Source organism: Myxocyprinus asiaticus, chromosome 42 (genome assembly GCF_019703515.2).
Source record: "Myxocyprinus asiaticus isolate MX2 ecotype Aquarium Trade chromosome 42, UBuf_Myxa_2, whole genome shotgun sequence".
Lineage (NCBI taxonomy): Eukaryota > Metazoa > Chordata > Actinopteri > Cypriniformes > Catostomidae > Myxocyprinus > Myxocyprinus asiaticus.
Window position 1 is genome coordinate 13,852,376 of NC_059385.1, and position 144,179 is coordinate 13,996,554.

The 144,179-nt window shown below is 37.6% G+C and overlaps 3 protein-coding genes across 19 annotated transcripts; 2 read left to right on the forward strand and 1 right to left on the reverse strand.

Moving 5' to 3' along the window:
- Window positions 1-733: 733 nt before the first annotated feature.
- Window positions 734-53,328, reverse strand: LOC127432513 (phosphatidylinositol-binding clathrin assembly protein-like). Of its 17 annotated transcripts, none has more exons than XM_051683695.1 (25): window positions 53,028-53,328; window positions 52,637-52,891; window positions 34,776-34,918; window positions 32,598-32,673; window positions 31,225-31,327; window positions 30,749-30,842; window positions 30,481-30,592; window positions 29,447-29,553; window positions 29,299-29,340; window positions 26,380-26,465; window positions 25,226-25,349; window positions 24,680-24,819; window positions 23,945-24,042; window positions 21,320-21,460; window positions 19,884-19,967; window positions 19,067-19,147; window positions 17,887-17,994; window positions 15,915-16,031; window positions 9,893-9,923; window positions 9,697-9,796; window positions 8,928-8,951; window positions 7,061-7,120; window positions 4,544-4,648; window positions 3,790-3,893; window positions 734-2,152 (listed from the first exon to the last, which is right to left on the reverse strand). In XM_051683695.1, exons 2-24 carry the CDS (start codon window positions 52,764-52,766, stop codon window positions 3,801-3,803), a joined length of 2,199 nt encoding a protein of 732 aa, XP_051539655.1. In that variant the 5' UTR covers window positions 52,767-52,891; window positions 53,028-53,328; the 3' UTR covers window positions 734-2,152; window positions 3,790-3,800. The 17 variants fall into 17 exon arrangements, with proteins under 17 accessions (XP_051539655.1, XP_051539654.1, XP_051539657.1 ...); XM_051683694.1 differs by having other exon boundaries at window positions 15,915-16,043; XM_051683697.1 differs by having other exon boundaries at window positions 15,915-16,010; window positions 53,028-53,327.
- Window positions 53,329-65,358: 12,030 nt separating this feature from the next.
- Window positions 65,359-77,479, forward strand: zpld1a (zona pellucida-like domain containing 1a). The gene is made up of 11 exons (XM_051683717.1): window positions 65,359-65,454; window positions 65,919-66,089; window positions 66,711-66,931; window positions 69,843-70,024; window positions 70,645-70,717; window positions 71,321-71,418; window positions 71,902-71,982; window positions 72,262-72,433; window positions 73,096-73,192; window positions 74,041-74,070; window positions 76,166-77,479. Exons 2-11 carry the CDS (start codon window positions 65,984-65,986, stop codon window positions 76,339-76,341), a joined length of 1,236 nt encoding a protein of 411 aa, XP_051539677.1. The 5' UTR covers window positions 65,359-65,454; window positions 65,919-65,983; the 3' UTR covers window positions 76,342-77,479.
- Window positions 77,480-83,458: 5,979 nt separating this feature from the next.
- si:ch211-103f14.3 (zona pellucida-like domain-containing protein 1) lies at window positions 83,459-91,930 on the forward strand. The gene is made up of 11 exons (XM_051683715.1): window positions 83,459-83,486; window positions 83,600-83,725; window positions 84,025-84,245; window positions 85,337-85,521; window positions 85,991-86,063; window positions 86,399-86,496; window positions 86,585-86,665; window positions 87,290-87,458; window positions 90,122-90,236; window positions 90,755-90,775; window positions 90,886-91,930. Exons 1-11 carry the CDS (start codon window positions 83,468-83,470, stop codon window positions 91,044-91,046), a joined length of 1,269 nt encoding a protein of 422 aa, XP_051539675.1. The 5' UTR covers window positions 83,459-83,467; the 3' UTR covers window positions 91,047-91,930.
- The last annotated feature ends 52,249 nt before the right edge of the window (window positions 91,931-144,179 follow it).

Below are 144,179 nucleotides of genomic sequence, written 5' to 3' on the forward strand. Positions count from 1 at the left end.
ACAACCCCGTATTGATGAATAAATGGATGAACTTTTCTTTTAAGACCGAAACATTGCAGTGGTATGCTGCCTTCACTTGCTATTGGAATTATAGTAAATACGAGTTTCCCACTTGGAAGTTGCACATGAATGACCCCTCAAGTCGTAATTATGACTGGGAAACTCTATACCCGACTGGGAAACTGATACCCGAGTTTCCGAGATGGTAGGAGTCCTAAACTTTCAACATGGGAGGAGGAGAGTACAGTTTCTGAAGTGAATGACAGGTTGTGTTATTTTTTTCTAAATACAGCTAATTGTTAGTGCTTGCCGTTTTGTCATATTTATGTATATCAGCAACCATTCTATGCATGTTGTACATTTTTACACAGTGAAAATTGCTTGCATTTGACCAAAATTCCATTATCGTCAGCAAGCTGAGTTATATGTATTATGGAGTCAAAATAAAAGTTCCTCAAGAAATATATAAGAATGAACCTGCCGTCGTCCACGATTCCTGTTCTTTTCGACCACAAAGCACGTGAACACATCGTACTTGTAAATACCACTTCAGAAGTGGGAAGTAGCAGAAGTAATTTCAGCAGCACATGAAGGCAGCATAAATACAGTGTATTCTTTACCAGTTACAAAAGTGTGTTGGACCTTTTCTCGTTTCTGCCTGTGTATAACATTCAAGTGTGCAAGGGTTCTTTTATCATTACTTAAACCGAAAAATAAGAGACTGCACACTAAATTCTGTGTAAGCTGCGCTTTATTTGAAAATCACCCAAATTCTGCATTATTTGTTTGTCATATAAACAAAAATAGAATCTGCAAGGATGATTGCAGTACATATGCTAAGTCAATGGATAGAATCGCCCTCATATTCGAACCATCCTTCATTTGCTGTTGTATGTACACTGAGCACTGATCAACAGCGCCCCCTATCTTTACACTACTGGACCTACAGCTTATGTTCAGAAACACATCCGTCCCCATCCCAATGACAGCAACCTGCAATCCTCACATTCACACACACATGCACACGCTCAAACATACAAAACCACTCTCCTTCTTCGGCATGGGGAAAGATGGGCCGAAAATGAAGGCGACTCTGCACATTCAGGTTGAAAAGGCAGCCGTATAACTGTCCATGTAAAATAATGACATGCCAAGCATAAAGCAATACAGATCTTCCCCAATGAAATGCCGCAGAATCACAAAAGTAGTGCTTTGCTAATCCAATAAATGCTTCCACCCCGTCCCAACTTGAAACCCCGGGGCACAGAACTGACTATGTGGCGTAATGATTTGTATATTTTTTTTATCCTACAGTATGTCCTTTACGAATGCATGGTGGTGAGCGCATCTGAGCTACTAAGAAATTGCCTTAGACATACAACTGCTTTAGAGAATACTTAGTGCTGTATCAGTCAGTTTATAAGTGTCCATTCCCCGCCCCCCCCACCCCCGTTTTATATTATATATTTTTCATATTTCAGTCACTCTCAAAATCCGAATTATACAACCAGTCATAACCATATGAATGCATATTCCTCGACAAAAAGAAAAACAAAATCATTCATTTCTTCTCTCATGTCCTCAGTGAGTAAATCATAAATAAATACAGACAATACACAAGGAATGTCTACTGCAAACGTCATAACAAAAATTAAAATTAAAGTAGAAATCATAGTAGAAACTGATGTTATAACTTCTAATTGGTGGTGGTTAAATTAGGTAATGCTTGATAGATCATCAAATACAGAAAAAAACTCCACCCATACCCACCCAAATCTCTTGTTTCTGGTAAATAAAGTGAAGCTGATTTGTGATAACCCTGGATAATAACTGGATTCTCTCAAGCTCTCTCAACACCCTTGTGTTTGATTACAGATGCCGATCAGTACAATAACAACACACCGTTTCTGTGTTACACAAATTACAAATTGAGCGTTGTGTCTTCCATCTGACATTTCAGCCCCCCCAACCCCACCCATTCATATTCTGCAATGCCCCTCCCACCCTGCCCTCTGATTCCTGTACAGGTTTGTACTGGGGCCAAACACTCAAAGAGTGCAACAGCCAACTGGAGAGAGATTAAAGGTTTGAGATTTGGTGTGTAATTCATCGTTGGGAAGCGTTGACCCTCCTTTGCCTACATGAACTGCATCTGAAAGCAGAGAAATGCATATTACTGATGTCGTCTAGTGTCATTTTAGGATGTTGCTGGCTGGCTTCGGCATCAACCTGCTGTGTCTGATGCTGGTAACTACAGACCACGTTATCCTCGAGATCATGATGAACGTACACATGACATCAGTGGTTTTGATGGTTTTTAAAAAGTTGTTCAGGACATTAAGTTTGGTTGTTTGTTGGATGACTGAACATCCTGATTTCAAAAGTGCCACAAGATGAACTGAATATGTAAATGTATTCAATAAAGCAGCCAACATGACTGATGAGATGATGAGAGTTCATGAAGCAGCAACTCAAGACAGGATAAATGGCTATGAAAATAATTTAAAACTGAAAGCCCAGGAAAAAAAAAAAGCTTTCTAAATGGAAACATTCATGCAAGACCTTTAAATTACCTTCAAAAACAGGATAAAAAAACCACAGGTTTGGAGCTACGCCCCTTATAACATAATAATACAGCTAAGTTTTAGGGGATAGATTTATATCTACAGATGCTAAACTGTTACAAATCATCATAGCAGGCTGCATTTACACTGTCAACCAATTCCAAATTTTTTAAAAGACATCTGGGACAGATCAGATGAAATCAGATTTTTGACCTTCAGTTTGGGCCACTGTTTAAATGTGGTTCTCTCTGACCGTAATCTAAACACTTGTTTCCAATTCTCCTCTTGTTCATGTTTTTTTTTTTTCTTTTTCTGATTATTTTAACTATTTACTGATGAACAGAAGGATGTCACACTAGACTTTTATTTTGACCTCTTTTCCATCACAATGGCCCTTTTTTAAGATCCCTGGATGTCTGCCTCTTTCTCCCAGTCCACTGGACATTTTTAAAGCCAAATAATGTAGTTTTTTTGTAGAAAGTGTTACACGATGTATTTAACCAACATGGACAGAAAAACTAAATTTCTGCAAACTTTACACATATTTTGGTAACACTTTACAATCAGGTTCCATTTGTTAACATTAGTTAATGCAGCTATCACGAACAAACAAATGAACAATATATTTTTACAGCATTTATTAATCTTTGTTGATGTTAGTTACAATTGTTCATTGTTAATTCATGTTAGTTCATAGTACATTAATGTTAACAAATATAACATTTGATTTTGAGAATGCTTAAGCATATCTTGAAATCAACATCAACTAAGATTAATCAATGCTGTAAAAGTATTGTTTATTGTTAGTTCAGGTTGACTAATGTCATTTAAATTACTTTAGAAAAAGAAATTCAGAGTATAGAAACTAAATTTCAATGTCTCTAAAAAATAATAATAATACATTTTATCTTTCAACAAACTTGAAGTCCCTCTGAAATAAAAGCCAACACTTTGGGTAAATGCTGGCCAAAAGTGCGTGCAAAGACACAGTGGGGGAAAAAAAAAGACATGTCAAGATATCGGATCTGTGCATTAGGCCTTACAGTGTAAATGCAGCCATAGTGATGTTTATAGAAAAGATTAGTATTACAGCTTGCACATGGAGAAATCAGGTAAAGGTAAAAAAGAGGTCACAGTTTTGAAAGTAGAAACACACTCAAACACTGAATAAGCAAGAAGCAGCTGCCTATCACACCCACACACACACACAGCAGACATGCTGTACCTAAAGTCGCTCTAAAGGAAATCCTTCAGAGAGGGCTGTGCAAAAGGGTCTTGTCCCGGAGCTCTGAGAGGACTTGAACTGGAAGGACTAGAGGCTGTAGAGAGCTAGTTCGGAGAGAACGAGAGAGAATGAAGGGGTCCAGGGACAAACAAGAGGAAAATAGCCAGACAGGCTAGAGAATGGAAGAGAGGTTTAAAGAGAGAGAGAGAGAGAGAGAGAGAGAGAGAGAGAGAGAGAGAGAGAGAGAGAGGGGATCTTTGCAAGCTACAAAACCCCACTGAGACCCAGTGCTCTCGCTTTGCAGGGCTGTGGGATGGTACCGATTTCCTGTGCTAGTGTTACTACAGAAATGAAGGGCTGGCGAGGGGCACGACATGTATTTCAAGCTGAGAATCTGGTGCAGGTGTGGCATACATATCCTTCCCCAGAGATGTGTGAATGCCACCATGCTAGCTTTCATATTCAGAACAGCACTGCAATGGCACATTAAGGTGAACTAGTGTATTCTGAATAGAGGCTTTGATGTTCTAGAGCTGCTTCTAGAGCATTCGGAATAGAGCGTCATCAGTCAGAGCTTGACTGATGACGCCACATCAAGAAGGATCATGGGGCTGGATAGCATGAAAAGGCATTCAACTGAAATCTATAGATACGACTGTGCTAGTGGTCTAAAATGGACAAATCTGATTGGACAAGGTATTTTGGTTGTGCTCAAGGGTCAATTGATAGTAGAGAGGTCTTTGTAAGCTCATACCTGTGCCCCTGAGACCGGGCCGAATGGGTTGGCCGGCCGCATCACAGGCTGCGAGTACATCATGGTGGGCTGGGTCATCATCGTCATGGAGCCCATTTGAGGCGGCTAGTACAAAAAATAATACAGGTTCAAATATATACTTGAATAAAAGAGAAACAAAACTTATATATCATAAAGGAATATCATAGATTGTGTTTAAACTAGGGCTGTCAATCGATTATAATGTATAATCAAATTAATTACATATGCTGATTAATCAAGTTAACTGCATATCAGTATTTGCCGAAATGGGCCCTCAAATTAACATAAATCAATACATAATAAAAATGATTGTAAACATAATTCTGACAATTCAAAGACATTACATTATTGTGGCAAACGTGTAAAGCATTGGTTAGACAATACAAAAAGTGGCATTAGAGGTCAATATATTGTTTGTTTTATTTCTATATCGTTGAACATAAGCATATAACTTGCCTCCTGTCCACAATAATACACTATGCAATTGAAGAAGACTGGGCTGTTTTGAAAGGATGCGTTCTTGCTCGAGACAGAATCCTTTGGAGCGTCTCACTGTGGTTGCATGTTTCATTGGTTTTCCATGTCTCTAGTCATACACACAGCGGTTTTAGGATACTGTGATGTAGTTTGAACCTTCAAAAAAATGAGTCTCCAGACCAATTCTGTTGTGCTCTGTCCAGTTTTAAACAGGTGTTGTTTTGTTGCCTGTACAGCTGGAGCTGGGCTGACTGCCCCCTGCTGACTATGACTCACAAATACATTAAGAATAGCTCTGTTGCTAGGAAAATTCCTCATTATGGAGTGTACGTATGGTCAGGGGGCATGATTAAGTGCATAATTATTTTTAACACCAACACATTTTTTTTTATACAGTGCATCCGGAAAGTATTCACAGCGCTTCACTTTTTCCACATTTTGTTATGTTACAGCCTTATTCCAAAATGGATTAAATTCATTATTTTCCTCAAAATTCTACAAACAATACACCATAATGACAACGTGAAAGAAGTTTGTTTGAAATATTTGCAAATTTATTCCTTGCACTGAATTATCACATTAAATTGACAGGCTTAATTTGAAAATAAACAGCCGAAGGATAGGCAAAGTAATTGCACCTCCACCTAACTAGTCGAGACACAATTTTCAAGTGTCCTACGTCAAGTAATTTTTCCACATTATTTTGCTTTTAGTGAGAAAAATTAAGTGACAAAATCAGATACTTTTGATAGTTAAAAGCTGAAGCATGTAATCTCTGTGCCATTATCGTCACTACATGGAATTGCAAATATGATAAAAAGTTCATTGTGCCCTAAATTCATTGGTTAAAAATAATTTTGTTTAAAAAAAAAAAAAAAATACAAAAAAATACAAAAATTTGTGTCAGGCTGGTCGGGATCAGTCACTTCTGAGGTTCCATTCCAGATATGCTGCTACCATATTGCTGTCCAAAAGGCAAAATGGGTCTCTTGAGCCACTTTTCCTCCATTGGGTTGAACCATTCTGAATACGGTACGGAACGGTTACAGAAACATTTCCACTTGAGCACGACTCGGTGCGGCACGATGATAAACCGTTCTCGGCTCAGAATTCTCTGCACGGTTAGCTAATCATACTCAACCATGCTGGTAGAATGGCTTTAGTACCTGGTGACTCGTTTAATGAATCTTCATGTTTTTATGATGATGGTTTAACTAGTATTGTAGACTACATTCATTTTTCTACACACCTTTTTTGTCAGGGGAGTAGATTACTAGCTCATTTAAACTCAAAATACATCAATATATTTTCATATACTATTTTCATTTAATACTTACATAATATTTTGTCAATAAATATCCTTTTTAGCTAGTCTGGGAAATTTTACCTTTCTACATGTTCGTGTCCTGTGTTAAACCACAAGCCCTCAGCAAATTATGGTAAACATCGTGCCTTTTTCCGCTTTACTTTCCTTTCTGCGACATGGTCCATGTCTTTGCTGTTTGTTAGCACAGTAAAACCGGGGAAAAAAGCAGTCCTAAAAACTGGAATATGCTATCATCATCATCCATAGCGCGCCGCACTCGCTCCAATGTTTACCTTTCACGGCTTCACCAAAAGACAGATCTGTGACTTACAACAGTGGAAAAAGAAACCTTAACCGCGCCAGCTGGCCCGGATCGGCACAGAACGGTTTTGCGATGAGAACTGTTCGGCCTTTACACTTCCAGTGGCTTTAGACTCTGCTCTGTCCTGTGATAGACAGGTTTCTCTAAACTATGCTCAGATTCAAAAGAAACCGAGTGTAGAAATTGCAGTAACTACAAAACACTACAACCAAGTGTGAATTATGAAGCCATTGAACCCATTTTTCTCAGTTTCAGTACAGGTGTAGTTACAGTGTTTTGCTGTAGGGCAGCATAGAAGGCAGCTGTGAATGCAGACAGTATTGCTCACTAGGTTTTGGAAGGGAGCTACTGATGGATGTACCAAATGTACCAATCCCCATTTTCCACTCACCATTCCATATCCCATCATGCCTGTGGGTGTTGTGGCAGGAAAGGCCATTACAGAGGGAGCCTAAGAAGACAGGTTTGGTGTTAGAACAGAAATAGCACAGGTATAACACGACATCAGTCTGTTACATTGAAAGAATGATTCTTCTAAACATCTTGAGAAAATTCCACTCATGCAGCCATGACACTACAACTGCCTCAGACAAGCCATCTCAGTTTCCACATTTACACACGCACAGCTCGGTAAGCAAAGGCAACTTTGTGCAAGTGGACTAACAGAGCGCCTTTTAAATTATTTAGCAAAAAAATACTTCGTCTTCTTTGCTTTCTCTCATCATGGAGAGCTGCTCACATCTGGGAAACATTAGAGATGTCTTTACACACTCCAACCAGGAATATAGGCAAGGAGATAGAGAAACAGCATGAGAGAGAGAAACAGAGGGTGTGTGTGTGCGTGTGTTCTCTTTGAAGGCAGAGTGATTAGTTGCAGGTGCAGGGCTCTGCTGCTGGAAGAGAGAAGCTCTTTGTAAAGGAGCTGTGAGATTTTAAGGACTTTAATAGCCATAGACTCACTTTTATTTCCACTGGTGTACTCTGCATGGCTTCTTAATTTTAGCTGACTGAGAGGACGCTGACCAAATTACCAATAAATAGTAAAATAAACATGTTGTTTTAAGAGAACACAGACTATGATGACTAGTACCGATCCTTTCTATTTCATATCTCCCTATATTCCTTTCACATTCAACAGATGTACTGGTCACCAACTAATGAAGTTACAAAGTGTATAATTTACTTTATATTAAAGCTGTTGAAATTAACCCGTTAATGCACACGATTAATCTTAATATGTTTAACATGTTTTTTTTGTGTGTGTGTGTGTGTGTGTGTGTTTTTTTATGCAATTAATGCATTTACCAATTTGACAATAGATTCTGACATTATCTTTAGCGCTGTGTGAGTTCTACACTGGTTGGAATAGGGCAGAACCTTTGCAATGTGTCCGGGGACAATACACTGATGCACACACCACAAATACACAACAGCGATTCCGTGTCAATGATCAAGTGCTGAAGAAAGGAGCTCTAAACCATAATTTTTGTACAAAACAAACCCAAATGTGATTTGTTAGTAGTTTGCAGTCTTTGGAAGATGGAATTGAACTACCACATAAGCATGTCAAGTCTCAACTTAAAAGCCAAACGATACGATACATGGCACTGATGAGGGACTGTAGCGGCAGGCTAGCTTGTTGGAGTTCTCCCATGGAAGGTCTCTCGACTATCACGCGTAATAACAACCCCCCAAAAAAACACACCTACAGAAAGGTATCTTCAATAAAACAGGTGTTTGGCAAATACAAAGAGCTATGCAGTTGCTTTTGAACAAGTCAATGTAATAACATCATGCTTATGTACTGATAAATCCAGCTCATCATATCGTACAAAAGAAAAAATCATTATCCAGTGGAAGGGTTTCCATCAGAATGTTAAGGTACATTATAGATACAAATCAAACTGTTGGAGTTCAAGCTGTATGTATTGGTTTGTACTAAAAATTAAATCAAGATTTTGCACATTGTCCCGTAAATGCTCTATTGGAAACACTCCCATTTCTTCACGCCAACTGACTTCAGTTGTTTGCTGATGGCGGTAAACAAACGAAATTGATGAGAGGAAAGGGCAGAGGAGGGTCAGAGCTTTCTACCATGCCAAAGTGATGTCTAGTTAGATCAGCTGATGAACTTCAGTGCGATTCTATACACGCATACACACACACATACACACACACACGTCATACACTGTGACCAGGCGGTGTGGTTAATATTCTCATGCGTTTCAGAGAATTATTCAACTTGACATCTGACTTACGTATTGTGGGAAAAGCATGCCATTCTGTTTATCCCCCGGACGAGAATGGTTACACAGTGCAACAGACACAATTAAAAGGTGTTCAAAACACAGTAAGACACAACTCACACTGTAAGCACACATATTTGACACAGACAAGATAGTTAAAAAAAAGCAGTTCTATCCGGTGAAGTGTGGACTACAGCACTGTTCCAAAACCTTGTGAGCTGTCTACCAACAATTTTAGAATCATAGATGCATTCCCAATATGAAGGCTATTCCAAACAGTAGGCAGCAAAATTATGCTGTCTTATAAGACTTTAAGCAAAAATTTAAGGCAGCATTGTATATGTTCTCCACTTATGAGGCAAAACTAGAAAAAAAATGTTTATTTATACATCATATTCTGAGCCTTAGCAAACGGAATGGTATTTGGTTGAAATCTGGAGATATCAATTAGGAATATCCCACATCAGACTTTGAATGGAACGCAGCATTAGTTGCATCTCTTGTGTGCTTCACAGATCATGTGGCATGTGAGTGACAGAGCCTATACAGTGGAGTCTATATAGTATTTCAATTCAATCACTTATGAGGTTCCATTTCAATCAGGATGCTGCCTCAGAAGGCATCTTCTTAAGTAGACAGTAGATGGCAAGGCAACTCACTAGTGTTTGAAACAGAGCTTGTTTCAGAATCAGTGGAGTATCTTCAGCTATTGTCTATGTATTGGCTGAAGAAAGCTTTTTTGAGCATTTGGCTCAAAGAAAGCATATATTTTTGTCCTCACCATGGTGGCAGGGTTCCATGTTGTGCTCGGAGCCATCTTTGGTTGCCAGTTGTTTCCTCCAGTCAACTTCTTCTCTCCTGGCTGACTCCAGTGGATGTCACTGAGAAGGAATAGAAGAAACAATCATAACATTACTTTGAGTGTGGATTAAATTTTGAATTATGACTGAGACGAGTCCTGCTGTAAAGGTTCATACTTTTTCATTGTTCCATTTCCAATACCGAGATCTGTAAGAGAGAGAACACACAAACTGATGAGGACTATTTCAGACATTGCGTAATGCTAAGTGTACTTTATAAAGGTGTGATCACACTGCACTTTGCGCTCCATTTACTTTCATTTGCAAGCATGCGAATGTAGGAGAGCAGAAACACAACTGATAACAGGAAATCTTCATAACAAGAAATCTTAGTTTAATACAGTGGTTCTCAATTTTTCTTTTTGAAAATGATCAAAAAAAATAAAATAAAATAATTTACTTTCAAAACATCCAAAAATAAGATAAATAAAAAGTGATACTGCTGCAGGAACCTTGTTAATACATAACAGCTCACCTAAAAATTTTCATTTCTGCCATTATTTACACACCATCATCGTTCAAAACAAGTTTGACTTTTTCCATCCATGAAACACAAGACTGAGGGAAGAGAGTAGGGCTGGGTATTGATACAGATTTCCTGATTCGATTCTGATTAAATATTAATATGTCATATGCATGCATATGTCCCTTTTGCATGCATATGAAAAAACATCATCTCCTAGCTAATGCTGTTAATTACACAGGGGCCCTTCTAAGCACATTTCTAAAATATAAATTTACTAATTATATTTTTAAAATGTTTCTTCATTTTGGTCAGATTTAACTTTTTTAAAAATGAACAAATCTATGTATTTAATCAATAAATTTCATATTGTATTGCATATATAATTTTTGTTATATGTTTATTGTTTAATTGCATTATTAAACAGGTTTTTACTTTGATTTCTTGAACATGTGCTTAAAACCAGTGCTGTCTCTTTAAGAAAACAGACATTTCTGTAAAAAGCGTCTGTAAATTAGCTCATGTTAATGAGAGAGGACTCTAATGGCTTTATTTCATCTGTGTTATGTGTGATTAGAATTATTATTATTGATTTTTAATTTTTTATCAACAACTGACTGTAAAGAACAGAAAATATATTAAAAGAGACATTCAGTGACAAAAGGGTTGCATGTTTCTCATCATCAGAATCAGCTTTATTGCCAAGTATGCTTTCACATACAAGGAATCTGTCTTGGTGACAGGAGCATCCAGTGTACAATACAAAAACAATACAAAACAGCAGCAAGACACAGATAATAATAAACAATTGTTATACACATACGTACATACACAGACACTCACATACTCACATACATACACACACACACACATACCTAATGCAATCTAATACAAATCTGTTATCTGTTATGTACAGTGCAAATACAAATCTGTTGTGTACAGTGCAAATGTTTTTTTTTGTTTTTTTTTTTTTCCCCCAGAGGAATGAAATGGCAAAAGAGGTTGGATGTGTTGGATAAATATATATAAAAAAAAGACTAAACTGTGTATTACACATAGTTATTGCTCAATGGGGCAATTTAACTGTTCATGAGCTAGATAGCCTGAGGGAAAAAACTGTTCCTGTGCCTGACGGTTCTGGTGCTCAGGGCTCTGAATCGTTGGCCAGAAGGCAACAGTTCAAAAAGGTAGTGGGCAAGGTGAGTGGGGTCCAGAGTGATTTTTCCAGCCTTCCTCACGCTGGTGAGAAACCATCTGGGCCTGAAGCTTTCCTCGTCTTTTGTTTCTGAAAGATGTGGCTCACATCATCTTCACAGATCTTAAGTGCAAGTTGAGTAGCAGGAAGGGGGAGGAGGGAGGTTGCAGGAGGTGTTGGTGTTTGTGTGAAGTGAAGGTCAGAGTGGGTGTGGGGTGTGAGATTGGGCCTTTCAAATCTGCAGTAGAACACATTCAGGTCGTCAGCCAGTTGTTGGTCCACCACAGGGTTGGGGGTAGGAGTCCTGTAATTTGTGAGTTGTTTCATGCCACTCCACACTGATGCAGGGTCGTTAGCTGAAAACTTGTTTTTCAGCTTCTCAGAGTATCTTCTTTTAGCCACTCTGATTTCCTTGTTCAGTGTGTTCCTGGCCTGATTGTACAAGACTTTATCCCCACCCCTGTAAGCATCCTCTTTGGCCTGACGAAGCTGCCTGAGCTCTGCTGTAAACCACTTTAAATAAGTCCTAGTAGGAATGCACATATCCTCACAGAAACTGATATATGATGTAACAGTATCTGTGAGCTCGTCCAGGTCTGTGGCTGCAGCCTCAAAAACACTCCAATCCGTGCAATCGAAGCAGGCTTGTAGTTCCTGCTCTGCTTCATTGGTCCATCTCTTTACAGTCCTTACTACTGGCTTGGTTGATTTTAATTTCTGCCTGTAGGTTGGAAGAAGATGAACCAGACAGTGATCCGAGAGTCCCAAAGCTGCTCTAGGGACAGAGCGATATGCATCCTTTATTATATGTTCCTGTATGTTCCTGTCTCTGGTGGGGCATGTGATGTGCGCTGTTTGTATTTGGGCAGTTCACGTGTGAGATTTGCTTTGTTAAAATCCCCAAGAATAATAATAACTGAGTCCGGGTATTGTTGTTCCGTGTCTGTGATTTGATCAGCCAGCCGTTGCAGCGCCGCATTCAAACACGCATTTGGTGCGATATACACACTCACCAGAATAAACGAGGAAAACTCCCGCGGTGAGTAGAAAGGCTTACAGTTAATAAAGAGTGCATCCAAATTAGGGCAGCGCATCCTCTTTAACGTTGTTACATCTGTACACCAACTGTCATTGATGTAAAAGCATGTTCCACCACCTCTCGTTTTCCCTGTTAACTCCGTGATGCGATCTGCTCTGAACAGCTGGAAGCCCGGCAGATGTAATGCGCTGTCCGGAATGGCTTCACTCAGCCAGGTTTCTGTGAAGCACAAGGCAGCAGAGGTTGAAAAGTCCTTGTTTGTGCAGGTGAGGAGATGTAGTTTGTCCGTTTTGTTAGGAAGAGAGCGGAGATTCGCAACGCTCGGCAGTGTTGTTCGAAAGCCCCGCCGACAGAGTTTGACCAGCGCACCGGCTAGTCTTCCTCGCCTGCGTCTCCTGAACAACAAAGCCGCGCCTCCAACTAAAATGTCTAGCAAAACGTCTGAATATTCAAAAACCGTGTCATTGTACACACATTACATGAAACAACTTTACTCTCAACATGTAGTGAAAGGATCTCACTGCTGAATACACCACCACTATACTACACAATCACTAGTGAGTGAAATCTAAACATTTACCAGCCAGTTGCCAAAAATATAAATTTTAGTCACATAGTGCGAAACTGATTGCAAATTTAACTTCCTCTCATTGTAGTAGGTTGCGCATAGTGTAAAATATTGATCTTGGGATTTAAGAATCGATATCAAGATCATTCAAATAAAGATAGCGAGCAGCCATATCACCCTGCAGCTCTCGCCTGGTTGCCCACTGAAGCTAAGCAGGGTCGAGCCTGGTCAGTAGTGCCTGACCGATATATCGGTCGGCCGATATTTTCCTTTCACGATATATTGATATCGGTGTATATTTTACCGATATGCGCCAATATGACAACTTTTTTTCAGAACATATAATGCAGAAAAAAATACTTTAGAATTGGTGCCATAGTGTAGTTTGTCCAGCAGAGTGTGCTCCGACTCCACTGTTTACAGAGCTGACTCTGAGCTGACAGTGGCTCTGCAGACAAGGTGGAATTAAACGGTGTGGATTTGAGTGATCTCTTCTCATTAAATTGCTAACTAGTTTGTGAAATACATACTGGAAAGTTAATAAAAAATTACCCCATCATTTTATATAACTAATATAAAGGTTAACCCTGTCCCTGACAACCATGTCACTCATGTTTATCACATCTGTTTGCTGTTAGCCAGCTATAGTTTGTCAGTACAGTCAGTAATGTAGCAGATTGAAAGGTAAACATCAGAGCATCTTTTTGCAGCTCAGCAGACAACGGTGCGGTGGTGGATTGTGAATGGTGGGTGTTGATTTCACACGTCGCTGTTACCTAGTTGGTGAGACACAATGCTGGAAAGTAAATAAAGTCCATCTTTTACTCTCCGTGACAACGAGCTTATAGATAACTAGCTAACCATGTAGCTACTTTCATTGTTGTCAGCTGAGTGGAAGCTAATGAGTAAACATGTATTCACCAAACTGTTTTGTTCAGGATTCACAGTTTGATACCCCCTTCAACCGAACAATTCCTTTCATTTCATTTACAAAATGTAAAAGAAGTCTGGTTTTCCAGACATTAAAATAGGATACGTAATAAAAGTAGATTTAATAAATAGTATATTTGCCCTGTGTAAATAATAATATATAGGAACTGTATCTAAAATAAATGAGGGGTGATACATACTAATACAACAGGCTGGAAAATAGACATTTATTCATTTTAATATCTTATATATATTTTGAATGTGTTGAAACTTGACACCGGGCGACGCACCCTAAAAACGGCACCGTTAGAACGGTTTCATGCTGAAGAGCCACTTAAAAGTAAGCTTTTTTTTCTCTCTCGTAAATGTAAATGAGTGTAAATGCCAACACCATCAAATATGTCAAAAGGACTGATGCCTGTCAACCAAAACATGAGCTCATTGATGTCATTAAATATCAGTCTGCTTTTTTATTCCATCCTTTACTCCTGGTTGGAGGCTTCCGTATATATTTAGTTTATACGTAGGGTTACGTCCTACCTAAATGTAATGGTGCAACGCTCAAATATTTAGTACAGCGTAAATTGTGACTTAGTGCCCATTTACGCCACAACTAGGCTAAGTTGTAACGTACGTATAGCTGGTGCAACCGGCCCCTGAAGTTTATTTAGCTATTTATTTTAATTGATTCTTTATTTAAATGGTCAGCATTTGACTGATACTAAATAGTACTGATGTTTATTTAGCTATTTATTTTATTTTAATTTATTATTTATTTTAATGGTCAGCCATTGACTGATATTAAACACTACTGATGTTTATTTAGCTATTTATTGTATTTTTATTCTTTATTGAAATGGTCAGCAATTAACTTCTACTAAATATACAGTACTACTGTTAAGCTATTTAATTTATTTGTATTTATTCTTTATTCTTTATTTTAATGGTGGGCAATTGACTGATACTAAACATATAGTACTGATTTTTATTTAGCTATTTATCGTATTTTTATTTATTTATTTTCTCAGTGTTCATTTCTAGAAATTGATGACAATGTATAATAATAATGTCAAATGTTCTTTGATAAAACTATTTGTTTAAGAAAGCAGCCTTCTGAGTACCTTTGCAAACCTAAGGTTGCTGCTGGAAGGTGTTAGTGAGGCCAGCAGGAGGTGCTCTCTTTGCAGTCTGTGTGGGTTCCAGTATTGTAATGGGGACAGTACTCTTTTGGATGAGAAGTTAAACCGAGGTCCTGACTCTCTGTGGTCATTAGCGCTTTGTGGTCAAGCGCTTTGAGTGCAGTGTTAGGAAAGTGCTATATAAATGTAACATTCATTCATTGCTATGCATCGGTAAATCAATATTTTTACCAACCCCTAGTTACAATTGTCACAATTTTATTTTAATGTGTGAAAGTGAACGAAATTTGAGAGTGGAGCATTCTCCAACACCCACTTACAGGCACACCCCACACTTTGAGAACCACTGGTATAAGTAGTAATAGCAGATCATTATAATTTACGTATAACGTACACTCACATGAGATGAAAACTCATTTCAGTCTTGGCAGAAAAAGCTGCTTTATTCTACACACGATGCGGAGCGCAAATTTCCAAAACGTAGGATAGCAGGGAAAGAGTAATTAATATTCATGAAGAAAGCAAAATCAGATTGAACGTTTCAGTAATATTCATCAGGAAAGTGCTACCTGATTGGTCAGAGAAACTATAACCTACCTCTGAAACTTCTTTAACAAATCAAGTTGCACTTTACTCATAAATGGGTAAAGTCTTCCTCTGCCATCCTACTTTTCGGAAAACATTAGTGCCACCATGTTGAGATCACATGACCTACTGAACATAACATTAAACGTACAATTTTCTGATAATTACTACCAGAAAACAGAGGGCTGTTTGTTTTATGCTACAAGAACAAGACACTTACTGCCCACAAGGTTGGCCAGAGAGGAATCCAAGTCATCAGAAACCAGTTTGCCAGATTGTTGGGTACTGGGCGTCAGGCCCTGGTTGGGAGAGGCCACTGTAGGTTTCAGAATGCAACCTAAAATATCGTCTTAAAGAAACAGAGCAGAGGGAGTGGGAGAGGGATAAAAGACACAGACAACACACATAAACAAAGAGCTTGTTTAAGTTGGGTGGAGAGAGAGAGGCAGCCGCCCTCAGAGCAAATGATGCAAAACTGAAAGTGAAAGAATGTGGATAGAATCTTGTGTAAAGTCAACTCACCCAGACATGCAGTGCCATGCAAAGCCAGCGGCCCAAACAGATCGTATCACACAGTGAGAGGAGAGAAAGAGGACAGAATGAGCAAACTCCCAAAACTTCACTGTGCACTTATGGTGGTCTCATCTTAAATGACATGGGCACACATTTAAGTACAAAAGACAAGTATTTTTTTTTTTAAGAGAGAGGGGAACAGGATCAGATGTTGTTGCGAGCTGGATTCGAACTCAGCAGCAGTTTCAATCATGGCCCAATTATGATATCACGATGCATTGAATCCAATCATATGTATCACATTGTGAGGTAGTTGGCCTAGCCCAATCTTATGAGCACCATATCAACAAAAAAGCACTTTGATTTCAAACCAATCAAGATTAATTTTTTTTTGTTATTGTTTTTATCCCCTTTTCTCCCAATTGGAATGCCCAATTCCCACTACTTAGTAGGTCCTCATGGTGGCACGGTTACTTACCTCAATCCGGGTGGCGGAGGACAAGTCTCAGTTGCCTCTGCTTCTGAGACCGCCAATCCGCGCATCTCATCACGTGGCTCGTTGTACATGACACTGCGGAGACTCCGCATGTGGAGGCTCATGCTACCCTCCGCGATCCACGCACAATTTACCACATGCCCCATTGAGAGCGAGAGTCACTAATCGCGACCACGAGGTGGTTACCCCATGTGACTCTACCCTCCCTAGCAACCGGGCCAATTTGGTTTCTTAGGAGACCTGGCTGGAGTGTCAGTGTCAATACTCGCTGAGCTACCCAGCACCCCCCTCCTCCAATCAAGAAACCAAGATTCAAGTACATTAAGGCTAAAGGTTGTCTAATGGAAGCCTGCCGTGTGATTGTCAAAGCAGCCTGTATTAGGTTTCTGAGTATTGAGATATGCGTGTAGTCTTAACATGCAGTGTTCTGTTTAAGTACACAAAACAGAGATCAAGAGTGTAAACAGTGATCCCTTTCTGTCTAATGTAGCAATAAGAAAATAAAACCACAAACTTGTATGAGGAAAATGGTGTTGTGCCAGATCTTACCCCTCTTAGACCCCAAGGGTTAGCCGCTTGTAATGCCTGATCCAAAAGTCTTCTACAAAGGTTTGAAGGTCTGTGATTATGTGCATAATATCTTGCGTAGGGTTGAAAAATTGCATAGAGTATGATAGTTTAGCAGGCTAATCGGTTAGCAGTGAGCGAAGCTATCAGGCTAGTCGGTTAGCTTGCTAACCACAGGCTAACTGAAAAAAAAAAAAAAAAAAATTAACCATTCGTAGCTTCAGTTTTATAAAGCGATGTGCGATATGTAAATTGAAAGACATCAACTGATGTACTTTGATTGTCAAGACAACATATTAACAAGCAATATTGTATGTTTTCTACCCAGGCACTAAATCAAGTACCTAAAAAAAGTTTTTAGAATCGCTTTGGGGTCCCAGGGGGGTTAGATTTGGCACAGCAACATCTGTATAACCACTATACAGCCGCTTTTAAAGAATAACTGCTATATAACCGTTTTCACATGCTAGTTTCACCCTGTCAGCTCCAAGCATAGTTCGTAAAGAATGACTGACTCCACAAAGACGATGGCCCTTAGTGGTGAGATGGACGTGAAGCATCATGTAAGGAGAAAAGCAGTGATGTAATTCATGGCAAGTAGGTTAACTTCTCTTACCAGCCGAGTCTGTGCTGTTGGTGGCTGATCTATTGCCGAACACAGAATCAAAGTCGACGTTAAGGCCTGTTAAGCTGGGAGGCTGGGCAGCGGGAGGTGCAGAGAACCCTGTGTTAGAGAAACAAGGTCAAAAAAAGAGAGGGAAAAAAATAAAAAAGCACAGGCTGGTTCATCTACTTCACATGTTTGAGTATTGGAGAACAGGAAGAAAACAGAGCAACTCTGAAACATTGGTTAATGTTTTCTTTCAGTTCATGTGCGATGCATCATTGGCACCATTAATTTAAATGGATTGATTGCGTTTTAGTCGACAGACTCACTTCCAAAAGTAGTCAGATGTTTCACACAGTTAGCCCAGGGCAACTGACTCATAGTTCCCGGGAAACCATTATAAACATGTTTGTACAAACAAAAAAGCAGCTATTTAACTCCTGCAATCAAAAGTTTTCGAAACCACAGACAATTGTCTCTGTTCTTAACCTCTACATACAGTTCATCATGTCAACTTGTCTTGTCAGATGAAAGCCCTTCATTTCATAAACCTACTTCACAATCTCTGTAAACTCAAAAGTTAATGTTTTCAGTTTTCAACTAGTATTCTAAACAAGTATAAGCCTGTTTAGGTAAAGTAATAAATTTAAAGTGGCATTAAAGGCAAGTGTGTAATTTTAGTGTGTAAGTGTAATTTTGGTCGTAATGTGTCTATAATGCAAGGTAGATAATATGCGAGATCTCTTATTATGCGGAGACAACTATAATTAAGCCATTCGTAGGTACTGTGGCACTATAAAAATATTGCTCCGTTGCTCTCTCGGTATCCCGACCAACCCTTCATTGGCTAAACCAATGGCATGAGTTCTATGGTGTGACTATCTGTTTTCTGACAATGGTTGACAGGGGGAGTGTTCGGGAACTCTGTTTGACAATGGTCATTATTTTTACATAATTTTTGTTTGGTGACACCAGTGGTGCAGAAATTACACATTTTACCATTAGTTAATGATTGACAAAAAATGCTTGGAAACACTTAGCAAACTTAAACCAATTGCCGAGCGTCTTAATTGATCACAAACCTGTTCCTACCAGCTCAAAAAAAGAAAAAGACAAGAAATGGCTAAACGAGAGAGAGAGAGAGAGAGAGAGAGAGAGAGAGAGAGGAGACTGAAGTTGCAGCACCTACCTCCGAATAGTCCAGCTACAGCAGAGGGCTCTGAGTGGAAGAGAGGAGTGTTAGGGTAGGCAGCTGGAGAGCAGAACGAGTCTGACAGGCCCCGAAACAGAAGAAGAGAGCCAGAGATGGGGAAATTAGTGAAGTGAGACAGAAAACCATATGTAATAAAAACCTAAATTAAATAGCAGGAAAAAAAGTTCAGTATAGCCTAATCTATATTCAGGTTAAGGAGGACGGAATTATGACAACCCTGCAAAAAAAATCCAGCTTAAACCTGCCTGAGCTGGTTTGCTGATCTTAGCTGTTCTTCCTGCCTGGTTAGGTTAGTCTGTTGGCTGGCAGGGGTTTTGGTACACCTACTAGCAGGTCTCATCAGCAAGAAACCAGCTAAACACCAACTTGGCCTGGGTGGAAGACCAGCTAGACCAGCTGAATACCATCTTGGCCAGGCTGTGAGACCAGCTAGACCAGTTTCAACAAGCTTGGTCAGGGTGGGAGACCAGCTAGACGAGTTTAGACCAACTTGGCTAGGATGTGAGACCAACTAGACCAGCTTAAACATGCTTGGCCAGGCTGGGAGATCAGAAAGGTCAAGTGAAGACCTACTTCGCCAGTCTAAGAGACCAGCTAGATAATCTTAAATCAGTCAAGACCAGCAAATTAGCTTAGGCTGTATTTTTTTTTTTTTTTGCAGGGAAAATTATTTGGGGTAATTTGGGGTAAAAGGCATCCCAAAGGGGAAACCGCAGAGGCTTACTCTGCAGGGCAAAATGTCATTGTTTCCTGAGGTCAGAAAACATACGTCACACTTATGTGGCGTCTGTACCTGTGAGGAAGAAGCCCATCTGAGCAGTGGGCTCGACAGGTGATGCAATGGATGAGCTTGAATCAATAAAGGGATTGTAATAATCTGGAGAACCAAGAAATGACATTGACATTTGGGAAAAACTTTGAAACTTAACACTCTAACGAGGGAGGAACAAAAATGATAAAGAAGAAAAACAAGAAAGGCAGCAAAGCACTTAGCGAAACCAAGCAAAAATGAAGTACTTGTTTTTGAGTTAGGTGGTCCAGAGAACCCCAAACTATTTTGTAAGGGAAAAAAGGATCACCAAACTAAAAAAGGGTGCATGTATTTTAAGCAGTTAATTTTGGCTTTAACAGCAGCCATTCTCAGGAATACTGACACTTATGTATTCATATTATAATAGACCATAATAAAGCCAGCACACCAAATTACAGCTGTCCAAACACAAAGACGCTTTACAGCAGCAACAAACCATCTGTCTGTCCCTGTCTAAAACAATACTGTTCACTGTGGGAGAATAATAAATAACGTCCCCAGCATAGAACAAACTCACAGAAGCTAAACTTCCTTTATTGCTTTACAGAATTGCAATCAAAGAAAAGACACACACAGGCCGTGTTTCAAAACCTAGGCTGTTCAACAGAACACCACTACTCTTCCTATTTCTGCTGTATGTCGAATATATCATGTGCATAGCACAAAGATTTTACGTATGCATAGAATAGCTGGATTACCCATTACATTTGCCAAAATGTGCAGTATAACACAAGGAATATTTTAATTCCAAAAATGCAATTCATTACACTTTTTCCAATTCCAGTGTGACGAATTAACCAAAAAGTAATATCCGCTATGATCTGTATCATTTTTTCTTGACTCATTATTTGATTACAAAGAGTTGAGGCATTTTTACATAAAATAGGATTTAAAAAACAAATATAAATTTTTATTAGAAAATTACTGGACGGGGCACTCACAGAATTAAACAAGCACATACAGTAATTGCACATTATGTCTTGACAATGATGTACCATAATTCAATTTTAAATATTTGTTGTTGCATAATGTATACCTTTTAACCCACTATTTCTTTTTTTTAATCATAGGCAGTATTCAGTGCATACTGCTTAACATTCCGAACATAGCCTTAGTGAGCTGCCTACATAGGCATTTTGGGCATCAGGTGCATTCGAACAACTGATTCAAGTGCTGTCTAGGTAGGCTGCTCACTAGGTTTTGAGATACAGCCTGTGTGAACTTGAGACTCAGGTATCAGATACTGTAAGGGCTAACTAAGGTCACAGCTTTTGTTCTGCCCTGCAGGTCTTTGCATACTTGGTGCCGTGGAGCTTTCAGGATGAAAATGAGAGTGGAGGGAAAACAGACCAGTGCACAGCAGGCAAAAACCAAACTAACAGAGCACTACATGAGAAAAAAAAAGAACAGCCATTTACCACCAAACATTTCATGACTTGGTGTCCTAGAAGAAAAACTAACAGCATCTGAAGACACAACAGGATCAACAACAGGTTTTGTAAGGAAAGGATTTAAGTTTGGAATGGAGTCGTCAACGGCTTCTGTAGACGTGAAAGGATCTACATGGCCAAAGAAAAGACACAAACAGAAAATAACAGGAAGAGGTTAGAAATACAAAGACAGAAAAAGAGAAAGCATGCAAACAGAGACTTAAAGAGACACATGAGGTGGAGGCCGTTTAGTCTAGACTTTAGAATGCATTCACATACAGACGTTTTTAGACTTCAAATGTAAATACTCCACCGCTGCACAAAACTGAATGAGACACCCGACATGGGTTGTAATGAATATGTAACACGTAAATGCATGCATCTAACATAAATGGAGAGGAATGATGGGTTCTTTGAATCATCGTAAATATTGGCTGTCTCTAGATGTCAGACTAAAGTTGTACTTTTAAAGCTTTCAAGTTGTTCTTATGTAATAAAACAAGGCAAAGACCAAAGTCAGATCATTAAAAACAACATGAAATGGCATTAGCAATGCATTTAACTTCTCAAATGTGACATACTTCTGGGTCAAACAGTATATTCAGCTGGAAATGATGTACGGGACTTGATTTTGTCCATCAAGATTTGATTGGATCGGGATTGTTAGACTATAATGTTATTGGCCAACATTACTTTCCCCGTCCATGCCACCTTGATGACATCACCAGAATAGTTGTTTCAGAAGAGGAAAAAATATATAAATTTTTTTAAAGATTATGAAAACAAACTTTCTTTAGAACTGCATGCACTGATCATGCAAAAAAAGAACACTGACATTTATTAACAAGGTAAATGGGGTACATTTTGATTTCATGTCATCTTTAAAAACAATTCTTTCAAAATCAAAAAGATGTCTTAAAAAAACACTTGACACTACATGGTCGGTAAGGCCTAAATTGAACCCAGGCAAAAGAGCTTCAATTTACATCTCTGTAAAACGTTCTGTGAAAGTTGCTGAGTGTGTTTTATGCAGTGTAATCCAATAAAGAATGAAAGCTGCAGGCTTTTTTTCTAGATCTGGTTGGCATATAATGGAAGTCAATATTACATCAGTTCCACCATGTTAAATATTATGTTACATACCATATCAGCACTTTGGTTAATTATTAGACCCTCGTTTATCAGACTACAGATTATATGTAATATTAAAAAATTTAAAAGTTAGTTCTGGTCCTCGAATCTGATTGGACGAGAGACGTTCCATGAGTACTGATGGTCTCACACCATCAGCACTTGGACATTTCACTGTTTGGATCACTCTGCTTGTGTTCGTGCCGTTCTAAACTAAAGTGTAAGAGCAGTGCAGATGTGTTAAGAGCCATCTGTCTCTTTAGATTTAATTGTGACATTACACATTTTAGCCAGCAGGTGGCAGCAAAAGACAATTTTTGTGTGTAATATGAGCCAGTTGGTGACGTGAAGTGAGTCAGCATCACTCAGTGTTTATATTCAACAGCACTCCGTAATCGCTCATATTACTACTACAGTACTAAAGCTAGGAAATAGCTTTAAACAGCTTTAAACTAACAACTTCAGCATTAAGGCTCATCACAGCTGACAGACATAACAGACTGATTAATTACACAAATTCACGGCGCTTACCTCTTACCGGACTTTCCACATTGGAGAGAAAATACTGTTCAAAATGGCAGAGGAGATTGCAGTTTCTATAGTGAAAGATTCTTGCGCACCAGCTACCGCAATATAGGGAGGAATACCCTGATTGAACGGCTATTTTTCCACAGAGAAAATAAGATGCATTTCACCAAAATGACATTATCTTCAGAAAGCTGACTAACAGACTACAGCATCATCAACAGGTGATCGCACACGCTCTCTCTCTCTCTCTCACACACACACACACACAAACACATCCTTGTTTTTACAATAATATGTTTGAAAAAGCCCAAGCCGTGACACTAGTAGTTCTTTAGTGATGTTTTTGAGAGGCTTGGACGCATCATTTGACGCATCACCTTTAATGTACGATACAATCGTCTAAAGTAAAGCTCTTATTTAAGCAAGATCACACGAGCAAGAGAGCGATATGGCCCTAAATCAGCACTGCTGTGATTACCTATGGCACTCGGCCTGTGGCTGAATCACAGCAGTGCCGATGTAGGGCCATATCGCTCTCTTGCTCGTGTGATCTTGCTTAAATAAGAGCTTTACTTTAGACGATTGTATCGTACATTAAAGGGATAGTTCACACAAAAATGAAAATTCTGTAATAATTTACTCACCCTCATGCTGTTCCAAACCCGTATGACTTTTTTCCATAAAACACAAAAGGAAATGACAGACAGAAAACAGACACCCCCTAACATTTTCCGTGTGTTCCACGGAAGAACAAAAGTCATAGCCGTTTGGAACATGAGGGTGAGTAAATAAAATCAGAATTTACATTTTTGAGAGAACTATTCATTTAAAGTTCAGAGAGAACATTCATAGTTTCAATTTCAGAGGAGGAGAAGACAATGTTGACATAAGCTTGATTACTTTCCGATGCATATTAATGCAGATCTGTTAGTTCTTGTGGTGTGACCCGCTCACCTCCCCATGTGTTGGTTAAAGGCAGGCCGGTGGAGAGAGGCAGGGAGGGCTGGAACGCTGGCTGCAAGTCCAACAGATCGTTCGGAACCTTTGGAGTACTGGAGCCAGACAAGCACCAAGACACACACACACACACACGGGCACACACACACACACACACACACTGCATTACATTCATGTTTTCCATTAAAACGGCAGTCTAAGTGCCAAGCATTTCACAGTCATATAGCAAAGACTGTGAAAGTGCTTAGAGTTGACTTAAGAGACTTAAGAGATGGAGGAAATTCACATGGAGTCTAAACCTCCTTCACAGCCAAATCCTGAGCAGGAATTCACATACAGTGCAAACAAGAAACAGAGATGTTTTTTTTTTTTTTTAAGCTAGACTGTCAAATTGTACAGTTCTGGGACAATGGAGACTGCTCTGATTTTGCAAATCTAGACCATGCACCTGGACACCATAATATATGTTTAGACATACAGTAAGGGCACAAGTGGTTTAGACCATTTTATGGCGATTTGTAGTAATTCTAAAGCTTGGCAGCCACAGTCATCATTCACTTTCATTAAATGGAAAAGAGTAGACTAGGATAATTCTCAAATATTCACCTTTTGTGTCCCATGGAAGACAGAAAGTCTAACAGGTTTGTAATGACACGATGAGTAAACAAATGACAGAATTTTCATTATTTGGTGAACTATTCCTTTCAGTGAGCCACATGGAGTCTCTCTTACTTGTTAGTGAAGCTACTAGGTGTGGAGAACAGGTCAATGGCTGGGGCGGTGCTGATGGTGCCTGTCGTCGTGGAAACCGGTGAGGCAGCGGTCGTGGAGGACATGGAGGGATTCTTGGAGAGTTCCTTCAGACGCTGCTCCTGAGTGATGAGTGGGCCAAAGTGTGTACCATGTTAATTGGATGCTTAAATGCAATTATACTTTTAAAGCAATAGTTCACCCAAAAATGAAAACTCACTCTCAAGTTGTTCCAAACCCATATTACTTTTTTCCATGGAACACAAAACAAGATGCATGGTAGAATGCTAGGGACTGACAGCCACAGTCACCATTCAATATCACAGCACTGATAAAAGATGTAATGAAAGTGAATGGGGACTGCGGCCAACATTCTGTATAAAATAAATTACAAATTCTGTGTTGCACATAAGAAAAAAAAAGTCCTACAGGTTTGAAGGTGAGCAAATGATGACAGAATTTTAGTTTTTGGGTGAACCATCCCTCTAACAATTAAAAAACATTATTTTGTAGAGGGCTGTGACATACTTTAAGTGCTTTTAATCGAGCCTGCTCCTCTTCCAGAGCGGCCTGCTTTTCCCTCTCATCAACTTTGGTGAAAGAGATACCCGTGTTGGCCAGGGAGGACACAGCGTTGGACAGGGTACTGGCTCTGTGAGGGGGAGAAATGTTCAGACAGAGGAACTGATACAGTAAACATGCCAGTGTGAAAATGCTTGGCTGGCATAAGTGGACGTTACCGCTACTAGCATTAACAGAAAGCACATTTTTACTGCTTCCGCTACAGGAACCAACTGTGACCCCGGACTTCCACAAAAAGAGTCAGTGTCAGCAAAGATTGTATTTTTTTAGCCAATGTCCAAACTGCAAGTCATCAAATTCATGTACATTCTTCAACCAATAAAAACACATTTAAGCTATATAAAATGAAACAGTCATTTTTTAAACACAGTGGGGTCCGGACACTTGAGGCCACTAGTGAAAATGATTATGTTTTGCAATTTTCAAAACATTTTCCATTACAAATTATATTACAAGCATAACAATTAAAGTGAAAAGTTGAATTGAAAAATTAACATGAATTTCTTTTGTATTTGGTTTGTCCCGCTTTTGCATTAATGAGAGCATGCACTCAAGCTGGCATGGACTCCACAAGTTGATGATGATCCATGTTATTGCAGCATGTTTTGAGAATGTTTCAAAGAGCATCTTGTGTGGAAACAGGAAAATCTGACCTTTTGTACAAAGTACTTAACATGGTCACATGTCACATATTTACTTATATTTTATTAGTGATGTAGAAATCTTAAATATTTCTTATTTATTTTAACTCATTCATTTGAGGTAAAACTTTTCAAGTTTAAATTAGGTTTTAAATATTAGATTCTCAATGTGGACTCGGACACTGTTGTCTGTAGACACTAAAAGTCTAAGGATTTGGAGAAATATTGACTACTTCATAGCAGCAGAAGTCTGTTTTCTGCATACAAATCAATGCAACACTCTTAAAAACTGCTTTGGGAACTTTTAACTTGACACAAAACTCCCTGAAAAACCTCTCCCACACACACAAGCTTGGCACATCCGAAAGTGGCATACACTTGCAGAATTCAGAGCTGGAGCAAAACAACCCCCTCACACATGGGAAAAGTTCAAAATTAACTGTTTGGAAATGACTGTACCTGCTGGCGGCTGTGGAGTCTTTAACCTTTTTCCCCTCTAATGAAGCCAAGTGCTGCTCCAGGGCATCCAGAAGACTACTGGGGGCCTGGAGGAATGGAGATATTACATTAGCTTTCAGGCAAATGAACACTACGGATCACAGGGCAAAAACATGCAGACGCACACACAAATATACGTACAAAAGACACATACGCACAAACACGGTGCGCATGCAAAGGTACATTAAAATAATCATAAGGAGACAAAGCTGGCTCCGAACACAGAGAGAAAAGAGTGAGATGCAGGTACTTACACAAACTGTAAACTGAAAATGGGAAAGATAAGGAAAAGATACAGAATATAAAAGTGGTACTTAGAAAATGTAAAGTAGAAAAGCAGTGTAAACAGACCCTGAAAAGTTTGTAAACATAAAAATCTGCGGAAAATACATAACTTTCGGTGCAAAATAAAACAAATGGAAAAAACAGGGCTCAACGCTAAGTATTGGCAATAAGGACGGGCCAATGTGAGAGGTTTAGGACTGCCACAAGCCCAATCGGATAGTGCCGTTTACCTTATAATGTACAGCATTTATTTTGTTTGTGTACAGTTCAAGTCAGCTTGCATTATAATGTACAGCTATTATTCAGTTTGTGTACAGTACAGTTAATGTCAGTTTGCATTATAAATGTACAGCTATGGGGGGCCTGGATGGCTCAACGAGTAAAGACGCTCACTACCACCCCTGGAGTTGCGAGGTTGAATCAGGGCGTGCTGAGCGACTCCAGCCAGGTCACCTAAGCAACCAAATTGGCCCGGTTGCTAGGGAGGGTAGAGTCACATGGGGTAACCTCCTCCTGGTCGCTATAATATGGTTCTCGCTCTCGGTGGGGCACGTGGTGAGTTGTGCATGGATGCCGCGGAGAATAGCGTGAAGCCTCCACACGCGCTATGTCTCCGTGGTAACGCGCTCAACATGCCACGTGATAAGATGCGTGGATTGACGTCTCAGACGCGGAGGCAACTGAGATTAGTCCCCCGCCACCCGGATTGAGGTGAGTCACTACGCCACCACGAGGACTTGGGCATTCCAAATTGGGGAGTTTTTTTGTTATTAAAAATAACAAAAAAACTTTTTTTTACAGCTATTATTCAGTTTGTATACAGTTCAGGTCAGTCTGCGTTATAATTTAGAGCTATTATTCAGTTTGTGTACAGTACAGTTAAAGTCAGCTTGCATTATAATGTTAAGTTACTATTCAGTTTGTATACAGTTCAAGTCAGTTTGCGTTATAATTTACAGCCATTATTCAGTTTGTGTACAGTTCAAACAACTTGGCATTACAATTTACAGCTATTATTCAGTTTGTGTACAGATCAAACAACTTGGCATTATAATTTACAGCTATTTTTCAGTTTGTGAACAATTAAAATCAGTCTGCATTATAATTTACATCTATTATTCAGTCAGTTTTTTTTTTTTTGTTGCAAATTCTAAAACAATCCTGAAACTGTTTACTCTAAATTTGTCTTGCAAAGACAAAATTAAAAAAAAAAAAAATTTAAAACAAATTTACTATTTAAAAAAAATTAAAAAATATAATAATAATAATAATAATAATAATAATCCTCAACTCACCTAAACTTCTCTCTCATCTACAAATTAAATTAAAGCATGGATTCTTAATGCCCAACACTTGCAGTTTTACAAACAAACCATGTTCATATTAAAGGGATAGTTCACCCAAAAATAATTTTTTATTTATTTGATCATTTACAGTACTCTCCCTCATGCCATCCCAGATGTGTATGACTTACTTTCTTCTGCAGAACACAAACGAAGATCTTCAGTTGATTCTAAAAATGCAAGTGAATGGTGACCATAACTCAGAAGGTCCAAAAAGTATATAAAGGCAGCGTAAAAGTAATCCATACGACTCCAGTGGTTAAATCCATGTCTTCAGAAGTAATATGATAGGTGTGAATGAGAAACAGATCAATATTTAAATCCTTTTTTACTGTAAATCTCCACCTTTGACCAGCCCCAACCAGTAAGTGGCTGAATGTGCAAGTCACTTCCACACTACAATGTGGAAGTGAAAGTGAAGATTACAGTAAAAAAAAGAACTTAAATACTGATCTGTTCCTCACTCACACCAATCATATTGCTTCTGAAGATATGGATTTAACCAGTGGAGTCGTATGGATTACTTTTATGCTGCCCTTATGTCCTTTTTTGGCCTTCTGAGTTCTGATCACCATTTACTTGCATTGTGAGGACCCACAGAGCTGAAATATTCTTCTAAAAATCTTCGTTTGTGTTCTGCAGAAGAAAGAAAGTCATACGTATCTGGGATGGCATGAGGGTGAGTAAATGATAAGAACATTTATATTTTTGGGTGAACTATACCTTTAATATTGTGTATTCTGAAGAAGTCAAAAGCTAGTTGTCTTACAAGAAAAAAAATGAAAACCTAAACATTTTGGTCATCTCTGAAAGTGTAATGCCTGACCTATAAACCTTCTACAGTGTCACACCTTCATTTGCTGTATAAATCAAGCACTAAAGAGAGTTTCCCCCACCAACTCCCCCACCGGTGTCATGCAGAGATGTCCGCATGCGCTGAGCACAACAGGTCTGCGTTCTGCAGCCGCACATTATATGCACAAGCAAATTAGCTGCAGTTCTAGAACTCCCAGATGGATTGAGAATCATGTTAAGAACTGAGAAATTGAGCCGAACTGAGATTTGAGAGTTCTAAAACTTGTGCACGTTTTACTCTAGTGTAGCCATGCTAGGTTTGGGGGCCAGAGTGGCAGGTTGTGTCAAGTAGAAACCAGTAGCCAGAAAGTGAACACACTCAGTCCAGAGTGGCAGAGAGCTACAGTAGGTCAATGTGAGTTTCTCAAAATCAAGGCCAATATATCTGTGTCCTCACCTGTGACAGGTCCGGTATGTCCCCTCGGTCGATGCCAACTTGCTGTAATGAGTGAGAACGGAAAAAGTGCAATCGTTAATGTGTGACCCATGTGTATCAGCTTACTACATAAGCCGAGACTCCCACTTTGCAGGATACCCCATCTTACCTCTGCAACTTTGAGAAATTCTGAGATTCTCGTCATTCGAGTGAGGAATTTTTTGTAGATGTCAAGGCCCTCTTTACACTGGGCTTTCTTCATGTCAAAGTATTTCTCTGCAAACGCAACAAGGAATGAAGTCAGATTTTTAGATCGCTAGCTTTTTGGAGTTATGCATGGCATTTGTCGTCACAACTTGACCCGGAACGGCATGCGCTAGCATGTCACTCTCACGCAGGAACTCTCATATATCACGCAAACACCAAACAAAGCCAACAAATCCAGCTTGGCCCCGTTTCTAGAGTTGTCCAACACAAACACAGGCATCTCTAGGTATTGATCTTGAACAACAAACTAACACCCTGTGATAAGGTGATGTCACAATGTTCTGGTTAACCTAGTTTCACCTTCCTCTCGTGCTAATCATCCATACAAGCGTAATTTGTTCAATCCATTGGCATTTTTACTGCCTTAAGCAATGAATTTGGAAATTCTTTGCCAAACAAAAAACATTTTTACAGCTGAAGTGTGCAATGTCTGCGCCACTAGTGTAACCAAGCGGAACTGCAAAAATAATGACTGTTTTCAAAAATGTTTATGTTGCGCTTCAGGGTTGGTCGGGATGCTCAAAAAACAGAGAATTGTTTTAATAGTGCCAGAGAGCCACAGTGTTTGCACGTTTCAGGTAAATAAACCTACAAATGACTTATGTCTTGTGTATTAAGATGGGATCTGAGAAAGTATTTTAACATTGAAAAACCACACACTTCAGCTTTAAGAACACTGAAATATGCATAACCCAAGGAAGGGTTCCTTTTATGAGCAACAACTCCCAGGTAGTAAACAAGCATCATAAAAGTGAGTGACGAGTCCGGTCAGAGTCCTGTTCATCTGTCGATGAGTGGGCTGATATTATCAAAGCAGAACTATGACAGGTTCAAAGGTTTCTTTAACAGGAACCAACAGCAGAGATAACTGGTAAAAGCCAATAAGCAGTGCAGCCCAGAGTGAATTTGGAAAGCTCATGTAGGATAACAGCTCACCGAGCAAGTTGATGATCCCTTCGTTGTAGGCCGCAAACAGGCGGATGGCGTCTTTAAACAGCAGCATGAATGCGCCGTTAATGACCCCGTTCGTGAGCTCGTTGGCATTTACCTGCCGAGGCAAAATACACCAAATTCAATATGGCCTAAAACGAGCATGTTTCAAGAACCGAAAACCCATGCAATGATGAAAAACAAAGAGAAACAGCCAATGATGAATGCTATTTGTAAATAAGAAAAGTGTATCTTTTTGTTACAATGAACTCACATTGAAGTCGAGGAGTGCATCCATCTGGTTTTGGATAATGGGGATGGTCTTTAGTAGCTTCTCTGTGTTCATGGTTCTCATTACACCATCCGCCCTTTGATGACAAAAGTACACAATACACAATTCATTTTTCTATTGGCTAACATGCTTAAATACAATGGAATTGACAGATAGACAAAGATGAAGTGTGTAATTGCAATTTCGACTTCCCAAACACTCCACCAATTTGCCATCGGTCAAAAACAAATAGTCCCTCCCTACCCTCACTTCATTGGTTGACCTAACGCTGCTGTGTTAGGATGGTTTGGATGCTCAAACAAACAGAGCAATGTTTTGATCGCACTACAGAGTCAGTCTTTACACTTTTAGGGGAATCAACCAATGAAAAGTTGACTCTGTACATTAAACTTGGACACAAGAATGTATTTCGACATAAAAATGACACTTCACCTTTAAGAATTAGAAAACAGACATACCCTCTTTTTACTTTCGTGAAGTCAAAAGCCACTTGTCTGTATGAGACCGCCTTCTCGTTCAGGTAGCGACTGTACCTCCGGATGAAGGTGGACATGTCGTATCCTACAAGAAGAGAACATGTTGTCTTTTAACAGGTTGTCTGTTGCAATGACCCTCAAGCTCTGAACTCACTATGTTCTGATTTTAGATATTAGAAAATTTGAGTCACTGATGTTTTAGTGGAATTCGGAAAACACCAGTTCAACATAATCTAGACTCATTCCATGGCTGAGAAGAACAAACATTCAACTTTCCATAGGGTACGCTACTTAATATAACACATGAGACACAGAACCCCAGAGCTACAGTACATCTGACTGTACTAAATGACAGATCACTGTGATATGTACTAGTTTATGCTGCTAGTCATATGCCTGCTAAACATAATGTATAAAAAATTTGATTTTTACATTTTCTGAAAAAAATATAAGTGGTTCTTGCCCATGAAAATCTTCCCGTCATGATGCTGTTTCTATGTTACTAAGGGTGTTACTATGCGATTGCTGATGTGTTATAAGTGGCTGTTAATGCATTACTATGCGATTTCTAGGGTGTTCTAGGTGATTGCTATGGGGTTTTGGGTGGTTGTTACAGTCAGAATTCAAAACAGCTGATGTTGTGATGTTTTGAGAGTCAAAAGATTATGAAAAACCCTAACCCCAAGTATACACATTAGTAATAGTGATGTTTTTTGCATAGAAAATAAAACAAACTACGTATGTAGTATTACAAATACTAAATACTTTTAACAAATTCCTAGAAAAGTACTGTAAAAGGGCCAGCATCTGGGTAAATGTTAAGTATGGTAAAATGGAACAACCGAATCAGGAACTTTTAATCAAGTCAATTCATTTTCAGAAAATAGGCCCAGAGTCCTTCTTAAAAGACACTTTCTTAACTAGGGAGGCTTACTGTACTGATTCCCTAGCTGCCTCCTGTGAGTGCTGGCTGCCAGGCAGCTTGTTAACATGGGAAAAGCCTTGGGTAAATAAGCCCACTAGTGCTTTATTTTAGCTGAAAGTTGGCTGTGTAGCCAAACAGGTCCCAAAGGGGGAGTTCAGGGAGCGAGAGAGAGAGAGAGAGAGACATACAGACAGAGAGAGACAGATTCAAAATGCCTCCACTGCCTAGTCCTTCAAATACCACATCTCACTATGACTAACATAAAAAAATAAAAAAATAAAATAAAAAGTGAGAAAATCTCAAGCGGCCTCAAATACTCATCATGTCTGTGTTTGTCTTGCATTTGGATGCTCATGAAAATGGATGACACAGCTGGGATGTGTTCGGAAGAACAGAATGACTAATGAAGTGTTGGCCTGAAAGCACCTACCTTGCAACCCACTTTTGTCCAAAAAATTACTGAGGTTGAATAATGTGTTCCTGGAGGCCAGATACTGTACAAATCTCTGTAAACATAAAGGACAAAGAGTTTGGATTTAAATTGATTTATTCTGAAGTTAGTCACCATGCAAATAACTAAACAGTACTGTCAAAGCCACAAGGGTATAACTGATTGAATGAAGCAGATGTGCAGGTTTAACTACTTAAGCTTGAGCCCTAAAAAAAAAAACCTAGCTTAAACTCTGCTGAAAATGGCAACAATAAGTCTGAGTTGAGCCTGGATTTGTTTAGTCAGGCTATACTAAGCTTAACAATAAGGATGGCATGGGACCAGTGTGATTGTTTCGAGCCAGTTGACGAAACGGTCACTTGCCGTATTTGGACCAAAGCTTACATACTTTCATCTCAATGATTTGCAGTTTGTGTATTCATATGCTTTGCCAGCTTAAATATTTGGTTTTCTGTACTGTTTTGAACATTGTTGTTTAGGGAATTCTGTTGAATTCTGCGGATTTAAATGTCACCAAGATAACGTTATCTAGCAGGATGACAAAGATTAGGTTTTGTTTGTAATTGCGAGAGTGACGTGACATGGAAGCATCAGGTAAAATGGGTAGGCCATCATTTTCCACTAAAAGTTTTTCAAGGTTATGGTACAATTTCCAGTTATTATTGCAAACAGAAACATTTTTGTAATTTTTTTAATAAATAGTAATATGTACTGTAAATATTAAATATACTCCGTATATTAAAGAAAATATTATTAAAAATATATATTTTTTTCCAACACGTGCACATACACTGGCAGCCAAAAGTTTGGAGTAATGTACAGATTTTGCTCTTATGGAAATAAACTGGTACTTTTATTCACCAAAGTGGCATTCAGCTGATCACGATGTATAGTCAGGACATTTATAATGTGAAAAATTACTATTACAATTTGACAAAAAAAATCAGAACTTTTTAAACTACTTCAAAGATTTCTCATAAAACAATCCTCCATGTGCAGCAATGACAGCTTTGCAGATCCTTGGCATTCTAGCTGTCAGTTTATCCAGATACTCAGGTGACATTTCACCCCACGCTTCCTGTAGCACTTGCCATAGATGTGGCTGTCTTGTTGGGCACTTCTCACACACCTTACAGTCTAGCTGATCCCACAAAATCTCAATGGGGTTAAGATCCATAATACTCTTTTCCAATTATCTGTTGTCCAATGTCTGTTTCTTTGCTCACTCTAATCTTTCCTTTTTGTTTTTCTGTTTCAAAAGTGTCTTTTTCTTTGCAATTCTCCCCATAAGGCCTGCACCCGAGTCTTCTCTTTACTGTTGTACATGAAACTGGTGTTGAGCGGGTAGAATTCAATGAAGCTGTAAGCAGAGGACATGTGAGGTGTCTATTTCTCAAACTAGAGACTCTGATGTACTTATCCTCTTGTTTATTTGTACATCTGGCCTTCCACATCTCTTTCTGTCCTTGTTAGAGCCAGTTGTCCTTTATCTTTGAAGACTGTAGTGTACACCTTTGTATGAAATCTTCAGTTTTCTGACAATTTCAAGCATTTTATAGCCTCCATTCCTCAAAACAATGATTGACTGATGAGTTTCTAGAGAAAGCCGTTTCTTTGCCATTTTTGACCTAATATTGACCTTAAGACATGCCAGTCTATTGCATACTGTGGCAACTCAAAAACAAACACAAAGACAATGTTAAGCTTCATTTAAAGAACCAAATAGCTTTAAACTGTGTTTGATATAATGGCAAGTGATTTTCTAGTACCAAATTTGCCATTTAGAATAATTACTCAAGTATAAGGTGTTGGAGTGATGGCTGCTGGAAATGGGGCCTGTCTAGATCTGATCAAAAATTACTTTTTCAAATAGTGATGGTGCTGTTTTTTACATCAGTAATATCCTGACTATACTTTGTGATCAGTTGAATGCCACTTTGGTGAATTAAAGTACTAATTTCCTTCAGAAACAGCTAAATCTGTACATTATTCCAAACTTTTGACCACCAGTGTATATTGAGTGTGTGTAAAGCACAAATTTGAACTACTATCCTGACTGAACCGGCAGAAAAAAAAAATTATAGTTAAGATCTGTTATAGCCTAGGCTAAAGGAGAAATGCGTGTACAAGAGTGTGTGTGCATGTTGGGGGCCTGACCTCATTGCCAAAGACCATCAGGTGGTGTGTGGTGATAAGGGATTTGAACACGACCACCCAGCTGGTGTTGGCGGTGCGCTCGAACAGCGTGTCGGCCAGCTGAGGGATGTTCACATTCATCTCATTGGTGCAGTGGATCAGATCTGGTGAGAGAGGGAGTTTAAGGAGGTCAGCGTGTTGATAAATCAAACTGTCAGCAATGCAGTGCATTTGTATGTGCCCTAAATAGTGGAACTAAAACAACCCAAACATTTTTCATTTGTTTTAACCCTTCTAGGTTCTCTTCCAAAAAAAATTGACCCTATTCATTTTAATACACATTCCTGGTCTTCTTGTGAACGGTTAATCAGTCTGTATTATTCTAAACAACAGAACTGTCACTTAATCTTATAGCAAAATGTAAAAAGTTGCTCCGCCTCTGAAAATGACTTTCCTTGTCAGCTGATGTCACCATGCCCTTTTAATTTTCAACTTGCCTCTCCAACCTCCCACCTGCCTCATAGAGAGCACTTCTCACAATCAATCAATTCCAAATGGATAAATTATAGACCTACATTTGTTTTCTCATTATAATTAACCTGTTTCACTCAAAAATATCAAATTACAGAAGTTAAAACACGTTGCCATTTTACTTTAATCTGAGCTTTTGGACTAACCAACGTCACATAGCGCTGGGTAGTCCAGATCACAGAAAAATCTCACTGGTCCAATCCCAATCCACGTAGCTATATATAGGCTAAACATCAAATGTGTTCTGATTGGCTTTGATTTTGTTGCTTTGTGGAAGCATTCTGCTTTCATTGAGAACAAACAAAAGTTATTTCACGCTAATATTACGCCTGGTAAAAAGTGTAAAAATCAAGTATACCCTCATACTTTGTTTGCCATAGTTACCAATTTAGCAACATCTAGTTTAGCTGACTAACGCATTTCTGGAAAAATTGGACAATATTTCCAACTGCTGGTTAGCGGTGTGGTTGGTGTTACGCTAAGGTGTCAGAGTTAGCATTCAGTCAGCGCTGATATTGTGCTTTATTAGGTCTTTGGCTGAACTCCACAGCCATCTGCGCTCTGAGAGAGAGAGAGAGAGAGAGAGAGAGAGAGAGAGAGAGAGAGAGAGAGAGAGAGAGAGAGAGAGAGAGAGAGAGAGAGAGAGAGAGAGATCCCTCAAGGCTTTCTCTACACCACAGACACTGCAAGACTCTTTCAGGGCTGCGGCTTATCATGCCATTCATGAAGCCTCCCACATACTGGAGCCCACCGAGGGTAAACACCACTGCTTGCCTCCTGGGAATCAGATTTGATGTAGCATAATCTTCAAAGTCGCTTATGATTTCTAAAATTAAAAGAAGATTCTTGACATCCTCCCTAGTTGCTCTCCTCGTCACATTCATTAAAGATCATGAGAGTAGTAGTGATGTCCGTAGTTCTTTTTGTATTTGCATGGAAAACAAGAAAGAAAACAAGTCAAGGGTTTGGAATGACATGTGGGTGAGTAAAAATGACAGAATATTCATTTTATGTTAAACGTTTCCTTTAATGAAAGGAGGCAAAAACAACTTTCAATTCTCACTTCAGACCATTTCAAAGAAACAAGAGTAATGCCCCAACTCACTGCCACCAATATTAGTGCGTAGTCTTTTGAAGTGGGGATGTGAAAATATGCTGCGTTCATTAACACAGCAAACATGGGTGGTCTGCAGAATGCCCTCTCTTTTACAGATAACATCCACCATTTAAACCTGCACAAAGGCCTGTCCATGTGACAACAAAAGACTTTTCAGAGCCAACACAAATTACCTGTTCTGAACATGACAGCTCTACGAACGCACGTCCACAGGGCTCTAACCAAGGATCAAAGCAAACAGACAGGAGACGGTGGAGTCAATGTTGGATGGTGTTAGCACCCTAAGTAAGGTACCTGAACACTGCTGGGTTTACAGTACACTGCCATACTTGAAGCCAACAAGCAGATTTGAAAATAAAAATAAAAATGAGAGATCTTTAATACTCTTTCTTAGGGTACGTTTACACGACAACGATGTACTAAAAACGGAAAAGTTTTTCCTTTGGGTTTTTGAAAAGTTTTGCGTACAGACGACAACGTTGTCAAAACGTTCCCCGTTCACACGGATCCGCGAAAACGACAAAACGCTGTATTATGCATGTCAGGCCTGTAGTTGGCGATGTCACTTTGTAAAGAAACACTACGCGCCTGGGTAAGTATTCTTCCACAGAGCGGTGAATACAAACTATGAAGATGGCGATTGCTGGTCGTAGTAGTGATGCAGTAAATCTACACTTTGCTGGAGAAGCGTCAATGAACTCAAAATCTTGAGCAGCACAAAGCACAAACCTGTAGTCCGCCATTGTAGTTTTGAATGTCTCGCGCGTTGTTTTGAAGTGCGCATGCCTACAGACTGAATTCTCAAGATTATTCAATAATCTCTGCTCATTTTTTCCATCACTTCATCTCCTGCCTTCTTCTGTATTCCCCCTGCTGACTCTTGGGCTGGTAGGAAAGTGAGTTAACATAACATGCTGTTGATGTTGACTGGTTTTTGATATCAGACAGAACTCTGATATATGGATATCTGCTGACGGAGAGAGAGGTCTTGTGTACACTGGATCTAACATGCATTTTCACTGCCTCATGTTTTCATATTCTAAGCGTATCATTGAATGCTGTACATGGCATCACTTCTCTGTCTATAGGCTATATACATAAGCGGTGGGTGAACGAATTGCAGGGTAAATGTACATCAAATAAATGTATAAATAAATAACATTTAAAATATAAATACATTTTTTCCCATCTGAATCCATACATTAATTTCAAGATTTTCAAATTGCAGGTTCTGCCTACTGTACAATGTTCACACTCCATACAAAACACTCTAGATTAATAAATTGTTGATTATTGTTATTTGCACAGACACCAGTATTCATATTGATAATTATACATCTCAAATTGATGTCTATCAATCCATCATTCTTTATATAACATGTGTGCATGACGTCATCGTTTTCACAAATTCGCGTTTTTGTATGTTTACACAGAGACGATAACGGCATTGTTTTCAAAAACGTGTACCTTGAAACCCGTTTTCAAAAGTTTGCGTTTTCAGGCCCCAAAACGCTGTTGTCGTGTAAACGAACAGCCAAAACGCATAAAAAGTTTTCCGTTATTAGTTGAAACCGTTGTTGTATATACGGCCCCTTAGTCAAGACCTACCCTGTTGGTCTCAGCCCATACTGCCTGTATCTATATCTTTCTAGAATGGAGATAGACATGATGGGGCTATAATGGTAACAAATGCAAACATGTGATGGTCATATGATGACCAGCAACAATATCCTCAAGTCATGTGACCTGCTCTTCCTCAAGAAGGGAGATTGGAATCTGGGGCCGGATTCACAAAATTTTAAAAGGTTTGTAATAAGGTTTCTGAATATAAACATTGACGTTTAAGAATAATAATAAAAAAAGATATGCAAAAACAAACACACACACACACACACACACACACGACACAGGAGGTTACCCCATGTGACTCTACCCTCCCTAGCAACCGGGCCGATTTGTTCGCTTAGGAGACCTGGCTGGAGTCACTCAGCACACCCTGGATTTGAACTCGCGACTCCAGAGGTGGTACGAACAAAATATTCGTAATTTTTTAAAGAAAATAATAGATACAAATTTTATTCTTTAGAATGTTTGGAGAATTCGGCCGCTAAACGCATTAGGTACATTTGGAATAGCACACAAATATACTATTTAGCATACTGCATATGCCAAAACATACAGTATATGACAGAGCACACTGTACTTAGTACTCTATCCCACAATAAAAATGCACTTGGCTTGACCTTCGATGTTCATTGAGCAAAATGAACCAGATCCAATTACATCCACAATTTTTTGCATCTTTTCTCAGACTCATTGATTGATTTTCTCAACCAGAAGTAGGGCTGTCACAATTATGAAATTTGTCTGACAATTAATTGTCAAACAAATAATTGCAATTATGATGATTAATTGTCTGTTTTAGGGCTGTGGAGTTTAATTGTCATATACTGTATGTTATGTCAAAAATGGTTTTATATTCATTTGATTGAAGTTTTAATGAATTAATTTTTAGACACCATTATGATCAAATTAAATGAAACTTTGAATACAAAATTCCAAAACACACAGAATAGAACAGAAAACAGAATTTGTAATAATTATAATATTTTTGTTTACCTATGAAATTGAGATTTTTCACCATTGATAATATCATTTGAGTTACAGTTGCTGTAACAACTTAAGTCAGCAGGTCAGCTCTCTTGATTTTGTTTACAGTAGGGGTGTGCAGCGAAGCCATTATCTGTATTTGTATTTGTTCATATGACAAAATTATCTGTCGCTGTATACGGATAGAACCGGGTGTGGACGGGGCTTAAACTGGAAGTGCGTTAAAACTCAATGAAACGGGCATTTTTAAATGTTACTATTACTGTTACTCTTACTTTTATAGATTCTATTAATAAAATATGCCTTGGTGTATGCCTTTTCATAATAATAGCCTAATAATAATAATAAAATTATTATTATTATTATACAATTATTTAATTAAATTATTATTTTTTCTTACCAGATGGAACTGAATTTGTTGGCCACATTAACTGTGGAATATGTTGTTAACTTTGGTTTCTCCTGGTATTTCAGATATTAATATCTGCCTGAAACAGAATTTTCGTTCATCTGTTCATGTATAACAACATTATTCTGGAGGCAGGAGGTGTCAAGCACACATTTTTCAGTGAATAATAAATACAAATTCAAGCATTAAAAGAAGTATAATAAATCAATATAGCCTACAAACAGTTAAACAGTTATCTTAGTTAACATTACACTTGACAAGCTCCAGATGCGCACAATTTACAGAGACCACGGACATCCGATCTGAAATCACACCGCACGCATTTTCATTTCAAGGTTTACACTTTAGAAATACTGGCTACACAGATTCATAAATTCTTTGTAATTTAGAATATATTCATTTATCATTGTCGCTTTATGCTTGTGTTGCTTGGATTATCAGTCAAACTAATACTTTTTATATTATTCGGATGAATCCGTTATTCGTTTTAAGTCATTAATCGTGCCATTCCGAATAGGGTATTCGGCATCGGGCACATCCCTAGTTTACAGTGATTTTTTTTATACAGCCTACAGTTTTTTTCTGTGAAATTAGTATTTTTTTGTATAATTTTGTGACCGCTTAAAATGACTTATTTTTTATTATGATGTCTTTTGAGTAAAAGTTGCTGTAACAAACACGCTGTCCTCAACACAGTCTCACAGTTTTGTATTTGAAAACTGCAACATTACAAAAAAATAAAAACCGGTACCGGTACTCGTAATTAAAATAAAGTATCGGTACTCATACTCGGTCTCCAAAATTTTTTATCAGGACAGCCATACTTCACACAGTATTCAGTAAGTAGTAAACCATTCCATTCCAAAAACAGCCCCTTTTTTCATCTAGACCAGCCTAAACATTAAGATAGCTGCACAGATGTCCATTTCTGATCAGCCAATCACTTCAGTCAAAATTGGGGGCAATAAAATGTAAATCTTAACCTAATTATACAATAAAAGAACCACAATGTGCTGACATTTATGTGCATTATCTGAAATGACTGGAGGGTAAATAATGCTGTCACAAGTCAAAATGTGCAGTGGCAGTGTTCTTCTAGATTAATATTTTACTAACTTTGTTTGCTTTCATAAAATATATAGAAGGAAAAGGCTCATGTGTTTACTTCTAAACATAGGGATAACAGATAAATACTATGAAAAAACAAGTTACCTATACAGTACATTTAATGACGACTGTCTTAAATACTCATTCATACACTGACCTAGCTTTTGAGACATGCAAAACAACACCACTAAATGTCTGTTTCCTTGTAGTTGCATAATGTATTTGCAAACCATATGAAGCATCATTACCAGGAGAGCATGACTAACATCAATAATTAACCAGGAAAACTTTTGGTTGTCAAAGAACTGTTGATTTCAAAAGGACATTGATCTCAGTGTTAGCAATGGGTTGGGGCTGCATACGGGCATACACACACTACCAAACATTTGGACACACCTAACTGAATTTGTTTCTCACTATCTTAAACTTTTGATATAAAGCCTTAGCCTTACTCTTAAAGCTTGAAATTAGTTTTCAAGACAAATATAAGCTGTGCCTCTATAAATTACTTTACAAAACTGAGGAAGTAAAAACAACCAAGAAGTGCCCAGCGCACATAGGAAATCCCTCTAAAACCATCACAACAAACCAGCCTAACCAGCTTGGCCAGGCCTGGAGATCTGCTAACCATCTTCAACTGGTTTGAGCCATTTTATCAGCAGGGGTCAATAAGCAATAACATGTCCCTAGCCTTCTGAAGCCATTCTCATGGAGAAGGACAGGAGAACAGTGTTGAACCAACTTCCTACAGTTCAAGACAGGAAACTGAATCAACACAAATTGCCAAAACACTCAATCACAAAACAGGCTGATGACTGAGATATTTAGACTCTCTGGCCTTTGAAGTTAGGGGGCAGGATGCAACGAGACAGACCGAGAAACAGGCTGATAAAAATGGACTGAAAAGCAGGCAGAAACAAACATTGATGGAGGAGAGTGAGACAAATGAGTATATTTCGCCATCAGGGCTCTGTTCCACTTCAGGCAGAGACATTTGTGAGGGCAGAGGACAGGAAACCATTATGTGAATGATTGCTCCCCTGATTCTAAGGCGTTAACTCGCTGGCAGATAGAAGACAGCAACCTGCTCTGCATCGCTTAAACACAGTCAACAAAGGCTTTTGACTGTATCTGCAGCCTATACTGAATGGATAGTGAAAGACCAATACTATGGCTCAAATGCAACACCAAAAAACACTAATGACCTTTAGCTTTCAAATATTATGTACAAATATTTAAATGACTTGAAAGTTTCTTCATACAAAAACATGTGGTTAACATGTGTCCAAAGCAACAACCATGACAAAAAAATGCCACACCTACAGAGTGCATTCACAGAGCTCACTGGCCAGAGGAAGAAGAACATAACTGAGCTGGAATGCAGACCCTACTTCACAGCACTCTAGAATCCAGAGAATGCAGAGGAAATGGAGGTAGAGTAAGAAATAAAGCAAACATGTAGAAAAAAAAAAAAGAGGGAGAGCGAAGATGACAGCTGCATCGAAATCAGGGAAACACGCTACTTAAAATGCAACTTAGATGCCAGAAAAATCACTGTGAACTTGTAAACTATCATAAAATCCAATATTCAGTAGACAGGAAGTCTTCACTAAAGTAAGGAACAGCTGCTGATGGTATACAGGGCCTTAACTACTGAATGAGACACTGATGAACTTGCAAAGTTATAAACTTTTTGATAAAACAACAAGCCCCAAACATGACACATTTTATATCCCATTGATGAACACATTCTATTTAGTTTCTTCAACGGTTGTCATTATCCAGACAAAAACCAAACAACTACAAACCTTAACAGTGTCTTAACTGGGCATTATGCAAAAAGCTTACAGCGACAAGCAATTATTTCGGTCCACAGGTGCGTAACGTGGCACAATCCAACATAATCTCTCAGGAAGCCTGTATGTTGTTTCTGACAGTTCCAGTACACTAGGATTGGCCACATTATGTCGAGTCAGTGACAAGCGGCATCTCCTATCAGACATTTCTGCATCGGCTCAAACATGTTTACCTTCCCCTGTGGCACGACCAGAAGCGCATTGCGTCAGCAGCATGGGAGACCAGGGTTCAGATCCCCATTGAAACCTTGACGTAATAGTGCTGGTAATCAGTGATGAGCACCATTCAGAGGTTGCATTTTTCCCTCTAACATTAATGTTCCCTCTACTGATGGTTAGGTTTACTTTTAGGGTTGGGGGGTAACAGTTCATAAAATATACAATCATCTTTACTGTGTTACAGCCTGTACAGCTGAAAACAACTCACTTTTGGCACCCTCTGTTGAGATTTCATCCTAAAATGAGAGCTCACATGTGTCCATACGCCCAGCAACACTTACCGCTGTGGCCACTGGGGACATGGTTTCACATTTCAGTGAGCTCACTCCCGAGGTAACAAATACTGCCGCTTGAGTCCAGCACGTCAGTCTACAGATGCCAAAAGCACCCTTTGGCATCTGTATCCGACTCAAGCCGAGGGCAGTCTAAAAGGGAGGTGTCACTGCCAATATTCGGATAGTATTGCGTGTGTTTAACCGCAATATGTTTTATTATACTTATAAATATATTAGTGTGTTTATATTACATGAACGTGTCGATTATTTAAGATCCCCTAACTAAACCCCATTCCTGAACCTAACCAACTATCAACAATATAAATCATGAATGAGGTTTCATGTTTCACATCGTTGACAAATGGTTAGGTTTAGGGATGGGGTTGGGTAAATTTAGTAACAATAAGTTAAATTTACATTGCACAATTTTTTAGATATTTTTAAGCACCCGACCCCACCATTATGCCTAAACCTAACCAATTATCAACAATATTAAAGACATAAGCAGATAAAAGTACAGCCACAATCATTTATTTAAAATAAAAATGATACAAAAGGCACTAGAATAATTCCAAACCATACGATAGCATTGTGTGAGGAACAGAGTGAATCTGAATTCCCTCCGTGAAGGCAGCACCATCCAATACACATCTCATTCAAAAGATACATCTGAACTTGTGCTCATTGTAATCGGTCACAAGACACGCAAGAACAAATGGTGTTTGACGTCGTGCTGATGCATTCTCGTAACGGTGATTTTTGAATTTGTTGTTACTAGAACGAGTCGAGAGTTGAATGTGTACGGCGAACGCTGGGGGAACCGCGAAATAACTTACATTTGGGTCTGTTCTTCACACAAAGAGATCGGAATGCATGGAATACAACCAGAACGGAACAGGTCACTTCAGCAGAGCAGAATGTGTCTATAAAACAATGATTTAGTCATTAACCACAGTAAAATAATACATGTTGCTGATTAAACTTTACCATTGTGAATAAACGTGGCTGATTTCAAACTGATTTAAAAATCATACCCCAACATATGTCAGAATAACAAAATTCTACCCCAACATATAATTTGACAATGATAAAAATCTGATTCCCTTTGCGTCAGTCTTTGACGGCGAATGTTTGTCATTGAAAGCAAAGTGCTTGCCGGATGCGTCGGAATCTGACGCCAAAGGGTGCTTTTGGCGTCTGTAGATTGACCCGCTGGGCTCTTGTACAAGCGCCAGTATTTGACACTTCAGGAGTGAGAACAGGTTGGATTACAGCTAAAGCTGGCACCACACTATCAGACTGCAAACACCTCGATTTTAGCATGGGTGTCACACATGCAGACTGCTAAGATCTCGCTTTTAGTTGGAGGTATGACACACCTGTAGGGTTGCAGAGTGGTGACAAAGAGACCAACTCACTGCAACTTTCCCTCTCTATTCCCTGTCATATGGCGCTCTAGGATGATTCATGGAGAAACTTTATCTTGTGAAAGTGCGTGATTGTGTATTTATTTATCTCCTCGAGGCGTGCGGTAGAACGTGCATGTCCGTTTGCAGCTTTCAGTGAGTAAAGAAATGACATAAAAACAGACTGTTGGGCCTCGCTTTCTGATTTTATTAGTTGTTTTAGTGTAAGAGAAAAAGGCAGGAAAAACACTTGATGACAGAATCAATACGGATTACAATCAGAGTTTGTGATGATGCGCAGCTAAATGTGATCGCAGATGAAAATGTTCAGATCAGCTTGACGTCGGTCACTTGAGAACACAAGCAAGCCTGATGAGCTTTTTCACTTTTTGAAGCCATTAACTCAGCAGGGAGTCCCGATGGTCAAGTGATTAACGACCTTCTGCTGGAAGACGCTAATGCGTGCTCCAGCTCTCATCTAGTGGCCGGCGAATATGTAAATGAAGCGCATACCTGAAGACCACTGGAATAATCAGCTAGTGTGGCGTTGAGTTAAAGAAAAGACAATCTACTGTTTCAAGTTTCACTGTGAGATCGGTCTGCACAATCACAGACAATTAGAAGACATTAATGTTTAATGTACGTTTATGATTTTACATGGATTTACATGGAAGAGATGGCTTTCACCGCTTATCACTTTGTAAAACCTGATTAGGACACTGTGTACGCTAATTTTTCCTTTTCTCAAACGACCTTTTAAAAGAAACATGAAACATAGGACTAAAATGACCTTAAAGAGTTAAGCACAAGCGGACACTTATCTTTTAAGGTCATTGCTAAACCTATGAATAAAGTGGTTAAAGAGATGAATGACAATAGAGAGAACACAAATCATTTTTATTTCAATGCACATTTATTTATTTCAAACATTATTTCAATACACTACTTGGACTGATTCCCCACTGGAATTTTCCATATTGACATTTGAAATGATGTAACATGTTTGTTGTGAGAACTAACTCCGATTAGACTTGAGGAGTTTTGACTCATGAATTTCCCCTGATCCAGACTGCTCTTGATAGAAGGGCAACTATGCTCTGCTATCTGTGAGAATCTCCCATTTAATTAGTTCCTGATATTTCTCTGATTTACGGAATAACTTCCTGTTGGCCATTTACATTACGAATAGTTGGCGACCTACAAGAATGCAGGAAGCTTCTTCAACAGGTCCACCGGGTTCATCCAGGACACAAAGACACTTTGCAGTCTCGCCTGTTAAGTTTGGGAGGTCAACGTGAGCAGGAGTGCCGATCTAAAACCGGACAACTCTGCAGTTAGAACAGTGCAAAAAAATAAATAAAATTAAAACAGCAGTGCAAAACTGATCCTACAGCTCTGAGACACCTGGTGAGTGTTGGCCCTTGCTGAACACCATGCTCTGGTTTATGCCCTAATTTATGTGTCATTACTCAAAAAGTTGTTAGGAGGGTGTCGTAACCTCCCTTTCTCTGCAGTATTTGGGTTGTAGTGATGGGTTATGTAATATTTGATCACTTAAAACCTGTAAAGTAAAGAGGCACTTATCTAATGACATACAGGGATCAATAATTTAGAAAATGAAGTCAAGTAAAACCATTGTGTAAAAAAAATTAAGAGCAAGGCTTAAGTAAGGTCCTGAAAAGTCTCATTCACTAATAATTCAGTCTAAGTACACATAAGTGCGCAGAATGGGTTTTCACATGAAATTAATACTGATACCTACTACACGCCTACTATACAGTTTTACTCTCAATCTAATGCTGAGAAATTTTGATTTTTATAAACGAGGTAGTGTGTTCCCACAGTTAGTAATCAGCATATTACAAGTCCAAACCATTTATCAAAATTTTTTTTGCGAGTGTGGTTTAAGTTGGTTCTAAATTTTTTAAAAAAGCACAAATTTTTTTGAAAAAATAAATAAAGTTTAAGTACTCATAGATGAATCATGGGTGAAAATTTTTGTATAACAGGTTTTACACTCTTTTATATGACCCACTGAAATGAAAACTGTATTGGTCTCCATTCACATACAGCAGGACAGAGTCAGCACTCTTTCTGGATGACTGTCATTTGATGCCTTTCAGGTCACATGCTACATACTGCTTTCCTACACAGGTACAGACGCACATACAACTCAACAGCCGCTCGCATGATTTGCAGTGGATCACTGCCAAAGTGATCTGACACCATAAAACGGCACAGAGGGGTCACTTTGTTGCAGCAGATGGCATTTTATGGGTGTTGTAACCACACAACAGGAGCAAACAGGCTGATGGGATGAGAAAGCTCAAAAGGTATATGATACGCTCAACACTCCACATGATGACACGCTCCACCTGCTTTCCAACCCCATAACCTCAACCTACATTTCAGTTCTTTCGGTATAGGCACACAGACACAACACCGAGGCTCTGGGCTGGTTCAGACTGTCATTTCTGTGCCTGCAACCTAGAAACTGGGACTTATATTAAGCGGATACGGATACTACAACAGGAACAGCAATCAAGAAGAGAGCACTTTAATCAACGATTACAACAATGGACTGATCCCATTTTCCCATCTGACAGTTCATCAGACAGGATGCATTTCATGTCCTGAATAATTTCAGCAATAATGGGGCAGCCAAACTATGCCAGAGATAAACATACTTCGAAACAACTGTCTGTTGCAGTTAGGGAAGCACAATGAGGAATGGAAATATTTTCAAATTTGACTAGTCGTGGGTTGCCTTAAAGAGTCAACTAATCGGTCTTAAGGAAGCGTTGTACAATTAGGCTGGTTTTGGTTCACCTGACCCCAGATGAACATATATTTTAAGAGGTTTCTACATAAGATGCATTATTGCATAAATAAAAAAACTAGATGGTGTGCAATAGAATGGAACAGAACACTGGGGTCTCAAGACACTTTTAATAGTTTAACTTGACACGGCATCTAAAAAGCGCAACTCTCATGGCATGAGACGCTTTAAAAAGTTGTGACGCAATGGCCAAAGACATCCATCTGCATGTGTATAGCTCTCATGGTGGAGCATCTAAGGGGATTAATTTAAAGATGAAACTTCTCAGAGAGAGCTATGCCAATACTGCACAAAGTGTCTAATTGCATGCTGGCTAAAGTCGCTCTAATTATAAACTTAACTTAAATAATAATAATAATACAAATAATCAAGTAGGCCTAGTAGGTTGTTGGACAACTAGTCAACTAGTTGGCCACCATAACCCATTCCTATTGCATGGAGTTGATAATTAGGGCTGTCGACATAACGCGTTAATTTAGTGTGATTAATTAAAAAACAATTCTATTGTGTTAATGAAATCAATTAATCATGCCCCCAAGGCACTGATGCATAATAAATTCCATAATAAAAGAACAGATTTACCTAACATGAGCATTTTAAGCTTGAAATACATTGGTTTTTACAATCCACGCCAATAGGTGGCAGCGTGCCTCAACAAACCTCACAAGCAGCGCAGTCACTGAATGAGAACCGCTCACAGTGGAAGCACAACAGGTGGGCGAAGCGCAACAGAATACAGGAATCTTGACACAATTTTCAAAGTTTCCACTACTTTTCACTTGACACAGCATCCTAAAAATGCAGCGTTTATGACACTGAACAATAGTGAGCCGCTCCAAACGTGTCCGTCTAAGGCATGCACATGTACTTAGAGTGACAATTAAAAACAGCGAAGACGGAAGGCAAGAATGCGTACTGTGAGAACTGGACACATTGACGAACTCAATTAAAAACAGATGTCAACTGTTGGCTTGTTCAATGATATGATGATAAAACAAACAATCTATTGAGTTTTTAAGACACTTTATGTACTGTCTAATCAATTCTTTATTCATCTGCCACAATAATGCAATTTATTTCAAACTGAATATCAATCGATATATTTGATTTATTATAGGCCCTACATATTATATTTAAATTACTATGCATTATTTATATAAATTCTCTTTATTTTGGGGGCCTTTCTCAGCATATAATTATGCATGCATTTAATTGCATTTAGTTCGATATGTAATGTAATTAATTCAATTACAATTTTTGATCGACTGACAGCCCTATTATAAAGCTAATGCAAAGCACATAATTACTTCCAAATCAATTCAGGCACCTCAGTTTCCTTGGTAGCTAGCTAGGAGTGGCTGTATGTCTCAGAACCACAAACAAAAAGTGTGTCTGTGTGCCATTTATTCTCAGAAGATTGTAAAAAGTATCTATTATATTGCAGAACTGACTCATATGAATGAGCGCCCAGAATAAACCTTGATCGCACAGAACATGCTTACACAGCACTGGGGGCATGGAAGGCCAGCCAAAACAACTTCAACAAGTCGTGGAAATACAACAATTGAAGGACTGGCGTTGGTATTGTTAGTGTGTGATCACCTTTCATTAGACCAGACAGCTAATCAGTAGTTCCAATCTCTTATGGTGAATAAATCCACTAATGTAATTCCAAAATAACCAGTTTACTTACACCAAACCATTATCAAATGACATGACGTTGTGTACGCCCCGTATTTAAATTCAAGAGCCATTTTTTAGAACTTCGACACAACAGAGTATGTAAAATCTAAAGTTCAATCTAACAACATACACGGATTACACACACACACACATCGAAAACTTCCAATTACACCAAATGCAGAACTTAGAAAGTCCCATTTAAAACATAGGTCCCATTTTAATGTATTCGAACAATAACATGAATGTGAACTTCATTCCATTTGGTAATTAGCTAAATGCTACTTGTTTAACATGGAATACACACTAAAGCCTGACTGACTTAAAGTTGTCAGTGTCAGATGACCAGAATTAGATCCCTATATAAGGACATAAAAGGATGTAAATGGCACCTGTTGTTCCACAACGGGTGATCTAACCCTCTGGAACAGCGATTTTTGCTACAAAGCAAAAAGAGAGTGAGAAAATACTTTTCTTCTTTTTTTAAATCAAACTTTTAAAATCAAAGGGTTTGTTCACCAAAAAAAATAGAAGAAAAAAAAAAGAAAAAAATGATCATTTACTAACCCTCATCTTGTCCCGAACCCATATGACTTTTTTTTTTCTTCCTTCTATGCAACAAGAAGAGATGTTAGGCAGAATTTCAGCCTTTCACTTTTCAGTCCCCATTCACTTTCATTTTAGACTGTAAAAAAATGTGCAATACAAGTGAATGGTGACTTAGGCTAACATTCTGCCTAACATCTCAAGAAGAAGATTATATGGGTTTGGAACTCAAGAGAGTCTGCGTAAATGATGAATTACTTCTCATTTTTGGGTGAAATGCCCCTTTAATTCAATAAATATCAAAACACTTGGCTTGAGTACAAAGGATTTTGTGGTTAACTGAAATTAAAATATCAGCAGCGTTATTGTTTTTTTACTAAAACAATTTCCCAAACCAAAACATGAAGCATCGTGGAAACAATTGGTGGACATTTATCAGGCAGCTGCTCATTTCAGGGATAAGGGTAGATCATGAGGAATGTTCTCCCTTCCCCGGAAACCCAGCCCAAATCAAAGGGGCTGAGGACGAAGACTGATTCATATCTAATGTTCAAATCAAAGAGAAGGAGAGCGAGACATGCTGCTATTTCTGTCCCAAAGGAAACCCCTGGCAAAGATCGCAAAGCTGTGCTAAAATACCTACAAGACATCGTAACAATCTATCGAAACGGACCTCTGAGTGCCAAACTACTCAAGAACCATATTGTGGATTCAACTGAATTTAAGTTCTAGAATGCTCAGATGGACACTAAGAACTCTATACTGCAGTTGAGCCAAATTCTGTTTGCTTTTAGACTTCTTATTCTCACAAGCTCTCGAGAACATACTTTTGAGGAAGAAAGGCCATTAGGTCTGACTTCTGTCTTGTCTCCAGTTCTTTAAAACTGGTCTGTCAGCACTCATGCCATTCTGTATTGTCAAGACCCATCTAAAAATAGCTTCTCCAAGGGAAATTAGTACAGTAGGGTGGGAGTGAATTCAAAAGACTATATGCAAACATGCATACTGATATGGTAGAGCCTCCTTGATTTGACTCAAATGGTGGTGCCATATCTGCTGTACTGAGTCTGACACTGACACACACACACAAATTAATCTAAATGTGAGATACGCAACACATCCACAAAGAAATAAAGATACCAAAAATCAAAGCATTTTACTAAAAGAATGAGTTTTCAAATCCAAACCTGCCAAAAGCAACTGTAAAACAGACGACAACCAAAGAGAAAAACAAAAAGGAATATTCCGGGTTTGGTACAAGTGAAAGGAATAGCTCAGCCAAAAATTAAAATTCTCTCATTTAGTCACTCTCATGTCATCCCAGATGTGAATGACTTTCTTCTGCTGAACACAAATTAAGATTCTTAGAAGAATATCTCAACTCTATAGGTCCATACAATGCAAGTGAATGGTGACCAAAACTTTGAATCTCCAAAAATCACAAAGGCATTATAAAAGCAATCCATACGACAGTGGATAAATCCATGTCTTATGAACTGATATGATAAACAGATTAATATTGAAGTCCTTTTTCACAATATATCTCCACTTTCACTTCCATATTCTTCTTTTGCTTTTTGGCGATTCATATTCTGTCAACACACAAAATTGTCACGATTCGTACGACTTTTCTAAATTTGGCTAATTCATATGATATTGTGCGACTGCACTCATCTGAATTCCTACGACTTTCACTACAGCCAATGACGTCGCTGGACACTGTTTCCATCTAATACGCGACAATTACTTGCTTCTTTCACACACAACAGCTTCCTATCATGTTTACACACTCTGCTGATTGGCTAAGTTTAGATAAGGGGTTTGGGTAAGTGCATAATATTAATAAGTATGTCCTTAATGCCTCATGCGTGGAACTCACGCTTCCGCATCAGACATCCAGGAATTTGCACGTGATGAAGTCATACGAGTTATGTGAACACCATCATGCGAGACCATACGAAATAGCCAAAATTATGAACGACTTTTCATAAGATCGGGTTGTTCTTTGTGCATATCGCCACCTACTGGTCGGGCTAGTCAAAGGAGATTTAGAGTAAAAAAAAAAAAGAGGGTTTAAAGACAGAAAGGTGAAGCTTATAATTTTATAAAACCACTTACATTAATTCTTTTGTTAAAACGTGTGTAATATTTGAGCTGCAAAGTTATTAAAATCGTCATTTTTACGGTCATTTGGGGGTATTAGAGTTTACAGCATTACGTTGTCACAGCAACGAAGTTGTAAAATTGGATATAACTTTACACAGAAAAGGTTAGTAAGTGATTTTATCACACTAAAATCATGTTATCACACACATTGTTTACGTCTTGTGGCTATACTTTTGAAACAGTGAGGTTTTTTTTAACGTTTAACGTTTTTTTTTTATTTATTTTTTTTAGGAAAATGAGGGACAAGTCGACATTTATTTTTGTGGTAATCAACATTATGTCACAATTGCTGTCGATTGAGCTTAACTTGTATTGAACCTGGATTATTCCTTAAATGGATTCATTGCCAAATACAGTCTGTAATCCACATCTCCCAAACACAGACAAAACATTCACACTTGCTATTCTTGGAGACCTGATAAGTTCAGGACCGGTTTTATAGGAGGCCAGTGTTCTTCCTGAGAAGTGTAAGAAAGGCATCAGTATCTGTGAGATCCATAGAACACAAAATTAGATTTTAGGCAGAATGTTAGGTAATGGTAGCCTCAGTCACCATTCACTTTCACTTGATGGAAAAATAGCAGCATGCACATTCTTTAAAATTACCCCTCGTGTGTGCTACGGAAGATAGAAAGTCACACAGGATTGTAACGCCATGATTGTGAGTAAATGACGACAGAATTGTAATTTTTGGGTGAACTACCCCTGTAATCATCTCTAGCTCAAGCAGATTTCTTAACGGATCCACTCAACGTGCACCCTCTAACCACAAGTGTCCTAATTAGACAGCAGATGGGCTCATTTTTTTTTAAATGTGGTTAATTATTGTTAAATCATTAAATGGACTGCACTGTAATCCAACGTGCTAATCAGCATGTGTTATCTCAAAACTCGAAGCATACCAAGAAGACAAATATGATCATTTGTCACAGGCTCAACCCCACTACATGTAAAGGTCGCTGCAAGAAAAGTTACAGAGGAAACTTTAGGCTGGTTAAATAACAGAAACTGGAATTGAACGTGAATCGTTTGCAGGCCTCGAGCCCCGAATGTCTCGTTTCCAGTGTGACTGACGAACTTTCCGATCGCGACAATATTGTAACAAATCCCGTGACACTTACAATCCAAATGTTTCTTCTTTGGCCCCATGACCTCGTGCGTGGTCGCTTTGCACACCGTCTTGGACACCGCGGAACCGGTAACACTGTGTTGCGCTGCCGCTATTCTGTCCGTTATGCTCTGTCCAGACATCTTCGCAGGTTTGAACAAACAAAAAAGGGGGAAACAAAAAAGAAAGGGGAAAAAAATCGAAGAGGGGTGTTAAATCCAGCGGCAATGCTGTAAGTCCCTGGGATGTGCAATGTTTCGCCACCTGACTGGGGAGAAAAAGCACAGAGAGAAAAGAAATGAGATGGCAGCGAAGACGTGGGGAGATACTGGTGGCATCTACCGCTTTAAAGACTCTACATGAATATATTATAAATATATATATACACACACACACACACATACCAAACGTTTCCTCTTCTATTCAAAAACGTGCCCTCTCACACTCAACCCCTCTGTCATGCACTCTCGCTGTCCCTCTCTCTAACTAACTCCCCCTTTTTCCTTCTCAGTGGCTTTCCTCTCGGATCTCGCCTCCCCCTGCTGGGTTTAAAAGGACTGGAGGCTCGTAGGAAAATGGCGGGTCTGTTTCCTCTTTTCAGAGGATCCTCCCAAGGTTTATTTTATGGATGATGTTCGGTCGGTGCACAGCTACGCCATTTTGGCTCTAATCGCAAGCACGGAACCCTCCACTGTGCAGAAAGCGAAGGTTGAGATTTGGCGTCTGATCCAAAATGGCGACTCCAGCTCTACTAGTTCCGTTAACTGAGGCAGGTGACAAGTCACGCACGTGACAAAATTGGTCCAATAACATTCATGGTTTCACATGTTTCACACCGTGTGAAATTATTTTTACAACCATAGGGGTCATAAAGCAGTACAGGACACGTGGAATGACATTTGTAGTTGTTTCGTAGTTTTTTAATCGCAAAAATGATTTAATTTACGAATAAATGCTTATTTGTTAAAATATTTATGATTTTAGAGCGAAGCATTGGTTTATATATATATATATATATATATATATATATATATATATATATATATATATATATATATATCACACACACACACACACACACACACACACACACACACACACACACACACATAATATATATGTGTGTGTGTGTGTGTGTGTGTATACATAGTATAAATTATTTAATATTTTCCCCAATGGGCTAAATACTGCATTTATACTGCAATATAAACAAAGTTTAACTGAACTATAATCATTCAGTCAAGCTTATTTTTAAGGTTTACGCATTTCAATTTCATAACAAAAGTCCATCAAATTGAATTGTGTAGTGTTCAACAAAATAAAATTAAAATACTTAGTTTTTTTAATTTATTTTTTTATTTTATTAAAGATTACTAAATTCAATTTGACAGAAGTTTGCTCTGAAATTGAAATGTGTAAATGTTAAATTATTATAATTTTTTTTTAATATTCATGAAATTACTAAATAAATATATACTCATAATCACCAAAAGTTCTTTGAGATTATTCGTACTGTTCCATGTTGTGAGATTCACCAATGTGGTAACTGTGAGGCGCTCAGATCACTCTTACAATATACTGTCAACATTTTTGCAATAATATTCACTTAGTCAAAAATACAATATAAAATAAAGAGTAAGTAAAATAAATGAAGAATCTTGTCTGCTTTTTATGTTTAATACACAAAGTTCCTACATAACAACAGTGAGTAAGTGGAAGTATAAATAAATAAGGGAATGAGTTATTATTAGATGTAGAGCATGTCAAATGCCTAAGAAAATATATGCATTTAACTTCCACAGTGCAAGAACATTAACTTAGTAGCTGTATTAGACTTTTAGCACATTAGAAAACATTACATTTCATGACTAATGACAATACAGAAGACTTTTGTGTTTTAAAGTTTTACATTTACAAAACAGACAGAAAGAGAGAACAAAGTGTAGGAAATTCTCTTATTGCACAAAGTTGCACACTGTGTACAGATTGTAAAGTGTAAAGCATTCAAAAAGAGCAGAAAGGAAATTCAGACAGTTATCTCAGTTGGGACAGTCAAAAGAGGACTCCGATCTCCAGGTATTTTTAAGAACGGGGCCCAGGAGTCTAAATATGTTTTAATTTGATTTAATTTTAAGCTTGCTGTTAATTTTTCACAATTAGAATGATCTGTCAGTAGATTTCTGTCTTTTCAATGAAGTAATATAATCTTTTTTGCAGTTCTAATAGATACGGATTAAATAATTTAAAGTGGCTTGCTATTTGTATCTCAGATGTGTTTTTAAGGAGAAGAACATGGGGGAATAGAGGGGGAGCACAATAACTTTTCAAACAGATATTTTATTCATATTTCCATACAAAATGCTTAAAAAGGGAGACACCTAGTGATAAAAAATATGCAATTACAGAGAGCACTACCTTCAAATAATTTATAATGTAAGTAGGTTGCCAGTCGAGTTTTGAGGCATAAAGCTTGAGCTGTATCATTAAAGCTTAAATAATTTATACATTATAGTAGTTGATCATGCTCATGTTAACAGAGTTCTCAATTTGTAACTTGTAATTTGTAAAGCACAAAAGGACAGTCCTAGCCTGCAGTCTGAGCTGTTGAAATGTTCAACCTTAATATGCTACTAATACATTTATTAGCAACAATTTTCAGTCCTTTGAAATACATTTGTTGATAATTCTAGAACACTAGAAGGTAATCATTTTCAATAAATAAAACAGATATTTTTTTTCTCCACTGACAAAAAATAGGTGACTTATTGTTATTGTGACTTATAAACACACACACATTGGCGGCCAAAAGTTTGGAATAATGTACAGATTTTGCTGTTTTGGAAGGAAATTAGTACTTTAATTCACCAAAGTGGCATTCAACTGATCACAAAGTATAGTCAGAACATTACTGATGTAAAAAAACCAGCACCATCACTACTTGAAATAAATGTAATTTTTGATTAAAACTAGACAGGCCCCATTTCCAGCAGCCATCACTCCAACACCTTATCCTTGAGTAATCATGCTAAATTGCTAATTTGGTACTAGAAAATCACTTGCTATTGTATCAAAACAGTTGAAAGCTATTTTGTTCGTTTAAATGAAGCGTTAAATGAACATTGTCTTTGTGTTTGTTTTTGAGTTGCCACAGTATGCAATAGACTGGCATGTCTTAAGGTCAATATTAGGTCAAATATGGCAAAAAAGAAACAGCTTTCTCTAGAAACTCGTCAGTCAATCATTGTTTTGAGGAATGAAGGCTATACAATGCTTGAAATTGCCAAAAAACTGAAGATTTCATACAAAGCTGCACACTACAGTGTTCAAAGACAAAGGACAACTGGCTCTAACAAGGACAGAAAGAGATGTGGAAGGCCAGATGTACAACTAAACAAGAGGATAAGTACATCAGACTCTCGTGTTTGAGAAATAGATGACTCACATGTCCTCAGCTTACAGCTTCATTGAATTCTACCCACTCAACACCAGTTTCATGAACAACAGTAAAGAGAAGACTCAGGGGTGCAGGCCTTATGGGAAGAAATGCAAAGAAAAAGCCACTTTTGAAACAGAAAAACAAAAAGAAAAGGTTAGAGTGGGCAAAGAGACACAGACATTGGACAACAGATAATTGGAAAAGAGTGTTATGAATCTTAACCCCATTGAGCATTTGTGGGATCAGCTAGACTGTAAGGTGTGTTAGAAGTGCCCGACAAGACAGCCACATCTATGGCAAGTGCTACAGGAAGCGTGGGGTGAAATGTCACCTGAGTATCTGGACAAACTGACAGCTAGAATGTCAAGGATCTGCAAAGCTGTCATTGCTGCACGTGGAGGATGTTTTGATGAGAACTCTGAAGTAGTTTAAGAAGTTATGAATTTTTTTTTTCAAATTGTAATAGTAATTTTTCATGTTATTAATGTCCTGACTATACATTGTGATCAGTTGAATGCCACTTTGGTGAATAAAAGTACCAGTTTATTTCCATAAGAGAAAAATCTGTACATAATTCCAAACTTTTGGACGCCAGTGTATATACAGTATATATATATGGTATTCTTTGAAGTATCTTGGAGTGTCATGTAGATACCATGGTAAATTAATATGGTAATCATTCAGTACATGCTATATATCAAAGTGGCATATAAAATTGCCAAATTTCCATTAATATATCATGGAACAGCCACGGTAGTTTTGTGTACCAAAATCATCATCTCTTACAAAGTGATTCTCCTGTTACTATATTCAGCTCAGTGGTGCAATTAGATGGAACCTACGCTTAGGGACAGCAATGAAAAGAGAATCATGATTTCAGAGAGGAAGTGGGTATCTGAGATTGAATGGCTGGGAGATGAGCTACTAGAGCACAATGCCAAAGCACTGATCGATTTCAGGAAAAAAGTTTGTTAAATGGCCTAGGCAGCTTTACTTACATATATCATCATCACACAGGTGGCATCAGTGCTAAGCATTTCCAGCAGGGGGCAAAATGCACATACTGGTTTACATGTCCTTGTCCACATACTGCAACATCCATTGACAGCAAATACTGTATCAGAATACTAAAGAATATGTTAAGACTTAGTGTTTCTATTACACATTCGTAACAGGTATCATCATTTAACTTTCAGGTTTCTTTCACATCTAACCAACACAAAATGTTAATATTTTAAAACAACAACAACAACAACAACAACAACAACAACAAAAACAACAGCAATTATAACAAAAATACCACCACCACCACCAACAATAATAATAATTATTATAACAATTAATTACAAACAATAACAAGAATAAATTAGTTAATACTAAACCTATATACCTATAATTAGAAATATAAATAGTTATAACAGATTATTATTATTACATTCATATAAAATATCATTTTAAATTGACATATAATATTTATTTCTCAAAATAATAATGCTAATAATAATGCTAATAATAATAATTATTATTATTATAATTATTTTAATAATAATTATTATTAGAAAGAATACAGTGCAGTTTTGAAACACTTTTTGTCTAAGAAATTCTTTAAACTGGCAATCTGCTGTTTTGTATTCTGTTTTATATAGATCTCTGTCCAGGTCTGTGTCTGTGAGAAGTGAACTGGTTATAGATATGGCTCATAATGAGAGGGTACATCCCTCAGGTCTGAATACCAGATGGCTTGTGTTTCACACATAAACAATAAGGCATCCTGTGATTTATGCCACCTGGGACCAGAGACACAGCTTTTCGGTCTGTTCAGTCCCGTTGAAAACTCTCTCACATGCACAATAGTTTCCTCAAATGCTGTCCAGCACTCTTTCAACTGTATAAACTCACCTGTGGTTCAGAATTCTTTTTACACAATAGCACTTACAGTATAAACCCAGCACATATAAAAAAAAAAACGAAAATTACATTTCGTGTAAAATACTGGTTTTAGATTTATTTTTTTAAGTATTCTGGTAACACTTTACAATAATAATGCATTAAGTATCACAAACTGCCTAAGAATTATTTTTTTAGTTTTTTGTTTTACTGCATTTATTAATCTTGGTTAAAGTTTATTCATGAATACACCTGTAGGCCTAGTATTGTTCATAAATACACCTGTAAGCCTGGCAATGTTCATTGTTAGTGGTAACTCTTTAGAATAAGGATGCATTTGTTAACATTACTTAATTACATTAGCTAACATCAACTAACAATTAACAATACTTTTACAGCACTTATTAATATGTGTATTTCAACTAATACTAATTAGTTTTTAAAATGAAAAGCTGTATATGTTAATATTAGCTAATGCACTATGAACTAACATGAACTAAAAATGAACAATTGTACAGTATTTTCGTAAATTAACATTAACTATTATTAATAAATGTTGGAAAAACACACTGTTTTTAGAGAGTTCATGATACCTAATGCATTTACAAATGTTAAAGGAATATTCTGGTTTCAATATAAGTTATGCACAATCTACAGTATTTGTGGCATTGTGCTGCTTAACGCAAAAACCTATCTTGATTTGTCAAATCAAGGTTCCAGTGAGGCACTCACAATGGAAGTGAATGGGGCCAATTTGTGGAGGGTTTAAAGGCAGAAATGTAAAGCTTATAACTTTATAAAATCAAGTACATTATTTCTTCTGTTAAAAGTCGTGTATTATTTGAGCTGTAAAGTTGTTGTTTTTACAGTCGTTTTGCGGTTTTAGAGTTTATGGCGATAAGTCGTCATGGCAACAATGTTGTAAATTTATCACACTAAAATCATGTTAACACATATATTGTTTACGTCTTGTGACTTTACTTTTGAAACAGTGAGTATTTTAATGTTTACAGATTGGCCATATTCACTTCCTCAAGTGCCTCACTGTTACCCAGTTTTTTTCCCGTTTTTTTTAAGAAAAAGAGGAACAAGTCAAATTATTTTTTGTAGTGATCAGCTTTATACCACAAATGCTGTCGATTGAGCTTAACTTGTATTGAACTCGGAATGTACCTTTAACAGATACAACCTTGTTGTTAAGTGTTACCTTAGTAGTACATTGTTAGTTCATAATGTATTAAGTATTGTTAACATGTACACTATTCCTTATAATGAAAAAAAATGTATCAGTAGATCTATATGTTTATTAACTATAAAGATGAATAAATACTGTAAAAGTACTGTCGGTTGTTAGTTCATGTTAGCTATTTCGTTAACTTGTTAACATAAAACTTATATAGTAAAGTGTTTCCAGTCCTCTTGGTTTGACCATTACACATTATTTAATTCCACAAATGATATTTTCATATCTTTATAAATCACTGGAAACGTCTGCATTGTGAAAGTGAAAATTTAACTAAACAGATTTAACTTAAACGACGGGGTTACAAACGGGTCATTGAAAGGGTGTGTGGAGAAAAGTGATACAGATGTCAGATGCTTTGTTGACATGGATACGATTTTTCTCTGTAGTACATTATGTGCCATTTGACCCCTTTCACGAGCAGATGTAACTGTTTTTTGTTTTGTTTTTGTTTTTGTTTTTGTATGGATGAAGGCTAAATGTCAAATGTGAAGCTTGACATTGTTCTTTTTTACTTACAAAGAAAATTGGAAAAGAGTGATGTGGCTTGGCGACATTTTGAATGTTCTTTTGTTGACAGGAAAACAGTTTTGAGGTAACTAAGTTGGTTGTTCTGACAGACAATACAATCTACCGAGAAGAGAAAAGGCATTTTCATCTGTGCTACCTGACATATGGGCCAGAAAGCTGTCACTGGAGAGATACCCACAGACAAACAACTTTCCCGCTCTCTATCTCTCTTCTTTTCACACTCCATCTCCCTATCTACTCACAGTTGTCTTATTTCCATATTTGAAATGTATATACAAAGAATTCACAACATACTTTATGAAACATTTCAGCTGTGTTATCTGTCCTTGTCTCTCTGTCTCTCCATTTCAGATTCCTCTTTGTTTTATAATGAATTTTTTGTCTGCTTATGTTTCTATAGAACTTGACTTTGAGACAACCCAATCAATTAAAAGCCAATTTGTGGCCTAAAATGATTTCAGTTGGATTTCAAATCGAATTTACATTATAACCAGTTGAATGACTCCCGTTAAAAACCCTAATGAATAAACATTGCCCAATTAAGCAACAAAGCAAGCAGATACTTGGAGAGTCAGAGACAATTAGTCAAACTGGAGAGTCGAAATGCCTTGTGGTGCTTCAAAAAGGCCATCAAAAGTATGTTCACTTGTTCCTTCACTTTGCAGTTTCTCTTTTATGTCTCTTTTGCTTGGCTAGATGGATAGCCATGACAACCAAACAGAGACAGATTGCTCATAGTTAAGAATTCTTTATGGAGCACCATGATTGATGCACTGGGTCTGACACCTGCTTGCCAGCCGACTGATGGCATTTCACACAGCTGGAAAAAAACAGTAATTACTTGTACCCTGTTAAGAAAGAGTCAAACACGTATTCCAGGAACTATAGACTGATTTTGGCCTGTGATAAAAAATATCCTGATATTATTCTGCTAAGAGAGGATGATTAAATATGATTGTTGGTTACACTAAAGAGCAAGAAATGTTAGATTTGCTATTGTCACTGCTGCACCCCTATCAGTGTCTATTGTAAGTTTTATATTGTATTCCTAAGCTTCTCACCATAACCTCATCATGACCCACATTATTCTTTTTTTTAAATCCGTATAAAGTCATTAGATAAATAAAAAGACTGGAAAATGAAGTAGGACACAGTCTCAATCCAAATGCCAGGCAAATAAAAGTACAGCCTTTGTGTTATGATGAGCTATTAATGTATTCGTAAACACGATTGTCGGTGCTGGTGGTTTTGATTTCAATCAAGGTCAGATGTGAGCCGATATCAATTCATCATTCTAGTCAGTGTTTAAAGTTAGCACAAACTGTTAATCCTTCGTGCAGTTATGTGAAGTCGATTTTTTTTATTCGTAAGTGAATTAATAATCAAAAATGTTAACACTTTAAAATGTCCAGCTGAAATCATATTGACAAGGTTTTAAATGGCCCAGATTGTCAAAGGACACCATTTTTCTAAAAGGAGCTTTTATGTGCCACCAGTCCTCCAAGAGGAAAACATTACTGATCAGAGGTTGCTCTTTCCTTGCTCAGGAAACATAATGGTGTTTTAAGATGTCTCATTGAAATATTAACTTTTTCTTTGATGTTTTTACAAAAACACCTTACAAATGAGACAATTGTTTACGTACAGGAAGAGTAAAGAATTGTATGTGGATTGCAAAGCTCAGATAATTTGGTTTTGGAAGAATTTCATTTCATATTAAAATCCCTTCCTTTTGAGACTTGTAGACTTTGGTGTCTTTAAATCTGAGCACATTTTGAGACATTGCTGAGATGTCATCTGAAACTCTAAAGGTGACAAGTGTGAGATTATTGGGTTAGTTTTTAGGCAAAAGTCCTCATTTGTTCTCCATTTAATCTCATTGCTTTCTAGGAGAAAGAATTGAGATGTTAAAGCGATCTCATTTGTGATTTCTGTTTCCTTTGGGCTCTTGCTTGGCTCAAATATGTAGAAAAAAATGGAGCTTCAAAATAAAATGTAATTAATTGAATTCAGTTCCTGGAGCTGGAGTCAAAGCATGCCAAATTATTTCAAATGATAGCCTATTTATTTTCTTCAAATGCAAACAGATGCTTCCCACATAAATTAATAAGTGTTTACATTTTTACAGTTCTGCGTGTCCTGATATCTTGCCAAGGTGAATGAGATTGTGTCACACTGATTAACAGCACTATGGCTTGCCATATAGAGAGATTCAAGTGTGAAGAATGAAAGAATGACATTTGCTGGAACCGCATAAATAGAGATAGTTATCGCAAGAACTGAATTGCTCCACTATAGGCCAAAAGCTCTTTTCTCCAAGGCTATTTCAACCACAATCCCTTCCATCTGAAGAAAGTCTAAGATGCGAGATGCACTTTGTCAGACCAGCCAAGCTCTGGCGAAGGAGCTCAGAGCCTGAATTGAAGCGTGTCTTTGTAATAACCGAGCTGGCTTTAGGAATCGAAAATTGTGGGATGCACTGCATACTTCTGGAAAACTTTATCCTTTGGATTTCTATGTTTTGCACAGATTGACAAATGACTTTTGAGCGATGCTTTGGAGTGTAAGCTGGCCTGTATCCCAGATATTTTGGACTTTGATTAATATGGTAAGAACAGACATCAATTATTTTAAATGTTCTCCTTTTGTCACATGGAAGGAAGTACCAGAGATACATTTCACAGGCAGAAAATCCTGGAAATTTAAGGAATTTTTTTTAAACATTATGATGTATAAACATCAATAAATTATATCAGTTTTTTTTAAGTTAAAACTATTTTAATAAAACAATAGTCTGCTATCTGTTTTGAATAGACTTGCTGTGTTTTGGATGCTGATTCCCAGTTTAGGATGTTGGTGTGCTGGTGCCCCAACCAGGCTTCTTAACTACCTTAACAAACAAAACTTTGTTGGTCAACCAACCAGAAATACCATACTGGATGGCCAGAATTGTATTGCTGATTTGCCAGCTTGACTAGCACAAAACCAACACTCATAAAAAGAAAGGTTCCAAAAAGGAACCATTGCTTCGCAGCGATGCCATAGAAGACCATTTTTGATTCCTCAAAGAACATTTTAGTGAAAGGTTCTTAAAAAAACAATTTTGAACTTTTTTTCTAGTCTAGAGAATCTTTTTCCACTGAAAAGAACCTTTTGTGCAATGGGAAGGTTCCATGGATTTTAAAGCTTCTTCATGGAACCATGCATGCTGATAAAGAACCTTTATTTTAAGGGTTAACCCTTAGAAAAATTAAGAGATTTGGCAAACTTTCAGCAGATTTTCTACTCATTGTTATCACATACAAATGAGTTCTTTGGCAAACACTTAATTGCTGCCATAGGTGTGCCATAGAAGTGTTTGCCAGTAGCAGCAAACTGCCCATTGTTGCCAAAGGTTTGCTGCAGGTTCACCTATACTGGTATAGAGCTGCAAACATCTGTCAATTATTTGCGTCAAATCGCAAACTCATTTGCATGTGAAAATAATGAGTGGCAAATTTGCAGCAAGTTTGCCAGAACTCAAGATTTTTGTAAGGGCAAACCAGCCTGAACCAGGATGGCAAAGTATTCTTCAGCAGGGATAGTACTGTACAAATGGGAAATGTTGGTTTAAAAAACAAGTGTCTTTCACTGGAAGTATAAAGATCATGAGAATATGAGAATAAAATCTGGTGTTGATACATAGAAATCAAAGCCCAAGTCTGTCCTTTTTGTAGTTGTCATTTTAAGAGATTCTCATAGTATACTATTAAAAATAAAGGTTGTTTGCTGCACCTTATGTACAGAAAAGAACCCTCTTCTTACTAATAATCATTTTTTCATAGTTTTCTTTAATTGGCTACGGTTCTTTGGAGCTTACAAAAGTTCTTCAGTTACATTATAGGCCCTACAGATCAGCATATTTAAAAAAAAAAAAATTTATTCAAAAGCTCCAGAGAATAAGTGGTTATAATAAAATAATAATAAAAAGGTCTTTGTGGAACGTTGTGGGTTATCTTATGACATCAAACTGTGGTCATGTCCAGACTATTATGTTTTTATTTGAAAACTCCATTGTCCATTTCCTAACATCATCAAGTATGCAGATGTACTAGACGGCATACTAGAGAGTGTTTTTGAAAGTCTCTATTAATGGTGGAAGAAAACACAGTACCAGTGTGGATCCGAGGCGTAAATGTAGCAAAATCAATGCGTTTTCATTAGAAAACATTTTTGGCCACAACCATGCTATTTCATTTTCTTTGGAAAATGCATTATGTTACTTTTTCACCCCTCTTCCACTCTTGAACAGGGCGTTTCAAAAACGTTCTTGATTACCGCATACTTTGGAAAAAAGTTTATGTAAGGAAAGTGAAAACTACATTTTAGAAAATTGATTAGTCAGAACGTGGCCTGTTAAAAAAAAAAGAAGTTTTTTTTAAATTTTATTTGTAACCTTTATTTTCAAGGCTGGTTCACACCAGAGACAGTTTAGCAGAGATGGACCACTGGTTTTAAAATTAATGGGAGAAATTGGAATGCCCAACAGATGTAGAAAAGGAAGTCCCACCTTACAGGTAAAAAAAATAAATCACCTTTTAGATACAGACATCTCTTGTCAGTCAACTTGGGAACGTGCATGTGCATTAGCCGATCCAGCCTGTAGCACAAAGAAGAAGCAAAGAAGCACAATGCATGATTTCATTGTCGTCAAGGGTGAACAATGATCAAACAAAACCCTACAATTAGTTTCTTGCCAACAAACACCAACAGTTCTTGTAGTTTGCAAACACAAATCCATCAATTATTGGCATACAGTAAGGGTATAGAGCTATTAGTGTGGATCACAAAGCTCAGATAATTTGGTCTTAGAAGCATTTAATGAGATATGCTTGAGTTCATATTAAAATCTTTGACTTTTGATTGCAGACTTTGGTATCTTAGCTGATTTGATCATAGTTTCAGATGTAGTTTAGATCTCTTCTGAAACTCTAGAGAAGACACATATGAGAATATTGGGGTCTTTTTCTCAGAGCAAAAGCCTCCATTTGCTCTCCATTTAATCTCATTGTTGTCTAGGAGAAACAACAGATCTAATTTGTGATCTTTTTTGGACAGTGTGAATTAGCCTTAAGAGTGTATATGCTGGAGTGATAATGCCAAGGAGACTAGGTAAGGACGGGAGCTGCAATTGGAAGAGCAGGAGGTCAGTCAGGACTAGACATGTAGGATACCAGCCCAGGCAGCCATCATGAGAGGTGGCTGGGGAAGTGCTGACTGAGCTGGGCAAAACAAAGCATCTAAAGCACCCAGACTATCCTGGTCCCAACCCAGACCATGCTGGCACACAGAAAGGCCAACTCAGTCAGCGATGAGCACAGTCTTGGAACTGATGAAAAGATAATTCTCCCCTCGCAGACCACATGCGGTGTGGGGCCGCTTGTGAGCGCTGACAGAGCGAGATCAAGCAGAAAGGATATGAGTGGGAAACTTCAAAACCTGCTCATGTTTCTGGGCCCGTGAAAGGATTTGTATAACACATTCACTTTTGATGGACTTTCCCATGTTCCCCCAGACAGCTCTTTTTCTGTTGACGTGTTCAAATAATGAATCTCTTATGTTTAATTTTTTTCTTCCCTGAGAGCAAACCCGTGTTTCTAGTGGTTTTGCCGGGATGCCGGTTAATTCAGTCAGTCTCACGCAGCAGCTGGAAACAGATGGAGTACCGCTGATTCTACAGCTGCCACGGAAACGGGTGAGTCTCCTGAAATAGAGAGAGGGATGCTAGAACTGGCAGAGGGCAAAAGTGGGTGAGGGTCAGGGTCAAACGCAGAGCACTCTGTGTAGAAACATCATATTAGATGCATACTGTAAGTAAATATGTTTCAATTACACTTTTAGTACACTGGAATTTATTTCAATACCTAATTAACCAGAGAGAATTTGATGGGTGTTGATTTGATCACTAAGTTTGTGTAAGAAGTTTATGAATTTTGCATAACAAAAAGGGCTTGTTCTTTATTGGTTTGATTTTTATTTTTTTATTTTTTTGACGACAGATTTGGCAGAAGTGGCAATAGAAGTATCACATTTCCCTTGTACTTTCTTATTTTGTTCCTTCATGCAGATTATATAGAGTAATTACAGAACAATGCAATTAAATGACATTTTGAAGATGTAATCCGTGTCTAATTAAGTATTTTTTTCTTTTTATTTCAGAAAAAATAGCATTTTCTGATGAATCCAAAGAAATTGCTAACAGATTGTCTTCCTCAGGCATTGAAATGGAACGTTTATGTGTAATTCTTATGCTTATAAGTAAAACTTTAATAGTCAAGGCGCAATTCAATGGATTCAACTGTGATGCCAACTTCCACAGCCGCTTTCCTGGTGAGTGAATCGAGGAAAAGCTTATGTTGTTGTGACATCAAACATTTTATTGTCTTAACATAAACAATGACACATCACGAAGGAAAATGTAACTGCCCAGAGGGTGCTCTTTTATATCTCAGGTCAGGAGACTTTTTGGAGTGCTCATTTAAGTATCAACTTGGCCTCAGATATGTTTCACCAAAAATTCCTGAATCAATTATTGGCATACAGTGAGAACATAAAGCTACAGTGTGTACAACATTGCTCAGATAATTAGGTCTTGGTATAATTTGATGAGAAATGTTGGAGTATTGAGAAGTTAATTACTTTTGATTGTAGCCTTTGGGATCTTGGTAAGCCTGAGCACAGATCTCTTTTGGAACTGTAGAGGAGACACATGTGAAATTACTAGAGCCTTTTTTTTTTTAGCAGAAATGTCTCCATTTGCTCTCCATTTGCTTTCATTTCTGTCTAGGAGAAACAATCGAAATATTAAAGAGATCTAGTTTGTGATTTTTCTTTCCTATGGGATAACCAAATTTGTGACACGATAAATTGATAAAGAAGCATTATTAGTGATTATTGTCTGGACATAGTTAATTAAATATTAATTAATAATATTTTCTTTTCCCTCTGTAGCTGAGCGGGACATCAGTGTATATTGTGGAGTGCAGACCATAACGTTGAAGATAAATTTTTGCCCAGTGCTTTTCTCCGGCTACACCGACACTGACTTGGCACTCAATGGTCGTCACGGAGATGCTCACTGCCGAGGGTTCATTAACAACAACACATTTCCAACAGTCGTGCTGTTCAGCATCAGTCTCAGCACACTGGAGGCCTGTGGCAATTCACTAGTGGTAAGACACTGACTTTGATTTGCTGTTGTCACCAGTTTTAAAGGCTCTTTGTGGAGCTGAAACACTTTCATAAGCTGAAACGCTTATGAAGAGAAAGCATTCTGAAGGCCTGCAACGTGGAGAGGGCTGACTCATATCTGCCTCACATGAAGACAGATATTCTCAGACACTTCCTCAATGCAGTGTCAGAATTTAGTATCCACATTAGACCTTCAATGGACCAGAACTTCAATTTCAGGTCTAGTCGTTAGTAAGAAAAACACATTTGTTATAGGAAATGCTAGAGCTACAGCTTGTGTTTGAAGAGAGGATTCTTTGGTCAAAGATGTAACACTCATTTTTTGTGCAGATCTAAAAAGTTATTCAAAACTACACTAAAAATGCAGTACATACAATATCCTCAAATACATCTAATCCTTTTGATGAGTAATTTCTAGGTCAAAAATTTCTAGGTGGTGTAACTGTCCGCAGAAAATAACAATACATATTTATTTATTTATTGTTACTGTCTGCTGTCTTAATTAAATTAATTAATTAGTGTCTATTTACACCATCTTGTTGGCAGAGGCTATTTACACTAACTCTGCCCACCACTGCTCAGACCAAACTCAAGACAGCCACGCCAGATTTATTTGGTGTCAACTGCTGATCAAATGAAGGAGGGCATATTTGAATTTTTCGCGATGGTGCAGAGACATTAAACTGGTTAACGTGTTAGACATTTAGTGAATTAAGAGATTGGATAACTAAGTGACTATTTGCGCTCCAATAGTCTGGTAGAAACACAGGATTTTATGACAAACTGCACCACAATGTGCAGCTGTAGTAGCTCTGGGTGTAACAATGGTATATGTATGTGTTGTCACGCTGGAGATTCGGGTTCGAATCCTACCCCTTGACATGCTTTTTCCCATGTCTCCTATAATTCTACTTATAGTAATAAATAAAAGAGATTCTTTGCAGTGATTTGGTCACAGTGAAGATCGGGGAGTTGAGAGAAGGATTTGATCCGGATAAAATTAACCATGGTTTTACAGTAGTAATACTGTAGTAACCATGTGTTTTGGTGGAAAATAAGTAGTTCTGATGTACTAACCATGGTGTTGCTACAGTAACATGTTGTTAGTAGTTAATAGTAACCATGTTTAATTTTGTGGTTACTATGAAACTAGAAAAATACCATGGTGATACTATGGTTACTGTGGTAAAATCATGGTTAATTTTTGTAAAGTAGGTTTAGGGGTAGGGGTTGGTGTAGGCAGAGTTGGGGAGTAATGGAATAAATGTAACGGGAATACATATTTAAAATACAAAATATAAGTAACTGTATTCCACTACAGTTACATTTGAAATCATTGGTAATTAGAATACAGTTACATTCAAAAAGTATTTTGATTACTGAAGAGATTACTTTGCATTTTATTGTCATTTGTTTCATTTAATATTTAGTCCTTTCAGATGGAAAACATTTATTCATATAAATGATGCGATCCAAAGTGCATTTGAACAGCGGTGAAACAGTTTCTTATGATGTGTTACATTCATACGAGCAGACAGAGAAGTAAGTTTGAAGTAAGTTTGGAGCAGAAGAAATAAACATAAACCTTGTGTAAATTGTCATCTTTACGCTAAGCTAAAATGCTATTTCTAGCCATTTTACATGCACGTTACCAGGCACGATCATATTTTTTTATCAAGAAAATTCACGTTAGATCATAATTCCTTTTTTTCTAGTGAGACCTTTGATATTAGGGCAAAAATCATATTCTTGACAATACTTTTTGTATTTTTTCCTGTAAAAATATCTAAAAATCTTTAAAATAAGATCAATTTGATATATCTTGTTTTAGAAACAACACTGCATAAGATATTTAGGTTTTTCAGAGAATGTATTTTTAACATTTGTATTTTTATAGTCAAAACAAGTAAAAAAATCTACCAGTGCTGAAGAAGTAATCCAAAGTATTTAGAATACGTTACTGACCTTGAGTAATCTAACGGATACGTTACAAATGACATTTTACAGCATGTATTCTGTAATCTGTAGTGGAATACATTTCAAAAGTAATCCTCCCAACCCTGGGTGTAGGGTATCTGTGGGACTCCAAATAAACACAATAAAAATGCTGCAGTGATGCCACTATACTGTATGATAGTATTTAAACTAACTAAACTAAACTAATTATAGGGGTGTAAGAGTATCTGCCGCTATTTGCACAAGAGCATAAATAGTATCTAAGGCTATTTGCACAGTGCAATGAAGATGCTTTTTGTTGCTTTTTACACTTGGTGAAAATAGCATATGTCGCTATTTGCACTTAGTGTAGTCTGTCTATCCATCCATCCATTACCTTCAAAACCTTTTTTGTACACAACTTTTTTATTTATTTGTTTTTGTCAGCAAATGTACAATTTGCATACAATGTGTTCAAGGTGCAATGAAAGTATTGTATTAGGTATCTTTTACTTAAAGTTAATCCACTTGATATTTTTATAATCATTAAATCACATTTTTGTATCAAATGAAATAACATTTTATCAAATCTGATGCCAACATTATTACAAATATAATAGGCCTATACAGTTTATTACATTTATAAGAACTTGTCACACTCCTTTTTATCATCTTATCATCAACATTCTTATTTATCATTGACCCAAATGCTAAAATACAGCTTGTGTTTGAAAAGAAGATTCACTTTATAAGAATTTAGGTGTAATACATTAAGAAAATCTGTAGTAAGTTGGTTTGGTTGGCTGATGGCAGAAGCTTGGCACTGATAAAAGGATTGGATTGAGGATTTGAGAGGTAAAGGTACATTAATTTCACAGCACAGGTGATGCTATCATGGAAAAGATGGCTGCCAACAGGAGAACATCCACAGTTTACTTGCTCTTTCTGTGTTTGTAGGTTTCCACAGCTCAGGGACCCAATGCTTATGGGAATCTCTCCCTGGTCCAGATTGGTAACATAGCAGGATACATTGACACTCCGGATCCCCCAACGGTCATCAGCTACCTGCCTGGACTGCTTTACAAATTTAGCTGTAGTTACCCACTGGAGTACCTGGTCAACAACTCACAGCTTGCTTCGTAAGTCTTCTTTATCACTTTACAATGTGATTTAAATTAAATCACCCAAAAATAAACATTCTGTCATCATTCACTCACCTTTGTTGGTACAAACCTGAATAATATTCTTTCTTCCATGGAACAAAATAGGAGATGCAAGGCAGAATGTTAGCCTGAGTCACCATTCACTTTCATTGCATTTGTTGTCCATACAATGAAAGTGAATGATGACTGAAGTTAACATTCTGCCTAAAATATCCTTTTGAGTTCCACGGAAGAAAGCAAAAGCCATATGAGTTTGGAACAACAAGAGGATGAGTAAATGATGACAATAGCGCATTATTGTGGCCATTTTTAATTCATGCTAAATTATTCACAAAATGTTTAGTGGAGATAAAACGGTCACAAATTGCATGTTGTAAAATGTTTAGCACATATTGTAAAGATTTAACAGGGCAAACTGAGGGGCATAATTAAATTAGGATGCACAACGAATATGTTATAAAACCTAATGCACAGTTGATTACAAGGATATCAGACAGTAAATCAGGGAAACTATTTCACAAGTTTTCCTTTCAAGCTTTAATTGGCTTGCAAAATATATTTTTAAAATATTTTTTTATGGCTTCTTTTGTTCGAAGGTCAGCTGCAGCGATATCAGTGAAGGACAGCAATGGTACTTTTGTTAGCACGTTGAACTTACTCCTGTACAATGTGAGTATATGTGGAATTTCTAATTAATTATGGTTTGTAATAAGTAAAAGGCTTATTTTGCATTAATGACTGGCTGAATGTAAATTGTCCCATTTATTACATGGCTACTTGGCCAATAAATAGCCAAGTGGACATGACATATTGATTTGAGTTGACATTATTTTATTTGTGAGAAGAAAGAGACTGCAGAGTGATACTAGAGACATGAAACTATCATAGCTATGTAGGAAGTCTGTAGGTTGCCTGGGACAACGTTCAATTAAACAGTTTAGCAGTTCTTATACAAAAATATTTGACAGCTGAATGCTGCAATTGACCAATCACAATCAAGTATACCATAAAGCTGTATAATGAATTCAGATAAATCTCAGAAGTGAAATTTTTACCTAAACTTTGGTAAAAATCAATAGAAAACGACCAGTTTAGAGTCTCTTCTAGGTGTGACTTTCAACTAATTTGTGTGAATTTGAATGAATTATTTCCATTCTAAAGAAGAGGCTTCCAAATATGTGTACAATGTTTTTTAAACCATTTAGTTAAGGATTTTTTTTTTCCCTTTTGAACAAAAACATGTGAAATAATCCTTGATGTTCCATTTTCAAGGACTCCACATACATCCAACACTTGGCGATCCCCATGGCAGGACTCACTCTGAAGACACGGGTGTTTGCTGCCGTAAAAGCCACTAACCTAGACAGGAGGTAAACTACAATTACATAAAGATATCTTGTAAGTCAATATTGCAAGGAGGCCCTAATGCAGACATACTGCAGATATGATACTGATTTGATTCAAAATACTGAATGTTGAAACCGTCTAAATGGCCAGTTAACCTTGAAACTGATGGAGGTGAAATGTAAACTGAGACAGACACACATTTGTGAACTAACTGTGTCACAGTGTTGTTAGAGCACTTCTCTCTATGACCTTCTCTCTTATATCTGATACATGCAAGTCTAGTTTGCCCATTAAAGGAAGAATACAGAGTGACTCAATACTGTCCTTGTGTAGGGAAGGCAAGGGGCACCACTAAAATGACTGGGAAAGGTTGTTATGGGTCCTCTTTAGAGATAAGACATATGAGTTCTATATGACACAACAGTAGTTTGGTCCTGAAAAGGTCTGTTTCCTATTTAAGCATCCATGTTCTAGTGACTCTGAATCACGCATGTCACTCTCCACAGGTGGAATGTTCTGATGGACTACTGTTACACGACTCCCTCTGGGAATCCTAATGATCAGCTCCGATATGACCTTTTCTTTGGGTAATTCCATGCTTTCTGCAGCTATTCTGCTTACCATTTCTAAATGATGATTATGTGACAGTGTTTGTGGATATGTTTGCATATACATTATTTGCTTGAGAAGTGTGCTTGTGCTATCTTTCTTTAAAATAATTGCCACTTGGTTTGATATTATGTTATATAATCCAAAGACATTCATAAATGTTTAAGTGTGGCTTAAGTGTTCGAATACTTTTTGGGGACAGTGTATGTCTGTGTGCAATGCTGAAGTGTCGTGTGTCTTTGTCTTTGGTTCAGCAGATGTGATAAGGACCCGCAGACGACAGTGTTTGAGAACGGGAAGAGCCAGATGGGCCGCTTCTCCTTCGAGGTGTTCCGCTTTGTCAAGCATAAGAACCAGAAAATGTCTACTGTCTTTCTGCACTGTGTGACCAAACTGTGTCGTGCTGACGATTGTCCAATGCTCTTGCCTGTAAGAGAGCCTCTTAAGACATATATCATCTGCAAAAAAAGCCATTTGCATAGTTTTTCACATTATTTTTGTGACAAATAAATACCCCCTCCCAATTCTCATTACAGTAATGCAAAATATATTATTATAAAGATATTATTTTTGTGGCATAATGTTGATTACCACAAAAATAATTTAGACTCAAACTTAATAAAAAAAGAAAAAAGTTACAGTTAAGCTCTTATAATGGAAGAGAATGGGAACTGAAAACCGTGCATATCATAATGTTTATAAATTGGCCCCATTCACTTCCATTGCAAGTGCCTTACTGTAACCATATTTTTATTTATTGTTTACTAAATGAGGGATGAGTCTAAATACATTTTGTGGTTATCAACAATTTGCCACAAATGCTGTCGGTTGAGCTTAACTTGTATTGAAACCAGAACATTCCTTTAATTGTCAAGAAAACAATTAATTTCCTTTATACAAAATATTTTTTTCTTTTGATTTTGGGGTGATATTTGACTTACATGTTTTGTGAGATCTACCCACCAACTGTCAGTGACTACTATGAAAAAACTGTGATAGCAGACTTACACATAAAGGGAAGGGAAACTTAATAAAATGGACTAGCTGAAACTTTATTTATTTGTTACTCAGAAATACTGTCATCCTGACAGATTTGTGGTAAGAGGAAGAAAAGGGACGTGTCGGAAAGAACCGGTGCAGCTTCTGACAATGCAGTCATAACTGCTGGACCCATCATCACCAGGAGTGGTATGATAGCACACCAAAACACAAAGAACATAAAAAAACTAGCCTGCAATTCTCGGTCACACACGAAAAAAAAAAAAAAGAAGAAAAAAAAACAGCCTATCACAAAATACATTCTTGCTTCATTGCAGGTAGTGTTCAGTGAGCCTGTTATGTATATGATACATATTTTAGTGTTCTGGATCTGCCTCCGTGCAATATTCTTCACCTTCTTCTCACTAAAAAATGCTTTTCTAGCAGCCATATTACCCTGCAGCTCAAGAATGGTTGCCCACTGAAGTTAAGCAGGGTTGAGCCTAGTCAGTACCTGGATGGGAGACCTCCTGGGGAAAACTAAGGTTGCTGCTGGAAGAGGTATTAAGGAGGCCAGCAGGGGGTGCTCACCCTGTTGTCTGTGTGGATCCTAATGCCCCAGTATAGTGATGGGGACACTATACTGTAAAAAGGCACTGTCCTTCAGATGAGACTTTAAACTGAGGTCCAGACTCTCTATGGTCATTTAAAAATCCCAGGGTACTTTTTGTAAAGAGTAGGGGTGTAACCCCGGTGTCCTGACCAAATTCCCCCCATTGGCCCTTCTCAATCATGGCCTCCTAATAATCCACATCCATTAATTGGCTCTATAACTCTTCTCTCTCCTCTCCACCAATAGCTGGTGTGTTGTGAGCGTGCTATGTGCACTATGGCTGCCGTTGCATCATCCAGGTGGATGCTGTACACTGGTGGTTGTTGAGGAGGGTCCCCTGTTCACTGTGTAAAGCACTTTGAGTGTAGTGTCAGAAAAGCGCTATATAAATGTAACGTTCATTCATTCATTCATTCATTCATTCACTTTCTCCCTCTGTCCACAGATGAAACTCCCACCAATAATTCCCAGCTAGGTAAGCCCCATCTTTCTCCTCCTCTTTCCCTCCTTAGTGCTTCTAAATGGAGCCAAACCCTTCAATCTCAGAGCTGTACAATTTCTGATGGAGGATAACGCTTTACCCTCTACTGAAAAATATGAAGGATTTGTTTTTCCCCCCAGAGGATGTAGCAGCTTAAACCTGTGACCAAAATATAGATGAGTTGGAGGGTTTCTAACAGTGAGAAGTTAATAGAGGGTACATGAAGGCTATGTTATCAAGAAAGGGAGCACAGAATTGCAAGAGAGAGAGAGAGAGAGAGAGAGAGAGAGAGAGAGAGAGAGAGAGAGAGAGAGTGAGAATAGAATTGAAACCTGGGTTAAATAAGAAGGCTTCCTAACACGTTGTGTGTCTATTTTTCCTAGTGTGAGACACAGGATTATTATAGTTAAAACAGTTTACTTTAGTTTTTATTTATTGTATTATATTTATTTATTACATACTGTATTTCCTTTTCAATTTGTCCTTAGATTCGTTTTCATTTTATGATTGTTTGTTTTAGTTTAGTTTTAATGATGAATGATGAAAAAATAAAAATTCTGTCATAATTTACTCACCTTCATGTTGTTCAAAACATAAATACTTTCTTTCTTATGTGAAACACTAAAGGAAAAATTTGAATGAATATTCAGTTTCCAGGATAGCGCACAATCTCCGAGATTGTGATCTAAAGTCTAAGCCTACTTTAGAACTTTTCATCTTGAAAGCATCTAATCATCTAATTGCATTCTGATTAACATCTGCTAAACATCTTAAAAAGATCAGATTTAGATGTCTCAAAGACATCTGCTGAATGTTTTATTGACATATGAGAGGAAACGTCTACAGACATACTGCAGATGAGCAAACCACCTAAAATATACGTCTTGCAGCACATCAAATAGGATGTCTGGGTGATGTCAGTGTTGGTTTTCAGTAGAATGGCAGTTGATAGGGTCTCACTTTAAGGCTTAAAAAGGACCCAAAAGTATCATAAAAGTAGTCCATGTGTCCATGCATCATATTCCAATCTCTGGAAGGCATATGATTTAGGTTTTGTTGAGAAACCCAACATTTTTCAGAGACAATTTTGAAGTGTGTTGTGCATTTATGAGTTTAATGAGAGAAGCTTTTTTACACTGGCTTGTGTATTCACATGAGAACTTGCGTTGTTTAGCACTAAGAAACTCAAAATGTAAGTAATTTTTTAGCAAAAATCTTGAGGTCTGTAGCGTGTTCATTAGCGCTTTGAGAGAAGAAGTTCACACTGGTTCAAGATTTTACCCGAGAACTTGCATTGTTCAGTGCTAATCAACCCCAAATTTGTGTCATTTTTCAGCATAAATCTTGAGGTCCATTGCACGTTTATGAGCGCTATGAGTGTAGCTCGTTCACATTGGCTTGTGTATTCACGTGAGAATGTGTGTTGTTTAGTGCTAAACAATCCTAAATTTAAGTAATTTTTCAGCGAAAATCTTAAGGTTTGTTGCATGATCATGAGTGGTATGAGAGAAGCTTGTTCACATTGGATTGGGTTTTCACGTGAGAACTTGTATTGATTAGCATGGAGGCGCACAGGCCATCGGGAGAACCAGGACTCGATATGCCAAAGTGGGCCACGTTATAATGAAGGGGGCCGCGATAAGCTGAAGGGAGCCGTGAAACGGTGCCGCGAAACAGTGCCGTGATATGCCAAAGGGGGACGCAATATGCAGAAGGGGCCTTATGGGGCCTTATGGGGGCTCCCTTAACTCTTATGGGGGGTATGGGACCCCCCAAACCCCCCCTCAACTAGAACACTGGATTTAAATATGTTTTACACTGTTAAATTTCTCAAAACCTTCTAGTATTATTGCTGTCTAGTGCCATTTTGATGTTTAATGAAGGCAGATTTGAAAGGTTTAAAAAAAATAATATACTGTCTATCAAAAACAAAACAAAAATTAGTTAGTGTATTATTTTATTTATATTTTAGTAAACTAAATTTTTTTTTTCTATTTTTATTGCAGTTAACAGATATGTTTTCATTTAGTTTACGTTTCATTTTGTAATGAACGATAACAACACTGGTGTGAATGTGTGTGTGTTTCAGCACAGTTAAACGGCCCTCCATTCAAAATTAATTCAGTGATGAGTGCTCTGATTTCTGCCATCACAATCCTCGCCATTATGAGCATGTGTTTCTTCATCCTGTCTCTGACACTGCTGAGGAGGAAACGGACACCAGCAACATCTCTTTCCGGAGCCCACAACCAAGCTTTCAGCTAAAAACACACACACACACACACACACACACACACACACACACACACACACACACACACAGCAGTTCACTCAGATACAAAGCAATACAGAATTTGTGCAGAGGTCTTCATTTACACACAATCATGTAACACAGGGAAATAACAGGTCTATAGCAGGGCATCAGGTGCAGCACACCCAAGGGCAACTAAGCAGACAATACAGTGATATTATTTCGTGATAATAGCTTTAGCTAAATAAATGTTTCATGGACAATTTCAGGCATTTTCCATTGATTTCCTTTAAGTAGATTTTTGATATATACTTTATCCAAGTTATGGAGCTTGTACTATCTTAAGCTACACCAAATTGCCTATTTTTGGTTACACGTCATTAACACAACTTTATTTCAAACAGCCACCTCTGACTAAGCTGTTACAACACTACACAACAGCACCCCAATTTGTTTCTGTCTAAAATCAAGTTAAAATTGAAAGTGATCCTAGTTACTCTATGTAATGCATACTTAAATAGAGAATAAAGCTGAATGATTTTTTGTTATCACGCTATTTAATTGCACTTGTAAATGATCTGATCAAAAGACCAGAGAGCTGTTTTATACATGTATTTAATTTGAAATGTCAATTGATCCAGAACTTTGGGTGCCTTTTAACTTAAAATTAATACCTCAGCCCTTCGCTGTATTATTGTAGTGTTTAAGATCAGTTACATGAAGAACATAAGCAGAGATATCTAATAGACAAGCCTAACACATATTTCTAGTTCAGTGAGAATATTAGAGGCTACAAGATGGAATGTGAGGAGTCTATTCATCATGAGCACAAAGAATCACGGGTCACCAGAGATTCAGAATGCAGTACTCTCTGTAATAACTAGTTTGAGTTACAAGAGCTGAGAGAGACCATAGGGAATTAATTTAACTAATTCGAACGGTACCCTTGATCAGTATGCTATTTGATTGTGCTGGATGGCAATTTAAGATATTTTTAGATTTAGTTAATTGAATTTGTTGTTACTCATTAGAATTCATATGTCTTTGTGATACCCATTGAACAGTAATGAGTATTAACAGTATCACATACTCTTATATTAAGTTTTAGATATTCTTTTTGTTTGAAAGCAAGACAATTAATTATACTTTAACCCCACTTGGTTTTATCTCCCAAACATGTATTATTGTTCCATTTTTTATATTGTGTAGGTTTTTCTTTTCCTCATTTTTAACAATAAAGTACATTCAGATGTGTGTCTCAACATTTTGTAATATCAAACAACCAACCAAGATCACAATACACAATGCAGTTTCTGTATCAGTGCTGTCTTGTTAATGAATGCATACTTTTAAAACTCTTCACAATGATGTATTCGCCATGATGCCAGAGAAACAAAGAGGTCGTATCCATAGCAGAGACCTTTGAAGACTTACAGGCCTGTAGTTACTGACATCAGTGGCGCAAATTAATGGGATTTTGGAATAATGGAAGAACGGCGCAGTTTAGACTAATTTTGGGTACAAAACAGAGGGGTCCGACACATGTCCTGTGCTGTCTTTTCTGGATATGAAAAACAGACAATCAATCTGAGGATAATCACTCTTCTCATGAGCTGCTGAAGTTGTGATAAGGAATAGCTGGGTATGTAAACTCTCAACAAACATGTGTCCTTAACATGCATCTGACAGGATCAGACATTAAATTAAATGCATGACAAAAAGGCTAGCTTAATTTTAAAATCATATTCCATGACCTGTGGAACCACATGTGGTAATTAATGACTTATCTCACTGCGAATTCGGCATCAGTAGGTTAAACGTTTTTCAGCTGAAAATGGTAGTTGCTTACCAGAATTTTTAAGCAATGCCCCCAGTGGCTGAAGCTGGAAGAGCTGTTTAACGTATGGCCATGTGAGAGCTCCAGTTTCCGGGAAAAATGTCCAAAGTATCGTCAAAAGTGAGCTTTAAATCAAGTTGTTTTTGGTTTTAAATTATGTGATAATGTCAACACAAATGCTTACTTTATTAACCATACACCCTAACCCAAACCCCAACCCTAAACCTAAAAGAAACTGAAGTAAAAATGCAATTTTAGAGGTAAAATGCAACCTCAGTGTCTCTGAGGCTGCTCATTCAACATGCTATTAGTAGCTCCAAAGGAAAAAGTAAACATTTGAATTGATGCAAAAATGTCTGATGGAAGATGGCACTTGTCAATAACTTGGCAGAACGATGCCAGGGTATAGGAACATTCAGTAGCAACATGTCAAATTCCTATGTGATCTAGTTGATTATTAATACACTAAAAAAAAGTACCAAAATTACCATAATATTACCATGGTAATACCATAAATTTTGGACATTTACCATGGCAATACAGTGTTTTTCGGCAGGGGCATAGAAGCGATTAAGAAAGTTGTGGTGGTGGCTATTAATGTTCAAATGAAGGCACGGGTATTGATTATTACCTATAAAAGGGGGTAATAGACTTAGAAGTCTCCAAATTGTTGGAAGACATGCCCTCCTTAGTTATGAAGGTTGTAACACCTGTTTGTTTTGGACATCTACCCTGGTTTTATTTGAAGTACCATGTAAATACCATACTACTATGATTGTGGTAATCATTACCATGGAATATATCAAAGTACCATGGTATTAACTTCTGATACCATCATTGTAACATGTTACTTCTTTGTAAGTGTGCTATTATAGTATAAGTGTCAATGTTAGCTGGTTCCCTTGGTGATATGTAAGCGCATTTCCTTCTTACAGAGACATCCAACACCTTTGTTTCCTACATGAATTTCCTGGTCTAAAGCTCAGCTCATCTGCCCTAAAGATGGATTTAGTTCAGATGGTCAGTCAGCACAGAACTTAAGGATTAGTGCTTTTGATTTGTAAGTGACCTAAGAGCACAAACACCAACTCATACAAGCCCAGCCTTTGACACAGGAAGCACCATTCTGAATCCTAATGGCAGATAGATGGTGTTACAATGAGTGTCAGTTGGATGGAAAATGAATCAATAATAATAAAAAGATACAAATAGCAGAATGACAATCTCTTCAAAGTTTCAAGTTAAAAGGATTTAAATGAAAATGTATACATTTTAAAGGTAGAGTGTGTTATTGCTTTATGCTAATATACTGTCTCCAATCCCACTGTAACAATTTGTAGAGATGAGAGGAGAGACGATGGATCTACACGCAGGCTTTTAATGAAGGTGATACAAAACAACGTTATACAAAGAACCAATAAACACATCAACAACCAACACAGGAACATGCTAGGAAACATACAAGGTAACATAAGAACAGACAAAGAGTGAGAGAAACTAGAGGGGAAACACACACACACAATGAGGGAATAGGGAACAGGTGAGGAAGATGGGGAACAGATGGCTGTGGTGAGGGCAGTGCAACATGGGAAATGTAGTATGTGGCAAACTAATAACAGAAGATGATAACTATGTCAAAATAAGAGTCCTTAGGCATAGAAAGGTGACAAACTGTGACACCCAACTTAATATGTAGAGACAAATGTAACCCTCTTCTTGGTACTTTTTGATTTCAGATGGCACACATGAAACTGGTATCGCAGCTTTTAGATGGAGAAATATGCTGTATTTTCAAGTATGGCTGCTATTAGTACAGTTACACTCAAAAGTATTAGAAAATAACTAAAGTGGTACCTCAGAATCTCAGAAAATATATCTCTGATTAACAACAATTATTTATTAAAAACTACTAAAATAAAGCATATAAAATAATAAATGAAACAAAATAAAAGAAACCCTTTCTGTTGTTGTATATGAAATATGAAATAAAGGTTATCCACGCAAATTAATTTACTGTCTTCTTTCGTGAACACAAATCAAATAAACCTTTAACTTCTAATGTACAAGAAACCTGCTTCAAGGGTTTCACTATTCAGCTATTATTCCATTGACATTCAGAATACATGTACTGAAAAATCACTAATTTGGAATTTACCACAAATTAAGAAATTATACAGTTAATTTGAATCTCAAGAGCTAACATGAATCCAATATCGGGATAAATGAATCACTTAGACATGAATCAACCCTTTGTTTAGTTCCTTTGAACAAGTCACAAACCAATTAGACTCAAATGAAATGAACTGAATTAGCATTCACAGAATCACAATGAATCAACAGTTTCATCAGATCAAAAGAAAAGTCACAAATATTGAAATACCTAGGTATGTGTCACACGTTGGGGCCCATTACCATTGGTGCACTTTTAGTATCTCAACTTCCTAGTAATAGTAAGTGGAATCAGATCTGAAACACGTTACTCACGAATCGTTGCAATTCTCACGCAGCAACGCGATGACAGCAACGCAATTCTCATGCAGCAACACGAAGACTCCCCCCACCCCCTCCCCCCCGGCAGAAAACTTCCATGCCGCAATGACAATGATGAAGAAGACAGGAAAAATAGTAGGAGATCACGGTTCAGGCTGGAGAAAAGCAAAAAAAAGGAACTCTTTGTTGTGGTCCGTCAATCATGTTGAAGCCGTGCCCCGAACACTTTCCAGGCCCGTTATTCGGTGATGATCAATCCCGTTGTGTGAATGGAAACCAACACGAAGAAAACTCTGGTCAAGACTTCAAAGTAATTAACTGAAACAGTAAGACGGAATTCAGCCTTGTTAAGCAACGTTAATCTGTCTATTTTCGGATATCATTAGTCTCCGCGTGCGAAAACGTCATATCACGATGCTCCTCTCTCTTTTATTTCCTCAGAGTTTTTTAGTGCTCAGCCCACCTCTACCGAGCTGAATACTGATTGGACAATCACAGTCTGTCTCTCAACTTGGAGAAATTCCTCACTGGCTTAATGTATTAGAACTCATCTTTACAAAATCAAAATACAATAAGGAAATGGTTTACATTAAATATGTTTGAAAAATAAAATACACACCTAAACAATGAAACATCTTTATATATTTTTCTAAATATTGAGTACGTTACACAAATATAAGACATTCCTAAATTGATTACCCTAAAAAGTTTAACACTGTGGCTCTGCTATTTCTGTTTGTTGAAGCACCTCCACCAACCCGACACAGCAACATTAACAACCTATGGCAAGAGTTTGGGGCCGGACTATCTTTGTTTTTGTTTTGTTTTTTGACCAATGGCAGATTAAGGGAGAGTTGGGGAAAAAGTCATTATTATTTTGTTTGGTGCCACTAGAGGCCCACAGATTACACCCTGCACCTTTAAAGCTTCCAAAATTCCATAATATAATAGCAATTGCAAAAATATCAAATGCCCTAAACTCTCATGATCTGAGGATATTCATGTTAATCAGCCTGTGATCTGATCCTCCTATTGGCTGTGAAAGCTGCAATGACTCTGTGTAGCATCATGTTTAGCGATAAAGGCTGACAAGACATCTGTTTGGACTGGATTGAAGAGAGTCATACTGTAAAAGAAATCACACTGCAAGCATCAGAGACTGCCAGAAGTCACGCTTAAGTTTTATTGAACCCTTCTATGACTCTCCACAGATTCACCTAAGATTTATCTGGATCTTGGGCTCATCTCACTGAGAAATAGAGAGAGAGAACATTGAAACAAAGTGATTAGTTTGGGGCTTAAAGCAGAGCCCTCTCAATACAGAATAATCCACTGACCTTTTCACACCATTTAGCAGTATTTACACTCAACGGTTCGCCTTCAATCAAAAATTATTGGACCTTTTGATACATGAGGTGTGGAATGATCTGAAAGGGGGCATTATAAATCCTGGCTCATCATGACATGAATATTAATTAGGTGACATTATGTAATGATAACACATATGTTATGATAACTTATAATATTTACATTTACATTTAGTCATTTAGCAGACACTTTTATCCAAAGCGACTTACAAATAATATATCTATCCACTGTCTTAAGCCCTATTCAGATAGGATAAAATTTATATTAGGACATGGGGTAATGTAATAATTTCCATAGGTTCTGCTTGATTTTAATCACATGCAATTCGATCATATCTGTAATTTTTCCAGATTACAGTGTGAAGAATTTACATGTTTCCATTGATCATGGTATAAATGCCCCTGCCTGGGTCATGGGTTCGATTTCCAAGGAACAAACGTACAGATCAAATGTATACATTGAATGCACCATAAGCTGCTTGAACAAAAAAAAAAAAGTTTGCCAAGTGTCTTCAAATAATTAATAATTAATCAACTTTACTATTTTAAAACATTAAAAAGCTCATATGGGATCTTCTACAGTATTATAATGGGACATTGTGAAAGGGAAAAAGAAAAGGAAAGTGTTTTCATTATAAAGTATATCTTAATAAACATTCATTCAACATCTTATATAATGTGAGGCATATGTGATCTTAAGACAAGTATAAGACATATTTCCTCATATGAATCACAATAGTTTCCTTCTACGGTGTTATGGAAACTAAACATAATATTCAAGGGTATTTCAGCTTATATGTCAAGAATCCAGTTTCCTTTACTGTTGCGAAAAAATCAGTTAAGAACAGACAAAAGTCATCATATGACTACCAGGGAACACCTCAACCTAAGTAAACGTCATTGCCTTGGAAGCTGACAATCACTGAAAAACAGAAAAACACAAATAATAACTTTTACGTCAAAACCGTCTACCTGCGTAGCCTCCCATCAGTACCCTCTCATCATTTGTGTTTTCAATATCGAGCTTATTCAGTGTGTTCCTAAGATTGCCTTTGGACCAAAATAAAGAGCCCTGACATTTTGTACAGTGTTCAACTAAGGTGAAAAGGCTATGGTGGTATTGTCTCCAGTCCCTAAGGGCTCGACACTCACCCCATGAAGTCTTATCTTATTAATATACCAAGGGATTCTATGTTTAAGTAAACAAAGAAACCAGGCCATTGTCAACTGCATGTCTTTGAAGGCCAACGGTGTGTAGAGTTTCAGCAAGAGCCCTCCGGCGGTGGACTATGGGACTTTCTCCACAAAAGGGCTGTTCTCGAAACAGTGGACACACCAAACTACTGTGACCTTGTTTTTTGCCTATCCCACAAAATAAATTGTTCTATAAAAGGACATTTCGTTAGAAGATCACACAGGCAGAGGATATCCAAACCAACCACTAATATGGAGTGTCTGATACAAGGTGCGTGAGTCTTACCTAGGAGCCGATATTTTGGGATATATCCTCTTCAAGCATGCTGAGTTCCTGGATGGTGACTAACTGGTTTTGATTTGGTGTTGTTTTTCCATTAACAGGTACAAATTCAGCAAACAACAAGAAAATTGCTCTCCTCAACATTTTTCTCATCATCCTTGCAACAAAATTTAAAAACAGCATTCAGTTAACGTCGAGTGATTGTGGATTAGAATACAGACGCCCAGGTATACGTTTCATTTGTTCCTCTAATGAAACACAGAAATTGTATATCTTTTTTTTTTTTTTACAATAATCTGTGACATTTATTTAGTTTAGTTAATTATGTAGCTTTAGCTTTAGTTAATTTACTATTGGGTTTGTTACTTAGATTTACACAGAAATTAAGATCGTTTTATACAATGTAATTCTTTACAATTTGATTAAGCAAAACCTACTCGAAAACTAATCAAATCAAATTTTGTCAATGTACTATATCTTCCTTCAGTTTTTCTAACAACTAAACCAATCATTCTTGTCACAACAGAATACACTGATATCTCTGTGGAATGTGGAACGGAATACATCGGGCTGGCCATTAAATTCTGTCCTGTCATATACTCTGGCTACAACGAATCACTGCTCACCCTCAACAACATCATAAATAACCCAGCCTGCCAGGCTACTCTTGACGCGACTGCATCACCCGCTGTGGCCCGATTTAGGATCCCACTCAACATGACCAATGCCTGTGGCAGCAACTTTGTAGTGAGTCATAGCTTTGAATCATGGCACTGAATGATTGTTCTGTATTAAACACTGTTAGATTTTTTTTTTTTTTGCAAAATGTAACACAACAGCTTGTCACTGGGGCAATACCCTCAAAGGTACATCCACTGTACCTATCATACACCTTAAGGTACTAATATGTACCCTTTCAGGACAGACAAGGTAAAAATACTTTCCGATTGACATGTTAAGGGTACAGTGGGTATTCCTTTTGGGGTACTGCCACAGTGACAAGCTATTGTACCCCTAAAAAAAAATTCCATTAGTGTTTATTTGTGCACTGTTAATACACTTTCTGTATTTTGCCAGATACCTCAATAGATGCAATTAGGTTCTTTAGAGAGAAACTGATATTGTTTTGGTGTCTGATAACCAATGTGCTAAACAAATTTGTAATTATTGCTTTATTTCTGCATTTCGGCACAATAACTAAATCAGTCATCACTAACTTCTGAAGGTGAACAGCCTGCTTTGTGATACTAAATTTGTACATAGTCAACAAATAATTAATTTAAACCCCTTTTTATTGGCAATATACACTTGTACAAGACTCTTCACTTGAGTAATGTAAAAACTTTGGAATATTCTTTTGGAACCTAAAATATTTTAACACATCCACACTTATACCTTTAGAATTTAAAACACATTGATTTTGCTACATTTGCGCCTCATTCACACTGTAATGTCGTTTTCCTCCAAAGAAAACAGAGACTTTTGCACAAACTCTCTAGTACCGCTTGCTTTGGAAAATAATGATGTTAGCAAACAGAAAATGGATTATGTGCACAATTTGTCTTCAGCTATTCCAGTTCATATCTGTTTTGGGCTATGTCTAACTTTATCAGTAAACCTGATATTAATAATTTTTTTTATAACTGATTAAGTGGAAAAGTGTAAATATTGGTTAAAAATATAGATCAAACCGAATATCAGTCTGACATAAACTAATTATTTGACACACTATTTTTTGTCAAAAAAGCTCTGACATATTATTTAGTGCCAAAGCTAAAGAGTAATCATTTAGTAGTATTGTAAGACCTTATAGATGACTATTTCTTAATCTTCTCCAGTCGATCAGAAGTATAGGAACAGGCGCATTCTCAGACTTCTCCAACATCGAGACAGTAAACATAAGTGGAGTTGTACGATCCAATGACATCACAACAGGCACAGTGACATACAGTGCTGAGCTGAAGTACTTCTACTCATGCGCCTATCCTCTGGAGTACCTGCTCAACAACACCCAGATTGATGTGTAAGCATGTCATGCCACTTCATCTCATGGGATATCAAACAAAAAATGCATTCCATTGTGTTGTACAGAAAGTAGAGAAAACTCACTTGGGACTTAGCTTCTTGGTGTAGTAACACTCACAACAATTTGAATTTATTTGGTGCATCCTTTATTGCTGTGCTCAAGGGGACAATTATGAGACAATATTAAAGGTTTTTCAAAATCAGTTGTTTGGTTTTGTTCTTACACAAAAGTCATACAAACACACAGGGACATTCATATGATTCATGGAGCTTCAAGTTAGCTACAGCCAGAATGAACAAAAGTAAATTTAGCTCAGCTCTTGAGGATTATTGAGATTATTAAATTTATTGCGCAGAATTCCAGAACTGTAATCAAAATGTGTGGATCACTGCAGACTGTTGAAAGTCTGCTGACTGCAGAAAGATTGTTGTCAAGTAAAGTTTAACCCAGTTGTGTCTTCCCAAAGGTCAGGCTCTTCGATTGCAATGAAAGACAACAATGGCAGTTTCATCAGCACTTTGAATCTCCAACTCTTCAACGTAAGACAATCCAGCCTTACACTGAACCTTCCCCTTCTGGAAAAAACATCTTAAACCAGTCTAAGCTGTGTGTTTTTTGTTTTTGTTTGTTTATTTGTCTTAATTAGTCTACCAGCCTGGTCAAGCTGGTCTGATTTGCTGGTTTTAAAAGGGTTTGGGACATTTGACAACTTAGTCAGGCTGGTACATCATCTTAAACCAGCAAAACTATCTTAGGCTGTTTTAAATGTATTGTGGTTGTTGTTGTTGTTGGTTTAGCTGGGTCATTCATTGATAAATCAGCTTAGAGTCTAACAATAATATCAGATTTGTATTTATCGGAATTAATTTCTCAGGACATAAACTACACTCAGACTCTCATCATGCCTTCCCTCGGGATTGAGCTGAGGACAAATGTGTTTGTGCAGGTGGAGGCCACCAACTTAACCGCCCAGTAAGTCCCCTTCAATTGAGTTCCAATATGGTGCCTATAAATGAAGAGGTGCTACATTTGATGCTAATAATTTCTGTGCCTTTCACAGATACTATGTACTGCTAGACAGATGCTATGCTTCCATTTCCCATACACCCACTACCACCAGCTATTTCAACCTCTTTGTGCCGTAAGTCCAATCATCACAACCTGGATTGTCCCTCTGTATCATTAGGGGTGCTTGCTGGAAATTAACTTTTTTATTTTGTTTTATTGTTTTAATTAAGGGACAATATTTAGCCCCTGGAGTTGATTCTCAGTGGAACTTTCTACATGTTCTTACTGTGTTTCCCATAACAAGATAGGTTTAGAATAGAATTGATACAATATCTAAAACATGTATGAATTAACTAAAGGGATTTTTTATTTTGTCCCCACATTTATAATTTCTGGGGTATTTTGGTCACTTTCAGTAGCATTTTTGGCCCAAGCCATGGTTCATTTCTGACCCTGATGTTAACCCTCAGAATTTAATTGCGGCTGTACCATGTCACAATGTTGGTATCAGATGCCCATGGTATCATTATACTGAATGATTCCCATATTACATGATGCTCCAAGGTACTTAAAAGAATACCATAGTATAACCATGGTACAGTTCATATCCATAAAACATGGTATTACCATGGTACCATCTCCAAGAACCATGTTTGTTAGTAAAATTACACAATTTTTTGTTCATAAGTTTTAGAGGGACTCAGAGAGGAAAATTCTGACTTCTTCAGAGACCTGTTCTGGTTTTGATTCTTTGCAGATGTACCAGAGATCGTCTCACTAAAATGCTGGTGAACGGTGAGATGCAGCATGCCCGGTTCTCGTTTCCAGCTTTCCGTTTTACAGAGCAGCTGAACAAGACAGTGTCAACATACTATCTGCACTGTATCACTAGACTGTGTGAAAGAACATCCTGCAGCATCTTTACGGTAAAAACAAAGCTACACACATACAGTACATACACACACAAGCTTGTATATGTACACTGGCAGCCAAAAGTTTGGAGTAATGTACAAATTTTGCTCTTATGGAAAGAAATTGGTACTTTTATTCAGCAAAATGTATAGTCAGGACATTAATAACATGAAAAATTACTAGTACAATTTGAAAAATTTGTTAACTTCTTTGTTAAAATTAAACTACTTCAAAGAGTTCTCATCAAAAAGTCCTCCACGTGCAGCAATGACAGCTTTGCAGACCCTTGGCATTCTAGCTGTCAGTTTGTCCAGATACTCAGGTGACATTTCACCCCACGCTTCCTGTTACACTTGCCATAGATGTGGCTGTCTTGTTGGGCACTTCTCACATACCTTACGGTCTAGCTGATCCCACAAAAGCTCAATGGGTTTAAGATCCATAACACTCTTTTCCAATTATCTGTTGTCCAATGTAACATTTCTAACATTTTCTTTTTGTTTTTCTGTTTCAAAAGTGGCTTTTCTTTGCAATTCTTCACATAAGACCTGCACCCCTGAGTCTTCTCTTTACTGTTGTACATGAAACTGGTGTTGAGCGGGTAGAATTCAATGAAGCTGTCAGCTGAGGACATGTGAGGCGTCTGTTTCTCAAACTAGAGACTCTGATGTACTTATCCTCTTGTTTAGTTGTACATCTGGCCTTCCACATCTCTTTCTGTCCTTGTTAGAGCCAGTTGTCCTTTGTCTTTGAAGACTGTAGTGTACATCTTTGTATGAAATCTTCATTTTTTTGGCAATTTCAAGCATTGTATTGCCTTCATTCCTCAAAACAATGATCGACTGACGAGTTTCAAGAGAAAGCTGTTTTGTCCTAATATTGACATTAGACATGCCAGTCTATTGCGTACTGTGGTAACTAAAAAACAAACACAAACACATTATTAAGCTTCATTTAACGAACCAAATAGCTTTCAGCTGTGTTTGATATAATCAGGGTTGGGAGGATTACTTTTGAAATGTATTCCACTACAGATTACAGAATAAATGCTGTAAAATGTAATTTGTAACGTATTCCGTTAGATTACTCAAGGTCAGTAACGTATTCTAAATACTTTGGATTACTTCTTCAGCACTGGTAGATTTTTTCACTTGTTTTAACTATAAAAACTCGCCAGTACAGTAAGACAAAATACACATGTTAAAAATACATTCTCTGAAAAACCTTATGCAGTGTTGTTTCTAAAACAAGATAAATCAAATTGATCTTGTTTTAAGGATTTTTAGATATTTTTTACAGGAAAACAATACAAAAAATATTATCAAGAATATGATTTTTGCCCTAATATCAAAGGTCTTACTAGAAAAAAAGAAATTATAATCTAACGTGAATTTTCTTGATAAAAAAAAAAAAATGATAGTGTCTGGTAACGTACATGTAAAATGGCTAGAAATAGTATTTTAGCTTAGCGTAAAGCTGACAATTTACACAAGGTTTATTTCTATTTCTTCTGCTCCAAACTTACTTCAAACTTACTTCTCTGTCTGCTCGTATGAATGTAACACATCATAAGAAAGTGTTTCACCGCTGTTCAAATGCACTTTGGATCGCATCATTTATATGTATAAATGTTTTCCATCTGAAAGGACTAAATATTAAATTAAACAAATGACAATAAAATGCAAAGTAATCTCTTCAGTAATCAAAATACTTTATGAATGTAACTGTATGCTAATTACCAATGATTTAAATTGTAACTGTAGTGGAATACAGTTACTTATATTTTGTTTTTACATACGTATTCCCATTACTTGTATTTCATTACTCCCCAACCCTGGATATAATGGCAAGTGATTTTCTAGTACCAAATTAGCAATTTAGCATGATTACTCAAGGATAAGGTGTTGGAGTGATGGCTGCTGGAAATTGGGCCCGTCTAGGTTTGATCAAAAATGACTTTCAAATAGTGATAGTGCAGTTTTTTACATCAGTAATGTCCTGACTATACTTTGTGATCAGTTGAATGCTACTTTGGTGAATTAAAGTACCAATTTCCTTCCGAAACAGCAAAATCTGTACATTATTCCAAACTTTTGGCCACCAGTGTATGTTGGGACTTCCAGTTTACACCCATTGTTCTTAGAATACACCAATTGTAATTTCTATAGACTAAGTCTAACTAAGTCTAATGAATTAACCCAGAACATCTTGGTTGTTGCGAATGCCTTACCTGGCAAAGGGATATTTCACCCAAAAATGAAAATTCCATCATCATTTATGTTGTTCCAAATGTTCTTTCTTCCATGGAACACAAAAAGAGATGATAGGCAGAATGTTAGCCTCAGTCACCCTTCACTTTCATTGCATCTTTTTCCATACAATGAAAGTGAATTTGTGTTCCAAGGAAGAAAGTAAGGGTTTTGAATTTTAATTTTTTTAGTGTACTATTTCTTTAAGGTACAGGAATCTTCATTAACCTTCTTTTCTTTGTGAGAATGTCCTCACAAGGCCATTTTTTTGCCAGGTTTTACTATGTTTATTTAGGATATTTGAGTATTTTTTTGATCTCACAAGGATAGCAAAACCCACAAACACAGTTAAACTATAAAGACATACAGTGACCAAGACATTCCAGCTCAGTCTTTGGACTCATGCTGCTCCACATCTCTTTCTACAGCAATGTGCAAAAAGGAGAAGAAGAGATGTGGTTCCCTTGACCACTCCTGCTCCCAATGGAGTCACAGATACCACCACCATCACGTCACCAGCCATCGTCATACGCGCAGACAGCAGTATGTTCCTTCAAATCATTAGGGCATGTGTCCCTTCACTGCCAAAAAAAAAAAAAAAAGATAAATCAGTATTTTTGACTTGTTTTCCAGTAAAGAAATAAGTTAAAAAAGATACATCTACTTGAAAAATAAACTTGTGTAAGGTAATAAGACCTTTTTTAAGATACTAAGTCTTACCCCATTATTTTGTCTTGTTTTAAGACAAACCTTACTAAATTCTGTGCGATTTTTGCTTAAAATATCATTTTTTTTTTTTTTTTGCCAAAATGGTAAAGAAAATAAGAGTAATTTAAGATATATTTTCTGAAAATAGTATCTTAATATGTTTTGTCTTAATATTTTGCACACAAATTTGCTTCTCAAATAAATGCATCTTGCCTTAAGGACGAGATATTGTGTACTGGAAAACAAGACAAAAATGCTGATGTGATGCTAAAGGAAACATTTAAGCTACTGAGATTCAGGTTAGCTAAGATGATTTAATACGCTTACTTAATTGTGTTTTTATTTCATTTCAGTGGTGGCATCAAAAGAAGAAGGTGAGCTCTAACTGTTTGAAATGAGTTTACAGTTTTGTGCATATTTTCATCCAGATGTAATCAGACTGTTTTGATGACACTGAGGTGGTATTGTTTTCATTGCATCTCAGGTGTGTCGATCAGCACAAGTAAACCTACTGATACTTCTGTGGGTCTTGGTGTGGCAGTGGGCATCCTGGCATTCGCATGCATCATGATTGTGGGAATGGGAACAGTTTTCTACAAGAGATACTGGCACACCGGCCCATCAAAAATGCCACACAGGGCATAAAGTGCCCGGCGACCTCAGACTGCCTTGTTCCTGCATCGAGACAGAGGACAGTTGTTGGCCTGCCCCGTCCCGGGCCGATCTCTCACAGCCAGAGGGCTGAGCAAGACTCAGCATAGAACCGTTTTTGTATCAGATCTTTTCTCTATAGTGCTTTTTGGTGAATAATCATAGCAAACAGAAGACTATAAGGTTTATAAATGTGGTTTAGAAGAGCAACAATGCATTACATCAACTTGTAAAGCGTTTCATTTAGTTTCATTTGTAGAGTTTGATATGAACAGCGTGGAGGGGGTGACATTTATAGTTAAAAAACATACAAATAATGCTTTAATCCTTAGTTTTGTTGATAGAGAAATGAGAATTCTTAACTTTGTGTTTGCAACTGTATTTGCATCAAATACTGAAATTACTGACTGACCCATCAGAATAATCCAAGTGAATGTAATGTGCTGGTATCTGTAAAAAAAACAAAAAAACCAATACGAAATGGATGTAAATTTGAATGTGTGTGGAGGGTTTGAAAGTTCTCTTAGAAAAATTACTCTACTTTCTAAAATGTTATATGTGTTATTTAATAAAGATGAATCTTTTTGCTTAACCACCATAAAATATTGACATACCCAAATTTACATTCAAACCACCAAGAATATTCATGCCCAATCCAAAATATCACGACATTTACAATGATATTTAGAACTTTCAAATAAATTGAAGTCCACACTTTGAGGGCATAGTTTTTTTTTTTTAGTTGTCCAACATCATAAATAAAAAAGAGATGGAAATGAAAGCAATTTTGAACAGGAGAGGATTGAAGAATAGTTCAGTAATGCATCAATTTTTATGTCTAAATTTATGTTCTTGGTTCTGCACTTTGTATCATTGTAATTCCAATGGCATACTGACCTTTTAAAAGTAGATGTATATTTGAGATTCATCCATTAATGCATGCTTCATTATAAATAAATGCTGCAGGTACAAGAACGAATTACTGTGTCCTTGAGTGGCTTTTACATAGAGAAGCATAAAATTGTAATATCTGCAATGGAAACTGTGATAAAAGGAAGAACATTTGATTCTGTGTTATTGGCACTGTGCCTGAAAATAGCATTTGGAATAGGGCCCATTGCATTTGAACAAAATGATTAATATTTGTATCAGAGCTAACTCCAATAACATATTTCAAGGCATAGTAAACCCACAAATGAAAATTGTCATCATTTACTCACCCCCATGTCGTTCCAAACATGTATGACATTCTTTCTTCCGTTGAACAGAAGATAAATTTGAATACATGTTTAATGCACACAGCTCTTTTTTCCATACAATCAAAGTGAATGGTGACTAAGTCTATCATTCCCTCACATCTAAGTCTGCCTAACAATTCCTTTTGTGTTACACATAAAAAACGATACCTATACAAGTTTGAAACAATATGAAAGTGCGGTTGAACGATCCCTTCGAGACTTGAACATTTTAATTTAATTTCTGACACAGAGGTCAACTATTAACTGAAACTAAGTGGTCATATCCAAGTGGATACGATATTAGATACATATTTAAAATTTGTCTATTACCATTTTAACCATACATGCTGGAAATAGTAGCCCAACTGAAGTAGACCATGTACTGTAAATTGAGTCAGTAAAAGGGATTTCTGAGTGCCACAACAGTAAAGTTACTATTGAAATGTGAAATGCATCCTGATCACAGTCCAATATCATTTTACAATGACCTGTCAAATCCACAAAAGCCTTACCTTTTTATTGTAAGGTACGCTTATAACAGAAGCTGTGATTAACCGGATTTCCTTGTTATCATTAAGTATTATAGAGGGTCACATGCTTTCATGCTTTTTATATATGAGACTGTTCTTGCAGCAAAGAAGAAAATGTGATCTTAGCCCAACATGAACTCCCATTGCTCTAACTCTAAAAAGCACACACACATAAAAGTCACCATTTCCAATTCAGTAAACAGATGCGACTCTTTTCATGGTGCAAATTGCGTTCAAAGGGATGCTTAAAGCATAATTCCTTTAATGATTCATGTGCTAAAACAGCAAAGACTGCATGTGCAAATTAATGGTGCTTTTAGTGGATGCAATTCATTCTCAGTGTCATGCATTTTAGTGTCCTTCTACCAGGCGCGAGGCCACATAAGGGCCAGAGTGGCACTAGTCCACCTAGATTGACGGCTGGTCCACCCAATCAAAACTGCAGGAATATAAGAACAGTGTGCAAATAAAAAGAAACTGCATTTTGTCGCATGCAAAATAGCTCACATGCAAGATAATCATCATACTCCTGTTTATAAATTTAGTTAGAAAAATGTGTTTTTATTTCGATTATGATTATGGTGAACTGAAATGGGCTTCTACTGAGTCGCTCATTTTCTCTGCACTACACAGCTCTCTACAGTCATGCCTATAAACAGATCCGCTTACTGCACTTAGCACCAAGATAATGTATCCACACTTTGTCTCACTTAAATTACTATTATTATTATTAATAATAATTTATGTGGGAGTGTGGTAGATGTTTCTGTAGATGACATCGCAGGGTATGAATTTAGTGGGTAATTTTGCTCGTCATCTACCCTGTATGGCAGGCGACCTTTAAGGCTTCTCGGAGTGACGAATGACAAGAAACGCTGTTAGACACAAATACATGTGTTTGAAGAAGTACACTTGATCATATTTTGGAAAACGGATGAAAGAGAAGCCATTGATGCACATCTCTGATTCGCTGTGTGTTTAGAGGTTTATTGGCGCGTTGGCGCTCGCGCATATGACGAGTTCACACTATTCCTTCCCTGTTCGTAATCTGGAAACAATTTGCAGAAATAGTGTCCTCTGTGAGAATGCTGAATATGATCTCAGACCATCTCAGGATGCAAGGACATTGGGACGACAGGTGAATTGTCATATGTGTCATAATTCAGTAGCTACAACCCTTAGAAATGGTTCTTGAACAAGAAGTTTCTCTTCTGGTGCTTGTCTACTCTTTAGCCTCCATTTGAATGTAACATTCCCCAACTGTATAGGACAGCTGGAACATCTGATTCACTCGCATTTTTCACCAGACCTTTTATTTACATAGACTACTAATCAAAAGAAATATTTCGCAACATTGTAGTGGCTCCACGAAGCCCAGAACTTATGCCAAAAAAGAGTTGTCAGATTTTAAAAATTTGATCTTTGGGGAAATAGCCAACACTGGGTTCCCCGATAATGTTGCAGCTTAAGCCTTTACAATCATCTTAACTGACATCGTTCGTTATTTAGTAACACCTGTTTCCAAAACCAGCACGTAGATCGCTCGTTATAAAGTACGAACGTTAAGTGCTTCGTTACGGGACCTGTCTGGTCCAAAGGTGCTGATCACTTTGGCAAATATGTCCAGGTGTTTGTCTTCTCAAAATGAAAATAAGGTGGAAATACTAACAAACATGGAAGTTGTTTGTGACTTTGTCGAGGCGCCGAAATTTATTAACTATTACAGAATTCAATTAAATAAATAATTACGGCTTGGTTAAGACAGAGTTTCAGATGTTTGCTCAGCTTATAGATTAATAAAAGTGATGCAAGGAGTGCATGTAACGTGAATGTACCCGATGAGCATCACATCATATGATCATAGTAAGGGGCTCTCAAGTAGCCTGTGTTGTTTCTTAGGCTGGAAACTGAACAGATGCACAAAGAACAGGATTAAAATGATGGACATCAGTATTGAACTACTCATAGACCTTTCTAAACAGAATGAAGGGAATCTCTCATTGCACACACTCTAAACTCCTTTGATAAACATATTTTATTTATTTATTTAGGCCTATTTATTTAAGTTTTAAACTGCAGGGTCACTTTACTCACATATGTCTAAAGAAATCTGTTAAATAAAATAATCTTTCTATTGCTGTCATAGTTATGATTATCAAATAAGGCCAATAAAACATTATACTGTATGTAAATTTAAATATATCTTTAAACCTAATTTAGACCTATCACGTTGCATGCACAGACTGTGGAGACTGCCAGTTGAATTCAATGCCATTTTTTCACACTTTTTTTTTATCCTTTTTTTATGCACGTAATGGACTTAAGAGTGGTTCAAAGCTCTCATTAATTTACAAATTTTTTACTTAGGTAACAATGCTTTTGGGAAATGCACCATAGAGCATTAAGTACTACTTAAGTGCTACTAACGTTCTTCTTAGTGCTTCGGGAAACCCAGCTAACAGCTGTGAAAAGCAGGAGGACTGAAAAGTATCTAATAATAATATTTATTGCAATATCTCTTATTTTTCATTATGTAACAGGGTTAGAAATGTGCTTCCACTTGCTTTACTTAATTTTGTGTATGACACTTTAATAAAATTTAAGCTGCACTCTCCACCCATTGGCTGGTGCTGTGTAGCAAACTGGTACCGGTTGGGTCATTAAGATTCGCGCCAGCCGAGAGAGTGGTTGTGGTGGGCGAGTGCTCCACGGAAAAATATTTTAATTCATTTTATCTTATTTTTTGGGGGTTAACATCGACATTGTTTTGTCATGTATGATGTGTATCGTATGCTCTCTTCTCAAGCTACCATGTTTTATGTGTAGTAATGTTTGGTTTAATGTTCATCCTCATTATACAACATGTGTGAGCATGATTATTGGGACTGACCTCTGCTTTTTAATGTGTTTAAACAGAATAAAATCCACCAAAGGCATGAGATGGTGTCAATTGAATGCTTTATTCAACACAACGCAGAGACAACCCCATTACAATTGCATCAGTATGATAATAATTCTAATAATAAACTTAATAATAAAAAATTCAAATAATTATTGTTATTGTGCATGTAATTATGCAACTCTAAGTATTAGGTAAATGAGTGAATATTGACTCAAAAAGGGAGAGGAAAGGGGCGCGCTTCATTATATTCACGATGAAATATAGAATAGGGGTCCACCCTGTTTCACCAAGGTCCACTCATTTGGAGATTTCTGGCCTCGCCCCTGCTGTCTACACTGCTTTTTAATTGTTCTTTTATGTACAGATGTGCTAGATGGATCTTTTTGAATGTTGTGTATTTGAAAAACAATTACAAAACAGTGCAGATGGACACCAACACAGGTTCAGATGAACAGCTCCTTAAAATAATTTAACTTACAGTTGTGCTCAGAAGTTTGCATACCCTGGCAGAAATTGTGAAATTTTGGCATTGATTTTGAAAATATGACTGATCATGCAAAAAAACTGTCAAATATGGCAAATATGTCCAGGTGTTTGTCTCCTTGTGCGCCTTGAAACAACCACACCATCTTTTTCCAGAGCAGCAAGTATTTCTCCTGAGGTTACCTGTGGGTTTTTCTTTGCATCCCGAACAATTCTTCTGGCAGTTGTGGCTGAAATCTTTCTTGGTCTACCTGACCTTGGCTTGGTATCAAGAGATCCCAGAATTTTCCACTTCTTAATAAGTGATTGAACAGTACTGACTGGCATTTTCAAGGCTTTGGATATCTTTTTATATCCTTTTCCATCTTTATAAAGTTCCATTACCTTGTTACGCAGGTCTTTTGACTGTTCTTTTCTGCTCCTCATGGCTCAGTATCTAGCCTGCTCAGTGCATCCACGTGAGAGCTAACAAACTCATTGACTATTTATACACAGACACTAATTGCAATTTAAAAAGCCACAGGGTGGGAAATTAACCTTTAATTGCCATTTAAACCTGTGTGTGTCACCTTGTGTGTCTGTAACAAGGCCAAACATTCAAGGGTATGTAAACTTTTGATCAGGGCCATTTGGGTGATTTCTGTTATCATTATGATTTAAAAAGGAACCAAACAACTATGTGATAATAAATGGCTTCATATGATCAATATCCTTAAAAAAAAGACAGTTTTTTTGCATGATCAGTCATATTTTCAAAATCAATGCCAAAATTTTACAATTTCTGCCAGAGTATGCAAACTTTTGAGCACAACTGTAGAGACCCTAAGTTCGTTGCACAAGATCAATTTTTTTTTTAAATGCAAGAACGCATTCTGAACGGTGTTTTATCCATCACACATTTTTGCTTTATATTAGTGATACTAGAATGGGGTCATGGCTCAGGACAGAAACCTTATTGAGTCTTCAGTGTACAGGAAAAGTTGCCCAGAGGGGAAAGAACACAGAAACCCAGGCAGATCCACTGAGTGCCAAAGCAAAACTAGGCCACATAACGATTCATACCGTCAGATTTTGAACTAGGCCATCATTTTGTGACTCCCTTGAATTCTCTTTGTTTCTCATTGACTTTGTTTTGCTAGCACTGCTCTGAATATTACATAATGCCCTATATACCATCTACTGGCAAAGGATACAGTGGTTTTCCAAATGTAGCAACAAAAAGTTTATTAATCAACTTATTAATATGGTTATTATCTGCACTGACCTACATACACTGTAAAAATTTCTAGTCTACCTAAAAATGTTGGCTACTTTATGTGGTAACATCCAAGAGAACTGATTTTGTTTAAGTGAAATACATAATGTTATGACTAAATGAACATGACATTCACCCACGACTGCATACCTGAGCATGGCTCCAACTCCATAATCAAGTTTGCAGATGACACCACGGTGGTAGGCCTGATCAGCAGCGACGATGAGACAGCCTACAGGGAAGAGGTACAGCACATGGCAGTGTGGTGTGCCAACAACAATCTCACATTCAACACCCAGAAGACCAAGGAGCTGATTGTGGACTACCGGCGGACTAGGAAGGGCCACACATACACTCCCATCTACATTGATGGGGACGAAGTGGAGCGTGTGACTAGCTTCAAGTTCCTGGGTGTCCACATCTCTGAAGATCTTTCCTGGACCTACAACACCTCCACTCTGATCAAAAAGGCGCAACAGCGCCTTTACTTCCTTAGGAAGCTAAGGAAAGCTCACCTGTCCCCCCACATCCTGCTGAACTTTTACCGCTGCACTGTTGAAAGTATCTTAACAAACTACATCACAGTGTGGTATGGCAACTGCACTGTCTCAGACCAGAAGGCCCTCCAGCGGGTGGTGAAAACTGCCCAATACATGGGTTCAGCTACCCTCCATCAAAGACATTCACCAGGGTGAGAAGCATTATCAAAGACACCTCTCACCCCAGCCATGGTCTGTTTACTCCTCTCCCATCTGGGAGACGCTATAGGAGTCTTCGCTGTCGCACCAGTAGACTTAGGAACCGTTTATTTCCCTCAGCTATCAGCCTACTGAACTCCAAACTCAGGCGCTGAACACTAAATCCCACTCAGACTACATATTTTTTTTGCACATTCCCTTGCACATTTCTTTGCACATAATTTCTACCTCTTGATGCCACTTGCACTGTTATGGTCACCGGCCATATATATATTTACATATTTATACTTATTCTGTACAATGCACCTTCAGTGTTTATACTTCTTCATTTGCACCTTGTACTGTATTCATAGACATTTGCATTGAGCTGGTTTCTGCTTCTCTACCTCATAACTTTGCACTCCATAAAAAATCTTTATTGTATATACTCTATATATATATATATATATATATTGCTATTTGCACTTCTGGTTAGATGCTAACTGCATTTCACTGGCTCTGTACCTGTACTCCGCACAATGACAATTAAGTTGAATCTAATCTAATCTAATCTAATGACAATATTGAGGCCAATTTAAGTAATACTTAATGGTGAGGTCAGGTAGAAATAGTTCCTTAGGAATGTTCTGGGTTCAATACAAGTTAAGCTCAATCAACAGCATTTGTGGCATAATGTTGATTACCACAAAAATGCATTTAGACTCGTCCCCCTTTTTCTTTAAAAAAAAAGCAAAAAATAAATGTTACAGTGAGGCACTAACAATGGAAGTGAATGGGGACGATGAAAGTGAATGTGGCCAATTTTTGGAGGGTTTAAACACTGTGAATCTTACAATTTGATGAAAGCACTTACATTAATTCTTCTGTTAATAAAGTGTATTATATGAGCTGTAAAGTTGTTTAAATTGTCATTTTTACAGACGTTTTTAGGGTTTTAGGATTTGTTGATGTTACATCATCATGGTCATGAAGTTGTAAAATTGGCTATAACTTTACTCAAATAAGGTTAGTGATTTTATCACACTAAAATCATGTTTACACGCGTATTGTTTATGTCTTGCGGCAATACTTTTGAAACAGTGATTATTTTAATGTTCAAAAATTGGCCCCCATTCATTTCCATTGAAGTATCTCACTGGAACCAAGATTTTCTGTCTGGTCGGGACGAGTCAAAATCAACATTATGCCACAAATGCTGTCGATTGAGCTTAACTTGTATTGAACCCAGAACATTCCTTAAACAACTGCACATAGCCACTTTTACAGTATAGGAATTTTCCATTTACTCAATAGAATTTGAAAAAATTACCTTGCTGAAATCAGAATAAATCAAACTATAAAATTTTGGCCATTGGGAAAACTAGAGGAAAAATCAAAGCAAACTGGAATGTTATCAGGTCTTACACAGAAAGTCTGAACTGCTAGAAAAACAAAGCAGGAGCAGATCTTCACTAAATACAGCCTCAATGATTGATGTAAAAAATATATTTTTAAGCATTTTAGCACAAGGTTGCAAAATATCAAAATTTGGAAAAAAAATGAAGGGGTCTAAATACTTTCTGAATGCACTGTACATCCAACAACACTTACCGCTTTGGCCACTGGGGGCAGTGTTTCGCATTTTGGTAAGCACAGACTGATTTTAGCTAGAGGAAAGTCAACCTACCTTTTCCTATTTCACAGTCTAGCCATGGAAAAACACAGACATAAACATGGCTTTTAAAAGAAGATAGAAGACGTGCTCACGGTTACACTGGTGAGGTTAGGAGAGAGACAGATGCACACTCTTTCTTTCACTGCCATATGTTTCATTTTCAGAGATACTTTAGAACTATACTAAACACTATATTCATTTCCCTTTAGCTTTACTAATATTAAGCTCTTTAACCTGCCTCTGCTAATGTAAATTTTATTGATACAGTATGTTTCGAGCAGTGTGTGGCTCTCCCTGTATCTCTTTTGGTAACCTTATCCCTGTTCAGAAACACTGTCCCTTCATCTATCCAACTCTGCACCTTTGTTTCAAGCGCTTAAGACAATAGGATGGAATTTCCTGTTGAAGAAAGGTTATTAATTATTCAAAGGCCCTTTCTGAATCACAGGAGTCATAGCCAGTTATTAATGATAGAATGAATGGGTGAGAGAGAGATGAAGGAATAGGAGAGAGTTAGAGATAGGACTGTGCTTTGAACATCACTGCAGGAGCTCTGTAAAAGCTTCAAAGCTCTGTGCCTTAAAGGAGGCCTGCAGACTGAACACATATCAGGGCTATTCAGAGATGTGAGCTCAAACTGGCTCAGTAATCCTGCATGCCTCTCTAAAAAACCTCTTACAACAACGGGATTTTCCTCCTGTCTAAAGAGCACCTGCAGAGAAAGATCCCCAGGTCTCGGTCACACCTGTAGACGAGCTGCTGTGAGGACTTTACTGAAAGTAAAGGGTTCATTTAGAAAATGCCTTTCAATAAAACACTTTCTTCTGTGGTGGGCAGGCAACTTCTTGGTGACCGTCCTTCTCTGCTGTGAAGTTTGATGGATTGAGTGTATTTGGTCTAGTTTAGTACCCTTTGAAACACTGAGTTAGCAGCTCACAAGATATCAAATGCAAGTCAAGTCTTTTTCAAAGTCTTTTGTTGATTGCTTATGTCTGTTTATTTTGAACTGCAAACATCAACTAGCCTTTGATTTTTTGATCATTTAAATTCAAGGAAATGCAAAACTTGCCACTACAATGCTAGGATGTTATGGGTGGTTGCCAGGGCATTGCTATGCAGTTGTTCAGTTGACCTGGGTGATTGCTAGGGTGTTCTGATTCATTGCTTACTAGCCCAAGTCAAATAAGTCAAGTCTCTATGATATTCTGGTGCCTAGATATACCTCAGGTCCCTCCTTCAATGGAAGTCTATAGTTTTTATGCCCATTTATTGTCCACCAGCTGAAAAATCGTAAATCCAACAGAGCGTAACAGTCTGATTCCGGAAGTAAAAATCCCATTAATTTTTTTTCCATAGGGGAATTGATAATTACCAATAACTTAAAAAAAAACTTCTAAAGATAGACCTATCACAATTACTATGAGTTAAAAAAAAGTTGCATGCATCGTAATTACAAGCAGGATCTTACGATTCCAGCCTTGCTGAAGCACCCCCAGATCATCACCGATCCTCCACCAAATTTCACAGTGGGTGCGAGACACTGTGGCTTGAAGGCCTCTCCAGGTCTCCGTCTAACTATTAGATGACCAGGTGGAGGATCGGTGATGATCTGGGGGAGGCTTCAGCAAAGCTGGCATCGGGCAGATTCATCTTTGTGAAGGATGCATGAATCAAGCCACGTACAAGATTATCCTGGAAGAAAACTTGCTTCCTTCTGCTCTGAAAATGTTCCCTAACTCTGAGGATTGTTTTTTTCCAGCTGGACAATGCTCCATGCCACACAGCCAAGTCAATCAAGGTGTAGATAGAGGACCACCAGATCAAGACCGTGTCATGGTCAGCCCAATCTCCAGACCTGAACCCCTTTGAAAACCTCTGATATGTGATCAAGAGGAAGATGGATGGCCACAAGCCATCAAATAAAGCCGAGCTGCTTGAATTTTTGCGCCAGGAGTGGCATAAAGTCACCCAACAGCAATGTAAAAGACTGGTAGAGAGCATGCTAAGACGCATGAAAGCTATGAATGAAAATCAGGGTTATTCCACCAAATACTGATTTCTTGATGTTAAAACATTAGTATTGTGTTGTTTAAAAATGAGTATGAACTTGTTTTCTTTGCATTATTCGAGGTCTGAAAACACTGCATCTTTTGTGTTATTTTGACCAGTTGTCATTTTCTGCAAATAAATGGTCTAAATGACAATATTTTTAATTGGAATTTGGGAGAAAAGTTGTGAGTACTTTATAAAATAAAACAAAAATTTTCATTTTACTCAAACACATACCTATAAATGGTAAATCCAGAGAAACTGATAATTTTGCAGTGGTCTCTTAATTTTTTCCAGAGCTGTGTTTCTTCACATCTATGAGTCGCTTCATAGACCTTTTTCACACTCTGGGTATTGGAACGCAGAAGTAAACGTTTGCAGGGTGAACTTCGACAGCGGTGAATGGCAGATCACAGCAAATATTATTTTCACTTACCCATTTGCTCCAAGACCAAAAGAAAAAATCCACCATTACGTTTGAATGACTTTCCAGAAGAGGAAAAAAATAGTGAGCGGTGGATTAAGAAGATGTCAAATTTACTGTCACTTTCTCAGCAGCTGTAATAGAAACCCACTCGCAGCTGTGGTAATTCATTTTTTAAAACTAATTCCAGGGTAATATAACAGAAAGCATAATGTTATAAATGTACACTCAATATTAAAAAAAAATGATAATATAAAAAAAAATTGCGAGATTTACGCTGATGAATAAGGCGGAAACGCATCACAGTCTGTGAAAAAGGTCTATTGTTTGTTTTGCCTAACTTTTTGAACTACATTTGTCTTGTTTCTGCATTGTACAGTGCAAAACATTAAATTAAAGACAGTGGGAAGAAATACCTCATTATAAATAACATAAGTGTGTACTGTATGTTGTTCCAGAAATGAAAACCTGACAGATACATATAAAAAACATATTTTATAATGAATGCTTGCCAAATAAGAGCGATTTGGGCTCAAATGCATTCAGTAAGGCAGACAATCACATCCAGATCGAGTTTTGTGACAATAACTAGGGAAATTGCACTATAAAATTAACTTAACTTACATTTACACCAGCATGTATAATCCACATTAAGTAGAATTGAAGCTGGAGCTTGCAGGTCCAAAGATGCTAAACTAATGCTGAACTTCTACCTTTTCTCCAGAAGTTAGTTGTTCACTCGTTATTCATTTGACATTCGTTTTCTCCTACCCGCGCTCATTGGAGCAAACAATTTTACAGTGATATAATTAGCACAATTAGGTTAAATAATATATGACTATATCATACAGGCATAAAACATTGAACTTAAATGGTCAACGCTTGTTGTAGTTGGAGAATTATGCCTAAAAATGCTCAGATGGGCTTTCATTGACTAGTGCGCATAAAGGACTGTCTGAAAGTTCCACCCACAGCAATAAAACGTTGGAGGTGTCCAAGTATTCATTCATAAATTAATTCAATTAAAGTGTAAGTTATGCATACAATTTACAATATTTAGAATATGAAAAAACATTTACACAAGTGTTTAAACCAGAACATGCAAGCCAGTTGTATTGAACACTTGGACACCAGTGATGTTTTAACACAGTGTGAGGACTTTTCAGACGATCTCTTATGCACCATAAGTGAATATTTAATAAATATTGAACTTAAATTAAACTTTACCCTGCTAAATATTATTATGCAGTCATAATGCATTGATGTTTTGTTTAAATCTAATTTGTTTGGTCTATTTACTATGATGTGGGGTCACTGAACTCTCTGTGGGATGGAAAATGAGAATACTCTTACCATTCTACCACCCCTGAATATTGCCCTTGTCACCAAACCCCATAACTGAACTGTAATAATTTCCCTGAGACATTGATCTATGGTCTCTTCTGGTGCTGTGGGCATGGTGGTATAGTTCTGGGTTCAGCTCACAGGGGGATCTCTTCTATCTGAGCTCATCAGTGTGGTCAGCCTCTCGTGAAAGAAGAGACTTCATTCGAGGGCACGATTGAAAATTTCAGAGAGACAGAGAGAAAAAGAGAATTTGAGACAATATAGAGTTAGAGTGAAACTCTGTGAGCAGAAAGCTCAGTGTGATTACTTCTGTTCTACTTCAAAGAGAGCAATGATCATCTAGACAGTAATGCATCCTCTATACACACACACACACGCACACACACACGCGCGTGCATGCGCACACATACACACTAGGGCTGCAGCTAACGATTATTTTGCTAATCGGTTAATCTAACGATTATTCGAGTATTCGGTGATTACTGCAATGATTAGTCATTAGCACTTAACCGATTATTCAGCTTGTGCCCCGACTTAAAAGGTTGTATTAAACGTGCTTATTAACAAGAAAGAGGACAAAATCATCTTTTAAAAATATCTCTAAATGACATTCACTGAATTAAAGGGAAAAAACAACAACTTTTTATTAAGTTTAATTCAATAAAAAATTCATAATTTATTAAAAAATTGTTATCAAGTGTTTTTGTCTTGTTTTCCATTTAAAATTGTCTAAAAATCCTTAAAACAAGATACATTTACTTGAGAAGCAACTTATAAGATATTTAGATTTGCTTTAAGATAATGTATTTTAAATATAAGTGTATTTTTTCACTTGGTTATACTTCTGCAATTGCAGTAAAGACAAAATATACTTATATTCAAGATATATTCTCTAAAAGCAAGTCTAAATATCTTATATGCTGCTTCTCAGGTGAATGCATCTTTTTTTAAAGGATTTTTAGATATTTTAAAATATTCGTAATTTTAACATTCTCAAATAACAATTTTTTCTTCTGCAGTATAGCTGCTAAAGAAAATATATGTTGTTTTAAAGGAGTTTTAGATATTTATATTGGAAAACAAGCCAAAACAAAAACAAATCAAAAACGTATTTTGTTGCAGTGTATAATGGGGCGAAGACTACCTCTCTCACCTTTCTGTTCACTTCAGTCCAATTTTAACTCACAAAAAAAAACAAACTCTCTCTTATTAATAAAGCTGCGTATTGCCAATTTTCTTCACGATAAGAAATGCACAGTGACATATATTTTGATTCAATAAGTCACGAGCCATCACGTTATAATCTAGCTGCATTAAGCATGCACGCTCGAGGGATGAGCGTCCCCGCGACAGAGTGCAGAGTGCTGCAGTTTCAATCTCTCCCCCTTAGATCGAGACACTTCGCACAACTCATAGAAGAGGCGCTGACCGCACAGAGAAATGCCAGTTTCGGAGTTTGTAGTTATTTACATGATCTGCTTCCATATTATTTGTACTTTAATAAAGCTATAATGCATTAAATATAACTGCATTTAAGATGTAACGCCGGGGTGTTTCCTTTAAAGATGCTCGATAAGCAAGTTTTGCTTCAGCAGAGTGGCAGCTCCGGCTCCGCATATTACACAATGAGATTGCTTCAGTATTTACTTATTTTGTATTTTTGCATTATAATTCCCTCATACTTTGCGATCTACATCACCTGAAGCTGTATGGAAAGTTTAGAGTGGTCTGTGAGCTGTGTAATTCTTCCTTTCCTCAGTCAGGCGCGAGCTGCAGTGCTGCTCTCGCGCCATCATTAGAGTTTCATATGATCTCATGTTATGTTAAATGAGATCAAACGACTATTTGACAACGAAAATATTTTTCTATATTTTTTTATTGTCAACGTTGTCGATAACGTCGACTAATCGTTTCAGTCCTAACACACACACACACATGACAGATTAAAATGAAGCAATATGACAAAAAGTCCTACAACAGCACAATTGCGAGTGTGATACTACTTTTACACAACAGTTCTATACACAATAAGTTAATATAGAGCAACTTACATTTTAGAAATAATACAGGCAGTTATTAAGTTCATTATTGCTCTACTAATAAAAATAACAAAGCCAAAGCAGCATCAACCATTGGTTGTCACTGATCCTCCGAATATGCATACCTCCCTACTATATAGTATGCAAAAAGTAGTATGGCAAATGAGCAAGATCTGAAAACTCAGTATTTTTTATACAGTAGTAGGCAAACAATCCCTGGATACTCCTGCATCTGCTGGGACCATTGGACACTCTTTCCTCATGAGGCCACAGGAAATGAGGAGAGATCTGATTCTAAAATTGTAACAACGGTTGTGAACTGTGTTCGTGCCTGTATTTGGTAATGACAAATCAAAGTTGAATGGCATAGCTCAAGAACGGTGTATCAGATATTATATACGTAGGTTGGGAGATTGGACTGAGCGATATCAGGAACTAATGGTTTTCTTTTTCTAAATGCCCTTGATGAACCAAAAGTGAGGTGGAAAATATCAATGTGGCTGTAATTGTGATGTCTCAACAGTAGAGGGCAGACATGTCCCTCTTCGGCATTGAGATAACAACTGTGTCTAAATGAGAGTGGGTGAGAGAGAAAGACAGGGAGAAAATGAGAGCGAGACAGAAAAGGGAAGGAGAGGAAGAGAGCTGAATCAAGCTTAGCCTTGCTGGGGCAGTGAGTCATAAACAATATAAGCTACATACTATCTCCTTTCTTCCTCTGATAAGATTTTATTAAACAAACACTCTCTGTGTTTGATGAGGCAGAGAACCCACAGCTGGCCTATACAAATACATGCTGCTTCTACACTGTTTAAAGACCTTTATCTGCAGTTAAAGGAATTAATTTACCAAAACACTGAAATTCTGTGATCATTCACTTACCCTCATGTTGTTTCAAATCCATAAGGGTTTGTTCAGACCAAACGCGTTCATGCTCTAAAAAGCTAGATGCAGTGCAACAAACAGAACAGAACGCAGGTGTTTCAAGATGCATTTTTATAAGTTGAAGTTCTTTTAACTTGACACGTCGTCTAAAACAATAGTTCCCAAGCCTGTTCCTGGAGGCCCCCCAACACTGCACATTCTGGATTTCTCCCTAATCAATCACACCTGATTCAACATATCAGCTCATTAGTGGAGACTCCAAGACCTGAATTGGGTATGTTAGAAAAGGGAGATATACAAAATATACAGTGTTTGGGGGCCTCCAGGAACAAGGCTAGGAAACACTGGTCTAAAAAACATGGCACTCTACATGAGACACTGAAAAAACAGTGAGATGCGGTGCATGTTTACATAGAGAACAATGGAAAAAATGGCACGGATGGATGCAAAAACACATCCTGTGTGAACGGCCCATAACACTTATTCTGTTTGTGCATATTCAAACCAGACGTCAGTAGCTATGTTTCCATCCATGTTGCAAATTTAATTTATGCAAAAAATCATAATATTGTAAAAACATTGTGCAAATAAAGCTGCGTTCCATTCCAAGTGTTCAAAAGAACAAAATCATCACTTTCTGAGAAGTTGTAGCCACTGACTCTTTTATTAATAAAATACTCTCCTTTTTTAGAGCACACAGACAAAATACTCTAAAGAACTTTTTCTCATGTCTGGGAGCTACAGTGCGTCACACAGATCTGGGAGCACTATGTGTGTGCGTTCTTCCTTCCTTATGTCTTTGCCGTGTGGATTTATAATAAACTGTATTTGTCAAAATTGTCAATAAACCTGCTCTTGGGCACAGTTCAATTTGTATTCAACTTATTTGCTCTGCAAACTCTATGCAGGCTTTGGATATTCTAGACACATTTATTTCAGGATGACCTGAGCGACATTTTAGATGAGATGGTTGGTCAGCTGGTTAGTCCAGTTATAAATGAGTTATTCAGTCACATGACTTTTTTTGATGCACATCTTGTATTCCTAATTTGATTCTGTAAATATATTTCCATCATAGTTTATGCATTTTTTTCTTATCGAATGAAAAATGTATCTACCTCAAGAGAGTGTAAACAATTTATATGTGCACTGTCAATGTGGCCTATTTTGAACATTTTTCATAACAAATATATTCCCCTACTTAAGACAAAACAATGTGTTTAATAGGGGCCTTTAGCCCCTGCAACAGGGGGCTTTTTACCCCAAATACTATCCTTTAACTTATTGGACAGTTATTGAAAAATGTTTGATTTAATGACCTTAAACAAAACTGAAAATGATAAATAAGTATTTTGTCTCAAAAGAAATGTATTACTTTCAGGGCTTGTGTGTCTCACAACAGATCGCAATGTGCCATGTTTGAATAAGCAATATTGCAAATGAGATTTGAGAGTTATGATGGAGGGGAAGATTTTCAGTGAATAATGAGTTAAATTTTGGTCTGTTTTTCATACAAAGCTATTGCATGGTTTCAGAAATCTTGGAATGTAGCGCACAAGTCAAATGGACTATTGTATTTAATTTTTTTGTACTTTTTGGAGCTTGATAGCACTGTCACTATACAATATATATTTAATGTGTAGGCTATACAGTATACTAAAGTTAGTCATTAAACAACACATAAGATTTTGAAGCACAGAATTTATTCACACCACCAGATTACAATGTAAAAATAGTCATATTTACACAGCAAGTTGATATGGAAAATGCTGGATATTTTTGTATAACATTTGTAACTCCTGAATGAGAGATGTTTACGGTGATATACCGTTGGGTGTGTGCTTGCCAATCACTCGTCAGTCTGGCCGGCGTACAGAGATAAATCATGAATAAAATATATTTCAGTGTCCGTCAAAGTCAAATCTGGCAACATTTCTGCTGACTTCAGAAATGTACACACTTTTCCTGGCACATGGCATGGATCAAAAGCAACTTTTGGCTGCTTTTATTGATGTCATTTAACAGGTGTTTCTCCATTCGCCATTGTTGCTTCTTTATGCTGATGGTCACAAATATGGCCACTGTGATGAAAGTGTGACATTGCGTGTGAAACGTCATGATGCCATTACTGCGTCAGTACTGAATGAAAACTTCAGCTTTAAAGCCCTAATTCCAGATCTGATCAATCTAAGTATTAACCTTTACCTCTATTTGAGAAAATGTTGCAAGAAAGTGTAATGTTTGTGGCGTTTTGATGGATGTAAGTGTGCATAACTGCCCCTGTTAGGCAGACCCACCGGAGTATATATAGTACCTATATCTAAAGAGAGAGAGAGAGAGAGAGAGAGAGAAAGAGAGTTTGCCCATCAGCTTTGTCTTATTCCTCCCTGTCTCACTGAGGTAAAAAGTGCGAGAGAGTTAGAGAGCAAAAGAAAACAGATAGACAGAAGGAGAAAAAAGAACGACAGAGCAGCAGAGAGACAGAAAGAGAGAGTATGTCAACTCTAGAGTTCCAGCATACAGATTCACCACACTGCCAGACTAAATTCAACACCCTCAGGGTGATGGGCAAAGCGAGAGATAGAGAGAGAGAGAGAGGGGGCAATGACAATGACAGAGAGTTGCAGTAAGATGCAGAGCTTATCAACACAAAAGACAACAAAACTGAGCAAGCTCGCATTCAAGATTACATTTGAGCTGGTCACAACAAGATATTACAGAGGAGAATGGTTTTTTTTTTTGTAATGCCCAATTCCCAATGTGCTTTTAAGTCCTTGTGGTCATGTAGTGATTCCACTGTGTCTGAGACCATCAATCCACGCATCTTTTCATGTGGCTTGTTGCCACAGAGACATAGCGCGTGTGGAGGCTTCATGCCATCCACTGCGGCATCCACGCCCAACTCACCATACGCCCCACCGAGAACGAAGCACATTATAGCGATCACTAGGAGGTTACCCCATGTGACTCTACCCTCCCTAGCAACTGGGCCAATTTGGTTGCTTAGGAGACCTGGCTGGAGTCACTCAGCATGCCCTGGGATTCGAACTAGCGAACTCCAGGGGTGGTAGCCAGTGTCTTTACCACTGAGCTACCCAGGCCCCCATGAGATATTTTTATAAACTCTCTGTTTCTCTTTCTGGCTGCTATATAAATACTTTTATAGAGATGCAAAAGTACCATGTCATAAAAGTGATACCACTGACCCCCTTGTCACATACTATATTTGCATTTGCACTGAAGTGCAAGCATCTAACTGAATTCATTGCCTTGCAATCAAGGCCAGGGCTACATTGCAAATATGGGTGCATTGCCCCACCACATGTTTCTCATGTTTACCCCCCCCAACCTGTTTCAACTTAATATGATTGTGGATGCACAAATTTAAATCTTGCATAGTATTTACAATGGATAGTATGCAAATTGGGTCGCACCGTCTCTCTGGGTTCCTCCCTCTTTTCTACCTGACAATCCTATATATGTGTTGTTCGTACCAAACCTCCATCTCCTCTTGAATAATACCTAAATTAATAGAATTCTCTCTCAGCCACAGCTCTCATCCACTGATTGTGACTCAACCGTATGGTGACATGCTGACATTGAGCACTGATATCACCTAACCTTGATCACGAGAGGAATGGCGAGAAAAGGGTCATCGCCACGTCTCAGCTGATTTGAAATTCTAAGTAAGTAAATTATGAACACGGAGTAAATTAAACAGACTGTGGCTTGTCCGGGTAACCTCTTCATGGTCGTCCTCCGCCACTCAGATTGAGGCGAGTCACTACACCACCACGAGGACTTAGGAATTAGGCATTCCAAATTGGGGAGAAAAAAGAAAAAAAAAAGGATGCGGCTCTTAAGCGAATTGCTGGGCATAAATCATCTTGGTTATTTTAGGGCTTTAAATTCATTCATTAGAAACAATAAGACATCATGATTGTGCAGGGGTCAACTATAAGAATTTTGTCTGCTGGCATGGTTGGGGAAGCAGTTCAGATTTTTACTTGCCCTGTTAATATTTTTACTAGGCTCACCACAAAAAAAAATATTCATTTTATTTTTAGCAACACATTATGATTTCTCATTAACTGTTAGGTTCTCTTTACAAAAATAATTCAGAAAACAAATAATTTATTAGGTTTTTAATATTCAATAATATCTGGAATATATAGGATTTAACTCCATGACAGCTATTCATAAGCACACTTTTTCTTAAAAACAATATTACATCTGTGTTAGCCAGTATAACGTAGCAGGCAGGCCACAACGTGGAGTTGTGTGAACCCAAATCCAGTTTATTGACAAATGCTGACACAACACAAAACTTAGATCCAAGATCAGCAGAACGAAGAATCCATGAACAGGGCAATCCAAATCCATAACATAAACCACATGAAAGTCAAACATAACTAAACTACATTACTTTAAGAACTGACACAGACCAAACAGAACACAGGGCTTACTGTAAATACACAGAACCTAAACATGATTCTATAAATGGCCACATGATCAACAAATATATGATGTAGTGAAAACCCAGCACTGGCCAGCTAAGGCAAGTGACCAGACTGACCAGGCTGAACCAGACTCTGAATTTGGCGACAGTTGGTCGAAAGTTCTGTTGCTGAAATTGGTCTGTGCTTACCAAATGTCAAATCACTTCCCCCAGTGGCCGAAGCTGGAAGAGTTATTGATTGTGTTGGGCACGTGTGAGCTCCAGTTTCAGGTTGAAATCTCCACAGAGTGGCACCAAAAGCAAGTTTAATTTTTATTTGTAAATGATGTATACAGTCAACAGGAATGCATATTTTATTAACCATATGCCCTAACCCTAACCCCAACCCTAAAATTACTGTAAGTGGAATAAAGATGTATTTTTAGAGGGAAAATGCAACCTACGAATCGCGTTCATCATTGTTTATGTGAAGACACATGTGATTACACTAGAATTGATGAAAAAATCTGATGGGAGATGGCGCTTGCCAATGATTCTGGAGAATGGGTTCGATTTCAGGGTACATGAACATTTGGAAGCAACATGTTGAGTTTCTGTGTGATCATGCTGAATCTAAGATGTAAATTAATAACTACTATGATTATTAGAATTTATAATTTTTCTACAAAACAATGAAAAACTGAACAAAGAGTAAAATAATCCATTTCAATATTTATTGGGTAAAAATTATATAAACTTTTATGCAAATTATGACGGTCGTTTGCTATGAAATAATTTGTGGTGTCATTTACACCCCAACCAAACCTTTTGAGCAATGTGCTCATTTGTCAAGGCCAAAAGTGCTCCATAGTTGAATAAACACCCTTATGTGATTATTATATCTCAAAACTACCTCACTTTTGACCTACTAGAAAGTTGTTTCGAACATAAGAGACTTCTCCTTCAAGTATACTAATACTTGTGCCAATTTTAACAACACCACCACAAAATGTTTTATGGATAGTTACCTCTCTCGTGCTGTTCTTTCTTTTCATTTGAGGAACACTTTTGTTTTGGACATTTTGTTTGAAGGTCAATAGGTGTTCTATCTACCTTTTTCCTGAATGCGGAAGTGATCTATGATTCGCCTGTTTTCTCAATTTCCGCTCTCCGGTGTTTTCACACACATCGGCATATATTCTTAGCGGGTATGTGATGTTAAAAGTATTACATTTGTAAAAATTGTCAAATAAACATGTGGTTGTAAAGTGCCGATACTCCACAGAGTCGAGATGACCTCACCTGAGAGTGTAGATGTCATGAAGCGATGGTCAGAGTTTAGTTATGTTGATATTACTGATTACTTTGAGTTGTTATGACAGCCAAGAACTGCACAAGTTGAGGCTGAAATTCATTTTTACTCCAAATAACACTTAAATGGTTGTTGTTCTCTATCTGCATTGTTTCGGTAGTTTTTACATTGCGTCTTGAGGCCAGAAACAGAAAAGAGGTAATTAGATATCATGGTGCTGCCCAATGGTTGCTCAGGATAACTGTGGATAAAGGCCAAGAGCTTCATCAGGTTTGGCAATGACCTCATAACATGTCTAGTTACATTCTCCAACTTGGAGATCCAATTTAAGGGAACAATCTAATCTTGGTGAGGTGCAGGTGATTTCGGCTTGTGACCTTTGTGCAACCTTTCCCTTCAAACTAATTGGTGTGACAGAGCTTCAAGAAATATTCCACATTTTATAAACTGAACTTTAAACACATCTACTGATTGGTGTTTCCCTGCAGTTTTGTTGTGAAGGTCTCTGGTAAGTTAATTGTGTTTTCACGGATTAAAATTTGCTTTCAAGTGCACTACCCAGCACACATTCTACAAAATTTACAGGGTTACTCATAAATGATTGCAATGCTTAGAATTTAACACAGGTGGAGCCTAATTGCACATATTTCGAGTATACACTTTTATCTCCTTGAGACATTGGGTTGGATTTGTACATAAATTAGAGATGAAAATACAAGAGGAAAGTAGAAAAACTTATTTAGCTCTGGACTGGCAAAACCTTGCACCATACTGCAGTTTTAATGCCTTCAAATGTTTGGAATTTAACTGGCATAAAGCTGCAGTGGAAATTGCTGTTTAAACTGTAACACACTGTAAAGTAATATAGTTAATTGTTATAACTATAAGCTGTTTATATTTGCCAAACAACTTGGTGCAATAATATAGAATGTGTGGTTTCGGGTGTCCGTTTATCTGCATTTTACAACAGCTTTGAATGCAGCTTGTCCAATCAGAATTATGAGTAGTAACTCTCCATTTTACAAACCTGATTATATGATACTTATTATATACAGTACTGTGATGAGAAAGAGAGCGTGGCCAGGCCGTGATGACGCACGCCTGGCGCTGAATTGTCTAATCAACGGGAGAGAGATAAGGAGGGGCCGGGATGCCAGTTCGAGAGAGAGAGAGAGACGCACGTGTTGTATGTGTGCGTCTTTGTTTTGTTTGCGGCAAAGCACTTTTATTTTATGTTTGAGTTATGTTCTGTCATTAAAGTTTACGTTGCTATTTGGCCGGTTCCCACCTCCTCCTTGCCCATGCTGTGAAACTCGTTACAAGTACATTATGATTAATATCGCATAATTATATGACACCTGAAGTTCAAAGTAAACCGTGGAACTGAAAATAATATATTCAAAATGATTGGAGATCAGTTTGAATAGAACATTGTAACTGAATGTGAAAGCAGCTTTACAAAGTCTTTGGTGGCTACAGATTATACCAAAAAACATAAAACTGCAGCCAAAGGAATTTCTTTATGTATCAGGATAGAGTAATAAAGAGCAAAAATATGAGAAGGACCTTGAAAAGATAAAATATGTGAATTTTGGGGTGTAAACAGCCTACAGATATGGCTCTCACTGGAGAACTAGCAGAAAGGGAAAATTCTAAAGACTTAAATCTGAGCAGAGAGCGTGCAGGCAAAGAATGGATAGAAGAGAATCGCTATGGATTTTTGGGGGGCTCTGGTCTCAAAACTAAGGAAACTTACACACACACACACAAAAAGGATTGCACGATGAAAAAAGAAATTAAACCTTTAAAACAATTTAAGCGAGCCTAATAGGCTGGTTTAAACTGTTGGTCTAAGTTGGCTTCCATACGTGTTCAGGCTGGTCTGTTTGCTGGTTTTAAAGGGGTTTGAGACACTTGTCAGATGCTCAGGTTGGAAGACCAGCTGGTTAACCAGTTAATCAGCTGAGCACCATCTTGGCAAGGCTAGGAGGCCAACTAGACCAGCTTAAACCAGCTAAGACCAGCAAACCAACTTAAATAGTCAGACAAGGGCAAGGACAGGTTTATTAGCATATTCTTCAGAAGACCTATCCTGGAGCTACAGACAATTGAGTTAATTTGATTCATTTTTAATTTTCCTGCATCATAATTTAGATTTGGTGAGATAATAAGAGTAGGGCATTTTAAGAGGGAATTATTATGCTCTGAAACTAGAGCAAGTAATAAACATTAGGGTGATTATATTGCAGATATTTATACATTACATATCCTTGTTCATATCTCCACACATACACACACACTCAGGCACTCTGTAAACAGCATTACCAGTGCAAATGAAACTCACATTCAGACAGGCTGTTATTGTGAGAGCTTTTCAGCAGCCAGTGCAATCAAACAACAATGTAGCTCTCCCAATAAAGAGCAAGCGTTCATGAATGCATCCTTTTATAGAGAAATATTGGCCTTTCAGAAGATGTCTGCATGAAATGTCTTTATGGGTAAACAAGAAAAATGAGAACCCAACGTTGGTTACTGTGCTCAAATTTGATTTATGGAATCAAATAATCATATTATAGAATGTATCTTACATGTAACCCAATAAGGAGCGTCATAAATATTAATACTATGTGTGGATCTGCTGTCTCTGTTCTTAGTTACAAGCTGGCAGTGCTTAATAAATTATTTACAATGCAGAGTTTGTTGTTTTGAAAGTGTATAATTGTTTAAGCATATTATAATATCATTCCCTGGTTATATAAGATCATCATAACTTGGCTTTGCTGAAACCAGACAGCTAAGCCTGAACAGAGTACAGTCCACTCACTGTTTCTATGGTTATCTGTTGAATATTAATACAGTAATATGAACAACCAATGAATGAGAAAGGAGAAAATCCTGCTTCACCAGAACCCAACACTGTATCAAAGAGGACATGGATACAAACTATAAAGGTAAAAGAGCCAATCAACTTTTAGATAGAGATGTAGACTCTCAGTCAACTCGAGAATGCACATGCACATTAGCTGAACCAGCCTGAAAAATATACTTTTTTTTTTTTTTTTTTTTTACATGATCCGAGCTATAGCAGCACAAATTATGACACCATTGTTGGCAGATTTTACTGCTGTTCTTTGATTGTAATCTTGACCAGCAGTTTTGGGGATTTCGGTCTTTCCCAATTCTAGTAGAGGGACTGTACTTTTATGCCGCTTGTTTACATTGAAAATAGCTGCCCAGCCTGCTCGCGTTCCAAAGATGGCCGCCAAGTAAACCGACTTGACCTGAAAGGGACTTTTATGTATCATGAAAGCTGTAGGAGTTACAATTGGTAATTTCGGTCTTGGTTTAGGGCAGGGGTTTTCAAAGTCTTAAAGGTGTCATGAATTGGATTTTTATTTTATTTTATAATGTTCCTTGAGGTCCACTTATAATGTTAGTGTGATTTTTTTCATTAAAAGTAGTCATAATTTAGGAATAATTTGTCATTTTCTATCCAGTTTTTGTGCCTCTGATTCAAATACCCTGTTTTTTGGGGCGTGTGTTCTTGAAGACTTCAATAAAATGCCCACTGCTGTGATTGGGTAACATCTTTGCATGTGGATAAGTATAGATACCCCTGCCATTACGCACGTGTGGGGTTGTTTTGAAAACTTCGGATGGTTAAAAAAATGACAACCGGAGGAATTCATCCATACATATTTGAGCCAGAGTCTGATCCCAAATTAACCCCCTCCACAAACACCACGGATACTGCAGTCTGTGACAGCGTGGTAAGTAATCACTGTAATTTACTTGTCTATTTGTGTAATAGGTATTACTTTTATTGTTGTTTAAACCAAGACGCGACACAACGGTGTGTATCTTGTACGTAGTTGGGGCATTTTCCAACGGTGAAACATTTCCGTGTTTTACAAACACTGAGTAACACATGACAGTACAAAATAAAGTGTAAATACATGCCGCTATCACATTTATAACTGTGAAAGGATACACTTACCGTGCAACATGTAAATGTATACAGTATACATTCACCGGTGTTTGTCGCACTGTCATTCGTCATATAATCATCTTTCATCATATATTCAGTGTAGTGACAAATGCATAAGTTGTTCAATACAATGAGTCATGTTTTCATTAAAAAGGAAAGAGATTGTCTAAATATACTGATAGCAATACTCTTTAGGTGCATCTGTGGAAATTGTGCCATCATGCCAACAGAATAAGAAAATATATGCTGCTTAGAGATCCCTGTGCATTAAAACTAATACACAAGCGTCAAAATCACTAGGATCAAATCAAATACTCAGTACACATCTAACAGTCTGTAAAATGTGAAGCAAAACAATTAACATGGATACTGACACTTGTTTGTTGCGACATCACTGTCGGGTCCAATAGCTTGTTTGCACATGACGTCACGTCACTGGTGGAGGGCAGGAAGTGATTTTCTACATAGGAAGCACTATCACAAACTCAAAATGCCTATGTTTTGCGTTGTTTACGGTTGCTCAAATCGATCAAACCGAGAAACCACAAGGAGCTTTTATCGTGTACCAAAAGTTGTTGTTCATAAGGGGGAAAAACGCAAGAAATTGATTGAAAAACGCCGGGAAACAATGGCTTGTAAACCTGCGTCTGCGGTTGGGAGGAGCCGAGTTAGATAATGCTGATGTGTGCAGTGACCACTTTGTCAAAGGTAAGTTAATACAACTTATGTGGCTATGTTTATGTAACGTTAGCTGTTTCCGTACTTTGTAAAGTTAAAGTAATTGTTTTTTCTTTTCTTTGTTTGAGTTTGTACCTCTGTAACTGAACAAAAATATGTAAAGTTAGCAAAGCTAACTACAAAGTCTTTGCAGGGTGCAGCCTTACTGCTACGGTGTTGTTCTCTTTAGGCTGTCTTGGCGCTCTAAACGATGTTGAGTCTGTAGACTGGGCTCCTGCAGTTAACCTCGGTTATCAGAAAGTTAACCCCATGCCAGAAGCATCGCGTATACGAAAGGAGAGGATGAAGTCCAGAGACGATCAACATAGACAAGCTGAAGGTGCAGAGGCTTTGCTGGATCTCCATGAGTCAGCTGAGAACCCAGAGCCAGAGGACAACACAGAGATGTTACATGATCGATAAGGTAAAGTAATTGTATTAATATGTGTTGCCAGTATTATAGTTGTATAAGGCAGACGGGATTCTGACAACAAATAATGCATGTACACTTTCTCAATGAACTCACCTGGTTAAACAAGTGTATAAAAATATGAATCTGCAAATAAATTGGACCAGATAACTTGAACCTTTGTAAGAATGTTGACAACTAAGAAGTAGAACTAGACAACAATTCACGTCATTAATAATTTGGAGATTAATTTTAATAACTAATCCCTCTCCCTACTGCCATATATTGTATGCAGATGCAGGATGCCAGACAGACCTAACCATGGATGACATTGAGAGGATGGAAGATGTTCTGAAGCAAACCATAACAGAGCTGGGTGATCTTAGGACTAAAGCACTGGACACACAGTTTAGCCAAAAGTCTTTTCAGAAGAATGAAGACTTGACAAAGTTTTACACTGGACTCCCCAACTTTTTTCCCAAATTTGAACAGGTAATTTTAGTTTTGCTGAGGATGAGACTAAACCTTCCTCTGAAAGATTTGGCTTTCAGGTTCAACGTCTCTTACTCCACTGTTTCTAGAGTTTGGCACAAGTTAATTGGCATACTTCATGAGGGATTGGAGTTTTAATTGAGTGGCCAAAGCGACATGTACTTCAAGCCACAATGCCAATGGCATTCAGGAAAGCATTTGGATGAAGAGTTGCTGTGATCATAGACTGTTTTGAAGTATTTATTGAAAGACCTTCTAATTTGCTTGCTAGAGCACAAACATGGTCAAACTATAAGCATCACCACACTGTGAAGTTTCTGATCGGTGTTGCTCCCCAAGGGTATGTCTCTTACATATCTTCTGCTTGGGGAGGAAGAGTTAGTTATAAGCATATTACTGAAGAGCGTGACCTCCTAAAAAACCTTTTACCTGGAGATATTGTTCTAGCTGACCGTGGGTTTAATGTTGGGGATAGTGTAGGATTCTACTGTGCTTCACTACAGATACCTGCATTCACTAAAGGGAAAAGACATTTGTCAGCATACGTGGTGGAACAAACTAGAAAAATAGCTAATGTGCATATTCATGTCGAAGTGGGTTATTGGATTAGTTAGAAGGAAATATCAGATTCTGCAAAGTAGGGCCATGCCCATCGAACACATGGCAACAAAACCAGGTGAGTCACTGTCATTGACTGATTAGATTGGAGTTATTTGCTGTGCCTTGTCAAATTTATCAGAACCTGTGGTCCCACTGGAGTAAGAAATTATGAAAACTAGAGGAACATGGCATATAAACTGGTCATGGTTGGTAAAAGTAATGATCTACCAAGTGGTTGATTTGTCATTTCAATGTAAAAAGTAACAAAGACAGTAGTAGTGCAAACTAATGCAATAATTGATAAAAGCTATGAAATAATTAACTTCTGATCATTAGCAATGATATGACTTTTTCTGTCTAAAAAACATGCTCAGCTGAGCTGTTGAGATTATCATTTAAAATTATCATTGGTATTTAAAAATAAATTGACAATTGTTATGAAATGAAAAAACTTTGGATGTTAATGATAAATGGTATATAAAATGTTGGTATACTAACAGAATAATAGCATAACAGTACATTGTGTTTTTAGTGAATTTTGTATATAACCTAGGGGCTAAATTCAATCAAAAGGTACTGTGGAGTCCTGCAAAGTTTTCCACGTAGAAATAAATACCAAATTAGCTGTAATCAGTTAGGTTAGACAAAAGAGAGTTGATCTAGCCTTTCACAATTCCAAATCAGCATGGACACAAGAAGATATAAAAGAGCAATGCTCTGCCATACGCCACAGTAGCTGAATTTTTGAATTAAGCCCTAGGTCTTAAAAGTTCTGACTTTAATTAAATGTAATCCAATTTACAAAGTGTACACTGTTTTAGTTCTTGTAAATAAGAAAACACCAGTGTTGGGGAGTAACTAGTTACATGTAACGGCGTTACATAATTTAATTTCAAAATAAATGTAACTGTAATCTGTTACAGTTACTTATGAAAATGTTAACGATTACAAAGGGGGTTACATCTGAATATTTTCTGTAAAAAGCTAGGATATGTTGAATAATATTCATTTGTTGCTTTGCCTATTTTTGATGTGCACGATGCCTCCTACCATTTAAAGGCCGTTTAGTAAAGGTATGCTATTCTGATGCTTTTGATTGGTTCTCTTGTTTGAATTTGCAGCGCACCACATCTTCCAATTACATCAATCCATACTGCCGCTGAAAGCTTTAGGCTACAACCTGTCTGAGAGTTGCCACCATGGCGAGTGATAAAAATGCGTTTCAGTGCTGGAAATTTAAAAATCATTTCATCCAGAAATCAGAAAAGGGTGCAAATATAACAGTTCAGTGCAAAATATGTTTGCCAACTATTAAAATGATATCGACATCGAAGGTTTCAATGTCAAACCTGAGGAAGCATCTGCAGGTATGTAACTTAGCCTACAGTTAACTATAAGCAGTCAATAAATAAAGTAGGAAAGGCATTGCCTACTCCCGCCTGCCACAGCATGCTACTAATGTGTTTTCAAGACGTATTTTAGTTCTGTATTGCTTGGTGCATGTCCAATAGTTTATTTAACAATGTTAATCTCCATTCATAACAAATTAGCTAGTCTGCTAGCTAGCTAAAGACGTCTTTACCAGCCACACTTCTATTTATGAACCCTTTGACAGAAAATATATAGCTAACATTTTTCCTCCTTGAATAAGGTTGGTAACCATGTCAGATCTAATATTACAGTTATTTCAGCATTGTAGCATAACCTACATTAATGACTCACGAGGTCACTGAGTTGTGAAATTCAGGGCACCAACAGACTCCCCTGGCCAAAGCAACTTTACCACTAACACATTTTAATTTTGAGTGTCTTTTGATTTTAAATCTGTATTTAACCTCTTTAACCTGTATTTAATTGATCTCAAAGTAAAAATAGGTGCTAAAGTCTGATTTTGTGGTGGCTGTGCTTTAAAATTAAATTATTATAATCTTAATTCAAGTGATGAAGGATTTTGAAAGTCTGACAGTAATCAGTGTTGAGTACTACTGTAAGGTTAACCCTGCCTGGTTTAAATGTTGAAAATGATTAACAGTTGAAACCATTCGTTAGAAATGTAGAAAAGTAATCAAAAAGTAATCAAATGTAATCAGTTACATTACTTTAATAAAGTAATTGAAATAGTTACACTGCTTATTACATTTTAAATAGGGTAATTTGTAATCTGTAACCTATTACATTTCCAAATTAAACTTCCCAACACTGGAAACCACTAATACCTTTTGTTGTATCATTTAATCTTCTCATTTTTATTTAATCTTCTCAATAAACATCTGATACATTCATGTTAGTCAGTGTTTTACTTTTGCAAAATATGACTGAATCAAGTGCCTGAGCTGATGTGAGCTAGTGTCCTTTAGTAATATTACATGTCAACACCTTATTTTGTAACTTGCTGTCCCAACACTTCTGGAAGGATACCTTTTCTGAAAAAATTCTCAACTTTGGGAATCACATCATCCATGTCAGGTATAATTCTTTCAACAAAAATGTCATTAGAGTTCCACACCACAAAGTCGCAAAACTCAGCTACCACCCCAGGACTTCGCTAGTTCGAATCCCAGGGCGTGTTGAGTGACTCCAGCCAGGTCTCTTAAGCAAACAAATTGGCCCAGTTGCTAGGGAGGGTAGAGTCACATGGCATAACCTCCTCGTGGTTGCTATAATGTGGTTCGTTCTCGGTGGGGCGCGTGGTGAGTTGAGCGTGGATGCCACGGTGGATGGCGTGAAGACTCCACACGCGCTATGTCTCCGTGGCAACGTGCTCAACAAGCCATGTGATAAGATGCGCGGGTTGACGGTCTCAGAAGCGGAGGCAGCTGGGACTCGTCCTCCGCCACCCGGACTGAGGCGAATCACTACATGACCACGAGGACTTAAAAGCACATTGGGAATTGGGCATTCCAAATTGGGTAAAAAAAAAAATAAAATACTCAGCATCCACAACGTGAAGCTGTGCCTGGACTTGGAAGTAGTAAGCATGGCTCCTGTCCAGTGTAACATCATCCTCATCTTGGATAAGGCAGAATCCCTTGTCTCCAGCACACAGGCGCAGATTACCTTTGTCTTGCTTGCAGTGTGGGCACTAAAATTCACAGTGAAAAGAACATGAAAACAACTGACGTGGTTAATTTTGTCTGACTTTTTATTTATTTCACTGATTCTTATATAGTCAGGTGTTTTTTACGTGACATGTTTTGACTACCAAGTCCCTTGTGCTAGTCTTACCCAAAATCTCACCTCTGTCTCATCCTAATTCAAGCCCTAAATACCTAGTCGCGACTGTGGTGATCTTGTGTGCCTCTGGGTAGCATATGGCCTTAATCAAGCTCTTGGATAGTTTCAGAGGGTTCATTTTAAGAACTTGTTTAAGCTTAGAGGCAGTTATGCATCCAGCTCTTTGTCCAAATCCTGGATGCACCCTGGCTCTGAGATGCCTTCTCTACAGCCTGGACCTGAGAAGGGGTTAGCTCTTCTAGCTGGAAATCCTGGCATAGCTCTCCAAGCTCTTTGGGGGGTAGCTGCAGAGTCTCTGGTGTTCTGTATTCAAGAACAGTTTTAGGCATCATACAAGATTTGGGGACAAATTCCTTGTGGTAATTCTCCCTAGCCATCAGTGCAGCACTCAGTTTCTGCTTAAGGACTCAAAATACCTAGCATAAGTTTCTGACCCTCTCTTCACTCTTGGACATTGAACTGGTTTCTCAACCTTAGGTTGTTCAGTTGATTTCCCAGCAATGGCATCGTCCAGTTTTTGTTTTTTGGATTTTGCTGAGGAGAAGTCTATAAGAGCTACAGGAGCAGCAGGAATCTGGAAAATTTGAAAAGCACAAAGATCATAAAGTACTGCCCAATTAAGGGAAATGACAGTGACTGACCATTTCTAACACACACTTATGTGGTCCATAACATGGAAAATTTAAGATATGACATTGCAACTACAATTTGTGTTGTTTGTCTTAGTCTAAGACAAACCATATGAATTGTAGTTGCAGTGTTTGATCTTACTTTCCCTGTGTTATTTGCAGAAGTGTGTTTTAGAAATTGACAGTTGCTGTCATTTCCCTTAGTAGAGTAGGGTACAAAACAAAAGTAATGATATGTACAGTACATTTAAACACTTTTACATGTGATGGCATCAGCCACTTGCACTTTTCCGTTGTGCAGGAGGCTGTATCTCGCATCTTAACACCAGCTTCAATGGAAAAAACAAACTGCTCCTACATGAGAACAGGATTCTGACAATCTGAGAAAAGAATAGAATAGACATTTCTTTATTAACCACAAATGGAACATTGTATTTTGCATAGTTAATCTGTGGGTGTGCACTGGTGATATATTTAAAAAAATAGATAGTTCAAACAACACCACACTAACACTTAACAGTTACACAAAATACAGGCGAACGTAAATAACTTACCCTGCCATGCAATTGCAATGAGCTGCAATGACTTCTCAGTCTTGTTTCGCGATGATCCATGTCTTTAGTGGCGTTTCGGTGGACCTTTGAGAGTGGTTAACCTAATAACGTAAAGTAAACAACCGTAACGCTAACATCAAGAGGCGCAGCAGCATTGAATGTTTTTTGCTAGGTTAATCCACAGGACAAAAAAGAAATGCCACTTACCTGGGCGAAAACCAAACGACAGTCATTGTGGAGCACCTTGGTACCGAGGTCGTTGACCCAACCACAAACAAAAAAGTTGTAAGCCTCCATACTTTTGTATGCTTTCATTTGTTTTCTGGAGTAGAAGGATGTCTGGAGGACAAGATAGTTGCTTATATCTACCGCCTCGATGGCAGGCAAGTATTTCAATTCATTTGAAAAATCGCTCCTCTTCATAACATAAGGATCACGTCCAATATATGTTGTGATTTTCTGTTTATACCTTTCTCTCGTAATAGCGTCTAAACTAGTACAGTATGGACTTTCCTCCATCTCGTCCATTCTGCTTTTCACTTCCTGCCCTCCATCTGAATTTCACGCATCATCAGAATCACGTGACTGCAAACAAGCTATATAGTTGGCACTGCATCAACTTTTAATTTAAGTCTCTCTGCAAAGCCTGCTTCGAACTGTGTCTTGTTTGTGAAAGAATCATCGGTAAAATGAAGTGAGCAAACAAACATGTTCTTACCGACGCAATCCGGGACTTCAATAAAAATAAACGTCAGCCACTCTTTCTTAATGTTGGGATCCTTGCGAAGCAAATGCAAGAAATCTAGTTTCCCACAACCTGGCACTGCACAATGTTTTGACATTTCACGGCCATCGTGACACACCTCCTGTTGCTCCAAAGATAATATCACCGCTCTACTCTAACCGCAAGACTGGTGGGCAGGACTGAGCAGTGTCAACAATAAAGTAGGCGTTGATCTGTTTATGCAGAGGCTGGCCTGTGCTGATGTAATACCTCACTATGATGTATTAGTAAGGAGGAAGTAGAGAACAAGTCATTTTGGCACCTTGGTTTCAATAAAGCCTTTTTTTGGACTAACGAAGAAGTTTTTGGTTCTGAAATGTACAGTATGTTTTTATAGTGCTATGAACTTTTATATGTCAAGATATCATGGTAAGTTTGATTTTCCAATTCATGACCCCTTTAAACAGCAAGAATATATGTTTAAAAATACATGTTTGTCCTCATGACAATGAGGATAAATACTTAACAGTTTTTAAGCCTATATTGTCATAAACTAGCATCACATGAGCCAGTCTCCATCTCTATATGAAACTGCAACTGTCACAAACACATGGAGACACATCAGCCCGAAATAATGTTGAATAATGGATACGTCATGATTTTTTTCAGAATATTTTCGGATTTTCTATGTATATGCCACCACATGAGTTCTGGAAAATCCTTTGTGCATCCTAGATTAACTTGTTGTGTCGATGTAGTGACACTAGGGGTCACTCATGGGAGCCCCAAACTTTTTAGAATATACTCTTTTAGTTGTTTCTGCCGAAGCGCCCAGGGGCGTTCGCTGCACTCCACAGGTGCAGAGGGGGAGAAGCCTCTGAAATGCGCCGTAGAATCCAGCAGATGAGGTGAAAGAACTTCGCGGATGAATTCAGCTTCATTGAATAGAAACACTCGGCTCCGAAGAGAAAATTTGAATGAGTGGTTGCGTACCAGCTCCTTTTATACCCGTATGTCCGGGGGAGTGGCACGCAAATTCCACTCGCCAATTCTCATTGGCCTTTTTTAAAAAAAGCAGGGGTGTTTGGGGCTCCCAAGAGTGACCCCTAGTGTCACTACATCGACACAACGTCTCGTTCCCTCCATCAGGGAACGGAGGTTACGAAAGTAACTAGGACGTTTTCCACTGATGTGAAACTCGTGCAAAGACGTGAGTTGCAACAGATGTTCTTAGTTGACGGTTTATATCATTTTATTTGCTCACCTATAAAGTTATCAGCCAAATGGCAAGTTGATTCCTCAAACTCTGGTATTGTTTCTCCCTCTATATACTGTATATAACAGAGGCAGAGCTATATGCCGTTATAATACATTCGCGAGAGCAGGGAGATTATCCAGAGCGCGCATCCAGTTTTTTGCGAGAGGGAAGGAAATCCGCATGTGAGCGGAGAGATTCATGCTCTCACAACCGGTACATAGTGTAGATGCGCTCTCGCATGACATGCATGTGCTCTCGACTTTTAACAGTATTATAACTCTATAGAGCTATGGCCTATTAAGCTAGATTATAGTCTATTAAACTATTAATTTTAAATTATCTAGACAATGAAACTGTATTGTATTTATTTATCTTTTGATTTTACTTGGTTAATTTATCATCATTCTCAGCGCCTCCCCTGACATGCACTGGTGCACCTCCATTTTGAAAACCATGGCTCTTGGGATTCTGTAAAAACTAGAATAACATTATGTTGGCTTTGTTATGGTTCTCAAGTCAAATCATTTTTAATTTGTATAGCGCTTTTCACAATACAAATCGTTTCAAAGCAGCTTTACAGAAAATTATTCTGTAATGTCTGTAATGCCTTAAATGTTTTAGAGACCTCACTGAGCAGTTTAATTGAAAAATGACAAAGAAAATCATGCCTTAAAATTATTTGTCTTAAAAATTATTAAGAAAAAATACAAAACAACATAGTTGCTCTCTCCCCCTTCTCTCTTTCTTTCTTTCTTTCTTTGCAGAACCACACTTTTTAAAAATCTTTTTTAAACTTTCAGTCAAGGCTTTGTCAAACCAATATAAAAGTTTTTCTCTATAAACTTGACCTATCTAGTTATATTTGCTGCCTGTGGCACTGTTGAAAACAGCCTTGTAAGATGCTTCAACACAATTAAATCAAACACACTGAAAACAAAGTGCTCATGATTTCTGGGAAGAGTGCCACAGAATGAATCAACAAACTCACACCTTTGAGAAAGAGTGGAGCCAACAGTTGGCAGAGAAAGAAATACTGACAGAAAGACAGAGAAGGGTTTGTTTATATATATATATATATATATATATATATATATATATATATATATATCTGTATGTGTGTATATATATATGTGTGTATATATATATATATATATATATATATATATATATATATATATATATATGTGTATATATATATATATGTGTATATTTGTTTTTATGGAGAGGCTAACTAATGTTATGACAGGAAACTTGTGAATTTTACACTCAGAAAAAGAGAATTGTCATTTCATTAGAGAACCATAGCACATGCAGGCACCAGCTTAGACTTCTGTGTAGGCAGCCAGGAGAATGCAAACAAGTGTGATATAGTCCAGCATGAGTTTGACAGCATTCATCTTTGGCATACAATATACATGTGGCTTTTGAGGACTGCATATGAATATGACTCAAGTGTGAAAATAAGGCATATGCTCTGCTTTCAGACATGACCTTGACAAGTCCTTTATATCAGGGGCAAAGAGCTCATAGGCATGACTGGGCAGGTCTCACTATTCATTAAACATTCCACTGAATACATTCCATTCCATTGCATAGTTTTTTATAATACAACAAGACATCTATTGAGAATCTTTGGATGCATGCATCCTGTGATGGGACTCAAAAGCAGAGGAACAGTTCAAAGGATTTATTCACAATAAATGTCAACATAAACTGTGCTGGCGAATTATAAGAATCCCAGCACCGGCTGCAGAAGCAGGGGGAGAAGTACAAGTCCGTGCGCAGTGTGGCAGTGCAGGAAGAGTGTGTTCGTAGACGGGTGTATGCGTTGTGGAAATCAGGAGCAGATGATTAGGAGGCAGTCGTATTCCTGACACGTGGGCAGAGATGAGGAATCCTCCACTGGTGATTTGTGGGTGGCGAGAACAGGCGTACAGCAAGCTGGAAGGTAACCACACTCCCGACACACAGGTAGAGATAGGCAACCAAACAGATACATGACACAGCACCAACTAGACAAAGAGAGCAAGGTTAGTTGCTTGACATCACACAACAATGCTCAAAGCTCAGTCAACACTGAGAAATATTAAACATTACACATTCAACGTCTAACTACATTTAACAATCCAGCAAAGGACATGACATACGAGGGGATTAATATAGGCATGAACAAACAAGCCTGAAACAATGGTTAATTTTTGTAAGGGTAAACAAAACAGAAGTCTAATAATTTTTTTGTTTAGGCTCACAAATGTAAAAAAAAAAGACTTGAATTATGACTGAAGATAATATTTTTTACCCATTTTATCCTAAGAAATCGCAAAAAATCTATTTGATTGAAGTATCTGTATTTGTATCGGTATCGGCAATATTGGTATCAGATCTAAAAGAAAATAAGTGGTCTCTCCCATCCCTAGAGGCCATTCTTTTTGAATGAATATTTATGGAGCAGATGATTTAGTAGGATGAATAAACTTCTTTTGTGAGGAAACAGCTCATCACTTAAACTGACCACCTGTCAGCTAATCCTCAACATATTTTACACTGAACAGTCCTTTTGGAGTGAACTATGTGTGGAGTTTCCTATGATAAAATTGCTGTTTTAAAAAGGAATTGTGACTTACTGTCGTAACTTGCAATTTGACTGTTACGCCCTCTCCTATGGTAAAGCTGCAGAGTTTGATATCTCAGTATAAAAGAATCTCTGAATCCACACACCAATTTGACGGTTGAAGAAATGCATCACCCGGTTACTCATGGTTCTTTTTGTTGCATTATCAGTGTTAACATAGTACTTGCACTACTTACACTATAAAACTGATGTAGAATAGTGCAGATGTGTGCGGTTTGGGAAGCACCTTGTGCCCGGGGTCCTATAGATTGCCATGGAAATGCACGTAGAAGTTTTACGGGGAAAAAATGACCGACAGTCTGAATGATGTTTTGCATGTGAACGGATTGGATGAAATAAACATCAGCCATAACGTTATCTCCTTTTAGGCACCTTTATAACAGAAGTGTGCCATAAAAGGTAGGCATACATCTAGCTGTAACGTAGCTAAAAGTTAAAAAAATTGTCTGAACCATTAGCTTAGCCTGGTTTACCTGTAGCTGCAGGCGGTTCCCCATCCTCTTGCAGACTCTTTTCAGATGGTCATTTGGGAACTAGCATGCAGACAACATTAGGGATGCATTCCGTCATGTTAGTGGACTCCAACTTAAATTGCTTATCTAAACTGGAGCCAAATTGCATTCTTGAAGGAGCGTACAGCAACCAAGACAGATGTCCCAACACACAAAGTTGACAATCTGGATGAATTCCGCCAGGTCATCGGACTCCAACTTGAAGCACTTTTCTAACTGTTGCTGAATCATGTTCTTGAAGGAGCGAACAGCATCCCGGTCAGCATAACACAATATTTCAGCATATATTGCAGGTTTCTGTAACATTTGTTTCATTTTATCAGTGTAGCAAATGGAATGTTCTCAACATTATCAGTGTTGATACAGTGGTTTGCGCATGTGCAATACAGATGTGGAGAATGCGTAAGATTGATGTTGATACGTTGCGTTGTTGAGCAGAGTGACACAATACATAACCACCAGTTCCGAAGTGTATTCTGTGTGTGTTTCTTTAATGTATGACAGAACATCGCAGTCTATTTGAGCCACCGGGCTTCACACCCAATGTATTTCCTACAAACACATTTTATAAATCAGGTGGTAGGTGACTATGTTAGTTGTAGTCGATTAGTCTATGCAACCCCTAGTTGGGGTCGGGACTATCTGATAGTTGAACAATGGTAGACAGAGGGTGTATTTTCAAATCTGTTTGAAAACAATGTTTATTTTTATCATTTCATTTGGTGCCGCTATTTTCCCAGAAATTACACTTTTTGGCTTTAATCTCACTGTATGACTGTAATAATTCATATTTATTTTTTAAAGTCAGATTTGAGTTGCCCATTTCCCACTGGGACAAAAAAAAGCCCTTAATCTCTCCCGTACTGACACTGAGGTTATCTTTGTTCACTCTGCAGCCAGTGTAACATTACTGAAGCTCTGCTAAATATGAAAGACAGTCCAGTAGAGAAGCAGTGTTTGAAGAGACAGGGCAAGAAAAGCTCTAAGACTTCCCGAGGTTAATCAGGCCAGTGAGTGAACAAACGAGTCATCTGACACACACACAGGGCGTCCATTCACCAAGCTCATTGTGCAGACTATTACCGTTTTTCTTTCGCCCAGACAAAAGCACTGTGCCAGCCATTCTACACAATCAAGCCAGATTACAGGGCCTTCTGAAAAGACCCACAGGAGACTCATTTATGGCCCCTTCAGCGTGCACAAGCCATTTCTCATAGACACAAGTTACTGGGCTTCCTCAGTCACAGACATGTAGGCTTTGTTCAGACAGGCAGCAAAAATCGGAAAAAATTAATTAAATAAATAAATAATAATAAATAAAAATAAATAAAAATGGTTTGAAATACAATTTAAAATTAGATTTTAAAAATTTCAGGTTGAGTTTTATTAAAACAAACAGATTTGAACTAGGAAACTTTTTACCAGACCTTAATTTATTTTTAGTAATTTTCAAAGCCATTTATGTGCAGATATTCAATTTTAACCTTGTCCTAGACCTATACTTTTAAAATATTAAACTATGAAAATCCATTATAAAACTACAAATTATTAAACGTTTAAAACTATCTAAATAAAGTGTGGGAAAAAAAATACTAACATTTAAATATTTATTTTGACATTTATTTTTATTTATTTATTTATTTATTTTTTTAAATTAATTATTATTATTTTTTTTTCTAAAAAAAATTATGACTGTCCCACAGTTGTGGCATCATTTCCACCACACCAACCAAATAGGTCTGTGCCTACCGAAATGCGAAACATTGCCATCAGTGGCCAAAGCGGTAAGTGTTATTGGGCATATGGGGCACATGTGAACCTAAACCTATGCATCAGTGGAGTTAAAATGTAATGTTAGAGGGGAAAATAGTACCTCTGAATCGTGTTCATCACTGATAAAGCAAACATGATTACTTCCTGGTTTTAATGCAGGATCTGAACCCGGGTCTTCCACACTACTGACGCAACATGCTTTCGGTGATGCCACAGGGAAAGGTAAACACACTGGATTTGAAAAAAATAAATAAAATAAAAATGACTGAGATTAGAACAACATGAATGATGATAGAATTTTCATTTTGGGATAAACTAACCCTCTAAGTAGAGTGAAAACAAGACAGAAAGTGCAGGAGAGAGAGAAACCAGAGCATGGATGAAAAATGATCTAGCTCAAGTCTTACTGCAAAGCATTTATCTCATGAATCATAAGAAAAGCAAGACCTCTCTCATCCCTCTCTCTCACAATCACTTCCTTCTCTGTCATCTGCTCCACGCGTGGCAGTGACAAAGCACGGGTTGGCTGCGGGTTCCGGGAATCAGACAGCAGGCGGTTAAGCAGACAGATGGGGTCTGGGAGGGAGATTTGGAATGGCCGCTGCCACCTTAACGGTTGCATATATTTTCACCCCTGTGCAATCTTGGCTCAGCTCAACTGGGCACAGATCAATCTATTCAGCAGCACCGCAGTTTGACCGCTGCATGTCAAAGGCAGAGGCGAGCCAACTGCTGTACATCTCTGTGGGATCTAATCAGACCCTGATCTGACATCACACAGGTATCACACTGCATTCCAATAGGGTCTGATGGGTGTAAATGTACCAGAATGTAAAAAAAAAAAAAAAAAAAAGCAAGGTATTGTTCAGTTCTGATTTAAAGGGATAGTTTGCCCAAAAAAAAGGACAATTCTGTCATCATTTGTTCACCTTAATGTTGTTCTAAACCTGAATGAGTTTCTTTCTCCTATAAAAGAAGAAATTTTGAAGAATGTACTGGTTGCTTTTTTCCAAACAATTTCAATTAATGGGGACTGAAGCTTTCGAGCTTCAAAAGGGACACAAAAACACGAAACAAGTATCATAAATGTTATCCATTTAACTTGAACTCTACATTTCAAGTCTTCTGAATTCATACAATTGCTTTGGGGTGAGATACAGATTGTAATTAAGTCCTTTTTTAAAGGACTATTCCAGGTTCAATACAAGTTAAGCTCAATTGACAGCATTTGAGGCATAATGTTAATTACCACAAAAATAATTTAGACTTTTCCCTGCTTTTCTTAAAAAAAGAAGCAAAAATCAAGGTTACATTATGGCACTTACAAAGAAAGTGAATGTGGCTCATTTCTGGAGGGTTTAAAAGCAAAAATATGAAGGTTATAATTTTATAAAAGCACATTAACTCTTATGTCAAAACTTGTGTATTATTTGAGCTGTAAAGTTGTTTAAATCATTGTTTTTGCAATATTACAGGGTTTACGGCATTATGTCATCATGGCAACAAAATTGTAAAATTGTATACACCTTTATACAGAAAAGGTTAGTAAGTGATTTTATCACACTTATGCCTCACTGCAACCCAGAATTGTGCTTTTTTAAATTATTATTATTAATTTGAAGTACATTTTTGTGGTAATTAACATTATGCCACAAATGCTGTCGACTGAGCTTAACTTGCATCAAACCCAGAATATTCCTTTAACAAAATATTTAGTTCCGCTTCTAAAATATGACTGGATGAGCCATATTCGAAGACATTGTAAAATAGCCGATATATGCACGTCTGTGTCTGCACATCAAATGAACATATATTTATGACTCAAGACTACATATCAACAATATCACCTAAAGTTTGGCTAATGATTTATAATACTTGGCAGGAGAATTGTTTATTGAGATTATTAATAATTGAACATTGATGTCTTTTATCATATTGCTGTTGCTGAGGCTTAGGTTTGCAGTCTGCTGATCAACGCTCCTTTTTATCTTGGTAAATTCATAAATCACAGCCTTATTGTTGGATTATTTGGATTTAAGCTATTAGCTTCATGCTTTCATTATTTGGTGATTTGAAATCAGCAAACTGAAAATGAGGGATTAGATCATTTAGTTTGCTGAAAGCCTGTGTAAAAGTGTTGAGCTGAATTTGACGTGTATTCATTTCCAGCTAATTTTGTCCTTGAAACGTGTAAAGTTGAATTGGGATGGCTCACAGGCCTGGAAAAAAGTGCACACAATATTAAGTGATGACTTATGGGGGTCAGTATGAAAGCAGATGTGCAGAAATCACTTGAAGGATATACCATTTGCAAGAGGTGGACAAAAGAGAGAGTTCGGATGATTTGATCGTCCCTCTGGGAGCAGATAAGAAGCAGCCTGAAGGGTGTCTGTTACTGATAAATGCTCTGCGATACCCATGCGGACACACAGGGACCATTAGCAGAGCCACGGCCACATTTGTGGCCCCTTGCACCCTCTTTAAATGCCCAAGCTGGCGGAGTATTATGTAGCACTTAACTGAAACTCTGTGTTCCTTTTAGATCCCACAAAACGCACTGTAACCTCAGTGTCCGAAGGTCGGAAGGGAACGGTTAGGAACATGGATTTTCTGTTACGCTCTCCTTCAGCCAGACTTGGTAGAGTGTTATTGATTTTCAAAATGAAAGCATGTGCCATCATGTTTGCAGTCATATCTTAAACTGGGTCATTTGTAGCTGTCAATTACGCGCTTCAGTAAAGGCCGAAGGAATCGGGATGGGGGTCTGGTAACTGTAACATGAGATGGATAATGGACAAACAGAAAGCAAAGCAGCTACATTACGTGGTGCTCTGAATGTTCAGGAGAATGGACGATTTCATTTTTCAGTGTGAATTACCCTTAAACATGTTGTTAGGCTTTACACACAACATATAGGGAATTTCCTGAAACAGATTATAGATGACATTAATAGTCTGTTTGAATTGCCACCTATAGAAACTTGTAATTAATTAATGCGTATTTCATCTTATATAAGGAATTAAAGGGACAGTTCACTCAAAAATTAAAATTATGTCATCATTTACCCACCATCATGTTGTTCAAAACCCATATGCTTTTCTTTCTTCTGTGGAACACAAAAGGAGGTTTTAGGTAGAATTTTAGTCTCAGTCATCATTCAATTTCAATGCATTTGTTTTCCATACAATGAAAGCAAATGGTGACTCAGCCCCTAACATTCTGCCTAACATCTCCTTTTGTGTTCCACAGAATAATAATAAAACAAAGTCATACAGTTTTGGAACGATGTAAGGGTGAGTAAATGTTTTTCATTTTTTGGTGAACTCCCTTTAACACTTAAAATTTACCCCAACATTTTTTATCATCTTTCTTTTTTATAAAGTTTAATGAAACCATCGTGTGGTTCTGTATGGCAAAATTAGAATCGGTTTTAATGGCAGTGTTAATTGTTTTGACAGTTTTGAACTTAGTTTAGAGCAATACATTTGCTATGTCACAAAACTTATGTTTGACTAATGAAATTCTTTTGTGCGTGTGTTAAATTTCTTAGTACAGCAATTCAGTAAATCCCTCTTCCTGTCAAATTTGATTTGCAATTCAACTTATAGGGCATGGCCAATCCAATTCAAATTCCAAATCACGAATTGAAAGACAGCCAAATGTTAAAGTCTGAATTTTATCCATCCCTGGTAACAATAGATGCTCTGACATCTGACTCGCAAGCAAACTTAATTAAAGTGTCAGATGAAATGTATTCTGTCCTCTGCCTCTCTTTGGCTTTGTGGGGCTGGACTCATTACCGGTGTGATTTAATTAACCGCTCAGTTAATTGAGGAAAAACGGCATCGTTCACTTGTAATGTTCTTTCTGTGATGCAGTTGCAGATATCAGGTCATTCATAAGTATGTTCTTTATTTTGTAGGAAAACATTATCACTATCTCCATTCCATATACCTTGACGGTCGGCTATCGCACAGTAACAAATATGTCTCCATGACATCAAACGGTCTCTTGTGTCTGCGATAAACAGTGAGCTCTGCCTTAATGCAACAGAACTATTTAGCGAGACATTTACAGCAGCAAGAAATCCAAAATGCATTTGCAGCAGTGATAAGTCATTCACTACCTCTACTAAAATAGCAATGAGGCTCAGGATGTTGAAACACTTGTCTCTGAGACATGCTTAATATGACTTAATCACCTTCAAAAAGAGGCCTAAATGTATAAGATTTTTGACAAAGCTTTAAATATGTTTTTGTTATGTTGGCTTGACAAAGCTTTGTTTAGGGTTATTTTAAAGTCCTTCAATCGCACCCAAAATGTTTAACAATTACTCCTCCTAGAGCTTTCCAGCTATATCCACCAAACTTGGTACAGACCTTCAGACTGTTCTGACTTATAGGGCGCTAATTCTAAGAGCAAATTTCGTGCCATCGCAAAGCGCAAGTGGCCGTGGGTGGTAGTGTTTGTGCTATTGTGGGTGTAGGCAGGCAAACTGTGGGTGTATTGTTTGTAAATGAAGTACTGTAGCTCAAAGCGCAATTTGCTATTTTCCTGAGAAATAGGTTGTTGCGCTAAAACGTTTCAATACCACCTCTTAACTCAGCGCAAAGTTCAAATTCAGTTCCTGCATTTGCAGTTTGGAGAATCCACCAGCAGGTGTAAATAAAGTTCATGTCCAAATTTTGAAAATACAGAACATCAAATAATGTCCCTGACAATCAAAATTTTTCAGGGTTAATCGTTTGCGATTTGTTTGAAACTTTCTAGAGATCATGGTTTATTTTTTCAATTATGTTTATTACTATTTTTATTGTTATGTTTATATGTATTATTATTATTGTATAATTACAATTGTTTTTTCAATATTTAATTTGTAGCCTACTAGTAATTTTCTACCCGTTGTTGAGATTGATTTTTAAGTCACTGCAAAAGGGGCCGGTGGAAGAAGGATAGACGAAAATGTTTGGATTGAGTATGATTTTTGTACTACTCCGTTATTTTGATTATATTTTTGTTTTGTTTAAAGTGTAATTTGAAATTAGAAATATTTTTGGTTTATTTTTTTTCATGTTTGAATACATGAATAATATATATATATATATATATATATATATATATATATATATATATATATATATATATATATATATATATATTTCTTTTTTTTTTTTTTATCAAAATTGACTGGTAGAAGTGAAGTGCATGCCAATACTATCACTGTTAATACTAGCCATGATTTGTGTGTCAGTAGATGAAAATGATTAATAATACTTACATTCCCTCTCATTTAACTGAGCCTACATCCAAATTCAGAAGAGAATCACATTTTCTATGCGTATAAAAGGAGCGTGTCACTGTCATGGAAAAATGCCAGGCGCTTGATGCACATTTTCTATTCTTCTAATTCATTGCATACAGTCCATTTACACTACCGAATTCTTATGAATGTGCTCTCTTTGTTTATATTGCAGAAATCCCAGAGAAGAACCTCAGAATTCAACTGCACTTAATCCAGCCCATTTGAGCATTGCTTGGACGATTTCGTCAAACCTACTTGCACCTAAACTTAGTGCATGCTTGCATGAAAATACCAAAACCCACTGATTTATGCTTATGACTTATGGCATAGCACTGCGCTTAACTGTAGTGCTCTTAAAATAGGGCCCATAGTGTGCTATGTCTTTTCTAACTGATCAGACTTTTTACGGTAAGCAGACAATCAAAAATCTGAATTATGGAAATATATAGACTTACATTGACGGAATGTTCAAATGGGCCAGCGGAATGCTCGTTAATTTGAACTCCATCTTAAAAAATAAAAATGTAAACAAACCCACATCTTTAATGTTTTAAGTTGCTCTCTCTCTCTCTCTCTATATATATATATTTATCTACATATCTGTCTGACAGTTTATTGATATGGCCGCATCCACACTAATCCGTTTCAGATTGAAAACTCTGTTTTCAGTTTCATAATGTCAACGTTTTCCGAAGTATGTGTTTATATGGAGAATGTTTTCGAAAGTGTCAGTTTTCAGTGCTATTCCAGTGTGGATGAGAGCTGTAAACATAAACTAAAACATATTAGTGGCCTTAGTGACAGTCTGCCTGACTATCTTTAAACATTAGCTAGCTGGCTGTTAGTCTAACTGTAATGTCTGAATAATTAACAAACCTGACTCTTTTAAAATTGGTTTAAACTTTCAGACAAGGCTTTGTCAAGCCAACAGTACCTTGGCAAACCTTACCTATCTAGTTTAGTATTATTAACCCACCTCAGTTGCTTCAATGTGCAACATTCTTACATTCTAAATGAGAAATTTGCAACAACATTGCAACTTTATCAAAAATATCCAGTGAATACTTTTATGACTCTGAGGTTGCTCTTTCATTGCTTAGAAGAAATAAAGTAGACACAAATGAGACGTATGTTGACATACAGAGCTATAAAATGAATGTGGATATAGCTCATACAGTATCATTTGGTTTTAGATGAATTTGATGAGAAATGTTGGAGTTCATCTTGAAATCTCTGACTTATGATTACAGAGACATTGTAGACCTCTCTTCTGAAACTCTAGAGGAGACAAACTGGGCAAAGATTTGAGAAGCAGGAGACTTCATTGAATCACATAGCTGTCAAGGAGAGCTATTGAGATACTACAGAGATCTCGTTAGTGATAAATCTTGCCTACAAGTAGGTCAAATGTATTCACAACAGACACTTCAGTGGCAGGTTAAACTTGCGGCTTTACACTATCAATACTCCAGGTGAATGGATAGTATCATGTAACACATTAAACCGCAGATCATAGATTCACTCACAACAACTTTTCAATCATTCATCTAGGGGTTTGTCATTAAAATCTTCTCTGCCTCTAACTGAAGCCGCAATCCCCCATGCCTGTCGTAAAAGGGTGGACATCTAAATGTTTAGCTTTGTCTTTTCCCCCTCTGTCATTACTCATGCCTGTCAGGGGCTCTTAGGAACTGGCATTGAGTAATGATAGGTCTAAAGCGAATGACCTGCCACAACATAATTTCTTTTGATTATTATGCATGGCCCTTTTACCTGTAATCGCACCAGAGTTTTACATAAAAAATAGTAGAAGGAAAGCAACAAAGAAGGAGAGAGAGAGAGAAAGAGACAGACAGTGATTCAGGTTCTTTCTATTGTAAATATAGCAGTCTCTCATTACTGAGCACCCAATTTTACGGCCAACTCCCCTCTATTGTAACATCATAATAAATAACATCATTTGCTTGACTGCTTTCTGTCAATTTCTTGTCCATTGTCCAATGGCTTGCATCAGTACTCCACAAAAAAGCTCTAGGGGGCACAATGTCTACTTCACCATAGACTCTTCACTGCAAAAGATCAGACTGATCACACTAGGTGTTTGTCAATGCAAAGAACTCAGAAAACAGACTTGCGTTCTTATGAAGACCAGTCCTGCCAAACTACCTTGGAAAAACGAACTCAGAAATACAGAAGGACATAGAATGCATTTTTTGCAAGCTTTGAGATGTGATGCGATCTTCCTGTTGCACATCCCAGCACATTTGTAGCCAGTGAGAGAACTGCTGGCATTATCACAACAGTGATGGCATTATTATAATTGTACCAGTGAGGTTTTGCAGGACTACTAACACGTTAAAAGAATAAAGTCTGTTAACACTCATTTCCTCCATGTGTTTATTACTTTATTAAAATCATGCCCAACAAAACAGCAAATGCTGACAGAGTATGATGACTCACATGATGTGAGCCACCAGACTTTCACGAGCAAAGAGTGGGAAACTCTTGACGGAAAACACAACCATAAATGTCCTTCGTCTGCCACAGTTGTACTGGGTCCTTGCCCACAAGTCACCATCTGATGAGTCCTTGATATTCGGCCTGATTAAGAACACATCCGGGTAATTTTATGCATGTTCTGTACTTGCGTTCTTGAGTATTTGAAATGAACTTCAGCAGTGGATGACGTTGAGCGTGTCCACGACAAGTAAGAATGCAAAAGAAAGCACACTGAGAAACAGCTACTGTGAAACCGGTGACAGTAGAGCAAAAGTTCTTCAGCTGCAATCTTTCTGTGCTTACCTAAATTAAAATCATTGCTTCCAGTGGCTGAAGTGGGAAGTGATGTTGAACGTATTGGCGCGTGTGAACTCTAGTATCCAGGTGAAATGTCCATAGAGTGTTGCCAAAAGCGAGTTGTAAAGCAACTTGTGTTGTTTTAAATGATTAACACAGTAAACAGGAATGCATATTTATTTAACCTCAACATTAAGTGATGCTTATGCTTGATATAAGAGTTTTCCCATTGCATTAGTTTTATTTGTCTCACTCCATTGGCAAATAAAGGATTTAAGCATACACTACCGGTCAAAAGTTTTGAAACACTTGACTGAAATGTTTCTCATGATCCTAAAAATCTTTTGATCTGAAGGCATATGCTTAAATGTTTGAAATTAATTTTGTAGACAAAAATATAATTGTGCCACCATATTAATTTATTTCATTATAAAACAAAAATTTAATAATAATAAAAAAAAAAGTTTTTCAAATTGATGACTTGGACCAAATAATAAAGAAAAGCAGCCAATAAGTGTCCAACATAGATGGGAACTCCTTCAATACTGTTTAAAAAGCATCCCAGGGTGATACCTCAAGAAGTTGTTTGAGAAAATGTCAAGAGTACATGTCTGCAAATTCTAGGCAAAGGGTGACTACTATGAAGATGCTAAAATATAACACAGTTTTGATTTATTTTGGATTTTGTTTAGTCACAACATAATTCCCATAGTTCCATTTATAATGCTGCATCCACCATGAGCAGGAAGTGGGAAAGGGGTACTCAGAGTTATAGCTGACCATGACATTGTCTGATTTATTCAGGATTATAAAAATATCTAAAGAAAGTTGACGAGAAGTGAGGACACAATTTTGATAGCCAGTTTTTTTATGGAGAAATATAATTTAAAGTTTATTTCATGTATTGTTTGATTTTTTATGGATCACTACATTTCATTTGATATTAATATTTATGAAGTTGTAGTATTTTTAAACACTTTGTATGGCAGTTTAACAGGTTAAATTATATGTATAGAGCATGCATTTAAATTTTTTTTTAATGAAATTATTAAAAAATATGTAGGGCTTTACTGGTTGTTTACATCAGTGTTACTATCAGAAATAATTAATAATTATTTCTTTAGTTATTAATTAATATTTAAATTAATTAATTGAATCTAACTCATTAAAACCTCATATGGGGCTCCAGTAAATGTAGTGTGCTACGTTTAGGAGCAAGTTTGGTTATTAGCAATAATTAATAATTATCAAAGATAATTATTAATTATTAAAATCAATAGAACATTGATGAGAATCAATGTTAGCTTTTTTAATCCTTTAAATCAACAATTATCAAAGATAATCGTTAATTGTTAACATCGATCAAACATTAATTAAAATTAACACTAGCTTATTGATCATTCAAATTCAACAATCATCAAAGATAATTATCAATTATCAAAAATCAATAGAATATTAATAAGGATTAACATTGACGGGGCATCACCCTGAAATCAGGGACTAATAGCCAAATAGTAAAACAGTCTCAATATTAGATTGTTTTCTTAGGAAAATCGACATCCGAAGAATATCGATTTTCGGGGAAAAAACAATGAATGAAGGTTTGAATCCGAGCACTGACATCCCGTCAGCATGACACAAGCAAAACACTTCTCTTTGTAATATAAACCAAAGTTTATTTATGCAGTAATATCAATTAATAATTAATACAATGCAGTCAATAAACTTCCGACTTACAACTACAAACTAAACAGTGATATGATTAGATATGGAAATAAAAATAATCCTATAACACATAAGGTGTGTGTGTGTGACAGTGTGTGTGTGTGTAAGGAGGGACGCGCACAAAATGGCGGACGTGACTTTCGTGGAGAGTATGTCACGCGAGACTTCCGGCCAGGGAATATGACCGCGAATGGGGGCGGAGAGAAACCAGTCAATGGCGTCTACCAGTTACCGCGTGTATCCGCTTGTACGATAGCTTAGGGACAAAGCTGGGCTTTAGCATTTAAGCTATCTATGAGCCAAAAATGTGTACCAGAATGTTTGTGAGGGGTCGCGTGCGTGTATGTGTGCGTGTGTGGTTAGTACGAGAGAGAGAGAAGTGACGGCCCTAAAGCCGATTTCGCGATCGTGGGAGAGAAAGCAGCTGTTAGTTCATCGCTCAGAGACGTGGTGGATGGCTCGTAAACAGTCCCGCGTTATTTGACTCTTTAATGGATAAACTCAGTTGCTGTCTCACCCGCGATGGCGAAATTGCACAACAGTCCAATTTGGTTGGACCACAATACAGCAAAACAAATTTGTGATAATTAATACCCTGAGTATTAATAATGAGCAGACATGGCGGTCTGTAAACTGTACAAGCAAAAAAACCTTGAAACATAAGAATAACACACTATAATATTCTATCTCTGCCCAGACGTAACCTCTTACTTGAATCGCATGAGGACACAGGTAGAATGTGTTTTACTCCGTCCTTTAACTCTGACCCGGTTCCTTGAGGCTCAGGTGATGACGGGAGGCCGTTTCCTCGTTCTGTCGGCGGGCGGTACGGCAGTTGATTCTTAGCGGGCTGGCGGAGAACTCAGAAATGTCGACTTGATTGAAGATGGAAGAGAAATCTTTAATCTCTTCACTTCTGTAGGCAAACGGATGAAGATGCGAATTGCTCGGCGGTCTCCTTCGGATCCGTTAGAGTGTTTGGTTGAACACAGAGTAATCTCAACTCATCCAGCGAGATGGAGATTGTATGGCCACAGTTTCAAGTTGGACGTTACTTCCTTGTGCCACGAGGTTGCACCTGAGAGCAGTGATGATACTGCGTCTATACAGGACGAACAAAGTTGCTGGAAGCAAATCCTGGAAGCATTTCAGAGGTATTTTAACTCCTGATGATGTCATGTTTGAGGGACGTTCTGTTGTGTGCCTCATCCAATAGGAGTTGAGAGTTCGATCCTTTAGTGAGCAAGGCTTCATGAGATTTGTAGTCTGTTTTGGACTCCCTTTATTTGATTTTGGCGCGATTTTTATCAGTATAATTTACGACTTGGAATGTGGGGGCTTGAGTTAGGTTTTTACGACTGTGTTAGGCCTGCCTTTGTCTTCTATCTGAATACATGAGGCCCAACAAATATAAGTGCCTCGATTATACACATTTCCTTTAGATTGAACTTTTCCAGTATATTTATTGGTATGAATTTCTTCCTTTCTAACATAAAGATGACTTTTGTGTGTAAGACATATTTTGTCCCTTATCTCAAGAATCAGTGTTAGATATTTTTTCACAAGACAAAAATACTGAGTAGGAAATTTAGTTTTTGCAGTGTTCTGATCTTTCCTCACATGCAAAGCACTAGAAAAAGAAGACACACACAGAATGGGAGCATTATGTGCATTTTTAAACACAGAACTCCCTGGTGTGAAGATCCAAAGATATTTTCAGTAGGGGTCCCAGCGTGGGGCCTGTGAAGTATTGGTAGAAACAGTGCTGTGAATTTATTTTATTTTATAATTTATTTATTTTTTGCATGTGGAGGCAGAATGTAGATAAGCCCCCTGGATGGAAAATCATGCTTCATACCGCAGTGTTCTCAGCAACATTAAACGGAGGTTGGTGCAATGACGCCATCGTGCTGGGATCTCCAGCTGAGATCAGCATACTTGACGGATATAAACTCAGCAAAAAAGAAATGTCCCTTTTTCAGGATACTGGATTTTAAAGATAATTTTGTAAAAATCCAAATAACTTTACAGATCTTTATTGTAAAGGGTTTAAACAATGTTTTCCATGCTTGTTCAATGGCCCATAAACAATTAATGAACATGCACCTGTGGAACGGTCGTTAAGACACTAACAGCTTACAGATGGTAGGCAATTAAGGTCACAGTTATAAAAACTTAGGACACTAAAGAGACTTTTCTACTGACTCTGAAAAACACCAAAAGAAAGATGCCTAGGGTCCCTGCTCATCTGTGTGAACGTGCTTTAGGCATGCTGCATGGAGGCATGAGGACTGCAAATGTGGTCAGGGCAATAAATTGCAATGTCCGTACTGTGAGATGCCTAAGACAGCACCACAGTGAGACAGGAAGGACAGTTGATCGTCCTCGCAGTGGCAGACCACGTGTAACAACACCTGCACAGGATCTGTACATCTGAATATCACACCTGCGGGACAAGTACAGGATGGCAACAACAACTGCCCGAGTTACACCAAGAATGCACAATACCTCTACATGGTCCGCAGTTACTGTCCGCAATAGGCTGAGAGAGGCTGGACTGAGGGCTTGTAGGCCTGTTGTAAGGCAGGTCCTTACCAGACATCTCTGGCAACAACGTCACCTATGGGCACAAACCCACCTTCGCTGGACCAGACAGGACTGGCAAAAAGTGCTCTTCACTGACGAGTCGCGGTTTTGTCTCACCAGGGGTAATGGTCAGACTCGCGACTCGCGTTTATCGTCGAAGGAATGAGCGTTACACCGAGGCCTGTACTCTGGAGAGGGATCGATTTGGAGGTGGAGGGTCCATCATGGTCTGGGGCGGTGTGTCACAGCATCATCGGACTGAGCTTGTTGTCATTGCAGGCAATCTCATTGCTGTGTGTTACAGGGAAGACATCCTCCTCCCTCATGTGGTACTCTTCCTGCAGGCTCATCCTGACATGACCCTCCAGCATGGCAATGCCACTGCAGGGCTTTACTGGTTGTTTAGATCAGTGTTACTATCAGAAATAATTAATAATTATTTCTGTAGTTATTAATTAATATTTAAATTAATTAATTGGATCTAACTCATTAAAACCTCATATGGGACTCCAGTAAATGTAGTGTGCTACATTTAGGAGCAAGTTTGGTTATTAGCAATAATTAATAATTATCAAAGATAATTATTAATTATTAAAATCAATAGAACATTGATTAGAATCAATGTTAGCTTTTTTAAATCCTTTAAATCAACAATTATCAAAGATAATCGTTAATTGTTAACTTCGATGAAACATTAATTAAAATTAATACTAGCTTATTGATCATTCAAATTCAATCATCAAAGATAATTATCAATTATCAAAAATCAAAAGAATATTAATAAGGATTAACATTGACGGGGCACCACCCTGAAATCAGGGACTAATAACCGAATAGTAAAACAGTCTCAATATTAGATTGTTTTCTTAGGAAAATCGGCATCCGAAGAATATCGATTTTCGGGAAAAAAAACAATGAATGAAGGTTTGAATCCGAGCACTGACATCCCGTCAGCATGACACAGGTGTATGCAAAACAAACAAAAACACTTCTCTTTGTAATATAAACCAAAGTTTATTTATGCAGTAATATCAATTAATAATTAATACAATGCAGTCAATAAACTTCCGACTTACAACTACAAACTAAACAGTGATATGATTAGATATGGAAATAAAAATAATTCTATAACACATAGGGTGTGTGTGTGTGACAGTGTGTAAGGAGGGACGCGCACAAAATAGCGGACGTGACTCTCGTGGAGAGTATGTCACGCAAGACTTCCGGCCAGGGAATATGACCGCGAATGGGGCGGAGATGGCGTCTACCAGTTACCGCGTATATCCGCTTGTATGATAGCTTAGGGACAAAGCTGGGCTTTAGCATTTAAGCTATCTACGAGCCAAAATGTGTGCCAGAATGTTTGTGAAGGGTCGCGTGCCTGTGTGTGTGTGTGTGTGTGTGTGTGTGTGTGTGTGTGTGTGTGTGTGTGTGTGTGGTTAGTATGAGAGAGAGAGAAGTGACAGCCCTAAAGCTGATTTTGCGATCGTGGGAGAGAAAGCAGCTGTTTAGTTCATCGCTCAGAGACGCGGTGGACGGCTCGTAAACAGTCCCACGTTATTTGACTCTTTAATGGATGAACTCGGTTGCTGTCTCACCCACGATGGCGAAATTGCACAACAATCCAATTTGGTTGGACCACAATACAGCAAAACAAACTTGTGATAATTAATACCCTGAGTATTAATAATGAGCGGACATGGTGGTCCGTAAACTGTATAAGCAAAAACCTTGAAACACAAGAATAACACACTATAATATTCTATCTCTGCCCAGACGTAACCTCTTACTTGAATCGCATGAGGACACAGGTAGAATGTGTTTTCCTCCATCCTTTAACTTTGACCCGGTTCCTTGAGGCTCGTGTGATGACGGGAGGCCGTTTCCTCGCTCTGTCGGCGGGCGGTACGGCTGTTGATTCTCGGCGGGCTGGCAGAGAACT

What these genes read in the sequence shown, in the direction of transcription:
- LOC127432513 (XM_051683694.1), bottom strand. Translation starts at nt 52,766, where the DNA reads ATGTCTGGACAGAGCATAACGGACAGAATAGCGGCAGCGCAACACAGT. An exon ending in CTCGATTAAAAGCACTTAAA is followed by an intron (nt 24,820 to 25,225) that starts GTATGTCACAGC and finishes CTCATCACTCAG; the next exon opens with GAGCAGCGTCTGAAGGAACT. An exon ending in GGAAATGGAACAATGAAAAA is followed by an intron (nt 9,797 to 9,892) that starts GTATGAACCTTT and finishes ATTCCTTCTCAG; the next exon opens with TGACATCCACTGGAGTCAGC.
- zpld1a (XM_051683717.1), top strand. Translation starts at nt 65,984, where the DNA reads ATGGAACGTTTATGTGTAATTCTTATGCTTATAAGTAAAACTTTAATA. An exon ending in ATTGTCCAATGCTCTTGCCT is followed by an intron (nt 72,434 to 73,095) that starts GTAAGAGAGCCT and finishes TCATCCTGACAG; the next exon opens with ATTTGTGGTAAGAGGAAGAA. An exon ending in CACCAATAATTCCCAGCTAG is followed by an intron (nt 74,071 to 76,165) that starts GTAAGCCCCATC and finishes TGTGTGTTTCAG; the next exon opens with CACAGTTAAACGGCCCTCCA.
- si:ch211-103f14.3 (XM_051683715.1), top strand. An exon ending in TGAATCTCCAACTCTTCAAC is followed by an intron (nt 86,064 to 86,398) that starts GTAAGACAATCC and finishes TTAATTTCTCAG; the next exon opens with GACATAAACTACACTCAGAC. An exon ending in GGTGGCATCAAAAGAAGAAG is followed by an intron (nt 90,776 to 90,885) that starts GTGAGCTCTAAC and finishes ATTGCATCTCAG; the next exon opens with GTGTGTCGATCAGCACAAGT.